Source organism: Lissotriton vulgaris, chromosome 5 (assembly GCF_964263255.1).
Source record: "Lissotriton vulgaris chromosome 5, aLisVul1.2, whole genome shotgun sequence".
NCBI lineage: Eukaryota > Metazoa > Chordata > Amphibia > Caudata > Salamandridae > Lissotriton > Lissotriton vulgaris.
The window spans coordinates 442,190,766-442,334,944 of NC_141693.1; positions in this window are offsets into that span (position 1 = coordinate 442,190,766).

A 144,179-nucleotide genomic window follows, 5' to 3' on the forward strand; every position below is an offset into this window, starting at 1 on the left:
TAACCTGCGTAAAGCCCGTGGCTCTGGTGAACGCCCATTGCAAAAAACTACTGAACTTCTCAAAATACGCACAAGAGATAGAGCAACCCATTGGCATACATTTATCCATGTAGTAGCGCCCTTGAAACACAAAACCTAACAGACGCTGATCCTGTGGGTGTACCGGGAGCAACCGGACCGCTGATTCAATATCCGATTTTGCCATCAGCGCACCGGGCCCCAGGCGATTCAACATGGCGACGGCCTCATCGAAGGATGCGTACCGCACTGCACAAACTCCCGGGTCAATCGCATCATTCACCGAAAGACCCTTAGGAGCTGACAAATTATGGATTAACCTAAACTCACCTGGGTCCTTCTTGGGGACTACTCCCAACGGTGAACAAATAAAGTTAATAACTGGCGGATTCCCATATGGTCCCGCAATCCGACCTCGGGCCACCTCCTTTGCAATCTTTGCCTGTACTACCACCGTATTTTGTTGAACCGATAGTTGGTTCTTACACTGTGCTTCCCCCCGAAAATCCCCCGCCGGGATGCGGAAACCATATGAGAAACCGTCTCGCAACACCCCGGCGGAGACATGATCAGGGTATTCGTTCAGCCAAGGGATCATAGCCATGATATCGACGGGAGTAGGTAGCGGTGCCCCTCGGCCGATATTAGACCTGTTTGGCCCCTCCTCTACCCCCTGTATCACCATTCTTGGCTCTGCACGAACTCTCGGGGTGTGAAGACTGTCCGCACCCTGCACACTCATGCCTGAACTTGCATGTCCCTTGTGGCCTAGTGCACTTCCCTCTGTTAAAGCTCCAACAGACCCCTTTCCTACCCGAGTTCCCATTACTCCTTGTGTGTTGATCACTGCTGGCGCCCGCTCGAAAGGGCGCCGCCGAATAATGGCGGGAAGGCTCCGCCCCATTCCCGCCAAACGAAGACGACTTCGTCGTGTTCGGCATGACCTGCTTCTGCCAGGAAATGGAGTCGAAACAATCCCACGTCAGAGATGAGTCGTGCTCCTTGGCCTTACGAAACTTGTTATCATAACCCATCCATTGATTGCCTTCATACGTTTCATAAAATTCCATTATACGTGTCTGGTAACAAGCCAATTCTGGCAACACTTCGGGCCTTCGTTCCCCCATGATTGCAGTGAACATCCCAAACGCCCTGGCCCAATTAGCGATCGTCTCATCCACTCTGAAACCCGCCATTTTTGCACGCCATACACTCGGATGCAACAACTCCTTCTGATTTTTAACGTGCTCTATCTCATGGTGGTCGGTCAACAACGAAAACATGTTCACATATTTATCAGCCCAGATCATTTCTTTCGTGGCCATCGGGATATGTTGGACCACCTTTTCCCTCCTTGAGGGTAACGATCCCTCCCTCGCCATTGGCAACGGCTGCTTACCCGAATCAGTAGCTGGACCTGTTGTTGCTGCTGTTCCAACGCCCGACGCCGATTGTTCCGAGGGAACCTGTGGGGAAACAAGTGGACAAGGTGCCTTCGCAGCATCTCTCGATTGCCGCAACTGCTTCATTATTAACCTGGCCTCCTCGGCCGTGTCTCCCGGTGCCACGGCACCCTCGGTGCTCTTGCCTAACCACGCCGCCAACTGGGCGGCCAACTCGGGAGGCATATCCCCCTCGCTAACGGGAGTAACTACAACAGGGATCGGCTGTCCCGCGTTCGGGATCGGAACTGGGGCCTCAACTGGACTGACCGGGCTCGCCGGAGGTGACTCGGGAACTGGGGCCTCCCCCCTTGTCACCCTATTCCTGGCCCTTTTACCTCTCCCGGCAGGGACTACTCCCGGCAATGCTGGTCCAATGACTTTCTTCGGTCTGCCCGTACCATTCATTGCCGCCATCTGCTTCTTCATGTTTGCCATGTCCTTCACCAGCATGCGAAGCATCTGTTCGGTCCCAACCTTCTTTCCGACCCTTTTGCCAGGCATCGTTCTCGGATATCCGACACTTGCTGCTCAACGAGGTCCTAGATCCAAAGGTTCGGAATCACTGAAAAATGGAAGCAAAAAATTACAACTTTTCAAAATTGGCTCCTTGTTCCGTCTAGGGCTCACGTGCAACGAGGAGGTGCAGCTTCTAAGCACAGGAACAAGAGGATGCTTCCTTGGATTGTTGCTCCTTTTATTCTTCCTCGGGAGGGCGTGTACCCTCCTCGATCCGCCTACAGGGTGTGGCCAACGGTGTAGGTGTCTAGGACAACCCCTCCTGGGCGGGAAAAGGCGCGCCCCGGCTACGCCGCTTCGGGCATACCAGCCGAGACACGCCACCCGCCCAAAATGGTTTCCCGGGGGGCAGGGCACCCTACCATACATTCGGGGGGACCGAATGGTCGCCCCTTTCCATTCTCATTTCTCTTTCAATTTCAACCCACCTGGTCACACCCGTTCTGCAGGGAGGAACATTACAGCCCAGTCATGGAACATGCAGCATGATGAGATTAAACTCTTAATTTTACCTCGACCTCGACTGTGGTGGAAAAGCGTGGTACGGTTTCTGGTTGCTTGTAATGATTGATGAAACCCGGATTGCTAACTTATTTAAAAACACCTTTTTTAATGTGAACATTTTTCATTTTTTTGTTATTCGCATCGCCAACAAGTATTTTATGCACACAGTGTGGATGGCATCCCGACTTTTTCCCATGTTCTACGACACAGTTGCAGGTAAACAGCCTATGTGGCTTACATAGTTCCAAAGACACTTTTTGCTATTTGATCACCATAGCAACTATTGATTGTTCTGTATATTGATGAAAATGAGCACGATCCAGGAAAAGCACAGCAGGATGTGCAAAGTAATACAAATGGTTGCGATTTTTTTCCACTTGTGCTAAGGTTCGTCTTGGAACACCAGATTGTTGTCAATTGTTGAAGAAAACAAGGGAAAACGTTAGCATATTTAACCGTTCATTTCATTTTAAAACGCTAAAATGTTAAAAACATTTTTTTTCATCATTGTAACACGTTTTTGAAAAGAGCTCATATTAAAAGTGCCTCTCACATGTATTCTTTTATCACACGCCAATCACGATTAATTTGCAAAGAAATATATAAGTGCAGGGACACAATGTTTTCAGAGGAGCACGTCGCCGGCGCTGCCAAACTTGGGAGTTATCTTATAACAAGGCGGCCTAGTTTTAATTCCACCTCATTCCGCTTTCTTTCACCCCACTAACCCACACCTAACCTACAACTCATGTCTCTAAATCTCACTCTTGAATGTCATTTTTAGGACTCACCTACTACATACACAGCACATTCAATGCCTGAAAAATATTGCGAGCTTCCAGAGAACATACAGGGACTTCGTGCCCACCAGTTGCTTGCGATTGGCTGACTTTCAAGTCACTCTCATTTGCCTATTTCTTATTTAATTATCAACTTGTCAATCTTGAGTTTGATACTCTGTTGTGTTCTAGTGTCTGCACGCCTGTGACGCAACAGGCGTGCAGCGCGAGGAACACGTGACCGGTTGCCTAATAAAGGGGCCCGCACGTACGTCGGCACTTGGCGGCGACGTGCAGAGCAACACAGTCATCCCAGTGTCCGGGTCTTATTTATAGTAGGGCCCACCGAAGGCCATCCCGTGCAATATAGGTGCCCCCCTGAGAGTAGGCCCCCAGATCACAGCCCCAGCTATTCCTGGCCCCAGTACACAACAACTGGCGACAAGGGTGGTTGTGCCCTCGCTGTGTACGCCACGTGTGCACCACGGTGGGAGGCGGCTGCAACCCGGCAGTGCTCGTGCCTCGCATGTCCCTCGTGTGGTGCAGGGAAAGAAGTGAAGTCTGCGGTCCCGGCTGTGCTGCAGGTGAGCTGCGACTCCTGGCACCCCGCCCCCGCGTCTGGCGCCGTCCGGCGTTGCCCGCCGGTGCTGGCCATCACCGCACTCATCGTGCACTGCACCGCTCCTGCTCCCGCCCCCAAGTCCCGTGTAGCGCCGCACCCGCTGGGATCGCGGTGCGTGAAGCGCGCTGCTCGGGTGAAGCGGCGACCCGGTGCGCTACGGTCTGGCCCCGCCCCCTCGCTGCCGCGCGGACTTGGCACGGCCCTCGTTTCCTCACGCATCCCGCGTGGGCGCCGGTGTGCTACGATTGCCCACGCCCATCTCGATATGCGCTGGCCTACGGGGAGGGCGGCTCGCGCTCCTGCAAGGAAGGAGAGGAAGATAGTGCCTACACACAGGCGCTAGTGGGTAGACAGAACCCGGCAGCACAGGACAAGGTCCACGCACATTGGACGCCCTCAGCACACATCACCCAGCCTCCTGCTCATCGTCCGAAGAGACGACCGCCATACACAGGGCCCGGCCCTCCGGCCATAGTAACTCCACACCACCATGGCCACAATACCCCCCATCGAGCATTTTGTGGTCGAGGGGTCATCATCCTCGTTGGCCCCCAAATGGAAAGACTGGGTGGATCGCCTACTCATATTCTTCGAGGCTACTAAGGTCCACAAGGAACAGAAAAGGGCCATGGTGCTCCACTTAGGAGGCAAAGATGTGCACAATATAGCTAAGACATTAGTGGAGGCCACACCAAAGACCCATAGTTCACTCATCAATGCCTTGAACGCATACTTTGAGCCGATGGCTAACCAGGACTATGAGCGGTTTATCTTCAGGCAAGCCAGACAACTGCCAGAGGAATCGTTAGACACGTATCATGCAAGGCTAAAGAGACTGGCAATGTCATGTGGGTTCTTAGATGTCACAGAAGAAATAAGGGGCCAAATAATTCAGGGCTGTGCATCGGCCAAGCTCAGGGAATGAATCTTGGAGGAGTCTGGGAAACCCTTAGCCGATATTTTGACATTGGGTCGCACAAAAGAACTGTCCAAAGCCCGAACTGCTCACATGGAGGCAGCCCTCCAAGCACCGGTAAAAGCTGAACCGGTCAACAAGATCCAAGTTAAGTCACCGGCAAAGTGGAATAAGAAACCCCCTGGAAACCCGATGGGAGCAACAGGGAAGTCGTGTGGATACTGTGGCAGACCATCCCATACTCAGGCCTCGGAATGCCCCGCTCGAGGGAAGAGGTGCTCAGGCTGCGGCCGATTCAACCATTTTGAGAAAGTGTGCCGATCCAAGAAATTTCGAAAGCCGAGATAAGTGTTGAATGCCATACCAGAGAGTAACCACAGCCAGAGTGACATGGACGATGATGAGGAAGAGGAAAGGACTGTGCACAAAATACATATGATTGGCACGGCCACTCGAAGAGCTCGGAAACTCCCTCAGTGCTGCATCAGAGTCGCAGACCAGGAGGTGATGGCAGTGGGACACTGGAGCCACCATTAATCTCATGAGTGCGGCCCTATACCGGACAATGGACCACCCACCGCCACTAAGCCCATCGCCCATTACCGTCTTCGCCTTTGGTCAAGACACTCCACTACGCATTAGAGGCAAATTCAGGACAGCAATTAATCATGGTAACAAGACTGTCACCACTAATGTGTTCGTGTCAGAGGATGGGCAAGGCATGTTACTCGGGTGCGGAGCCGCTGAGGACCTGGGAGTAGTCACATTTGCATTTGGAGTTCATCAGGAATCAATACAACAACTCATAGCTGACTTCGCAGACATCTTCAAAGGCATCGGAAAATCCAAGGGTCGTCAGATACACCTACACGTGGACCAAGCGGTCCAGCCGGTAGCCCTCAGACACCGCCGCATCGCATTCCACCTCCGCCCACAGGTAGAAGAAGAACTCAAGAAGCTGGAGGAGGCAGGCATCATAGAGAAGGTGACAGGCCCCACCCCCTGGGTATCGCCCATCGTGGTCACCCGGAAGCCGAAACAACCAGGTGCTGTCAGAATATGCGTGGACATACGTCTTCCCAATGTTGCCATTAAGAGAGAACGCCACATCACGCCCACCATCGATGACCTCATAGGGGAAATGGCAGGAGCATGCTGGTTCTCAAAACTAGACCTCCGATCAGGATGCCACTAACTGGTCCTCGACGAGGAGTCACGAAATATAACGACATTCTCGACACACGTAGGGCTCCGAAGGTACACCCGACTCAGCTTTGGCGTGTCCAGCGCAGCGGAAGTATTTCAGAACGTGATCCAAGAACTAATTGCTGACATACCAGGTGTCATCAACGTCAGTGACGACATCATGGTTCACGCCCGCACCATACCTGAACACAACCAGAGATTGGCCCAAGTATTCCGAAAGCTGAGAGACGCGGGTCTCACCCTGCACCGGGAGAAATGTGAATTCTTGAAGCAGAAAATAGGATTCTTTGGGTACACGTTCTCCGCTGATGGAGTCAATCCGGACCCCGAAAAGGTGAGAGATGTCAAAGAAGCTGCTCCCCCCACCTCAGTCACCGAAGTTCGCAGTTTCTTAGGAATGGTCAACTACTGCGGACGATTCATCAGGGATCTGGCCAACTTGACATTGCCACTGCGAGAACTCACAAAAGAGTCCACGCCCTGGTCATGGGGACCCGAGCAAGTAAAAGCCTTCAAGGACATCAAGGCGGCGCTCTCAGACAACACCACCCTGGCGTTCTTTGACCCCCGTAAACAGACCCTCGTGGCAGTGGATGCTGGGCCAGCAGGATTAGGGGCGGTCCTCATGCAGAAACAGCGAGATGAGATAGACTGGATCCCCGTTGCGTTTGCCAGCCGCTCACTCACGGACACGGAACAACGCTACTCACAAATTGAAAAAGAAGCCATCGCCATACATTAGGGGTGTAGACACTTTCATCTGTACTTGTATGGGAAACCATTTACAGTAGTCACGGATCACAAACCGCTGGTCGCCCTATTCTCAGGGACTTCAACAAAGCCCCCTCCGCGCATAGAAAAATGGATGCTCCAGCTAAAGGACTACAACTGCCAGATAGAGTATAAACCAGGATCCAGAAACCCAGCAGACTACCTTTCACGACACCCAAGAGCAGCCACCCCGGAGGAAATGGAAGAGGCTGACGACACAGAAGCCTATGTCAGGTGCGTCATCGCACGATCCTGCCCGCGGCCCATATCCATCACCCAAATTGAAGAGCCCACCCTGAAAGATGACTGTCTACAAAGAGTGAGGAGAGCCATTCAAGGCGGGAACTGGCGCAGGGCCAAGGAGGAGTGGAAACTATTGACACCACACGCACAACGCATCATGGAAAGCCTCTACCACGTAAGGGAAGAACTGAATGATGATCAATCGGGATGCTTGCTAAGGGGTCACCGGCTGGTGATACCCTCTGCCCTGACTGATCAGGTGGTGCAACTGGCCCATGTCTGTCACCAGGGAATGGTGAAAACGAAAGCAAGACTGAGAACCAAGGTATGGTTCCCACTGATGGATGACCTAGTGGAGGAGACCGTAAGATCCTGTGTGGCCTGCCAGGTCGCGGGAGACGCTCCGCGAGAAGCACCCATCGCAGTTGAGCCTCGACCTCAGAAACCATGGGAGTGTGTTAGCATGGACTTCGGAAGCCTTCCCGACGGGCGACACACCATGGTTGTGATAGACGATCACTCCAAGTATCCAGAGGTGGAACTAATAACCACCACGAGCGCCACGGAAGTCATCCCCAAACTAGAAAAGATCATAGCCGCTCACGGAGTAATGCGGGAGCTAAGAACGGGCAATGGTCCTCCCTTCCAAGGCCAAGAACTCGCCAGCTACTTACAAGCCCTAGGAACGCGACATCGCCGCATCACTCCTCGCTGGCCACAAGCAAACGGGGAAGCGGAGCGATTCATGCGAACTCTCAATAAGGTCATCCGGATCGCTCATGACAAGGGACAATCACTAGAGATGGCGATCTTCACGTTCCTGCGAAGCTATCGCCAAACACCTCACACTACCACCGGAGTGGCCCCGGCACATGTTCTTATGGGACGAGTAGTGGTGGACTCCATTCCACATCATCCCCAGTGGACGCCCGAAAGAGCCAATGAAAGCAGAATCGAAGCAAGGCGTCAAAAGCTATATGCCCAGGCCAGCCGGCGGAGGAGAGCTAGCCACGCCCAAATCCAACGGGGCGATCTGGTGCTACTGAAGAACCGAGTGACCAGTGGAAAATTCAAGTTAACCTATAAAAAGAAGCCGTGGAAGGTCACCAGTGTGAAAGGCACCCGCATCAGTGCCACCCGGGGCCGAGAAACAATCACCAGGAACACATCACACTTCAAACGATTTCACCAGGAGGTGCCAATGACCCCCAATACGGAGTGTATAGCCCCGCGAGTGGCTGCGAGCTCAGCAACTGAAAATCTCCAGGAGCTGAGCACTGACCCCGTAAGAGAGGCTCCACTCCACACGGCAAACGGGCATCCAAATGAGGATGAAACACCTGGCGAGGCCCCTGAAGTTCCAGAGGACGAGCCAGTCAGCAGCTGTCCGGTCTCCCCGACTGTAGGAGAGAGTCCCCGTACTCGTGGGACCGCCAACTACAAACTGAGAAGCAATCCAGCACCTTCCTGCCGCCTACGGGACCACGTCATGTAAGCCTGTTCCAGTATGTTATACACATGTTCCATAGTGCCTTAGTCTCTGTTGTTCGTCATGAACCTGATCAGTGCCACAAGTAACCACGAACAGTATGATACAGCCAAAGACTATCATGATATTACTGAAACTTGTTGATCTTGTTTTTCTTCATGTTTTAGGAGGAATGTTGTGTTCTAGTGTCTGCACGCCTGTGACGCAACAGGCGTGCAGCGCGAGGAACACGTGACCGGTTGCCTAATAAAGGGGCCCCGCACGTACGTTGGCACTTGGCGGCGACGTGCAGAGCAACACAGTCATCCCAGTGTCCGGGTCTTATTTATAGTAGGGCCCACCGAAGGCCATCCTGTGCAATATAGGTGCCCCCCTGAGAGTAGGCCCCCAGATCACAGCCCCAGCTATTCCTGGCCCCAGTACACAACAATACTCCTATGGAGTGCAGCCTCTTTACCATCTCTTGCGATAGGCCTCCAATGCTTGTTTTTCAAGTACTAATGCTTTCTTTTGGGTTTTGCCCTCCATTTTGTACACCACTAAACCATGGTGGGAAAAGAAATTTTGATTCAAGAATATTGTGTAAAAATATTGTCAACTCAAATATACCATGGGACAGAATATAGAAGGTAAGAATATCATTTTTTAGATATATAATATTGTTTTTGAAATATTGTAATCTCATGATTTTTAATATAGTTATCAAAAACATTTAAATACTTTAATATATGTCAGTTATTGTATTATTATAGGGTATTTGTATTATAATCACATTTGGGATTTTTTATAGTTACAGTTTTAATGGTATTGTTTTAAAAATAATTTAGATTTTTTTAAATGTAGTTGTGGGCTGTGGGGTTTATAGAGGATTGAAGTGGGAATGTATTTAAAATATAAATGATGTTTTTAGATTTTATAAATTTATTAAATTGATTCATGGTTATTTTAATCATTTGGAGTTTTTTTAATTAACTGTTAATTGGTTAATGAGTTCATTTCCTTACACACTCTTTGTAAATTAGTGTTATTATATATTACTTGTTTTAATAGTAAATATTTTGTTTAATAATTATTGGAATGTTAATGGTGTTAAATGTTTGTACATTTTTTTAAATTACTTTTATTATTTGATATTGTGTTTTAGAAGTAGGAAGGTAATTATTTGAATTTTATTTGTAATATAAAGTGTGTATTTTTTATTTAATTTATCTTTATTATTATATTTTTATTCTAAAAATATTTTTATTTTGTTTTTTAAGTAATAAAAAAAGTTTATGAGTTGAACTTATAAATCTAACCCCTCCAAGATCCCAAACTTTCCCTTCTTTTAGTTACACTGGTGTGAGAATATTAAATTTGAGACTTTCATAGTCCAAAATGTTCCCTACTGCTGCTCAGACTGAAGAGAAAATAGTTTATTTAAGCCCTCCAAAGTCCAACAATTTCCTCACTGTTGCTCGGATTGGAGTTGGAATAGTAAATTCAATCCCTCCAGACTCCAACACTTTCCCTATTGTTGCTCAGATTGGAATGTGAATAGTAAATCTCACCGCTCCGAAGTCAAACACATTCCTTACTGCTGCTCAGTTTGTAGTGGGAATAGTAAACTTGACTTCTACAAAGTCCAACACTTTTCTTGCTTTTGCTTACATTGGAGTGGAGATAGTAAATTTGATCTCTCCAAAGATAAATACTTTCCCTACCATTGCTTATATTGGAGTTTGAATAGTAAATCTGACTCCTTCAAACTCCAACACCTTTCCCTAGAATTGTTTAGTTTAGATTTTTAATACATATTTTTTATTTTTAAACTATTCATAAAAAGAAAAAATAATTGATACTTTTATATGTATATTATAATTGTGTTCGATATATGTCAGTTCATTTTTTATTACATATAGATATATATTCACTGTAAAAACAAAGGTTACGGGCTGTTATATTTAGGAAATAGAAGTAAAATACCTTACTTACTGAAAAAGGGGTCACATTTCACTCGTGCAAAACCATAGAAATTCAGCAGTTATAGTTACCTGAGCTGACTATAACTTATAGTATGCAATGCACTGCTTAAGACCTTACATATTACATTACTCATGACATGGCCAGTGACATCACTGATGACATCTCAAATGACATCACTGATGAGATCATCCACAGAATCACGCACACCCATCTGCAGTCTCTCGTACACCCACTCCTATGACCACATAAGTACTGGTGAATTTCTATGGCTTTGTACGAGTGAAATGTGATCCTAACTATAATGTCCCTGTAACCTTTGTTTTTTTCAGTGAATTTCTACGTTTAAAAAAAAACCTACTTCCTAAATATAACGTCCCTGTAACCTTTGTAATTTTCAGTGAAGTTCTAAGGTTTTTGAAATACTTTGCCCTAAGTAAAACATCCCTGTAACCTTTGGTTTTCAGTGAATTATGAAGGTTTTTTCATTTTGTTTTTTAACGGTAGCTGTAACTTTTCAGAGTGGTTGTTTAACACCTTGGCTGCTAGGCGTTTTCCCCCCCCTGTGCTGACTTTTCATTTACTCCATGCTTCATGACGAGCTCAGCTCGTCATCAGCACAGCTCAACTGTGCATCATGACGAGCTGAGCTCGTCATGAGCATCGAAAGGGTTAAGTGGCTGTATAGGTTGGTGAGTGGGTGTGTGAGTGACTGTATGGATCTGTGACTTTGTGTATGAGTGGGTTTGTGGGAGTGTGGGGATGACAGCCTAAGCTTGTGGGGTTAATTTTTTTGTTCTCTCTGATTTTGTTCACTAAACGGTGGTGAGGTGTCAGCGGGGTGGCTGAGTTTCTCCTGTCAGCTGTCTGTGTTCTTTACACTCTACAAGCATTTTCCTTCTCTTTCTTGCATAATGGTCTGTCTCTGGGATGGTCTTTACTGGCTAAGTTCACTGTTATTAGGGGAGGGGGAAATGTCTTTTGACGGTTGAGTATTTCTCATATAGGGGTTGGGGAAGGGCTAAAGGGTTAAGAAAACTGTCTCTTCCCCTTCTTTATTTTTGTTTCTTCATCTTTACTTTCTCACTCATTCTCTTTTTTCTCAAGGGGGTTTTTTCACTCATTTTTGTTGATTTTGTTGGCTGCTGCAAATAAATGAGGAGTTTGTGCTCAATCTTATGAGCAATTTTCTTCTTTGCCAAATCTAGACAGAAGGGAGTCAATGGGGTACTTGCTAGGAGGTTAAGTAATGATCTCAAGAATGTATGCTCCACTACAGACAAGCTATGGGTTTTTATACTACCCCATAGCTCCACACCATAAAAGACTAACCCTAGAGCCTTAACACTGTAAATCTCTAGTGCAGGGGCCACCCTTCTAGATATATTTTTTATGTGAATATTTGCTATGTTTGCAGTGTGTTGTACCAGGGACAACTGTGCCCTTTCTGCTTGCGGAGACCAACATACATTTCTTGTGAGTTTTAAACCTACATAGTCAAATTCCACCACCGCTTCTAGAGGGTGTCACCCACCAGCACCCATCTCTTGTAGTGGGTCGCCTTCTGTGAGGAAAAAAATCATACATTTGGTCTTGGAGCTATTGAGCTACAAACCCTGCTAAAGGCAGAACAACTGGAAATCATTCAAAAGCTCCTGGAGTCGCTGTAGCAATTTAGAGATTAGCAGAGAATCATCTGCAAAAAGGAGTGCTGGGGCCCTCCGCACTCTTATTGTGGGTGCATAGCATCCATCCTAACTCAGAAATTCAATTACACCATTAATATATAGAGTAAATATCATTGGTGACAAAAGGCACACCCATTTCTTCGAGTACTCTCCATAGCTCATCTCAGGAGACCATATCAAAGGCTGATCGGAGATTGACAAAGGCACATATAGTTTACCTTTGTCGATGATCACCTCCTTCCAATAGATAAAAACAAACAAAAAGATCTGTTCTACAGTACTCACATTAGATCTAAAACCTGCCTGCCAATCTGATAAAAACACTCTCTTCACTAATCCAATCTTGGAGATGCTCCAAAACCTGCTTACGAATCATTTTTGAGTGAGAATCAGTCAGGCTGATGGGCCTATAGCTGGCTGGTTTTGCCTGATCACCTTTCTTGAATATAGTAACAATTTCAGCTAGTTTTCAAGAATAGGGAATGTTCATAGCAGCTAAACTAATATTAGAGAGCAGGTTTATATATACCCCCCAAATTTCTGGATTTTCTTTATGTAGATCATTTAGCAATCTATCAGGGTCCAGGGCATGATTTTGAATACAAGACTTGATTGCGTTAATTGTTTCTTTTAGTGCGAATTTCAGAATTCTGGCAATGGGTAGGGCTCCACTACCTAGTGGCACACCGTTATCCTCCTTCCTAATGGAATAAAGCTGACTTAAATGCACTACCTACTCATTAGGTTGGATACAAAAGTCCAGAGCTGGTTTGCGACCATTTGTGCAGATCAAGCTGTTCTCCAAAATACCTTGGTGTTCTTGTTGAACAAAGCTTCATGCAGATTCATTCATAATGAACTCCCCCCCTCCCTTTTTGCATTTGTTAATACTTTCCAATAGTGAAACCTGGATTTAACTATCTCTATTTGAGATCTAGATTTGGTAGCCACAAGGAGCTCAATTTTGGCCCTTCTACAATCGCCATTATACCAGGTGTCAGGCTTTGGGAGGGCTTCCCTTTCCTTCTGTCTTTGCCCAACACTTCTCTTATCTTATTAAATAGCTTGTCACGTCCACATGCAAGCTCCTAATTTCTAGACTCAAGAGGTAGTTTGAACAGATACTCATAGTCCCCGTTGACACTTCCCTTTACAAAATCCAGAGCTGCAGGGTTTCTTTCCACCCAGTTCCACCTAATAGATCTTAAGGTGGTATTAGACGAAATATCTCCTATAGCTCTATTTCCCTTGCTTGCATAAGCTAGAACTAATTTGACACATATTGTCAAGCTAAGGGCGTTATGATCACTGTCTACCAGGTCTATCACTTACATGTCCAAGATGGCAGGCCAAAGCTTAACATCAGCCAAAATATAGGTGGTTCTACTACTGTGGCCTAGCCTATTGAATGCCGATTTGCCCTGTCGGTCCGACAGACATCTACTATTAGTGGCTCTAAGATCTTAACCCCTTCGGTGCTCATGACGAGCTCAGCTCGTCATGAGGCACGGTGCTCGTGTGCTCATGACGAGCTGAGCTCGTCATGACAACACTCATTTCTATTAGGGCCCAGCACAGGAGAGGAATATCTCAAGCAGCCAAGGTGTTAATTTAGTGTTAGTACCGTCAACTGACCAGCTTTAGGTGTTCATTTCACTGTTGAGGGGTTGATCTGCGGTATACCCCACTGGTTATCCAGTTAACAGGTTAGATCGAGGAGTGCTGCATCCATTAGTTCAAAGGAAGAATTAAGATCTCCTGCCACCAGAATTAGATCCTTCCCCACATTTTTCAAAAGCACTTGCTCTAATTAGTTATTATATTTGTCTACTCGTTATGGGACACAACTCTGTTGTAAACGTTATGTATTTTTAATGATAAGCCAGAGGGAAACATCAACCTAAGTGCTAAGATGTCTGGGGAGTCACTGGGCACTATGTTAGTTCTACATTGGAGTGCTGCTTTATACAAGATGCCCAGCCCTCCTGAAGGTCTACCCTATGCAGACTTGGCCACATTCACACAAAAGGTTGTGTGCCCACTCCAATGAAAAGGTGATAAAACTATGATTCCGGAAATAGACATATCTCGAACATATCAATAAATTGATCCCACTCAACCTCAGACACTAGTTTAGATATTCCTGCTGCATTCCATGAAGTAATGTTTATCAATGCTTCTGGTAATAAACTATCTTCATCAGGGACTTAGGGGGTAAGATAAATATTGGTATTCCTCTCATTACTGACATCAGGGGATTGTCCACCTGTAATGGTACCTGCCCTATGGGGTAGTTGCTATAGACCCCTGAATGGTTCCCCCTATCCCGGGGAGGGGGCTACCCACAGTTCATATTGGGAGCGGGTATGCCAGCATGCCCTTCTCGCAAGTAATGCTACGAGGGGCCTTGATCTCCAGTCAGGGAGAAGTCCTATTGAGTCCACTGTTCCCTTCTCCAAACCCTCTGTCAAATCCAACACACTGTGAACCCAAGAGCTCAGCCGGAGCTCGAAATTTAAGCTGTATATCAGTGCTTGCATTGGAGATTGTTCAGGCATCAACAGCCATAAGACCCTCAACTGAATCTCTGCTTATTTACAAAAAAGACCCTAACCTTATCTTGAAAACCATCAGGAGTTGCAATCATCTCAGCTTTAATGGCGTCACTTCTGTTAATTGAATAGCAGTGTCTAATCTCACAAAAACCAGTAGGTAAGTTGTTTACTAGGGAATCATTAGCTTCTCTACAACCAGAAGACAACTACGTTACATGGACAAGGTATACCACTGCCGAATATTACCCTATATTCCTGGAAGTGTAAATACCATTTTGGGTTGTCCCACCAGGGCGGGAACACCAAGGTCTATGAGGGGGGCTTACACGTGGCCCCTGTGCCCCCAACCCTGCCCTGAGTTTACAAACACTTCCTTCTCATATCGTCTCCCACTGAGTGAAGAATATTGTGAATACACCCTTTCCACATTTGGGCCTAAGCAATGATAAAACCACAGGTGAAGCAGAGGGGGACTGGGCAAGAGCGTTCACTAATGGATAGCGTGGAACAGCTGAAGTAAATAAATTACTGGTATCCCAATGCCTGGAAGAGATCCCCACCTTTTCCTCACCCTCCCCACTGGGATGGCAACAAACCTGTCCTTTGCTGTTGCCCTTTCCAAGATTCTCCACTGCACTGAAGATTATCTTAACCTGATCTCCCAGCTCTTCACTAACTCCATCAAGCTCTGCAGCAAAAAAAGAATCCCAGAGTTCGTAGAATTTAGCCTCTTGTCTTGGTGCCTTTCAATTTCAGCATCTTCTATAGATAAGATTGAATATCGATTACTTCACTGGACTTCAGGAATACCCAATGCCCCTGGTGGTTTTTCAGGGCTATCAACCAGGGAAAATCACTGGGTTTCCCTGAACAGTGGCAAATGTGGGTTTGTGTGGGATTATCCAAACGTTTTGTGGACCCACTTTGCAGGCTCACTCGTAGGGGCTGTTGGGCTGGACTTGGTCAGCATAGGGTTAGAGTTAATAATATAAGCACATTCTAGTAATATTGTTTCTGTCCTATGTATGACACCATTTTCCCCTGCAGAGATTTGGAATTTCTTCCCTCTCGGGCCTTGGATGCACCATCTAAAGCCTTGCATTCACTCATCTCACCAATAGGCTTTTGACACTAGCAAGCTGCTCCTGCCATCAAGCTAAAACAATTAACTTTTGTACAAAACCCAAGCAAATGCCATCTCGGCCTTTAATTAAATAAAGACCTAGATAAGCTGAGCTAATGAGCAAAAGTCCACTGAAAGTCAAAGTCAAAGGGAGGGCCTCTTCCTGGTGATGATGGGCGCAGGACGGACCCGCCTTTGGTGCGGAACAAATATATGACCAGAGGGTATTATAGTGCTTTTACATGAGCACCAGAATATGTTACACATTTTGTTACACCTGGAAATATTAAGTGCTTCACCAAGGATGACAGGATGGTGGAACATGTCAGGATTAAAAACTTAGTTCCCCAGTTGTAAAGTCAACAGCTCTAGCCACATGGCCACATCTCCTCCCACACAGCGATGGAAGGAAACTTTTTTGATTGCTGGAAGTAAAGTCTTAAGAACAGGCAACAAGATAAGTGCTCCCGGCTTCTGAATTCTACCCCTTGTTCCAATTCAAGACACAGCTTTAATCATTTCCATTTCTGGAAAACATAATGTAAAAACGAACTACTTTGTGCTGTCTAGTCATATTGCAGTAGAATATTGCTATCCTTCTCCCCTCCTCATATTCTGGTTTATAATGTGATTTCATCCAGTTGCCACACACGCAATGCTGTTCTATGTCCCACACTTTCACTGGAACACTGGCCTGCAGGTTATGCATAGAACACTGTTATTATGAGTTTTCTCATTGGGATTTGAGTCAGTAGCCTTCAGGTGACAGTATTAATTACAGATCCAGGCCATCGTGCCAGCTCTCCTTGCGACAGTTCTCCTGTCCAGATTGCCAGCAGTCCACTATCCTCTGCTGTCTGTTAACCTGCTGCCCTCTGCTTGTATTTACAACAAGGGGTGGTGAGGGACAGAGTCTCTGAATTAAACAGAATACTCTCACCCAGTCAAGAGATCAGGGCTAGATCCAACACCGTTTTTTAGCTCACTGCACCATCCCAGTTTCAGAACCTGGCTGTATGCAAATTAGTCTGTTCCTGTCCCAGTGCATGATGGGAACAGGGCAAACGAAACTACAAAAGCCAATTCTTACACTGGGAAGGAAACAAGCTACCGGGGACCGGTTTCTGGCATTTCAGCCGTCTTCGGCCCGGCTTGCTTGAATCCTGATGCTGCTTGTGGCTCTTCTGTTTGTTTCTTGCTCTATTTTGCCTTTTCTGCTAATTTTTCTGCCCTCTATTTTTCCCTTTTCTGCTTGTTTTTCAGCCCTCCATTTTGCCTTTCCTGCTCTGTTATGCCTTTTTCTGCTCTGTTTTACCCTTTCTGCTTGTTTTTCTACCCTCTGGTGTGTCTTTTCTGCTTATTTTCTGCTCTTTGTTTTGCCTTTTTCTACGAATTTCTTCCCTCTTCCCACCGTTTCTCTACTCTTGCCACCCAGAGCCCATCTGTCCCCCCAGGACTTACTTAATGGAGGACACAGTGTGACCCCATTGAGCATGTCCTTATGCCAGCTCCCCCTGCAACAGTCCTCCTGTCCAGCTTGCCCACAGTTGACTACTGTTTGCTGCCTGTCTACCTGCTGTCCTTTGTTTTTGCCTTCTCTGCTGGTTTCTTGCTCTGTTTTGCCTTTTTGCTTATTTTTTTCCTCTGTTTTGCCTTTTTCTGCTCCTTTCTCTGCCCTCTGTTTTGCCTTTTCTGCCCTCTATTTTGCCTTCACTGCTTGTTTTTCTGCACTCTGTTTTGCCCTTTCTGCTTTTTTCTGCGCTCTGTTTTGCCTTTTCAGCTCATTTGTTTGCCCTCTTCTGCTCTGCCTTTTCTGCACTTTTTTCTGTCCTTTGTTTTGCCTGTGTGCTTGTTTTTCTGTCCTCTATTTTGTCTTTTTCTGCTTGTTTCTTCTCCTTTCCCAAATTTCCCTCCTTCCGCCACCCTGCGCCTTGCCCTCCCTTAGGACCTACTTAATGCAGGCCGCAGCACAACCCCAATGAGCAGGTCCTTGTGCCGGCTCCCCCTGTGACAGTTCTCCTGTCCAGCCTGCCTTCCTGTTGCCCTCTGTTTGCGCCTCCTTTGCTCGTTTCTTGCTCTGTTTTGCTCCTTCCGTTCTCCACAGTGATGAAGTGAGTAGTGCCATGGGCTGAACCATTGTCCGCGGCGCAACATTTTCTGTTTGTTTTGTTTTTTCCATTTTGCCCTCTTCTACTCTGCTACTCCTCTTCTGCTCGTTTTTTTGCTTTTGACTTTTCTGCTTAATTTTCTGCACTCTGATTTGCCATATTCTGCTCTGTTTTACATTTTCAGTTTGTTTTTCTGCCATGTTTTGTTTTTCTGTTCATTTCTTCCCTCTTCCTACCGTTTCCCTCCTCCCGCCACCCAGGGCCCCACCCTCCTCTACGACCTACTTACTGGAGGCTATAGGACAACCCCATTGAGCAGGTCCTTGTGCCAGCTCCTCCTGTGACAGTTCTCCTGTCCAGCCTGCCCACAGTCCCCTATCCTCTACTGTCTGGTTACCTGCTACTCTCGGTTTGTGACTCCACCGCTCGTTTCTTGCTCTGCTGTGCTTTTTTCTGATCATATTTCTGCTCTCTGATTTGCCTATGCTTCTCGGTTTTCTGCCCTCTCTTTTGCCTTTTCTGCTCAATTCTACCCTTGGTTTTGCTTTCGTCTGCTGTTTTTTGTCTTTTCTGCTTGTTCTTCTGCCCTGTGTTTTACCTTTTCTGCTTGCACGTTTTTCTGCCCTCTGTTTTGCCTTTTTCTACTAGTTTCTTCCCTTTTCCCACCAGTTCCTCAAGACCTGACTTTTCGACTGAGAACTCACACTCCAGATATCCCCAGGGGTGCAAGTGCCACATTCTACAAATGTTGATTGAGTGATTGATTGAGAGGCCCTTCTAATTCACCTTCCCTCAGCTTTTCGCAGTCTCTCTTTATACAACAAACAGAGACAGCACTGGTAACATGGCTTAGAAGGACTTTCAAGAATCGTATCTAATTTTCAGAATATTGTCAACCCATCCACTGGCTACCATAAGGTACCAACACTCTCTAATACCCTCTCCCTCACATGACCTACCAATTCCCGATCGTTGCAGCTTCTTTTCTAGTTGGGTACACCACAAGAATGTACTGGGAAATCTCAGAGTCAATCCTATGAATCTCACTAAAGATAAGTAAGCAAACCAGAAACACAATGGGTGTGATTCGTAAACTTCATTTTGTAGTACGTGAAACAGTACTACAGTAGCACTGTTTACTGATGTATGGGTGGAATCTCTGCATAGGTCACTCTTAGATTTTCTATGACAGGTCCTCCACCATGTATGTTGAGCTCTTTACAAAAACAGGTAATCATTTTACTAGTCAGTATAGGAGGTCGAGGGAGTGGCCGGAAAATGGGAAATACTTAAACCTAAGTCCGAGGAATATTTTGCTATACACAGCAGTGAAAATGTCCTCTGCAGCGTGCAGCTCCTTTTTTAGGTCTCACCTACGCAGTGAACATGCGCTGCTTAGGAGGAGACCACTTGGAATCGATTCGCTTTTTCACCCAAAAACGTGCACGCTTTGCATTGCTTTAAATGGCAACGCGTGCACGTTTGGTGATTCCCTTGCAGGAGCGGGCTTTGGCAACATCTGTTTGTAATTAACTTGCAAACAGATGGTGCCCCTGCAAGGGAAACGCTGTGTGTTTCTGTTTTTCTCTGCTTTCGCTTTCTCTGCATCCCTTAGCGTGATCGGTTTCACTTTCACGGCCGCAAAACAAATAAGAAGTGCTCCCCGAATTATCGTGTCTTTGATGGACATCCCGGCCAGGCCGGCGGAGGAGAGAGGGCTTCGGGGTCAATGACCCTAAAGAACAGACTCCTTCTTTTCATACTTACTTCGGGTGTGGGTGTACATTTTTAAAAACACATTTATCTTAATGATGCAAACACCATTCCCACCTGACGGGCTTGCAGTTTCAGAGGATATGATTTTTCTCTGCGCAGATGCCCCAAATTAAGAACAAGACACCCAGCAGGCAAAGTGAGGAGAATTCTTATTTCGCTGTGAAATAGCAGCAATGTATCAGTCATGCGGCTTGTCTGCTCTTTTGACTGACTGCGGCCAGCGAGTGAGATGCCACGTCAGTGTGGGTCTATGGTTCTGTATTCCATAGAGAACGATCATTGTGAAGCTGCAACAACCCAGGATACTCTCTGCTCTGCCAAAACATTATTCTGTTCCCCAAACTCCTAGAATATTTCAGGTGATCCATTACAAGCCTTTTGCAGAGACTCTGCACCCTCACTGGGTGGCGTCCTGTGGCTGCAGCATTGCCTTACCCTATGAAGCACTGACCCTGCAGGGGAAGCTTGGGATGAGGGCTGCAGCTAGAAAATATACTCCAAGAACTCGGCATTATTAGAGGCACGTGGCTGTGGCACGTGGCTGGGACAGGATGGGGGGGCAGGAGTAGGGTAGAGGGTTAGTTTATGACGACAGACTCTGAGGCATGTAATTGCATGCCCGGAAAAAAATGTAATTCCGAAATCTATCAAGTCACCACTACAAGAGCAGCTTTCCATAGAAGTCTGTCAGGCTCTTAACAGGGTTAGCCATTTATAGTAGTGTTTGTAGCACCCTGAGTGACAATACCACCATGTCACAGCAGTGTTTGTAAACAATTACAAGCAATATCAGCATTTCTGCTACACCCTTAAATGAAAGAACCAGCACTTCTTATCTAGACTGTACTGCTTTTACTGGGGCAAAATAAGGTCTTCTCAACTGAGAGGCAGGGCCTCTGGAAGCCAGTACCAGTCCAGTACCATCACCGGTCAGCAGGGCCCTGCACCTTTCATGGGACAGTACCTCCCTTCTGAGCAGGCCTTCTGTGTTTCACACGAGGCACAGCAGCCCTTCTCAGCAGGGCTGTCCACCACCTCACATGTCAAGGTATGACTGCATAAGCCCACTACTGTAAACATCCACAAAAGCTCATTTGTATAGTGCCATTGGTCCATACTTGACATTTCTTCCATTACAACGAAAGCCCCTCCCTGACATCCCTTCTTCAAAGCCCTCATTTCAAACACACTCCAGCACATCGCCAGCACTTGATTTTCAAATAGAAATAAATAAAAAGTAAATAAGTGTCAAGGGTCCCAGGTGTTACCAAAGCAGTCACAGCCGGGCCAAACACATAACTGTTGAGTAAAGATGAGGTAAGTTGAATAAAGTAAAAGAAGATTTATTCTCAATAATAGAAGCATCACAGGTTACAGGTCTGAACGCAGAGGGAAGCTCCAAGCAACTGTCCCTTCTCGACTGCTTCTCCTCAACAGCCCGATCCGTTTTGTAGTGTAGAACACACGGATCGTGCCCTAAAGGAGAGCCTTCAAAAGACAACATGTATACCTAGTAAATGCAGTGGACTGACACGTGCATGCAAACACGCGAGATACATATTGAATACAACACGTGCAAACAGGCAAGCAATAGATATAACACACCTCCCCCATAAAACAAATCAATAAATACATTTTTTTTAAATAAAAACTATTTAACAATTCTGTCCTTTACAACTGAGATAAAAGCAGACATCCACTTAGGTTTCCTTATCAATCTTCTACCTAAAACATTAGCATTAGTCACATTTGTATCTGTTCTTTGATAAATATCCACCGGAGTAATGTAAAAATGTATATATATGTTTTTTATACAGCCACGAGCATAGACTACCCGGCTGCGCCAAAAGAATCATTATATAAAGAATTTCGCTCTAAAATAGGTAAGCCCCCTTGGGAATGCATAAACTCATTTTGGTCATTGGGAAATAGGACGAATTATTAAAAGAAATGTATCCCTTACAGAACCAAAGACAGAACGGACACCCGTCTGGATTGGGACATTAACACATGTATGCACTGTGAGAAACCTGTGAGGTAAACACTCGTTTTTTTACCCCAGTAGTTTGATTTCTGCACACAATGCAAGAAACTAATTAGGATGTTGCGTGCTTATCTAGGATCCTGATCGATACTGTGACCTTATGCCCATATTCGGCAATAAATCCATTTATTCCCTATATTGGCATAACCGTTCAAGTGCGATATTCAGAAACTCATCTCTGGCCTCACACGAACAGAGCCACATTCCAGAATAGCTTTCTCTGCCACTTCCTTTGCAACCAATTAGTGCAATGACAGAGCAGAAGTCACTATCTGAGATTCCTAGATTAACACTCTGAGTTCTTCAACAAGATAAAAACTCAGCAAACCTGGAAATCCCCGCTTGCTGTGTTTTGATTAGTAATAGAACTCTAATGAGCACTGATAGACGATCACTTCCTAGTGACATCTATATTGACGTCTTATGTCCAGCAAACTTACGTCAAACAAGGCACCTTTCAGGTATAAATATGACCAACGTTGCCTTAAGGAAACGCTGCTGTCTCGTTGCTGTTGGTGAAGCTGATGCTGCTAGCTATCTCGCTGCTGCTGAAGAAGCTGTCATGCTGATGACACCATAGCTGCTATCGCTACTGCTATCGCTGCCAACTAGCGAACGATGGTGTGGTGAACTTAGGAGCTGAACAGCCGTCCCTCTGCAAGAGCCCAGCAGATGCAAGCTGCCCGCGGACGCTGTCCCCCCTCCTTCTCCTCCTCGACGAGCTGAAGAAGAGACGCTGCCTTTCTCCTGCCGAGAAATCCAGCTCCAGCGTTTCTGGTCTACCCTTGCGGGTGACTGGGATATCGAGCCCTGAGGGAGATACCAGACCTCCATCATTCTATTCCAGAGGTATGGTGTTGACTAAACCCTTGGGAGAGAATTCTTGAAGCAAACCTTGGCAAAACCAACTTAACTTAAAGCTACTTACTTACTCCCCTCCCAAGTATTAGGCTTAGGTCAGGTACACTGGGGTAGGCGTAGTTAGAAGCACCAGTTGAGTATTTTAGCCTAATATATATATGAATGTATATATGTTTTATTACTTTTAAACCATTGTATGGCTAAGAAACCATATCAATGCTTTTACAGTATTATTTCGCAATACTTATCTTACTGTACGTACTTTTTATAATAACAAGTCTTGCAATTGTGGCAATACATTTCTCTTGTACGAGAAGAAAGACTGTTCAATAAATGTTAACCCTTTATTGACAAACGCCCGTCTCTCTATTCTCTACATATTGTGAAAGTAAACTGCACCAACCTGACTGAGTAAAATAACTGTCTATTGTTTCACACGACCCTAGAGATTGACTCTTGATCTGAGGAGCAAAGTTGTCATGTTGCACGGTTGTTGGAAAACTGAATCCCTTCTTGTCTGTGCCAGGGAAGCTGATCACTTCCTATTTCAGTCAAGAAAGTTTCCAGTGACCTCTGAGCTAGTTGGTAACAAACCCAATTAAGTTTAGCATAGTCAGTAGAGGCCTGGAAGATCTGCACTTCTACGTCGATACTACTGTTTATGTTATTCAAATGCGCAGGGCCTATTGGGAAAATAGGAACTACGCTACATGGCGCCCAACGTTTGGTAAGGCGATAAACTAACGCAAGACATTAGAGTAACTCAGTCGTGCATATTTCACACAGACCCCTTTCTCCCGTAAATACTCCAATAGACGTCTGGAGTGGGTGAAAGGTTAAAATCCGCCCGAACTCAGTAGGAAGAGATTCCTATGTAAAGCTCTGGTTTATTCAACGTTGAAGGATACAGTGTTCCAAAATATTGTGCACCTAATCTTTGTCTCCTTGGAGACCTACTCTGCAAACCTTGCATTTATACAATGCCAGGAGAAAACGGAACCACTGGGGGCGCAGTAGATGCGACTCAGCAGGGTCCCGACGATACGGTACCGGGTGCAATAATCATCCCGGCACATTTAAGAAAATCTATAACTTTAAAACTTATAGAAAACGGACTGACACCACAAGGTGGTACAGTAATTTTCGTGATAGAGGCTCACGAATATCGGCAGACAGAGGTATTCTATTCCTGGATAAACTTTCCAGCGGCAAACGCTAGAACAAAAGAGTTTCACTATTACAAAATAGAGAAACCTCCGGAAGAGTACGCTCCTTTCGAGGAGACTGAAATCCCACTAAAATTCCAAGAGCACCTGCTCTGGTTTAATGGCGCCCTAAAACATAATGATCATATTACCAGGCTCGGTCCACTAGGTAGACCAGGAGCAACGTGGCCGGTTCTAGCCAGCTACACACCACATCCGGACATTGCAAAAATGTCAAAGGAAGAGCTGTTAGTACAGCTAAAAACACTTATAAAAATATATAGGCAATTAGTGCAAAATGTAATGCGGACTGCAACAGTCCAGCCAGCTGTTAATGTACCACAGCTCACCCCTCATCAGGGGAACACTAATAAAATCACACCACAGAACATACAGTCATGTCTTGGTAAAACACCCATAAAACGGGAACAAATCCCTTTCTGGTTAGCACAGAAAATCACTCAAATAGAGGCAGTATTTCCTGATACTACCCCTATTGAGAAACACAGAATCTTGACCATCTGCCTTCCTATGGGAATCGCACCACACGTGGAGGACTGTGACACTTGGGGTACAGTCTTTGCTTCCATTTACACAAAAACACACGGTGTTCCGTCTATGGCGGTAATACCAGAAGTGCTAAAACAGATTCAAAATGAATACGGTCCAGAGCCCGCTTTAAATCTTGGTATGAAATTACTGAAAGACTTCAAGCAGGTCTCGGCTATATTATTAGCCAACATAAAAGGAGAAGCAGCATCTGTGGCGATCCGCCAGAAGTTGAAGGAAACAGATATAACAGATCAGCCAGTCGAGCTTGCCAGAATCATAGAAAAATGCTATGAAGAATTAGGTAGAGACAGCTTGGGTGGAAAACCAGTAAAGCCCCAACTGCTCGAAAATCCTGAAAAATTGTTTATTAAAAATAATTTAAATACTCCTAAAAAGAGCTGGGATGGAAATAAACAATCCACTCCCAAGGAAAAAGTTTTCCAGTCCAGAGGAAGGTCTCCTCGACGGAGGGAAAGAACTCCGACTCGAGAACACCAGTCTCCCCAGAGGGAGCCCTCTGAAAAAAAGATATAACCTTAGAAATAGGGATAATCTGAAAAAACCTGATAGATATCAAAGTATTGATACACGTACCTCTCGATCTTTTTCGCAGAAATCGGAAAGAAGAGGACGGTCAGACCCAGGACAGCACACCAAGTCCAAAGACAAGGAACCTGCTCAGAGTAAAAAATCTCAATTTCCAAAAAAGAAGGTAGCCAGTATTAGAGTAATCAACCATGCCGAGAATACTGAGGACACAGTTGAAAAACGGGGAGTGGGCATTGACAATGTTGGACAGTGCAGCAGAAATCAGTATAGCCCGCAAGATCCTGATGAGTCATCTGGAGACAGTGGACACGAATGAATACATTCAGGTTGAAACTGCCGACACCAGACTTAGCGAGCCCCATAAAATATACGAAATAACATTGCGTATAGAGGGTGATAAGACTAGGAAAATAAGAGGTCTATTTTGGGATAAGCTCTCAAAAGGCTATGATATTCTGTTAGCTGAAAAAGATTGGCCCCCAGAGTTTGTCAGGGAGTGCCCTCGTGACGAAGAAGTGATTATGCCTGCCTTCTCGAATCACATTCCGATTCACAAAAAATATACTTATGCAAGGAAATGGGCAGTAGCCCAGGCACCGGCATTAAATAAAAATCATGTAGGATGGGATGAGGACTCTCCTCCCCACAAAATCCAGTTAAAAAGTGAACCAACTGCCCAACGGCAGTATCCCATTAAGCAAGAAGCTAAAAAACAAGTCAGGGAGATCTTAGATCAACTTGAATACCAGGGGGTGATTGAAACATGCACCTCTCAAATGAACAATCCTTTGTTTCCTGTCTCCAAGCCAGACAATTCATATCGTCTAGTTTTGGACTACAGACACCTTAATGCATGTTGTAAAACATTTGCAGTACAAAACTTGCATAGTGCAGCCCTAATGAATAACATAATTAGGAAAAAATATAAAACGACATTAGACATATCTAATGGTTTCTTTTGTCAAAACATTGCACCAGAAAGCAGATATTTGACCGCTTTCTCAGCATTTGGGTCGCAGAAAAATTCTGTCGACTCCCACAGGGGTTCAAGAACAGCCCAGGACTATTCTCAGCTAGAGTAACAGAGTTACTACAAATATATGATGATGAGGCATTATCTTACGTAGATGATATTTATCTCACAGACGACGACTTGGATACTCACTTGAAAAGAGTGAACACCATTATACTTGGGTTCGCAGCAGAGGGTTACAAATTCAACTTTAAAAAGTCTCGAATTGCCCATCTGACAGTACTATTCTTAGGGTACGAATTATCAAGTGAAGGAAAAAGCCTAGCGGACAACTTCTTAGAGAAGTGCGCTGTACTCCAAGCTCCAAAAACGCTGAAGAATTTACAATCCATACTATGTTTTCTGAATTTCGGAAGAACTTACATTCTAAATTACGCAGAGAGGGTTAAACCTCTCTACGAACTAATTAAACCTGATTTTAAACAAATCAATTGGACTCAAAAACACACAGAAATTTTGAGATCACTGCAAACAGACATGTTAGCTAAAACAAAATTAGATACACGTGACAACACACGCGATCTTGTAATCCGAGTCATCCCAGGAAGATGCGGATTCACATACCTGACCTCTACTGAGGGAGAAAAGGTACCAATTTCAATTAAATCTCACTTATACACACAAGTAGAAAAAACATTCAGTCACACAGAAAGAACTGTGAAAGCAGTGCAAATTACATTAGCAAATGAACGAGAACTAGCACACGGCAAAAGGATTAATATCCTCACAGCGGAATCCGCCTTCGAGGCGCTATTCAGCCCAGTAAACCTGCCTACAGTGTCACTGGATCCGAAATGGATACAGTGTGTAGATTCTCTAGGAGTGGAAGATGTGAGATACTATTTCGCTCCGCAATTTGAAGAACTGAATAATTTAGAATATGAAGAAGAATATCCTCTGCCAATCGAACTTCTGCCTCTCCCACAATACGCCTGTATAATCTATACAGATAGATTTGTACAGCATTTCAACGTAGAGAGCAAATCCTACGATGCAGCCTGTGCGATTGTTAAAGGTCGTTGGCTGTGCGGTAAATTCAGACTTTAAGTAACAAAAACTGAATCATTGAGAAACTGTTCGGCTCCGAGAGCTGAAATCAGATGTTTAAAGATGGCGCTCGAAAATGCAGAACGTGAATTCCCGACACTAATCGGGTGCGATTCTCATTTATGCGTCAACTCTTACAATAATAAACTGCAGAGTTGGATTGAAAACGATTACAAAGATGACACAGGTGCCACAATAAAGCATAAATTGCTCTGGAAACAGGTAGCTCTTTTACAGAAAGAACTACAAAAGACTCACGTGATACACGCACAGAGTCTTCAGCGTGCTGGCGTTCACGTTGCAGGGAATTCATTGGCTAATACAGCCACAGCGGAAGCAACTAAACCGGCTTCCGTAGCCACAAAAAAGCGTACAGAAAAATACATAGACGGGGAAACCATGCTGGCAGTAAAAACGACCGTAAAAGGCGACTGTGCAGCACTGCCCGTGAACTATCCACTCAATTATGCATACGTAATCGATGCAAACTCCGTTCCTTTTGCTCGAATCCCTGGAGTGGGGGATAGGGTAATTCCAAACATGAACAGGAGAATATGATTAATAGCAGACGCACACATGGGTGAAGGTCCAAGGCACATTCAGATGAGGGAATCTCTGACTGAATTGCAATCAGTATACTGGTGGCCGGGGATGAGCGTGCAACATCAGATATATGTAAAGAACTGTCCGGACTGTGATAGGGATCGCAGTAATGAACCGGTCCTGCCTGTTGCACAGTTACCATTTATAGAAAGGGTAATGATGTCCGCAAGGCATTCAGCGTCCTATTAATCAGTTAAGGCTAAACACACTTAAAAAATGAGGCCTCCAGCGCTCGGCTGACGCTAGAACTGTTATAAGAGAGATCTGCGAGTCTATATCGGCACATACGCAATTACCACGTTCCATTCTGACCAGGGTCCTGCTTTCAGCTCTCGAGCTTATAGGGAGGCCATGGCCGGCATGGGAATTGGGTTGCGGTATTCTTGTCCGTCGCACCCCGAAGGGGATAGTGTGGTTGAAAGAAAAAACCGGGACATAAAGCGATCTATAACAGCGAAGGTATTAGGTTCAGGCGCTGGGTGGGTCAAACATTTAATAAGTGTCCAGTCCAGTCTTAACAATTTGCCAAGAAAATCTCTAAAAGGTTTCAGCCCATACGAGCTATTGTTCGGAATTAGAATGAGAATTCAGGACTTAGATAGTCAGGTGTCAGTGGTACAAGAAAAAACAACAGACTTTGACATCAAAGATCGTTTGGCTGTTTTACAGGAACTGAATGAAACAAGAAAATCCTTAAGCAACGTAAAGTTAAAACAACAGCCAGATACCACTGACGAGACACTACAAGCAACAGCCCCAGCAAGGCCTGTCTGGATTCCAAAGATTGGGGATCTAGTCAGAGAAAAAATCGCGGTGAAGAAGGAATTTGGGCCTTCTTACAGAAAAGCAATACCTGTCTTGGCAGTCACCGGAACAAGATCAGTTGTACTACCGCCCCTTCCTGGTAAAAAGGAGAACAGGGTCGTGTCTATCGACCTGGTAAAACCACAACCATGTGGCCTATAATCAACAGTAGGCCCAGTGGACTCCCAAGAAACAACAGAATACCCAAACTTGCAACAATCCAAGAGGTTCAAACTGAAAGACTAATCACATTTGATCAGCCTGCAGTGCACAGAGAAGGACTATGCAATAATGCCATGGAACTCGTGCCTCTTGAGACACAGATTGAAACAGTTCGTCAAAAAACACCAGTCTACAATAATGTGGCATCAGAAAATGCTACCGAGAGACAGATTGAAAGAACAATCCCAACAATTGACAGAACTGCCTCTGGTTATTTCATCGACTTCGACAACTTCTCTGAAGATCAAAACGACCCCGAAGTGATGCCAGAAACAAAAAAGACTTTTAAAGAAAAAGCAACGGAACTCTTTCATCAACTGAAGGAAATCTACCTGATTTCCCCTTGGTTAGAGTTCTGGTTCGGTCTAGGAGTATTTTTCCTCCTGCTTTGGCTCATCATGGTACTTTGTTTGGGAAAATTCATTGAGGGAAAATATAGTACAATGGACACAGCAAGTCAGAACATCAACCTAGTCCTGAAACCACACAGATCATCCCACGTGAAGAAAAGAGAACTGTCAACAGTAAATGTCACAGCAATTCCAATACCTGGTGGGGTAGTATGGGAGAAAACTGACTATGAGATCTATGGTCCGGTCGAGATCCTGAAGTATCCTCATCAACTGAAGGTTTCCTTAAGTGACTTTGTAAAACCTAGTACATTCTCTGATGATTGGGACTTTAACAGTATTAATGACATGATGTCTGATTTAGTAATGTCAGCTAGATTCACAGAACATGATTATTTACAAGGTTCATCTAGTTATGAGCAATTATTCTGTTTCACACATTATGGCAATCATTATTTGCATAAATCTGCACAGCCTAGAAATGTTTTTAAGTATAATCAATGGGAACATTGTTCTACACCACCTAAAAGCAGTTCTAAAGCATTTTTTGAGAAATTCAAATACTTCTCAGGGTTTAACACCAGTGATGCAGAAACGTTTTATTACAAACTGTTAGATAAAACAGGAATGAAAACAATGCTGACAAACACTAAATTAATATATTCAGAAGCATTTTATGAAACCATTTGGGGTACAAAAGATTGGCAGGTACAAGGCCTTGAAGCACTATTCAGAACCTGCATGATACCTGAACAAATGATGTTTTTAAATGACACTATTCACCAAACATCCTGTCTTGGCCTAGCTAAGATCAAAGACCTAAACAAACCGTCTATTCCAAAGCCAATACCTGAGAATAATACAACAGAAATGGAAATAGACGTAACTAAAATTTTACATTTTAACAGAACACATCCTGATTGGAAATAGTGGTTAATCTGGCCTACTGACACAAACAGCTGTCAAGATAGATTCCTGAACAAAACACAGGGGTTAAAAATGACCAGACAAGACCCTAGATACTCCCAGAGACAACATCCAGGGATAGAGACAACATCCAGGGATAGTAACAACATACAGTGTAGGGAAACTCTGCCTTGAATGGCTAGGAACATCCACACTGGCTGAAATTAAGCAACACTTGTCTTTACTAAAAGATGGTGCTGATTTGCGCGATTTCATTCTTGGACCACGCAAACAGCGTCAAAAGCGTTTCATAGCGGCCAGCATCTATGCTGCGTACAACGAGGCTTGGAAAGTCACACAAATTGAAACAGCAGAAAAAATACGAGAAATTGATCGTATTAATTTGGAAAAATCACTTTCTGTAGTGGGCAATGGGTTAATGACTCTGTCTTCCAGAATATATTCGTTGGACAATATTGTATCTTCTGCCTTTGACATAATAGACAGAGACTTGCTAATGTTACAGCATGGCCAATCTCAATTACGTTCTATTGTACAATTGGGCTGGATGCTGCAAAATCTTCGTTCAGGCTATGTTCCTTGGCGTTTAATCAACACAACGTCATTATTTTCCATTTTTTAACCTTACTGATAAACAAATCAGTTTGGCACAGAAAGGAGCAGACTATACAATCCTGAGCATCGAAAAACTCGAGAGATTACCATTGACAATGTCAGAGAGTCCTGTCATTGAATGGATAATACACGGAATTATCACTATTCCGATAACAACTTTCTGATTTAAAAAGTGCCTTGAATACATACCTACTGGCCAGTATGAACGATTGGGTAAAGGATATGTAAAATCAGAATGGAAATTACCATACACACATTCTTGCTATAGTGACAGTGACAAAAATGTATTTCTTAGTGGTGAAAATTGTAAACATTCACTAAGCGGTATACTTTTGTGCCAGGGTATTAATTTACATGGAGCCTGTGAAGGTAATTCTAACAACCTTTCATGCCACCAGCTTGTCACACCTGCAACTCAGATAGGGCCCTTCTTTATGCAACTTGCTAACGGGAGTTACATTCTTAGAACGGATCACAGATGTTGTGGCCTTGTGCCAGGGAAAAGTTATCTAGTAAGTGTAACATCCATGGTCAAATGCTGTATGCAAGCATTGTTTCCGAGCGGGCTTGCAGACACAGAGACTCCCATCTGGCCTCGTCTGAATCTCTATTCTATACGAATTGATACTTTAAGCAAAATGAAGTCTGTGCTTTTACAGACAACAGTGCCCATAACGTCATCAAAAGAGACGTATGATCTTCTAGTTGCAAGGACAGCTACGGAGGTTCATGACCTTTTATCAACAAATTGCCCCGTGCATTTCGTAGAAATGCTTAGCCAACTCCTTAACATGTCTAGTGCCACAGGCATCCCAGGCATATTTAAGTCGATTTTTACGGGACTGCTAACACCGTTTCAAGCAATTTTGGGAATCGTTCCTAATTTTGTCCACTCTGTTTTTGGCGGCATACCCCTATTTTTGGGACTTGTTGCAGGGATTTTATTTTTGACCCTCCTGCTTCGTTATGGCAAGCCAAAGCTCAGACATAGCTCCTACGGGAATGGAAGAGACAATCCTAGCAATGCGCTACCGGGACAGAATAACTAGAGTCCTTGGATTGGCCAGGCTGAGAGATCTAAACATGACCTGGTTCCTTTCATTCAGACCTATATGGCAGAACTGTATCTTACCGGTACTTCGATGTATGCTATGCGGAGATGAGTGCGTGTTGGACATCTGTCTTTCACTTCCATCAGCAGTACCAATGGACGTCGATACTTTGCTCAGTCCGATAACGGCTCACGCATTGTGTTGTCCCCAGCGGCTACCAATCCTGATGACGGCATTCATTGAGACTCCTGTGCTACGACTAGGTAACAGTGGAGCGAGTGACAAAAGCAACATCACCCAGGTACGACCTTCTGTGAGCATTGCTGATCCCGACTATGATGACAGCAATCATTCTCACACCTGCCAAGTTACAGCACTATTGAATTTGGTTGAACTGTCACCTGATTTTGTAGACCAATTCTTTGAGAGCCTGTCTGATATGATGTTCTCACCCGAACAGAAATAATAACTTTGGAGAAGCTTTCCGACACACAGCGTTCCCATGAACTCTGAATTCGGCCTTCAGTTTTGAACAACAAAAACTGCTAAAAGCGTTGGAACTCTATTTTCCCCGTTCAAGCAATAATTCTTTTGAATTGAACACTTTTTAATATTCACCCTTTTTTGGCACGAAAAATTCTTTGCTTAAAGTAAAAACTATTCTTAGAGAACAGAAGCTTCAAACTTCTATTTCTACATACATCTAGAGACATAATAACTTTACACCAGCCTCTAGCACATTTATTGCAATGCATTTATATGTGATGATTTATCTCGCCCTTCTTCTGTTTCAGAGATATTTCATGTGTAATTCTTTTTGCATAATCGTTCATTGATTTCATATGCTATAATTTTTGAATGATTTCTATGCTTCAGAAACGTACAGTACCTAAAATTTTCACGTATTACAATATACGCCTATTTCAAATGCATTTATGTATTTTGGGGTGGGCAATGTTACACATGCATCTTATTGCTCTAGTTTAGTAATTTGATGGACATGAATTCGTGGAGTGGGTGTTGCATGCTTATCTAGGATCCTGATCGATACTGTGACCTTATGCCCCTATTCGGCTATAAATCCATTTATTCCCTATATTGGCATAACCGTTCAAGTGCGATATTCAGAAACTCATCTCTGGCCTCACACGAACAGAGCCACATTCCAGAATAGCTTTCTCTGCCACTTCCTTTGCAACCAATTAGTGCAATGACAGAGCAGAAGTCACTATCTGAGATTCCTAGATTAACACTCTGAGTTCTTCAACAAGATAAAAACTCAGCAAATCTGGAAATCCCTGCTTGCTGTGTTTTGATTAGTAATAGAACTCTAATGAGCACTGATAGACGATCACTTCCTAGTGACATCTATATTGACGTCTTATGTCCAGCAAACTTACGTCAAACAAGGCACCTTTCAGGTATAAATATGACCAATGTTGCCTTAAGCCAACGCTGCTGTCTCGTTGCTGTTGGTGAAGCTGATGCTGCCAGCTATCTCGCTGCTGCTGAAGAAGCTGTCATGCTGATGACACCATAGCTGCTATCGCTACTGCTATCGCTGCCAACTAGCAAACGATGGTGTGGTGAACTTAGGAGCTGAACAGCCGTCCCTCTGCAAGAGCCCAGCAGATGCAAGCTGCACGCGGACGCTGTCCCCCCTCCTTCTCCTCCTCGACGCGCTGAAGAAGAGACGCTGCCTTTCTCCTGCCGAGAAATCCAGCTCCAGCGTTTCTGGTCTACCCTTGCGGGTGACTGGGATATCGAGCCCTGAGGGAGATACCAGACCTCCATCATTCTATTCCAGAGGTATGGTGTTGACTAAACCCTTGAGAGAGAATTCTTGAAGCAAACCTTGGCAAAACCAACTTAACTTAAACCTACTTACTTACTCCCCTCCCAAGTATTAGGCTTAGGTCAGGTACACTGGGGTAGGCGTAGTTAGAAGCACCAGTTGAGTATTTTAGCCTAATATATATATGAATGTATATATGTTTTATTACTTTTAAACCATTGTATGGCTAAGAAACCATATCAATGCTTTTACAGTATTATTTCGCAATACTTATCTTACTGTACGTACTTTTTATAATAACAAGTCTTGCAATTGTGGCAATACATTTCTCTTGTACGAGAAGAAAGACTGTTCAATAAATGTTAACCCTTTATTGACAAACGCCCGTCTCTCTATTCTCTACATATTGTGAAAGTAAACTGCACCAACCTGACTGAGTAAAATAACTGTCTATTGTTTCACACGACCCTAGAGATTGACTCTTGATCTGAGGAGCAAAGTTGTCATGTTGCACGGTTGTTGGAAAACTGAATCCCTTCTTGTCTGTGCCAGGGAAGCTGATCACTTCCTATTTCAGTCAAGAAAGTTTCCAGTGACCTCTGAGCTAGTTGGTAACAAACCCAATTAAGTTTAGCATAGTCAGTAGAGGCCTGGAAGATCCGCACTTCTACGTCGATACTACTGTTTATGTTATTCCAATGCGCAGGGCCTATTGGGAAAATAGGAACTACGCTACAAGGATTCTTTATTCCAAATAGGATCTCGAAGATACAATTGAAAATGAAATAAAAATCTAGAACGAAATTGAAATTCTTAATCGTTTTTTAATCTGAGGTAATAGTTAAATGTCTTTACATTAATTATACCCCAACACGATATAACCGAATACAACTAAATGCAGTGTTCTCCTTTACAATATATAGGAGTGTGGGATATCGTGAATATCTGAAAGTGACCCCAAACATAAATATAATAAACAACGTATACTACTCGCCGAGATGCAACTGCATCGGTGAGTAACAATTATATGTGAATACATGTTGTGTGAATGGCAAGAAAGGCTGTCAGAATGGCGGGGTCAACACTAACCAGACGTTTTATGAATTTAGTAATAGGCATGTAGAAAATAAGGGGACGAATAAAAACATTTATTGTATAAAGTATAAACTACAGGCGTTATTGATGTGATACTATGCTTACTTTATGAATTCTATTGTAGAAAATGAGTATGAACCACAGCTTTGTTTTATATGGACGGTTATTAATAATGCCCTCGCCTTTTATGGTGATGAAAAACGATGTATAGAATGTCACAAACTGGGTGAACTAGACGGTGTAATACTGTTTTATGGAAAAGAAGGGTTCAACTGACCCCAGGGGCGATTAAGCTGGGATAATCTATCTGCCATTTGAGGGAAATGAAAGGCACAGGGGTGAATACAAATGTACTGATCTTGTGCATAGGCCCCAAGACAGAAATTGAACTTTTTTACTGCAAAGACATTACACTATTAAGTTTAGATATGCAGAGTTGTAATTTTGTCATAATGTCATTATAATATCTAGCCATTACATGCAAAGTTAGTACTTGAAAACTAGGAGTTAAAAACCATGTTTTATTTGTGCATTAGATTAGATACAGTTTTTGGAGAAACATATAGAGACTGTCCTGAAGAAGGAGGCCATAATCAACTAAGGTTTCCGAAACGCGTCGATGCATTTACAACGAGTCATATTCGGAGTTGTCAACAAATGATTTGGTTATAAGGAAAGATTATTCCTCCCATTGTTGTCAAACGGGGGCCCGAAGTGACATGATTAAGACAGATACTAGTGTCTTTCCCCATTCTTTCTCCATTTCCACACTAGGTGGTTTTAATTGTGTAATTATATGTTTTTAATTAGTAATGCATAAGTATTCATATGTTTTTTATTTGAAATAAATTGTATATTTTTACATATAGATTGTTTTTTCCTTCTGGTGAGTGTTTCCCTAGCCAACAGATTGTGAGTTGAGTGACTGTTGTAGATTGAGTATGATATATTTCTGAATTCCGTTGAGGATCAGAAAAACGAATCTCCCATAGGGAAAATACCTTGTTTTACTTGACATTTGTATCAATTGCATCCTCTTGAGGACTATTATCATATGCATTAGGCACACAAAAGTTTTCAACAACTTTATCATCTAGCTCAACTAAATAATTAAAATCAGTATTGTTCAAATTCCTGTTTCCATTGTCCTCAGAACAAACATTAACATCTTTGTCAGCTTTGAGAATAGCAATTCTGCTTAAATTCCATACTTTGTTGTCAGATAATCTCACAGAATATTTTAATACCTCAATAACTTCAAAAGGACCCATATATTGGCTTTTACCTTTTTTGACTTTCCATGTTTTTTTTACTTTAACAAGCATACCAATTTTAACACATGGATCTAGTTTAGAACCTTTTTTCTTATCAAAACTCTCGTTATTAATTGCATGTGTTTCTGCTAATTTCTCCTTCAAATCTAAAGTAGAAGAAGTAGACAGAACTAACCATGAAGGATTGGATTTTGTCCTGGGAAGTCCCCCTCTCATGATTTCAAAAGGAGAATAGCCTGTCATTGAATTCATGGTAGTTCTGTACATCCATATAGTTTTATGAACCTGCAACTCCCATTTGTCATTCTCTATTCCTACAGTTTGTATGGCATTTTTAAGAACCCTATTAAATCTCTCAATGACACCATTGCCACTCGGATTATACAAAGAAGTGGTGGCATGAGTTAGACCAACTCTTTTAAAATAAGCTTTAGCTTTGTTAGAAAGGAATTGAACACCATTATCGGTGATAAGTCTGACTGGTAAACCTTCTTCAGTAAAAATTTCATCTAAAAACGTCAAAACAGAATCAGTATCAATTTTCTCTACAATTTTGATAATAGGCCACTTTGCAAACATATCTATAGCTGCTAGAATGTATTTGGAATTGAGACCAATAGGTCCCATAATGTATATAGCGATGGTGTCCCACGGATTTTTAGGAATTATACGAGTACCCAATATAGGTTTGAGTGTAACAAGTGATTTATAAGAATTAGCACAAATAGTACAGTTTCTTACAATGCGTTCAATGAACATATCCATCACGGGCCACCAATAAAAACTCTTCACAGTTTGTTTAGTTCTTACAATTCCACTGTGTCCTTCATGGCCATGTAAAACTATAGAACGTCTTAACTTGGTGGGAGGGATAAGTTGATCACCCCTTTTTACTATATTGTTGTCACAGGATATCTCACTCCTAATTTCCCAGAAACCTCTTAGTTCTGGACTAATGTTTTTTTTACTGGGCCAATCATTTGAAATGTGAAAAGCAACTTGTTTTAAAATGTTGTCATTGTTATATTCCTGGCACCACAAACTCTGATCAATTGACATAGGTCCCTCATCATGTACCATTGCAATGTGTAAATCATCCCATTCATTATAAAGATATTCTTTGATGGGTAAAGGCATCCTGGATAAAAAATCAGCTGTCACATTCTCCTTACCTGGAACATACATGATCGTGTAAATAAAGTCTTGTAAACACATTGATAAACGTGCAATGCGTGCAGAAGCCTTCAACATTCCCTCTGTGGTAAGTAAGCGCACTAAAGGTTTATGATCGCTCCTAAAGATACACTCTTTGCCCCATACGAACACCCTAAAATGTTCTAGAGCCCATACGCAGGGTAAGGTTTCTCTCTCCATCGTTGAATATTTTTCTTCTGCTGGGGTAAGAGCTCTAGAAGCATGTGCAATGATACATTCTTTCCCAGATTCACATTTCTGAGCAAGAACAGCATGTAAACCTTTTGAGCTGGCATCAGTAGTGATTATACACATGAGAAAAGGATCAAAAGAAAGAAAGAGCAGTGGCTGTACAAATAGCTTTTTTGACATCCCTGAATTCTTGTTCACAATCATTTGACCATGCACATTTATTTATGTTTTTAACCAATTGTCTAATGTTGTAAGTACGACAAGAAAAAGTAGGTATGTTTTTAGGGTAAAATTCAGTCAACTCCAAAAAGGACCTAACATCATCCTTAGACAAAGGATGTGGAGCTGCTTTAATAGCCTCAACTAAATCAAGAAGTTTTAAAAAAAAAGGGTTATAGTTCTTTCTCGGTGTCATCATTTTAGAACTGATGCATTTTCAATATTACATTCAAGGAAGTCATGGTTGCAGCTTTTCTATTTTATGCAACTAACAACCATTGACAAAACCTATAGTTCTGGCTTGTTGTAGGTGTAACATTACTTGCTGTATTATATATCTGAACGCAATGACAGAAGCAGCAAAATACCAGTCGGGCGGCACACTATGCTAAGCGCAGATGTGTAGCTTCGGTGTTTTAAGCTACGCCCATAATTACATTGAACACCCCCTTTGGAGAGACCCCTCAGTTTTGTCATCCCACTTAAAGCCCTGGAAACAACACCATGTCACAGACACCTCAGGGCCTGGCACTGTGCATCATGCATGACTCATGACTTCCAAGGTTTCAGATTGACTATGTGCAGGGGCACCTTGAACCCCTCCCTTTGCTTTAGGAACTACAGCGAGGGGTGAGTTCCTGATGAGTCTCTTCTGTCTGCAACTCTGCGTACAAAGGCTCAGCTCACAATTATTGTGAAAAGGTGGGTGAGAGAGTAAGTGAAGGGATGGCTGGATGGATCAGTGAAAGGGTGAATGGATGAATGAAAGGGTGAATGGATGGATGATGAGAGAGAATGATTGGATGGATGAGTGAAATGATGGATGGATTGATTAATTGATAAGTGAAAGTGTGAATGGATGAACAGATGTGTGAAAGGGTGGCCGTAAGGATGGATGAGTGAGTGAAAGGGAGGGTACATGGGCAAAAGATTGGATAGATGAGTGAAGGAGTGAAAGGATGGATGAGAGAAAAGATGGATGGATGATTGAAAGGATGGATGAGTGATAGGGTCAATGGATGGATGCATGAGTGGATGAGTAGATGGATAGTTGGGTGGATGGAAGGAAGGATGGATTGCTAAGTGAAAGGGTCGATGGAGAGAGAAAGGGAGAATGGATGGCTGAAAGGGTGAATAGGTGGAAGGATGAGTGACTGGGTGGATGGATAAGAAAGGGAAAGGATGGTTGGATGGGTGAGAGGGCAAATGGCTAGATGGATGAGTGAAGAGATGGATTGGGTGAAAGGGTGGATGGAGAGAAAAAGTGAGGATGGATGTGTGGATGACTGAAAGGGTGAATGTGTCTAAGGGTGAGTGACTGGGTGGATGGATGAGTAAGTGAAAGGGTGGCTGGATGGGTGAAAGGGTAAATGGATGGATGAGTGAATGGATGGATGGGTGGAAGAGTGGATGAATGGGTGGATAATGGGTGGATGAGTAAAAGGGTGGATGGAGGGATGATGAGTGAAATGATGGATGGAAGAATACATGATGGATAGGTTTGCAAATGGTTGAATATGTTTGGATCTGGATTAGCGGCATCTTATGTTTGCCACTTTACATCTCACAATGACTATCCAAGCAGATCTTCCCGACCATTTCTCTCACCAAACATGCCTGCTCAGAACCATGAATTGTAAACAAAATATCAGACTGGTCAACCCAGTGCTGTAACCATATATATAGATTATTATCAGATGAAATATCACAAAAAGACCTGCACAGTTGATCAAAGCTGCGTGCATACTGAAAAACCGTGAAGTACACGATTGGTTCAACCTGATATAAACTTATTTTGACTAGTGCTTAAATGGTTGTCTATTTACTTACTTACATATTAATGCGCAACCTCCTCTGATGGGTCTGTAAAACGTACCTTTTGTCCAGAAGGTTTGTTCTGAATTTTAACCCTTTGTCCTGAATTTTTACACTCCCCATCCTGAATTTGCACCCATGCCAGTTGGTCACCCTAGTCCTGACACTCCCATACAGAACTACAGAGTTTTCACCCTGCCTTTTCTATTTGGTTACTCTTGTTACCAGATGCACCACACTGCCAAGCTTTAACTCAAGAGGGGCCATCTAATCCCCTTGGCATCCCACTCTCCACAGGGCTGACCAAAGTAGGCTGAGTAAAGCAGTACTCAAAGCTACATCGAGTGTGCCTCAATTGTCATCCCACCGAATCCAGAAAATACTGCACTAAACTCAGTGCAGTAGGTCTTCCTCATCGGTTTACTTGACTTGCCACATCCAGCACCCAGAAATGCAATGTGTTGCTAGCCGATCCCTTCCTCTGAAGCAAGAAGGAACCGGTAGTACCCATTTTGTTTACCATTTGTTTGCACATTTTACTGGTTCATTTGTGTGCCAGTTAATAATGTAACTTTATTTTAAAGGCCTCATTCAAAATGCAGACAAGGGGCATATTTCTCTATATGCCAAAAATATTAATTAGTACGTTTTGGTTACTTTTTGTTTGTAGTGTGTAGGTCTGACTGCACTCTATTTTAGATCCTAGGCCAGAATGTGGCAACATGTTTGTGTGTTGATTTCAGGACATGTCTAAGACTTTGTGTAATGTGATTTCTCAAAAGAGAGCTGTTTAGCCTCATTCCATGCTAGGCCTTGTTCGAGGCCTAAGCAAAATTTGCAAACTTGGCACTTCTTTCTCTGTGCAGAAGAATTAACTTTTCTAGCATGTTCAGGTTAGAATTCCTTTTTGCAGATTTTATATCATTTTCATGGTTAATTGAGTAATCCTCAGTCTCCTCATGGCCCAGACTTGAAGGCAGCAACAGATGTGAATAAAACTGTGTTTTTTGTATATAGACATCACTTGCTGGCTGTGAAATAAATTTATGACTACATTGTACAGATACATTTTTTCAGCATTCTTTACACCCCAGACTGCCTTGTCCTCATTTGTGAATTCTTACTTTTGTTATTACATGTTCTGTTCCCAGAGATTCCAGTCTTACCCTTTCTCCTTGACTTTGTACTAGATTTCTGATTTATGTGATGATTAGCTGGTTGGGAAAGAGTATCTAACGACCTTGTGCAGGGTGTTAAGACTGCATGTAAGTATTCAGTTATCAGACCTGCAGTGCTCCTAGTTATTACCAATGTTACTTGCTCTGTAAGCTTTAAAAGGCTTCATTTACTAAATATTTCTCTACGAATTAGACCTCAAAGAGTAACCAAATAGTGTTTCATGAAAGGGCACGCCCCTTGAATGTGGACCACGCCCATTAACTGTAGGCCACGCCCCTTAAATGTATGCCACGCCCCTTGAATGTGGGCCACTTTTTTCGTCAGTGCCCGGGCCAAATTGTGATCCCAATCCGACCCTGACAATAACCTCTGCCCTCAAGTGTCAGAGGTCAGCGTGGTGGTACACCCAACCCCACAAACACTAGTCCCGGCGCCCTCTGTCGATCCACGTGCCACTCAACAAAATAGTGTATTTTGGGTATAACAGTACCCATACCAAGCATCAACGCCACGCTAAAGTTTGCAGGCGCTTGCATTCTGGGCTTGCTCTCTTGATCATCCGTTATAACCGGCAGGACTACAAACCCCAGAATTCAACGGCTAGTGAAATCTTGTCAGTAGTTTTAAGCTGTGGGCCATATAAACTGTATTGTGCTTTAAAAATGGTTTGAAAATTGTTACCAGTTTCGGATTGGGTAGAAAGACTAGCAGTATTACACTCGCTTAATCTGATTTTGGCCTAGGACGTCGCAGTTTTCAGTAGGCCCACATTAATTCTTCTCTCATTGGCTGAGCCTCGGGATGGCTGCAACTTTGAGTCACTCTGTGATTGGCTGAAACTGTGACAGCTGTAAATCGCTAACTCGGTGCACGAACTAGACTAGCCCCGGGGCACAGTCAGACTGGCGCTGCACAGATGAAGGAACAAAGACCATCCAGGACACTCCGGAAGGTAGTTGATAATTATCAGACCATTTTCATATAATTATTTTGGTTTTTGTGACACACTGGCTACTCTGATAATGTGTTTCAAGGCTAAACACGTGTAAGGTCCCAACTGCGATACCTTTTGGCTATGCCAATGCTTGTTCCAAATGTTTTGAACTTTACAAGCTATGCACATTGCTCACCTAACACAACTTTTTGCAAATCAAATATGAGGTGTTGCGATCACAAAACTTTACAAACTCTCTGAGCTTTCCAAATTGAAATGTCAATTTAGTCTAATGCACTCTGGGAATTTGCATGCACAAAGCTGCCGCTCTAGGCAGCATAAGCTTTACAAACGTCAAATCCGAGCCTAGCCTAGTGTGGCACCTCCTTTCAACTCACTGAAGTGCCTCCAGTGCACGAGGACTGCGCAGCTGCTGCGCGTGTAGGTATCTGCTAATGTTTCGAACGCTGCCCTTCGATGACGTTTGATTCTTTCTCACTGAGAGCAGAATTTGCTGCTTGTGTCGCGATGATGAAGCACATTGTAGGCGAGGCCCACTCCCACTGTAGGAGAGGCTAACAACTGGGCGCTCAAACGAATGCTCTTGCACGTTGAATTTGCTACGAATCTCCCAATGATGCATTTTCTATGCTCTTTAGAAATGTCTCTTTCTATCATGTCACTTTGTTTCCAAATTAAATGAATTTTTCATGTTTGTGACTGGAAGAAAACCAGACAAAACAGCGTGCAGAAGGAAGGCCCTTGAAAATATTGATGGAGCAGCGTAAAGCATCAATTCCAGAGCATGAGTCACTTGAGATAAGCTCCGGTGCTATATTAGAAAGCAGCTAAGATCAAAATTAAATAGTGATTGATCCTGGCATGGCTGCTGGCCATCCGCGGTGGCAGGAAAGTGCTGTAGTTCACTGTAGGCGAGCGCGTCCTTATCAAACTGAATAGAGAGGGATGTGGTCCCCAGACCTCATTCCTATTAGTACATGTTAAATGGGACTCATATATGAGGTTTTGGCGCAGGACAGGCCACAAAGTCTTGCTGCGCCTTTTTCCCTTGCGCTGGCGCACAATGGGCTGCCATGCATCAACGGTGCCTGCGATGCGGGGCTGATTGATTTTGTGTAGGAAGTTACACCTTCCTGCACAAAATCAATCAATTCCGGCTCTTTCCATGTGGAGAAATGAAAACATTTCTCCTCTTTGCACCTCCATAGCGCCACCCCTGATGTGGTGTTAGATTCTGACGCAGCCGCTGGTTTATAAATTCTTGTAAATCTGGGAATGCTTCAGAATCCCTGGCTGCTGCGTGGGAACACCCACAGCAACACCCAGGGTTCTGCGTGAAAGGGGCACATATTTACAAGTCCATGAAAAGCCACATGAAGTGGCTTTATGTGGCTGTTAGACCTGGCATCATTGGCGTGAGTCTCCCTTCCATGTTTGACGGATTGCCTCCTCTGTTTTGATATGTTTTTGCTGGTTATATGCTTTGGGCACTCTGCCACTGCTAATCAGTGCCACAGTGCAAGTGCTCCCTATTTTAAATTGATATACTAATTGGATTCCAAGATTGGGTTATTTGATTTACCTGTCAGCCCCTAGTGCAGTGCACCATGTGTGCCCAGGGCTTGCAGCACTGGTTGTCCCACCCACAGAAGCAGCTTGTAAAGTGTGTCTCAGGCCTGCCATTGCAAGGCCTATGTGCAGTCTAGCACTGCCATGTCGATTTGGCTAAGTGCACCCACTTGCCAGTCCCTAAACCTTCCCTTTGCTTCATATTAGACACCCCTATGGTAGACCCAAGGGTAGGGTGCATTGTAAGTATAAGGTAGGACATGCTCTGATGTGTGTAGCATGTTCTAATAGTGAATTACAGCCATTTTCATTTTTTACTATTGAAGGCTACCTGTTCTCCATAGGCCAGAATGAGCAGTTAGATTATTACATTCTTATAATCCTAACTGACTCAGGGAACATGGTAGAAATTCGTATTTAGTATGCCTGAACTCAGAATAATAAAATACATCTTTTAGTAAAGTTGGTTTTAATATTCTGTGTTTGAGAATACCACTTTTAGAAAGTAGGTGTTTTCTTGCATAACTATCCAGGCCTGCCTCTGCTGGGTTGTGTATTCCTTGTCTGGGTTTGTGAGTGACAGGGCTGGGGGATTCCAGGAGAGAGGCTGGGACAGCCCAGTGGTGAATAGAGAGATCTGCATCTAGATGGGAGGGAGGAGTTGCACCTGGGACCTGAATAGGGCTGGGCCTTCCCTCTACAATGCTGGCTCCACCCCGGTGGCTTGTCTGATGTCTCTGCCCTGCACTGTGAAAGGAGAGGAGGAATCATGTCAACAGAGTGCTCCAGAGCTGTATCTTCCCTCCCCTGTGCTTGTTCCACCTCCTGTGGGGTGGCTGATGTCTCTGCCCTGCGTAGTGAAAGGAAGAAGAGAGTCATGTAAACAAAGTGCTCAGGAACTGGTTTGGACTAGGCAGAGGATTCTGCCTTCAGGGAACAAAGGATTAGGGGGTATAAATATTTGGACCCTGATCCCAAGAAATTAGATCACTTCAGGAATAAGAAACCTTTCTGCCAAGGAGAAGAACCAAGGAAGCTGCAGGAGTTTTGACTGCCCCTCTGCCAGTGTGCTGTTTGCTGGGTTGGCCTGCAGTGGTTCTTCATTGCCAAGGGAAAGGAGAAGGAACTTTGTAAGGACTTTCATCTACAGAATATTCTCAAAAAGGGCTTAAACTGTGCTTGCCTACTGCTGAAGTCTCAGGGACAAAAGACTTCACCTCCAGCTCCCTCCTGAATTTCCTTGCTGGTAATTCTGAATCCAGACACTTGCGTGCCGCTGGAAGCTGAAAGCAGAAGCATGCCGCTGAGGCAGCTGAAATTATCGCATCGTCAGAGAAGTGAGCCTTCCTTGCGAGATTCCTTCCTGGAAGCGTGTGTTCATCGAAGCTGTCTGCTGTCGCATCACCGGAGAAGCGTGACACCATTGTGAGAGTCGCCATCGCATCACCGGAGAAGCAGGTCGCAGGGCCTGTCGCGGCTCCAAAATACAGAGTCGTCGTAAGGCTGCCAGGGCATCATCGCATCGTCATCGCATCGCCGCATCAAGGGCGCCATCTTCTCGCATCGCAACTGGATCGTCGCATCGCATCAAGGGGCCATCTTGCGCACCGCAAGGGGCCCGCAGGCCGAGAATCTACACATCACCTCCGCATTAGTAAGGCTCACGACGAGTCCCCTACTCAAGCATTGAGGCAGGACGCAACTGTTCCCCCGGGTCACGGAACAGATGCATCTCCCCTTTTGCGAGCCTTTATTTCACTTTGCGTTATGCATCCAGGTACTTTGTTGATAACTTTGTCGCATTTAACAACAAACTTGAACTAAGAGACTTTAATCATCTTTTAAGTTATCTTTAGTGTAGTATTGTGGATTTTTGACGTTTGTGGTCTTGTGTTAAGTCTATATAAAGAATACTTATTTTTATAAAACCTGTGTTGTGTCCATCTGTAGTGTTTTCACTGTATTACTGTGTATATTCACAAATGCTTAACACACTGCCTCTGAGATAAGCCTGTCTGCTCGTGCCAAGCTACCAAGGGGGTGAGCTGGGGTTATTAAAGAGTGTAATCCCCTTATCCTGACTTAGAAGTAAGGGTCCCTATTTGGACAAAGGTGAATACCATTACTAACTAGAGACCCCCAGATCTAACAGTGGCCTTGTAAATATGTGGCATTCCAGCAGCGCAAAAAATCCTCACGAATATCAATGAGAAATGTAACTGTATCTGCCAAATCTTTAACACAACTGTGAATTAGAATGAATCACTACAATTATATATTTATTATTATTATTATTATTATTATTATTATTATTATTATTATTATTATTATTATTATTATTATTATTATTATTATCTGCTTCCAACTTTTAGACAGATCCACTCTTTAGTTTTCAACACAATTTTCTATGTAGGTGGTACACAAATGAGTATCATTATGAACGACAAGACTCGTTTTCTACAAGCTATTTCTAATTTTCTGAACTGTATGGAAAAGGTTGCTACATGGATGCACACCATCTGCCTTCAGTTCAATTCGTACACAACAGAAGTACTCTTTTTAGGGCAGCAGGTGGATTGCTGGACCGATGATTGATGGCTGTCGGAATGTGGCTCTGCTCCCTCTTTCGCACCTGCAATGAGGACCTTGGGAGTCATATTGGATCAGAAACTCGTCCTACCCCAACATGTTGGAAAGGTTTCAGCAAACTGTTTTGGTTTGATAAAGATGCTGAAGAAGATCTTTAAAGACCTCCTGCGAGATGTATGCTAAACTGTTATTCATGCTCACATAAGGCCTGATTCATAAAGGTAAACTTACACTTTTGTGTAAGTTTATAATTTGTGTGGTATCACAAACTGATCTTATGAGTAACATCTTTATGACAGTGGAGTCTCCGCACTCATGGCAGAGGCTACGTAAATAAAAAGAAAGAACAGGAAAGTTAGGACAGGACCCTAAAAAGATAGGACAGGCAACAAGTCTGGAGACTCCACAGTAGTAAAGATACTACTCAAGAAAAGTGTTTGTGAATAGCAAAAAAATCCTAAACTTACACTTAAATTTGATTTGATTTGATTTGATTGGGAATTTGTATAGCGCTCTTTCACTCCGAGGAGCATCTTGGCGCTTATTTGTGGCCTGTGTATTACAAAAGATGGGAGATGTAATGACCCATAAAGGCGTTTCAGTTTTAAACCAGGGTTTTACAGGTAGTGTCTGTTTGGATGTAGATCCAGGTTTTGATGGCTTTCCTGAATTTGCTCTCGCAGGAGATTTCTCGAATTTGAGGTGGGAGTTTGTTCCATGCTTTAGAGCCTTTGACCGCTAGAGACTTTCCTCCTCTAGTGGCCAGTCGGAACTTTGGGATAGTCATTAGGTTGGCCGTAGCAGATCTCAGATGACGTACAGGGTAATAGCGATTGAAATTGTTGAGCAGGTATGTTGGGCCTCTTTTATGAAATGCCCTAAAGGTGATTATCAGTAGTTTGAACAGAATTCTCTTTTGTATGGGGAGCCAGTGGAGAGTGTCAAGTGCTGCAGATGCCGAGGACTTTCTTGGCATTTTTAGCACCAATCTTGCTGCGGCGTGTTGTACCATTTGCAGCTTATGTAGGGCGGCTTTGTTGACCCCTACATACAGACTGTTGCAATAGTCCAGCCTGGATGTGATTAATGCCACCGCTACCGTTTTCCTGGCTGATAGGGGGAGGAAATCAAAGAATTTTCGAAGACTCTTAATGACATTGAAACAAGAGCCAGCCACTTCACTTGTCTGTTGCTTAAAGGACAATGCTTCATCGAATTTGATTCCTAAGTTTCGGGCACTTTTTATAGTGCTGGGTGGGGCTTCTACGTTGGATGGCCAGCAGGTCTTGGGTGAGAACAGATTGTTTTTCCCGAAGGGTAAGATTTCGGTCTTTGCGGTGTTGCATCTCAAATGGTTTGTGTTCATCCACTCAAAAGTGGCTTTCAGACAATCTCTAAGGGAGCGTTCGGCAATTGCCGTGTCCTCATCTAGAATTAGGACTAGTTGAGTGTCATCGGCGTAGGCTATTGAGCTGATAGCAAAGGAGAGATGAGTTTCATTAATGTGACCATGTATAGATTAAATAGTATGGGGCTTAAGCTGGAGCCCTGAGGTACCCCAGACTGGACTTCCCTTGCCTCAGAGTGGTATGGCCCTAGGATGATGGTCTGTTTTCTTTGTCTTAGGAAGTTGGTAAACCATTTCAACACGGTGCCCCCTATGCCTGCACTACTCAGGCGATGAAGTAGAATATCATGGGACACCGGGTCGAATGCTGCGGATAAATCCAGTAGGATCAGGACTGCTCTTTTGCCCTGATCCAAGGCGGCTCTGATTGTTTCCGTCGAAAAGATGAGGGCAGATTCAGTGGAGTGGTGAGAGCGGAAGCCCGCTTGGTTTGGATGGAGAAGGTTATTGTCCTCTAAATATGCGGTGAGCTGTTTGTTTACGCATGTCTCTGTAAGTTTGCATAGTGCTGGGAGAAGTGATATGGGTCGAAGATTTGACAATGTCGTAGGATCCTGAAATGTACGTTTACCTTTGATAATCAGGCCCATTATGTCTGGAATATGGGAACACACTGTATTTGGGCATTTCTGAGGCCTTGTTGGCTCGACATCAAATCGTCCAAAACTCTGTGGCAAGATTAGCACTTAGCTTACCTCTGAAGGCCCATATGCCTCAAGATCTGAATGACCGTGAGAGAATTCTCTTCAAGATGCTTTCTCTCTCCCAAAAGGCCTTCATTGTGTCTGGCCCAAAGCATCTTCAGAGCAAGATCCTTCCTTATCATGCTCTGCAGGTTTTTTGGAAGCACTCAAACCACAAAATTGATGTCTCAGAACACTAGGTGTAAGGGAAAGGGGCTTTGGGATAATACAACAGCAGGGTAATATGCATGTGAGGCAGAAAAAACATAGGCCAATATTAAGTTCCGCAATGGAAGAAGAAGAATTTCATGGATAATGGAAAAACCATGAAGTTCGAGTATAAGCGAGCATAGGCATCTGTCTAACTGAAGATGTGTAAGTTCTGTGGTGTATGGAGCAGGAAGATTATCAGCATCACTAGATGCAAAATTATTAGAAGAGTAGAACATAACAGGCTTTAGGCCTTTTCTAAACACTGCAGTAATCTCTCTGTGGAATTACCGTGAGATGTTAAGCATTGCCTTGATAAATTTGGGTTATTAGTATTAGCATTCATGTAGTGTTTTCTTACCTTTTACTAGGACCAACGTACTCTCCAGGTGGAGAAGCAAGTATCTACTTTTTCTATGCATTGTTGCAAGGATGTGACTTGTGGTATTGCTTATTGACAACACTTCTTGGTATGATACATGAGGGCATGAGGTTTGCTCCATTTCAGTGTCGCTAACCATTTCTGTAGTAAGAGCTTCTCATGTTCAATGTTAGCATCCTGAGCGACTAATGTTATTGGTGTTCTAATAGTAACCACATCAGACAAGATTACATATAAACGGCATAACATTATTGCCGCCTTAGCGGCAGGAAACTGCAGCTAAAGCGGCGATAACTGGCTTGATAATATGCCCTTGTGAATTCCCATAGAGGCCCATGTTCTGGTGTAAACATGGGTTTCTATTGGAATTCTCTACGGCATATTAGCAAGCCCATTATTGCCGCTTTAGCTGTAGTTTCCTGTCGCTAAAGCGGGAATAATTTTAATGTCCCTCTTGATAATATGCCCCGTGGTCACTTAATGGAGAATTACCAGCAGCTATCACCTCAGTGAATCAAGCAGGGGTGCCAGAAGTATTGTTAAAAGTCTTATTTATTGATACCACATGACAACCATAGCTGAGATGTCCCAGGCACCAAGGTTGCATCCTTTTTATGCTCACCACACACCCCCAGTTTGGACCCAGCCATATGCAAATCAGTCTTGATCCTGCTTCTCATGGTAACAGTTCCGCCCGACCTGCCACTGCACGTCCTTCTGCGCCGCAGAAGGACGAATAGGTCCAAGGAAGAACCAGACCGAAATACTTGGTCTCTTTCTCTGTCAGGCGACCCTTGAAGCTTTTTACAAGATAAAACAGATCAAGCTTGAGGGAATCCCCCTCTAACAGTTACAGCGCCTTAGTGTGCGCTACACATAGCCAAAATACCACACAATCACTTATATGTAAGTTTATTATTATTATTTAACTTGCACCTTTTCACATATCCAAATGGTCCTGAGGAAAGCCAGCTTAAAATCTACAAGGCACTGGCTGAAACATGTAGACCACACTAGACGTTGGAGGTCATAAATAGTACTCCAATCTACGTCTTCTTGCCTTTTTATCCGCTAACAGAGGCCCAGTTCATTAAAGATAAGTAACCCTCGGGTGCTGGGACCTACTGTATAGCTTTTAAACTTCACCTTTCTCACCCCTTTCACTGCACACTCAGCAACATACCAGCTCCGCAGTCACCTGGCGTTGAAGCACACCCGGGGCACATTCGGTGCCACTGTGGTGGGCCCGATGATGAAGCATGCCCCCGACTAGGTCGGTGGGTGAGGGCTTCATAAGGAAAACAGTGCTTTTCCTTATTTATTGACGAACCTACCTGAGTCTCCTTATCTTCTTTAACTAGCTAGTCCTTATTGATATATATACATAATCCAGGGGATACGGTCTAGCCTATCTAGTCCTCTCTCTCTCATTGATTTAAGCATGTATAAGTGAGTGAGCAGATGTAGGAGTGCTTGTATGGATATGTTAATGGGTAGGGAAGTGGTTGTGTGTGTGGGTGATTAGCTGTTTTGAGAAGCTGTATAGGTGAGTGAATGGGTGTATAAATGGCTACATAGGTGAATATGTGGGTGTGTAGGTATTTCTATTGGTGAGTATGTGGCTGTGTGAGTGGCTGTATAGGTGAGTGACTGGTTGTATGAGTAGGTGGTTGGAGTGTTGCCAGCCAATCAAATTTCAGTAGTATCCGCGAATCCAACGCAAACACTTGTGTCCCCAGATATCAATATTTTTTAAACTTAAATATCTAAAAAATGACTGCATAGATTTACACCAAACCACAAAAAGCACACTTTGCGGACCAACATCCAGCTTTGTGCCAATTTGGTGTAAATATGTTCAGTGGTTCAGGCTGTAGTCGTGTTAAAAAAATGAAAAATCCCCATTGACATAACATAGGGAAAATGTGTTTTGGGACTCCCCTTTTTTCTTGTCCCCTACTTCATGGATCACCCCAAAATATTTAACACAGCAGCAGAACTAAAAAGGGAATGTTTGGTCATAACTATATTAACCACCTACTGGAGATATACATTTATCTTCTGCAATCTTCCAAAACTCCAACAAGATCAAGGCACACACAATGCAGTTTCGTTTTTTATTTTCCTCCAACCGCCATATACACACACACATATATTACCTACTGTCGGTCGGCAGGTAGTTATAATTAGGACCTAGTTTACATAGGAATAATGTTCATTCATTTGCCAATAACATTCCCATTATTTGACGAATCCTTGCAAAATTCTCAAAACTAGTATGATGCTTACTCCAGCTGCTGTCTTGAAAGTTTCATGGTGATCTGCCAAGTGGGGTTTGAGGAAAGGGGGGGCCCCAAAATACGTTTTCACCATGTTAATTCCCATTGAGATTTTAGACACAACTACAGTCCGAACTGCTGAACGGAATTACACCAAATGTGGCATAAAGGTTCCTGTTAGTCCCGAAAGCAACGTTTTTGTGAATTGCCATAAATCCGCTCAGCACTTTTTGAGATATTAAGAGAAAAACCTAATTGTATATATGTATAGACGTGAATCCTCCGATGATCCTCGTTCTCAAATTTGATTTGCTGCCAACACTTTAAACCAGTAAGTGTTCGCATTCATCTTGGGACTAGGCTTGAGCCAAGTCCCACAAAAAATTAAAAGAAATGATAAAAGGGCAGGTTGGAAATTCCATGACCCCCTAGGCCTCTTGGGGGGTCCCAGAGAGAACCTGCCAGGGCAAAAAAATGTTTTTTTTTAATAAATAGCAGATAATTAAAAAAAAGAGGTGCAGGTTCCATCGCTTTATTTCTAATAGCCCCTTGGGTGGGCCAGGCCATGGGGAAATTAAAGAAAGGGGGTGCATGGCCCCCCTCCTGTGCTTATATGAAATAAAAGGGGGGTGCTTGGCTGCCCCTTCAGCCCCGGGGACCACCACCTCCCTGGGGCTAAATTATATGTGAAGGGGGGGCCAAATGGACCCCCCAGCCCCAGGGATCACCACCTCCCTGGAGCTAAATTAAATTAAATGGGGGCTGAGGGCAGCGGGGACCCTCCCTGGGCCCCAGGGACAACCACATCCCAGGCACCCCACCTCACTGGGACAGGCCCTACAAAATAAAAGGGGGCAGCTGCTTGGCCCACTTTCTAGAGCCATAGATGACTCTGGGGCCCACCATCCCTAGGGCCAGCTCTTGCTATGTCCCGGAGTGCCCACCCCTGGGGACATAGATGTTTGATGTGTCTTCATAGGTGTTTTAACTGCTCCCTCCAAGCTACAGTAAATGCTCCACTTTCTGTAAGTGAGAGCATTGAAATGCTTTGGCTTGCTGGAAGTGGCATACTCATCTGCTTCCCTGTCCACTATCAAGCATGCAGGGAAACAGACAAATTGCTTTCAGATACAGGGAGCAGCATGTTTAGCAGCTCCCCCTGTCTGAAAGCAATGGCAGCTCCCACAGGAGGGGAGAGCTGGCAGGGAATGTAGGGCACTTCAGGCTCCCCTTGGGGTCCCAATACAGACTGGGTGTACTGGGGCACCCAGACAAATGGCCAGGCCCCCAGGGGATGGGGGCCTTTGACAGCTCCCTCCAACGATAAGCAAACACTGCAGTTCCAGTGGGTGGGAGCATTGAAAGTGATCCCGCCCGCTGGAAGCGGAGGTTTCATCTCTTTCCCTGCCCATAGACATGCAGGCAGGAAAAGAAATGAAGCAGGTTGCTCGTGCACAGAGGGAGCTGCCTTTCCTGCAGCTCACTCCGTGGAGCAGCTATGCTGGCTCCCACATGAGGTGAGGAGAAGTCTGGGACTGCGGGGGCCTTGAGGCTCCACCTCAGTCCTGGTGGAAGAGCAGAAAGAGGCAAAATACTTGTCAGAAACAAGCAGAAAGAGACACAATAAAGGTCAGAAAGAGGCAAGACAAAGATGAGAAATTAGCAGAAAGAGGCAGAATAAAAGTCAGAAAGAGGCAAGACAAAGGTGAGAAATTAGCAGAAAGAGGCAGAATAAAGGCCAGAAATGAGCAGCAAGAAGCACAATAAAGGTGAGAAATGAGCAAAAAGAGGCAGAATAAGGGTCAGAAACGAGCAGAAAGAGGCAAAATAAAGGTGAGAAACGAGCAGCAAAAGGCAGACTAAAGGTCAGAAACGAGCAGAAAGAGGCAAAATAGAGGTAAAAAACCAGCAGCAAGAGGCAAAATAAAGGTGAGAAAAAACAGAAAGAAACAAAATACAGATCAGAAACGAGATCAAAAAGGCAAAATAAAGGGCAGAAACAAGCATCAAAAGGCAGACTAAAGGTTAGAAATGAGCAGAAAGAGGCAAAATAAAGGTGAGAAACAAGCAGAAAGAGGCAATAAACAGATCAGAAACGAGCACAAAGAGGGAAAATAAAGGTCAGAAACGAGTAGCAAAAGGCAGACTAAAGATCAGAAACTAGCAGAAAGAGGCAGAATAAAGGTCAGCAATGAGCCAAAATGAAGGTGAGAAATGAGCAGAAAGAGGCAGAATAGAGGTCAGAAACAAGCAGAAGGAGGGATGATACAGGAGAGAAATGGGGACAGCAATGATCAGAAAAAGCAAAAAAAAAAAGGTGAGAAACTTGCAGAAAGAGGGTGAATAAAGGTCTGAAACGAGCAGAAAGGGGCAAAATAAAGGTGGGAAATGAGAAGGAAGAGACTGAATAAAGGTCAGAACTAGCAGGAAGAGGAAGAATAAAGGTGCAGAAACAAGCAGAATAAAGGTCAGAAACTAGCAGAAAGAGGAAAAATTAAAGTCAGAAACAAGCAGAAAGAGGCAAAATCGAGGTCAGAAACAAGCAGAAAGAGGGATGATAAAGGTGAGAAATGAGCAGAAAGATACACAATAAAGGTCTGCAATGAGCAGAAAGAGGCAGAAAATGGTGAGAAACCAGCAGAAAGAGGGTGACGAAAGGTCAGGAACGAGCAGAAAGAGCAAAATAAAGGTGGGGAAAGGAGCAGAAGGAGGCAATATAAAAGACTGAAACCAGCAGGAGGCAAAATAAAGGTCAGAAACCAGCAGAGAGTGGCAGGATAAACTTCATTAACTAGCAGAAAGAGGCAAAATAAAGGTCGGAAATGAACTTCCTGAGAATTCCTGAGACCTCGTTGGTGGCCCTGCCCTTTTTCAAACACTCAGCTTAGGGGTGTCCTGGCGCACTACCAGTTGGGGGAGGAAGTCCCCTTGGCTGCTGAGGGTCATTGGGGGCCAAGAACCCCTGTTGTCGCAACAAGTAATTCTCCCACAGTGGGATTGCTGAGACCTCATTGGAGGCTGTGCCCCCTCTCTCAACCACTCTGCAAAGGGGCCTCCTGGCACATTACTCGTCGAAGGATGATGTTTTCTGAGAGTAGTTGGGGGTTAAGAACTTCCATTTTTGCTATCAGGAAGTTTCCCACAGCGGGATTGATGAGACCACGTCAGAGGCCATGCCCCCTTTCTCAACTACTCTGCAAAGGGGCCTCCTGGCCCACTACTGGTTAGGGGATACAGTTCCCTTGGTTGCTAAGTGTCGTTGGGGGCCAAGATCCCCTATTGTTGCTACAAGTAAATCCCCACAGTGGGATTGCTGAGACCTTGTCAGAGGTCCTGCCCCCTTTCTCAACCACTCTGCAGATGGGCCTCCTAGCACACTTCTGGTTGTGGGATGAAGTCCCCTTGGCTGCTGAGAGAGTAGTTGGGGCCAAGAACCCCTATTGTTGCCACAAGTAGGTCCCTCTAGTGTGGGATTGCTGAGAGTAGGGGTGAGCACACCAGTAAACTCCACTCCACAGTTCGCACAGTTTTTGCCACACTCCGCATTCAAACTAGGGTGCAGAGTGGCAAAACTCTGCAAACTCCACTGGTGGAGCATCATTTTCTGATCATCACTAGTTACCATTCACAGACCCACCCAGAGACTCTTACTCCCACTCACAGATCCGCTCAGAGGCTCACGCACCTATTCCCAAATCCACTCACAGACCCATTCTGAAACTCATACAACCACTCACGACCCACTCAGACATTCACGCACCCACTCACTCCCCCACTCCAAGACTAACACACCCACTAACCTATCTATAAAGGCCACTCACACAATACTCTCAATGGTTACAGGTTACAATTAGGAACTACAATTTTTTTTAAAGTACAGAAAAACAAAGGTTACAGGGACAGGAATGTTATAGTTAGGAAATAGAATTTAAAAAAAACTTTAGAAATTCACTGAAAAAAAACAAAGATTACAAGGACAGTATACTTAGGTTCACATTTCTCTCATACAAAACCAGAGAATTTGAGCAGTTATAGTTAACTGAGTTAACTAGAACGTATGCCCCTGCAATGCATTGCCTATAACCTGACATATAACATCACTCATGACATGGTCAGGGAGATCACTCATAACATCACTGATGACATCTCAAATGACATCACTGATGTCATCACTAATTACATCTTCAAGTGAGTGTAAGTGTTTTTAAGAGTTTATAGGTGCTAAACATGTATACTAACCTTCTACAAAAGTTACATTTGTGTATTAGTTATGAGTGATACTATCTCTAACTTGTGTAATCTGAGTGGGTGTGTGACTGTATCAGTGTGTGAGTGGCTGTATGGGTGTGTATGCACGAGTGACTATATGGGTGAGCGAGTGTATTTCTGACTAGGTCTGTAGGTGCATGAGAGGATGTGGCAGTGCTTGTATTGCTGTGTGAGTGGGTATCTGAGTTGTATGGGTGTGTGAGTGATGATACCATCCACACAACCACTCATATACCTATTCACTCCCCTATACAACCTCTCATACACCAACTCACACACCCACACAGCCACTCACACACCCATACAAATATTCAAACAACCACTCACTCACTCAACCATAGAGCCACTCATATACCCACTCATTCGCCTATACAGGCACTCATACACCCCTCACTCAAATTGCCACTCACACAACCACTCACTCACCCATACAGCTACTCATACAGCCACACACTTACCCAGCCACACACTCACCCATACACCTACTCACACACCCACGTATTCAACTATACAGCCACTTACACACCCACTCACTCACCCATACAGCTTCTCAACACAGCCACTCAAACACCCACACAACCACTAACATACCCATTCACATATCCATACTAGCACTCCCACATCTACTCACTCACCCATACATCCATTCACACAAAGAAACACTCTACAATATAGCAACTCCCACACCATCTCACTTAATCAAACATCCACTCAAACAGCTTTTCACTCACTTAAACAGCCACTTACACACCCATGCACTCACTCATACAGCCTTTCAGACACCCACCTACTCACCTATATAGTCACTGACATACCCACTCACCTACCCATACAGTCACTCACACAGTCACTCACTTACACACCCATTTATGCACACATACAATACTCACACACCCTTACAACCAATCAGACACTCACTCACACAAAGATATACACAGTCACACAGCCACTCACATAATATATGTTAGAAATAGTATCACTCATTAGTTGTGCACCTAGAAAACTAATTTAACTTTTGTAGTAGCTTATTAAATATGTTTATCAAACATAAACCCTTAGAAAAACGTAGACTCACTGGAAGATGCCATCAGTTATGTCATTTGATATGTCATCAGTGATGTCACTGACCACGTCATGAGTAATGTAAAATGTTAGGTCATAAGCAGTGCATCGCAGGACGTAGGCTATAGTTATCTCGGGTAACTATAACTGCTGAATTTCTCTGGTTTTGTATGAGTGAATTGTAAGCCTAAGTTTAACGTCCCTGTAACCTTTGATTTTTTTCAGTGCATATATATGTGTGTGTGATCAGGGTACGTATATGTGGAATTATGGTATAGAAAATCTTTACATATTTACCTATCTCCATTTAATGTGCTCAAAATTTTGCCTATGCTATTAAGATATACCGACATTCCCTACTTGATATTCAGGATACACTACTAAAGCACCCCTTGTGCAAACGCGTGCACAGTTAGACTGGAGGTACTGATGAGGCGAAAGAGTGAGTTGAGCATGTTCCTTCAAATAAAGCTCTGTCTGCATGTCTGACTTTTTTCTGCTTAGATGCACTGATGTGGACTACCTACTCCCAGGAATACTTTTTCATTGGTAACACCATAGGTACGAGGGCTGGGGTGTAGGTTGCTATGGGAATGATGGTATCAGACATGCAGCAGTGCTGGACAGAAAAATGTCTATTTGGACGCACTTATTTTGTTGCCCTGTCTCACAGAATGGTGCATGGTAAAGTGTTTGTATCAATGAACCTATACGTTTCAAATGAATTAATAGGCAAACAAATCAAAGCAGGTGAATCGAACAATTGGGTTAACACTTCCTATGCAACAGACACAGAAATGAAACTAAAGACCAGACGATGACGGGAATGGCCACAAAGGAATCCTTGAAAGCTAGAGTAGGCACAGTTCAATATGACTCCTCATGTGTGAGATGAGCCAAAAAAGGTTTCTGCCATGCCTAAATCCCCAATCTGAAACACACACACAGCGTAGGAAGTTCCTTCAATGTGCTCTGTGCACCGGATTATTTCCAGCCTCAGCTGAAAATGAAAAAAACACAAACTGAAAATTGGTTACTTTGAAATATAAATATATATAAATATAAAAAATAGAAACAGAAAAGTATTATTGGGTGTAATTATATTGTGGTGCACAGTCACTGATTAATTTGTAAAACCTTAAGTGCCAGTGCCCAAAGCCAGCACTATTGAAAATCTGGGTGTACAATGCTGAGGCTGCATAGTCATGATTCTACCTCCTGCCTCTTTAATCCGCCACCAGACACTGCCTGCCTTTTATCTCACTCTCTTGCACGTTCCTTTTCACCTCTGTTTTCTCCCATTGTCACTGTTTTTCTGTATTTCTGTCCCTATTTCTTCTCCTTTTGTGTTTTCCTCTCTCTCTTGCTGTAGATCAAAGGCTGTTGATGGAAACACACATTGGTGAGCCACACCTGCAACTCTAATTAAGCACTGGCGGGGCTACTAGATTTTGCCTGTTTTATTCTGATTGCAGTTTTTGGTTTTGTACTACTTTTTTGCCACCATGGTACTTTATGAGCCTGACATTTTTACATGTGTTTTCTCTTTCACTGGGTCCAATCAACCAACAATGACTTTTCTTCTCAGACAACTATCAACTCTCATTGAAGAAAACAATCTTCTCTCTGACTTCCAAACAATATTCCACCCTACTAGGAGCATGGAATCTGCACTGATTGTCAAATGTTGGCATCAATACTATTCTTGAATCAAACAGAAAAGCTGTACTTATATTAGACCTTTATGTTGTCTTTAACCTAGTCCATCATCCTTTGTTGCTACAGAGGGTTCAAGCTGTAATAATGCAAGACATTGATCTTCACTGGATACCTTCTTCTTCTTTAACAGATCTCTCATGTTACAACACCCTTTGTTGCTCTTCTCTGTTTCCCTCTCTGGATGTAGCTCCTCCACCATCCACTATCCTCCTTCTTCTTGTTGACATCGATCTCACCCCACTGCCAGAGCTCAACTCCTCCTCTAAAGTCACCTACTAGTCTTGCTATAGTGAGATGCAAGTTGTACTAAAACTTGAGAATTAATCTGAACCCTTGACAATCAGCGACTGGCCACCAGATCTGAGCTGTTGCCCCTTGGATAATATGCTTCACCTAAGCAATTAAAAAATAAGATATTAGCCTTTGGTCCATGGAATATTTTCCTGATTGATTGCTACACGAGCGCAGGTCGCGCTGACACCTAGCTCGGACAACTGGTGATTTTAAAACTCCCTTTGCCTATCTTTGTTTACCTAGGTTCCTTTAACCCCTGATTTTATTGCCGCTCCACTGGGCTTCTGTCCCCTTACCTGCACTTAATTTTTGGAAAATACACCGCCATTTGACGGGTCCGGGTTCCGGGGCTGATTTCATTTGTGGGCGCCATCTTTGGTTGGGCTGAGTGTGTGTGTGCGCGGGCGCCATCTTGGAGTGTCTCGACGCTCGAGGGGATGTGGGAGACGCCTATTTAAGGCGGACTCGACTTTCAGGCATTCTGATTGATTGCTACACGAGCGCAGGTCGCGCTGACACCTAGCTCGGACAACTGGTGATTTTAAAACTCCCTTTGCCTATCTTTGTTTACCTAGGTTCCTTTAACCCCTGATTTTATTGCCGCTCCACTGGGCTTCTGTCCCCTTACCTGCACTTAATTTTTGGAAAATACACCGCCATTTGGCGGGTCCGGGTTCCAGGGCTGATTTCATTTGTGGGCGCCATCTTTGGTTGGGCTGAGTGTGTGTGTGCGCGGGTGCCATCTTGGAGTGTCTCGACGCTCGAGGGGATGTGGGAGACGCCTATTTAAGGCGGACTCGACTTTCAGGCATTCTGATTGATTGCTACACGAGCGCAGGTCGCGCTGACACCTAGCTCGGACAACTGGTGATTTTAAAACTCCCTTTGCCTATCTTTGTTTACCTAGGTTCCTTTAACCCCTGATTTTATTGCCGCTCCACTGGGCTTCTGTCCCCTTACCTGCACTTAATTTTTGGAAAATACACCGCCATTTGGCGGGTCCGGGTTCCGGGGCTGATTTCATTTGTGGGCGCCATCTTTGGTTGGGCTGAGTGTGTGTGTGCGCGGGCGCCATCTTGGAGTGTCTCGACGCTCGAGGGGATGTGGGAGACGCCTATTTAAGGCGGACTCGACTTTCAGGCATTCTGATTGATTGCTACACGAGCGCAGGTCGCGCTGACACCTAGCTCGGACAACTGGTGATTTTAAAACTCCCTTTGCCTATCTTTGTTTACCTAGGTTCCTTTAACCCCTGATTTTATTGCCGCTCCACTGGGCTTCTGTCCCCTTACCTGCACTTAATTTTTGGAAAATACACCGCCATTTGGCGGGTCCGGGTTCCGGGGCTGATTTCATTTGTGGGCGCCATCTTTGGTTGGGCTGAGTGTGTGTGTGCGCGGGCGCCATCTTAGAGTGTCTCGACGCTCGAGGGGATGTGGGAGACGCCTATTTAAAGTCGTCCTCTCCCGCGCAGCGGGATCGCGCAGTGGGACGCCGTCTCTTAGCCGGAGTCGTGCCACAGTCCTGCCCGTCTGCGCCCGTCAGCGTCCCGGAGGCGTACGAGGCGACGGGCAGTCCTGGGCAACTGTATTTCATATGTAGCTTGTGCATGTGAGCATTATGCTTCACTACTCGGGTTCGGAACTTCGTTCCTTGCAACACACTAATGGCTCCTGCCGTACGGTGTTTCCTGCGCGCCACAAGGGCAAGTATTGTTGCCCTGAGTGTGGCTGGCGCCCGCAGAAACATCTTGGCAGGGCGCCGCAGAAGGTGGCGGTTAGCGCTAAACATCTGGGCTTACTGCTCAATACTAGATCTCTGGGCCGGCATGCTCTGGACATATTTGATCTGCTGGACTCAGAAAAACCCTTGTTTCTGATGCTCACCGAGACGTGGCTCAGTGAGGCGTCCAACCCAGATATTGCTACTGCTCTCCCGCCCGAGTATAACATCTTCAGGCAGGACAGGCCGAAGGGGCGTGGAGGGGGGGTTGCACTAATAGTAAATAAAATAGCCACCTGTACCATCATCCCCTCGGACGCGATCAAGGATTGCGAATCCCTTGCCTTTGCCATTGTTCTTTCACCGCACCAATCGATGAAGGGTCTCCTAGTCTATCGGCCGCCAGGGCCCATGGGCTCTTTTTTTGAAGAGTTCCAGTCGGTGACTTCTTCTTTATTACTCACGTCAGAGCATTGTATTGTTGCCGGGGACTTTAACGTCCACATGGACGTGGAAACGGATGCTGATGCGATAAAAATGTTGGAGGTCACAGCCCCTCTGGGCCTGGTTCCATATTATATCGGACCGACCCATGAGAAGGGACATACTTTAGATTTGACCTTCTCTACGACCCCTATAGAGATGCTGGCTCCTAGCCAGGTTCTTTGGTCCGACCATAGGTTGGTGAAATTTTACTTCTCGGAAGTTAGGAAGCCTTCCGGCGCCCCCCGGCAGTCTTCCGTCGGATTCAGGGCACTTCACCGGATTACTCCGGAATTGCTGGCACAGGCTTGTGCGGACCACCCCTTCGTGTTAGCAGGGAACTTAGAGGAGGATGTGGAGCGACTGCAGGCCTGGTTCTCAGAGAGACTTAATGATCTGGCTCCTCTGAGACCCCTCCGCAAACCTGAAAAAGGTGCATCTGCCCCTTGGTTTACGGAAGCATTAGCGGCCTCTCGGCGCCAATGCAAGGTAGCGGAAAGAGCATGGCGCGCAAATTACGACGCAACGGCGAAACTCGCCTACAGGTCTGTGGCGAAAGCTTACCATCGGAACATCCTCGCGGAGAAGAAGGCTTATTTCGCGAGAAAAATTGAAGCTGCCTCCAATTCCTGTAAGGAGCTTTTCGCCGTTGTGCGGGAGTTTACAACGTCTCGCGCAGTACCAACCCAGACTCCCCCTCCTGCGCCTTGGGTCAGGGCGATTGCGGACTTTTTCACCTCTAAGATCCAGCGGATCCAGGACTCCTTCCATGTGCTGGAGCCTGAGATACCGGGTCGGGTGGAGAATACCGCTGCTACCCGACTTAACGCAGGTGTGGCCTTGGCAGCTTTCTCTCCTCTCTCGCTGACCGCCTCATTTGACCTGATGGCTGGGCTTAAATCAGGTTCTCCTCGGGATGCCTGTCCGGCAAAATTTTTGGCTAAAATGGCAGCTGTCATTAATCCCCTCGTGAACCCCCTGTTGAATTGTTCTCTTGCACAGGGTGTGGTTCCCCAGGCCTGGAAGCAGGCCATGATTATTCCCCTGCTTAAAAAGCCTGGCCTGGATGTGGAGGTGTTGGCGAATTATAGACCTATTTCGCTCCTGCCGGCTTTTGCGAAGGTCATTGAAAAGCATGTCCATAAGGTGCTTGCCGATTACCTGGAGTCCCACGACCTACTGCACCCTACCCAGTCGGGTTTCCGCGCCAATCTTAGCACCGAAACAGCCCTCCTTGAAGTCTCGGAGGCGATTAAGGAGGTGATGGATTCGGGCGGGAGAGCGATGCTGGTGATGCTAGATCTGTCGGCGGCCTTCGACACCGTCCCTCATGAGGGTCTTCTTGCAAGACTCTCAGAGGCTGGTCTCCGAGGGACGGTGCTCCAGTGGTTTCGATCTTTCCTGGCAGGCCGTCGACAAACGGTCTGGGCTTCTGCTTGCTCCGCCGAGATGTCGCCATTGGGTGTCGGAGTTCCTCAGGGCTCTGTCCTGAGTCCAACTCTATTTAACATCTTCATGACCCCTCTGGCGGCATTGGCGGAGTCTTTCGGGGCCCAGATCGTTTCTTATGCCGATGACACCCAGCTCCTCTTCACCTGTGAGAGGGGTGCAGACTTCGATGGAGGTAGGATCCAGGGTTGCCTTGAGGCTGTGTTTCAATGGTTCCATCACAACAGCCTCAAGTGCAACTCGGATAAATCCGAGGTCCTCTTTTTTGGGTGCAGTTCGGATCCGGACTGGAAAGTGTGGTGGCCTGAGAACATGTTTCCACCAGCAAGTTCGTCCCAGGTGGCTAAAAACCTTGGGATTAAGATCGATAATGGCCTCACACTACGTTCACAGGTAATCGGTCTCACTGGTACCTGCTTTGGCCTACTCCGGATGCTACGTAAGTTCCTTCCCCTGTTATTGGAGGAACATAGGAAGATCACGGTGCAGGCGATTATAGGCTCGAGAATTGACTATTCCAACGTCCTTTATCTCGGCTTGCCAGAATATCTGCTCCAACGGTTACAGGTTGTCCAGAATTCGGCAGCACGGGCCATCTTTGGACTATCTCGCCGTGCCAGAGCCTCGGGTCTTCTGGAGGCTCTGCACTGGCTCCCTGTCCGGAAGCGGATAATTTTTAAAACTCTTACTCTGGCACAAAAAGCCTTGCACGCCTCCGGAGCAAAATACCTGCAGAAGAGGCTGGCCTTTTATTTGCCTGCCAGGTCGCTCAGGTCTGAAGCCCTGTTTCTTGCGGCGGTTCCTCATGTGAAGAGAGCCCGCATCGGAGGCCGCTCTTTTAAACTACTAGCGCCTCAGTTATGGAATAAACTGCCTGTGTCCCTGCGCAGCATTCCTAATTTGTTGGCCTTTCGGAAAGGGCTTAAAACTTGGCTCTTTTCCTCTTAGTTTCGGTCCCTATTAGGTTTCTTTTATCTCTGTTTCTTATTTTATTTTCCCTGTTGTGTTATGAGATTAGTGTGCAATCCAAAGCGTCGGGACACTCTTCCGAGTAGCCGCACGCTATACAAAACCCCTGCATAACATAACATAACATAACATAACATCTAACCTCCATATGGTCTAAAGAGCTATAGATTCATATTACCCCCGATTTCTTTGATGAATCAAATTACAAGTTGATTGATTTACATGATGAGATGAGATGTCTAGGGTAAGTTTCCCCCAATGTAGCTTTCCCTCAAGTAGTACAAGCCAGTATTAGCCTAGTTCTTTCCTGTCTGGACTTTTGTATATACCTGAGAGCATTCCTCCATTTGATTCAAACGTTAGAGAGAATCCAGAAGACTGAGGACAGACAACATAATAATTGTACTTGCTTCTCAACTGCCTTGCAGTTTAACACGACTCACCTGTGGCTAGACTTTGAAAACAATGTGCATAGCTCTGGACCTCTCTTCCTTCAGCACGGAATCCATATGTAGCGCCAAACTATGTATGTATCTATGTACTTACGAAGAACTGGACAGAGTCAAAGATGAGCATAAAGCCAATAAGAGAGATAGAGAGATAGCTGTTTTGTGGGCTGTTAATGCATTGTGATCAAGTGTTCTTTAAAGAGGTTAGTCGTCAAATCTTTCTTACATTAGGGCAGCATTGGGATTGTCCTGAGGGATATGATGGTGTTCCAGATCCTGGGTGCACAGCCTGAAAAGGCCTGCTGACTAGTTTTGTCTTTTCTACACTTCTCAGTCTCCTGTCTGATGGTGTCCTGGCTGTGAGCATGCAGAGAAACACCAGAGATGGGGAACTTATCCACAAGATATACAGGGTGCTGATTGTGATGGCTCTGCAAATGATGCAGTTAATTTTGAAGATGGTGCGGAACGCCAAGAAAGCCAACGGAGGTCCATCAGGATAAGGGTGATGTGATAATTTTCTCTAGGCCCTCGATAGTTATGTGAGATAAAAATGGCTTGTACAGAAGAATCTGTTTCACTTTCTTTGAAATGGAAAGCTGGTACCTGGCCATGTTTGTTTATTTCCAATGTGTTGACTCTGAAGTATATTGGGCCCTGCTGGGCAGGTCCTGGTGCAAGTGCACTGGCTCTTAAAATATATGTGCAATTCACTAATACCTGATTGGCATATTTAACTTACTTATAAGTCCCTAGTATATGGTACACAGTGTACCCATGCCTTTAAGTTAAATATCACTAATGAACTGCACCACTTATTGTAACACCACTGCAATGACAAGGAGAAAACATGGCTCTAGGTTTGCCACTGCAGCCTAGTAGGGCTGATGTTAAACAGCCAACTCCACTTGCCAAATTAACTTGTTTCCTCAAGCCCAAACCTTTCTTTTTTAATATGTATAAACACCCCTAAGGTAGACTTCAAAAGCCCATAAGGCAGGGTGCAGAATATTAAAAATAGGGGCATGTGTCTATCATATTTTACATGTTCTGAGAGAGGAAACAAGCCGTTGTACTGTTCGCTCCAGCAAGACTTGTATTTCCTTTGACTAAAATAGCATTACACTGGCGTAACTGCTAACTCCTAACCTCCATTTGGCACCACCAAAAACAGTACTTTAAGATATAAAAATAATTGTTACATGAAATACAAAATATTGCTAAAGTTGGATTAGGATAACTTTTAATATAAAGGTGACTTTTGATAGACACCACGTTCTTGCCCAAAGTTTCTAGAACCTGTTGTCACCTGAGATTGCCTGCTGCTTTCCTGCTAGGAGATGTAGATTGCTCCCAGGAAAGGAGAAGAAAAGGTCTGTTAATGGGAAGAGGTGTAACCTCTTCCTGACAGAATGGCTAGAGGGCTGTGTCCGGCGACAGCCAAGTGATAGCCAAGCTTTAACCTGCGTGTCATAGATAAATGCAAGTCACATTTTACCCTGCCCTCTACTTTGTCTAGGTAGATCGACTGGTATCTTTACCTCCTCCTGGAAACCCAGGGGCATATTACCAAGCAATAGCGATAATTATCGCTATTGCTTGGTTAGAGATAAAAAATTATCGCAGAGCTGCGGCGATTTTTATCGCAGATAAACCTTGGTATTACCAAGGTTTATCGCAAATGCGATAAAAATCGGCAATAATGCATGAATATCGCTGAAAAGTCAGTGATATTCATGCATTACCGGGCTAATGCTCTTAGCCATGTTATCCACCTACCATGGATAACATGGCTAAGAACTGCTCAGGGGCAGGTGTTAGCTTTTGGAGATATTCGCGCTTAGCGCAAATAACTCCAAAAGTTGGTAATAGGAGATAGCGAAGTTAGCGACTGTTTCCTGTCGCTAACATCTTGGCGCGCCCACTTTGCATGTCATTAGTGATAAATATCACTGACATGCAAAGCGGAGCCCAAGATGGTCGCTATCTCCTACTAGCTGTCGCTAACTGGTGTTAGCGACAGCTAGGTAATAGGGAGATAATTTTATCTCCGCTTTCTTGGCTTTTAAAGCCAAAAAAGCGGAGATAAACCCCCTTGATAATATGCCGCCCAGTTCTGCTACAGGCTTTCGAGAACTGGTTTTCCCAGAGTAGTTGCTCATTATACTGGACACACCTCAGGGGTGTTCCCATAGCGCTGACCAAGGGAAAAAAGATTCTGAAATCTTGGGTTTAGGAAGACAGATGCACTGTTGGATTGTTTAATGCTAATCCCCCAGGAAGTGATATAAGAGTGGGTAGGTTTAACCATGGGAATTTTACCCTCTGTGGTTAGGGTATCCTTCCCACCCAAAATCTTGAAACCGGTATTAGAAGTGGCACCCGTGGATACCAGCTACAGAACACTACTGGACTCAGACAGAAGAGAATGACTGCTCCTGCTGAACCAGTGGACCTCGAAAGGAAAGGCTGCAGGAAGTAGGACTGCACCTCCTGAACCAAAGACAGGGCTTCAGAAAGAGACAGCTGCTCCAGCTGTTAGTCGTGCACACCTGCAAGGCTGGACTTGCTCCCAGTTGTGCCAATGACCAATGACTGGACTCCAAAGGCTAGTTGGCCAGCGTACTGCTAAGCATCAGGAAAAAAAGCTAAAGAAACCCTGCATCTGCCGAGCTGGCCATTTAAACTGAATTTGCCCTGGTGCATCCAGAGAAATAATGTCCTAGCCCCCAAGAGGTACCCCCCAGATCCTGGAGCCTTGGCTAGTGCTTGAGTGGACTCTATCTCCTGAAAATAACTGCAACTTGTGAGCCTAAGCTCCAAGGATAATGATTTTTGAAAAAGAGCTAGAGGCTACCATACTACCGCTATTTAGCTCCCAGTCTTCGTTGAAGCCTTCCTGGGCAGCCAACTTCAAGTTGAACCCACTGAAAAGTTTTTTCCGGTTTATGGGTAACCTTGAACTCCCTTCCCTCATGACGGATCATTGGACTTTGCCTGGCCATTGGCGAAAGCCCAATGGGGGGTCCAAGCTGCAGAGCACCCCCAACCCACCCCATCTACAAAGAAAAGAACCAGAAGAGTTTCTAAGTGTGAAGGTAAAAGCTTGACTGGGGCCAACACTTCCCCTGCATACAAACAGTGCTCCATCGTGGTTGGCCTAAAACTGTGATTTTGGACCAGATCCTGTGTTTGAGGCTCACTGACTACCCCTAAAAGTGAAAAGCAGTGATTTATTAAACATTTTGAGTGAATTGCAGCAATTTATGAAAAAGCATAACTGTGGTTCCCTTCAACAGAGTTTAGTCATGTTGGTGCCTGTTTACAGATAATAATGTATACCAATATCATGTTTCTTACTTATTAACTGTTTTGGTACTGATAAATTCCTTGGGCCTCATTTATGAGGCTGTGCGTCACTTTCATGCCGCCGGTGCGTCACTTTTTGTGATGCACCAGTGGCGTAAAAAATGCGCCTTGTTGCGCCATATTTACAAAGTGACACATCTAGGTAGATGCGTCACTTTGTAAACCCCTGCGCCACATTATACCTGCGGCAGGTATAATGTATGCAAGGGGGGCGTATTGACGCAAGGAAGGGTCGTAGAAGTGACGCAGTGAAATCTATGAGATTTCACTGCGTCACTTTTAGGACGCCATTGCGTCAAAATCTTGTGCCTGCCTCACAGCAGGTGTAAGACTGACGCAGACCCTTTCACATGGGGCTTGCACCATGTGAAAGGACGCATTGCTGGATTTGCGTCACTTTTGTGACACACTCCAGCAATGCATCACTTTTGCGCATACAGATACGTCAGTATTTCTGACGTATCTGTAACTCCTTGCGACATGATGCGTCATACATTAAATATGACGCATCAGGAATGCCGCAAGGAGTGCGCACTGAGAAGTGACGCATCGCTGCTTTCACGCAGCGATGCGTCATTTCTCATAAATGAGGCCCCTTATATTTGTTTTCTTTGCATTATGCCTGACTGCACTGTGCCATTGAAAGGAAGGAGTGGGCCCTTAGGGGACGGAGGGTAGGTAGGGCCACAATAATAATATAAAACAAGGGGATTGTACCTATGCCTCCGGGATGTATTACTAAATCACTCAGTAAGACAATAGATAAAGCTAAATGAATTAGTTTTACCAAGACAATTTATTTTGTCAGTATCTTTAGAATCAGTTTTTTAGATGATTATTTTTTAGGCAAGAGATTCAACATTATCAACTCAACCTCTAGCGACTGAATTTTCACAAAAGACTAATGTACAAATAACATACAAAAAACATTGAATTAATCATCAATAGACCTTAACAAAAAAGGACTAATGTACATGTGACATACAAAGAACATTAAATCAACATATATCATTTCATTCCAATTATCAAAAAACAGTTAATCATGGACAGAAAGAATTTGCCAATATTAAATATGCATTCAGTTTCCACAATGTGGTGCACTATTTCTTTTTAGAACCACATGAGTCAAAGTTTAAACATTCCTTTTAAACTTAAACATTCATATTAAATGTATTAACAAGAATTTTATGCGAACTAGTGCCGTAGCCGACGCTTTTCGAGTCCTGTTAAGAAAGTCACAGGGCTCTCATCAGGGCAGCATTAAATGGATTCCACAGGGAACTGTTATCAATGAAAAAAATGAAGGATCCATGTTTAGTAAGGGTTCCTCCAAATCCATTAAAAACCAACAACACTAAGCTAAAAAAGCATCCACTGGATGCGTCGTACCTGATTGAGGGCTTGAGTGCGACCTTTTATTAATAGTAGTGTGGCCGCCACTGTGTGTCTCACACTGCAACAGAGAAGGAATATATTCAAATGATTGTTCCAAGGTGACCTAAAGTGTGGATAAACGCTTTTATCAGTGTCCGCCTACATGTATTTATGCAATACCTTTGCATTACTTATGAGAAAAACATGGGGGTAGAGTCTTCTCTATTCAGAAGCCAAACAGTCCACCGCAACCTTGCATGAGGTACTGTGTTTAAAGTTGGTTCTGCAATGTAAAGTTTGCAAAATGAACCCGGGTCACAAACGTGCTGCCTGAATCAAAAGTTGCATTACATTTGGTTTTTTTTTTTTTTTTTTTTTTTTTTTTTTTTTTTTTAAATTTTTATTAGCATCATGAGTAACATCAAATACATATATATACAGTGTCAGACAACTCATATAAGATAAGGCATCAAAATAACAATACTGAAAATCAATGTTTCTGTTATATCATTAAGACATAATTACTCCCCAAATTTCTTGTATCTTCCGTTTTTGCCTCAATCCCTTAGTCATCGCTAAAGAATTTTCCATATTATAAATGTCTTTGACCAAAAGCCACCATTCCGTGACCGTAGGGGGATGACTTTGTATCCAGGCCCTGGCAATAGTTAATCTTGCACATGTAAAAAGTATATTCATCAGATCCCGAGATCTATTGTCTACCCCAACGACTCCAATCAAAATATCCAATTGCGTGAGTATAATTGGCCTAGCCAATTTAGTCGAGATAACACCAGCTATATCTTTCCAGAAAATAGATAGCTCGGGGCATGAAAAAAACATATGAACAATGTTTGCCCCCTTGTGTGCACATTTAGGACATTTTGTACGAGCATTACATTCGTTCGATTCATTATTAGAAGCCCATTTTAGAATCCTATCAGGTGAATAATACAGTTGAAACAGAGTCCTAAACAGCTGTAATTTCAGACTAGCCGATTGAACTGCATTATTTAGGCTATTTAGTGAGGAGGTTATCATAGTTGGTGTTACATTCACACCCAACTTTGTACTCCATTTTTCTGCCACCTTACTAATGTCATCCTTGTGTAAGATAGAAAAAGTCTTATAGCCGCAGCTGATCAGTGCCTTGTCAGATTCCCTGTACATACAGTTCCAGATTTCGGATTCAGATATGCTATCAAGGCCTGTTCTACGGATAATGTAATCCTTGATCTGATTGTATTTAAACCAAGCCCTTTCTGGTAATTTATACATCATCTTTAGATTTAAAAAAGTAGAAAATCCAGTATGGTCATACAAGTCTCCCAAATTATTTATGCCATTATCCGAGAACATAGAAGTAGCTGAATCATGAAAAACACCTGATAACCCTGGATTATACCAAAGTGGTGTTTTGGCATGAAATAAGGAGATGTTATTCTTGACAAGGATAGATCGCCAGATATTAGCTGTGTCTCGAATCGTCTTGAACCGTACTCGTTTAAAGTAGTTGGGGTCGTTGAGTCTGTAAAAGAACATAGCAGCTTCATCCCCTAATATAAGTTTATGAAAGTAAAGACATTTATCAGGAATGAGTAGGCTGCGAAAACGAGTTAAAAAAGCAGCCCAATAATATAATTTAAAGTCTGGTAACCCAAGTCCACCTTGGTCATAGGGGAGTTTAAGCAGAGATATCGCACGTCGTGCTTTCTTATACCCCCAAATGAAACTGCTAATAATACCCTCCAGTCTGCTAAAGTAAGTATTACACACTCTTAAAGGTATAGACCGGAAAAGATATAGAAATCTAGGTAAGATCTTCATTTTGATTAAGTTGATTCTTCCCAAGATCCCCATTGGAAGTTTGTGCCATTTTTTGAGAAGAAGAGAAGTTTCTTTTAATAACGATTCATAGTTAAGTGAAATTATTGAATCTAAATTAGAAGAGATTTTAACCCCAAGGTATGTTGCAACATTACATATTCCATCTATTGGTGTTAGTGAAGTAAAATTTGTGATTATTTGCGTTTTGCTGACATTTAACCTATACCCTGATGCCCTACCATATTTATCTGCTTCGATACCTATACCTGATATCGCTTCAGGGACATTCGTAGAGAAAACCGCTACATCATCTGCGTAGGCAGTTATTTTTAGTGCATTAAGACCATTTTTAAACGGTACAATCATCTCTTGCTTGTGTAATGCAATCAAGAAAGGTTCTATTGCTAGAGCAAATAACAGAGGAGACATAGGGCACCCTTGTCGAGTGCCACGTTCTATTGGAAAAATAGGTGAGCATTGTCCTGAATAACATACTTTACCCCTTGGTTGGTCATATAAGGATTTAACCCACTTCAGGTACTGACCTTTTATGCCGAATGCAACCAAAGCTGCCCAGAGGAAGTCCCACCCCACTCGATCAAATGCCTTTTCCGCATCTAAAAGAATCATTCCGAGTGGGGTGGGACACGTCCTAGCAACATCAAATGCCGATATAGCAGTATTAATGTGAACGGTAGTATCACGTTTGGGGATAAACCCGTGTTGAAATGGTGAAACCATCTGTGGCATTAGTAACGCAAGCCTTGTTGCTAGTATTTTTGCAAATATTTTTGCATCAGCATTAATTAATGATATAGGTCTATAAGATCCTCTCTCTTGTGGGGGTTTCCCCTTTTTAAGAAAGAATATAATTTGAGTGCGGTTCCAGGATTTTGGGGCTTGATCCCCTTTGCCAATAGCTTTAATGACCATCATCAGGAGAGGAATCAATTCCTCCATGCACCTTTTATAAAGTTCTAGGGGGATTGAGTCCTCACCTGTGGCTTTTCCCAGTGCTAGGGAGTTAATAGCTGCCTGTATTTCTCCTACTGTTATATCTGCTTCTAAATGTTCTGCTTGTTCATCCTCTATATCCTGTACACCATTTTCTGTCAAATAGGCTTTTATAATATCTCCTGTTGGGATTGTTTCAGGCGTATACAACTTTTGGTAGTATATAGCAAACTGATGTAAAATTGATTTAGCATCTTGATGTAATTGTCCATCGTCGCCTTTTATTTCCTTGATCAGCGTTTGGGCTCGGTCTTCTGCCACTTTGTATGCCAAAATTGTTCCTATCCTCTCCCCACTTTCATATTGATTCAGCCTATATTTAGCTAATTTAGATATACTTTTCTCTCTAAAAATAGTTTTCAAGGCTAATCTTGATTCCATCAGTTTTAAATTTAAATCTTCTATTTCTTTTGCCCTTGTAGTGGTGGAAGTAGCTAGCATCTTATATAGCCTCTCTTCGATATTAGATATATCATCTAATAACTTTGTATTTCGAACCCTATTGATTTTATTTTGCTGCCAAACAAACTGTTGTGTAAACCCACGGATGCTAGCCTTACATGCATCCCACACCATCAAAGGAGATGTAGAAGACCCATTGATATCAATGAAATCTTGTATATGTCCTTTCAGCAAGCTCACAAAATTGTTATCAGAGAAAAGATATCTGGGAAAGGAGAAGGGCCTAGGTGGTTGCCTATCTGTTTCTATTTCTATTATAAATAAGAGCGGGTTATGGTCCGAAGTCACCCTGGGGCATATAAACATTTTACTAGTTGACAGTATAGAGTTAGAAGCAAAGACCATATCAATGCGTGAGCAGAGTTTATGGGCGGATGAGTAATAAGTATACCCTGGTAGGTGTGGGTAAAGATATCTCCAAGCATCTTTGATTGCATGTATGTTAGCCAAATCTATGATAGCAGCCCTCGTCTTACGCATCCTTTGCAACGCACCCTTTCTGGTTGTGTCCATATTATAATCCATAACACAGTTAAAATCACCCACCACTATGCGTTCCCCTTCCCATGTAAGTAACTCCATATTGACCTGATCAATTATTCTTGGCTCGTCCTGATTTGAGGCATAAACCCCACAAATTATAAATTGGAGACCTTCCAGAGTCACTTGTAGCATGGCCCATCTGCCCGCCTTATCCGTCATTTTTTTGTTGACTTCTATTTTAAGCTGCTTATGTTTCAGTATAGCTACTCCTCGAATTGAGGCATTGAAGTCTGTGCAGACCAGAAGATCATAGCCTAACTGATTCAATAAACTTCTATCCTTATATGCAATGTGAGTCTCAGTTATGACTACTAACTGTGGGTTATGCAACCTAAGTTCTTCATATACTAGTCTCCTCTTATTCCGACTATTTAGGCCTGCCACATTCCAAACTAAAAGTTTTAATTGATACATTTAATTGGCGTAGTAAAAAACTCTGACATGGTGTTTACCCAAAAAGAAACATAACATTTTTGCAAACCATATAAGCTTATCTTAGCCAAGAAAACACAAATATATTTATACTCATGATGCATTTTTTTTGTTTTTCCCCCCCCCCCATTTCCCACCCAGTGGCTATTTCCCACCCAGTGGCTGCCTTCTGGTCCCCCCGTTCGGTGGACTGCCGTTCCCTTGGCAGTCGGAGAGCGGAAAGAACACTGATAGGATCCAGGCATTCAACACTAATCGTAGCAACACAAAAGAAAAAAAGAAGAAACCCGTGCTGACCAATGCAAACATTTAGTTGCCACAGAAACTTTTATAGCTAACTAAATTATACCAAAAGAATCAGCTAAACCCTATGCGCTAAGCATTAGACGCTAGCTTAATTATTATTTTAGTCATTTCCCCTGTCGCCAGGTAGCAATAGCACTTTCAACTTCATTTACTTCCAAAAAGAAATAAGATCGGCCATTTTTAATCACTTTCAGCTTTGCAGGTTCCTGCAGATAGGCTTGATAACCAAGTTCCTTAATTGGATCAATGAATTGTTTCAGTTTCCATCGTCTTTCTAGCGAGAGTTTACTTAGGTCAGATCTCACAAAAAAAATAATAGAATCAATGGTGACTGGGGTATTAGGCCGTGCTTTTAAAGAAATAGCTTGTCGGAGCAAGTAATTACCTATATAAATCAAAATCGGTCGTGGGAATTTGCCACTCTTATCTTTCTGAAATAGTGGTAAGCGATGAGCCCGCTGGATCTGAGAGTCCCAATCCCAGTCTGAAAGGTCGGGAAATGCCTTTTGGAACAGTTGGGTAATATATGCTCTCGGGTCTGCCCCCTCTGCTCCTTCAGCAATACCAAAAACACGGAGATTCTGTCTCCTCTGTCTATTTTCTAAGTCTTCCAGCTTGTTTTGCATCTGGAGTAATTGAGAGGCATGTTTATTCACCGCTATTTCCGACCGCTGTGATTTCTCCTCTGTCACCACCACTCTTTGTTGCAGTTCCTCTATATCTTGAGACACTGCCCCCAGTTTGCCCGCCATCTCTTGCAGAGAGGTTTGAGTTCTGCTATTGTCCTCCCTCATTTGCTGATAGTGATTTTTAGCTTCTTCCTTCTGTTCGTGTAGAAGTTGTAAGATTGTCTGAAAAGAAGCAGACACCTCCCCTTGTAGAACCCATTCTGTTGGCCCGCTAGCTAGAAAAGAATCGATATTTTCCGTATGTGTTTCTTGTGTAACCTCTTCTGTCGGAGTAATTACTGCCTCACTTGCCTCACTTGTAGACCCAATTGGAATATCAGGCAAGTCTTGGGTTGTACTGCCACTACTGTTGTTGCTGCTTTTGCTATTACTGCGACTAATTGACAAAGAAGCGGAGTTGTCTTCCATGAATGTCGTGTTAGATACTAAAGGGTGTGGCTGATCCACCAGATTCTCCCCTAAGGACTCTGCTGATTCCTTATTCAAGCCAGATTTATCAGATTTGTCAAAACTGTCGGTCTTTGCTTTTGTCACATTTGTCGGATTGGAAATAATAGTCCGGGTAGGGCTAAGTGGTATAGCAATCTGTTTTGAGTCTTTAGAAGTAATATTTTGATCATCGGGACTGTTACCAGACAATCTCATTGCCATAGATTTTACACCACCCTTGGCCTGTACCCATTGTCTAATTGGGCTGTTCTCAGCAATTAATTTCATAACATTTGTTTTGGATTTGCCTGTAATTTTAATAGCTTTATTCTTATTTTTGCCTTTTGATTTCTTGGTGATAAGTATTTTATTCTTGTCTTTGGCTGTTTTTGACATCGTATTATTTCCTATATCATTAAGATCCACATACTCTTCATCTGTCTCAGCGATATCTGTATTGTCATTGTTCTCAGCTCCCTCACTTTCTTCCACGCCCTCAGCACGCATGCTAATCGTCTTAGTTATTTCATTGTGGGGGGTGCTCTCAATAGTGTCAGTATCAGTATCAATATCCATGTCAGAGTTAATCACTTTGTTCAAAAGTTCTGAGGGTTCGGGATCGCCTTTAGCTGGAATAATAGAAAGATCAATTACCTCTTCCTCTGTACCAACCAGGTCCGTAATGCCTGATGTAGGTAACACAGGTAACACAGTTAACATAGTCACATTATCATACTGTGCTGCAGCACTGCTGTTTTGTAAAGATTTCTCAAACTCCTCTGTTCTCATTTGAGCGCTTTCAAATGGACTCTTTGCTGTGTTATCAGCGGTGCTATCTACTACATTTCCTTTCATCTGAGTCGGGTTTCTCTCCCCGAGCCTACCTGAGCACAGTTGTTCCGCATCTGAGGCAGCATCCGTCGCGTTGCTAATAACTGATGACTTCTTGTTTGTTGTAGGCTCTTTTGTGGCCGCAATTGAAACTAGCGGAGGGGCTGTCACTCTCCCACTAGCCGCTGCTGTGCGGGTTGTCCGCGTAGGAGGTTTCGGCGCCATCCCGCTGTTGTTCCCGCTGCCGCGGCTGATCCTTCTGCCGCTCGTCTCCTCTGACTGTGCTGTTGCCGGTGCTGCGGGGGAACGCAGGCCAAACCAGTTGATTACCGCCGATCTCGTCCACCTCGTCAGTTTCAGCCAGCTCGGCCAGCCACTCAAGGATTCCTGGCGTGCCGAAGCTGCAGATTTCTTTGCGCTAGCAGCCTGTAGCCGACTCCGGATGCGGCTGCCGATCAGTCGTAGCTGCAACATTCAAAATGTACTCCTCTGACCTTACAGTGCAAGTAAGTCCTCTCATATGGCATATGATTCCGAGAGCAGTGTAGGCTTATAGCTTCGCCGTTCGAACGCTATATTGCTGCTTTTCATGTCATTATTTCAGTATCTGCCTGGACCCGTCTCAGTGCTCTCCACTCCGGCGGTGTCAATCCGCCATCTTGGCCACTCCAGTGGACTCTATCTCCTGAAAATAACTGCAACTTGTGAGCCTAAGCTCCAAGGATAATGATTTTTGAAAAAGAGCTAGAGGCTACCATACTACCGCTATTTAGCTCCCAGTCTTCGTTGAAGCCTTCCTGGGCAGCCAACTTCAAGTTGAACCCACTGAAAAGTTTTTTCCGGTTTATGGGTAACCTTGAACTCCCTTCCCTCATGACGGATCATTGGACTTTGCCTGGCCATTGGCGAAAGCCCAATGGGGGGTCCAAGCTGCAGAGCACCCCCAACCCACCCCATCTACAAAGAAAAGAACCAGAAGAGTTTCTAAGTGTGAAGGTAAAAGCTTGACTGGGGCCAACACTTCCCCTGCATACAAACAGTGCTCCATCGTGGTTGGCCTAAAACTGTGATTTTGGACCAGATCCTGTGTTTGAGGCTCACTGACTACCCCTAAAAGTGAAAAGCAGTGATTTATTAAACATTTTGAGTGAATTGCAGCAATTTATGAAAAAGCATAACTGTGGTTCCCTTCAACAGAGTTTAGTCATGTTGGTGCCTGTTTACAGATAATAATGTATACCAATATCATGTTTCTTACTTATTAACTGTTTTGGTACTGATAAATTCCTTGGGCCTCATTTATGAGGCTGTGCGTCACTTTCATGCCGCCGGTGCGTCACTTTTTGTGATGCACCAGTGGCGTAAAAAATGCGCCTTGTTGCGCCATATTTACAAAGTGACACATCTAGGTAGATGCGTCACTTTGTAAACCCCTGCGCCACATTATACCTGCGGCAGGTATAATGTATGCAAGGGGGGCGTATTGACGCAAGGAAGGGTCGTAGAAGTGACGCAGTGAAATCTATGAGATTTCACTGCGTCACTTTTAGGACGCCATTGCGTCAAAATCTTGTGCCTGCCTCACAGCAGGTGTAAGACTGACGCAGACCCTTTCACATGGGGCTTGCACCATGTGAAAGGACGCATTGCTGGATTTGCGTCACTTTTGTGACACACTCCAGCAATGCATCACTTTTGCGCATACAGATACGTCAGTATTTCTGACGTATCTGTAACTCCTTGCGACATGATGCGTCATACATTAAATATGACGCATCAGGAATGCCGCAAGGAGTGCGCACTGAGAAGTGACGCATCGCTGCTTTCACGCAGCGATGCGTCATTTCTCATAAATGAGGCCCCTTATATTTGTTTTCTTTGCATTATGCCTGACTGCACTGTGCCATTGAAAGGAAGGAGTGGGCCCTTAGGGGACGGAGGGTAGGTAGGGCCACAATAATAATATAAAACAAGGGGATTGTACCTATGCCTCCGGGATGTATTACTAAATCACTCAGTAAGACAATAGATAAAGCTAAATGAATTAGTTTTACCAAGACAATTTATTTTGTCAGTATCTTTAGAATCAGTTTTTTAGATGATTATTTTTTAGGCAAGAGATTCAACATTATCAACTCAACCTCTAGCGACTGAATTTTCACAAAAGACTAATGTACAAATAACATACAAAAAACATTGAATTAATCATCAATAGACCTTAACAAAAAAGGACTAATGTACATGTGACATACAAAGAACATTAAATCAACATATATCATTTCATTCCAATTATCAAAAAACAGTTAATCATGGACAGAAAGAATTTGCCAATATTAAATATGCATTCAGTTTCCACAATGTGGTGCACTATTTCTTTTTAGAACCACATGAGTCAAAGTTTAAACATTCCTTTTAAACTTAAACATTCATATTAAATGTATTAACAAGAATTTTATGCGAACTAGTGCCGTAGCCGACGCTTTTCGAGTCCTGTTAAGAAAGTCACAGGGCTCTCATCAGGGCAGCATTAATTGGATTCCACAGGGAACTGTTATCAATGAAAAAAATGAAGGATCCATGTTTAGTAAGGGTTCCTCCAAATCCATTAAAAACCAACAACACTAAGCTAAAAAAGCATCCACTGGATGCGTCGTACCTGATTGAGGGCTTGAGTGCGACCTTTTATTAATAGTAGTGTGGCCGCCACTGTGTGTCTCACACTGCAACAGAGAAGGAATATATTCAAATGATTGTTCCAAGGTGACCTAAAGTGTGGATAAACGCTTTTATCAGTGTCCGCCTACATGTATTTATGCAATACCTTTGCATTACTTATGAGAAAAACATGGGGGTAGAGTCTTCTCTATTCAGAAGCCAAACAGTCCACCGCAACCTTGCATGAGGTACTGTGTTTAAAGTTGGTTCTGCAATGTAAAGTTTGCAAAATGAACCCGGGTCACAAACGTGCTGCCTGAATCAAAAGTTGCATTACATTTGAAACCTTTTTTAACGCGGCGCCTGCCGCTTTTGATATATCAAGTTTGTCATACTCACATTTTGTAATAACTCTGAAGGCTGAACAGCCCACCGCAATCGAGCGTGTGGCGCTGTGAGTAGGAATTATGTCTGTAAAGGTAAACGAACACAGAATCAGTGTTCATGCTAAATGTGGCGAAATTTAACCAAGCGCCCAAAGCAGGGCAGCGCGCTGTTCGCGGTCTTACCTTCTTTGGTTCAAAAAGAATCTTTCTGTTTTCTCTCATTGAATGAGCATGAAGCAAAGTGTAGACAAACACCAAAGGTTTAAAAAAACTGAGGTTTTGGTCACATGGTAGTGATCATCCAATCAGGTCTATTCAGGGCCCGGTGAGTGCAACACAGGCCTTCTGTGGCATGTAGTCCCAAAATGTATTATGGAAAAAAATATATAAAGAAGAACTTTAAATGCGCTGATTCAGGCAGCACATTTGTGACCCGGGTTCATTTCGCAAACTTTACATTGCAGAACCAACTTTAAGCACAGTACCTCACGCAAGGTTGCGGTGGACTGTTTGGCTTCTGAATAGAGAAGACTTGTGAGTACCCCCATGTTTTTCTCATAAGTAATGCAAAGGTATTGCATAAATACATGTAGGCGGACACTGATAAAAGCGTTTATCCACACTTTAGGTCACCTTGGAACAATGAACAATGCCTTGACAAGAGACCACCCTTGAGGCTTTAACTTAAGGTAATTTCACTCCCTATTTTGTAGCACGGCGTGCGTGCGGGCACCTTCTTTTTAAAGGACAATCATTTGAATATATTCCTTCTCTGTTGCAGTGTGAGACACACAGTGGCGGCCACACTACTATTAATAAAAGGTCGCACTCAAGCCCTCAATCAGGTACGACGCATCCAGTGGATGCTTTTTTAGCTTAGTGTTGTTGGTTTTTAATGGATTTGGAGGAACCCTTACTAAACATGGATCCTTCATTTTTTTCATTGATAACAGTTCCCCGTGGAATCCATTTAATGCTGCCCTGATGAGAGCCCTGTGACTTTCTTAACAGGACTCGAAACACGTCGGCTACGGCACTAGTTCGCATAAAATTCTTGTTAATACATTTAATATGAATGTTCAAGTTTAAAAGGAATGTTTAAACTTTGACTCATGTGGTTCTAAAAAGAAATAGTGCACCACATTGTGGAAACTGAATGCATATTTAATATTGGCAAATTCTTTATGTCCATGATTAACTGTTTTTTGATAATTGGAATGAAATGATATATGTTGATTTAATGTTCTTTGTATGTCACATGTACATTAGTCCTTTTTTGTTAAGGTCTATTGATGATTAATTCAATGTTTTTTGTATGTTATTTGTACATTGGTCTTTTGTGAAAATTCAGTCGCTAGAGGTTGAGTTGATAATGTTGATTCTCTTGCCTAAAAAATAATCATCTAAAAAACTGATTCTAAAGATACTGACAAAATAAATTGTCTTGGTAAAACTAATTCATTTAGCTTTATCTATTGGCTTACTGAGTGATTTAGTAATACATCCCGGAGGCATAGGTACAATCCCCTTGTTTTATATTATGACTGCACTGTGCCAGCCCCACCCAGAACTGGGCTAATGAATAAATCAAATATTACAGAACAGTGACGTTACTTAGTGAAGTCTCCCATTCATACCTGCAAATAATCCACTTTCTCACAGTGAGGTAAAGGCTGAGGGTACTGGGCAAAACACACGTTAAGCAATGATAACTACAATAAATATTAACCATCATCTATAAACAGGTACAATGGCTGCAATCTATTTAAAGCAGTCTGAAGTTGTCAAAACTACCAGGATCATGCCATGGCTTAGATGTCTGAAACTCACTAATATATAAAAGACATTCACAAAAAAAACTCACTTGTTTAATTATCTTACCTCCGAGATGAATTTCGCTGTGTTGGTCCTGCATGATAACAGCACCAAAAAGGGCAAGCAAAGCAGGGAGCGCAGTGCCATCTGCATTTTGTAACATCTTTAACCCTTCTAGCAGGACCTTTGGGCACGTTTCCCTGGCGGGAAGGGAGAGGGCAAACAATGAAGGGGGAGGGAGAAGGAAGTGGAGGCGGTAGGGCCGGCCATCACGGGGGAGGGGCAGGTCAAACAATCAACAACAGAGGAAACAGGTGACAGGCAGGAAAAGCAACAATGCAGGAGGGTGGCGGGAGTGCAGATGAAAGGAAAGAAAAGTACCTCTGAAAGTGGCGAGCATTGTAAGGGCATTGTGCAAGGTAAGTAGTACTAGGGCCATGCTCCAGTGTAGGGATAAGCACACAAAGCGAAGAGGAAGTGAAGCCAGAACTCACTGCCTAAAGAGAAGCTAGGAAATGAGAGTGAGGATGAAGCCAACAATTAGTAAGCCATGGGCAGGCTCTAAGCCCCCTACAAGTAAACAAAATGTCTGCCAAATGACAGTGAAAGCACTACTTTAGGCGAGACCTAAAGTGTAGCTCATGAGGGGGAGAGAGGGAGCAAAGTGTCAAAGAGGTAAACGTGCCACTAAACATAACCAAGGCCATACGACAACATACCGTGCCCCGAAAACATTAAGAGGTGCTATGGTGAAGGGAGGAGAATTCTTCAGGAGGGGCAGGCATGTGTCCTACCTGAGGCGAAACAGCCTTTACCACGCAGGTGAGTAGCTGTACCTTTACCATGCAGTACTCTACCACAGAGGTAAGTATTTTTTTTAACTAACACATTTTATGCTATTTTAAAAAGTGATTTTTGGTTTGAGGAATAAATTGAGGTAAAGGGAGGTAAGGGCGATTTTAGTTATTCATGGTGGATAGAGGTAAAGGGAGGTAAGGGTGATTTTAGGGTTCAGGGATGGGTAGAGCTAAAGGGAGAAAAGGGTCAATTTAGGGTTTGGTATTGGCTAGCAGTAAATGGTAAGGGTGATTATAGAAGTTGGTAGTGGGGGTAAAGGGAGGTAAGGGTGCATTTATGGTTGGAGTGCTTAATTTGTGCCGGTGCTTAGCACCACAACCAAAAACAATTGCCAATACTGCTACTAATTCCTATACTATGTCCTCTCTGGTATACAAATTAACCATCACTATACCATAAAGCTCATGAATTGCTTTTTATTTTGAAAAATTATTTCATTTTTTAGAAAAGAACATTTATCAGTTTTTTACATATGTACAAAACATATCACAACAAGCCAACAATTAACTGTACGAAATACTAAACAATACGACACAATCACATCAAATATTCTTGATCAAACATACTACATTCATACACATACCTCTATAATACAACATATACAATAAACCAAACAAACAATTTATCAATGGGGAGAACTTTTTCCTACAAGAATGCGAATATGTACATTTTTATACATTTTATGGCATTCTGATAAACGTTATCAACTTGCATAAATCATAAATCATGAACAAATATCATTTCGTGCAAGAAAAAATGCAAATGATAGTTTGGTTTGACCTTCAGATAAACCAAACTATCATTTATATAGGCCACCAACACAGTCACACCCCATTTCCATTTTGCAGTCATTCAATGGTAGCGCGCTTGCGTATTGCACTATCAATAAACAATTGCAAAATATATAATCCTGGCCCCGTCCCTCTTTGGCGAATCACGAAGTTTGTGCCCCGAATCGGACCAATGAGTAGTGTTTTTACCTGCAATTAAAACTAAAAAGGCTCTGCCACAGTGCCGGTAACTAATGCCTTTCACGAGAGTTATATTTGTCTACAATGTTAACATAAAAATGTCTGATTGTGCTAAAAGTTTTATAGTGTTGGGCACATGGCTGCAGCCCTTCCTCCACTGCTGCTGGCTTTTAACTTTTGGAGCGAAATCTTTCTTCTAAAGTTAAAAGCCAGCAGCAGTGGCGGAAGAACTGCAGCCATGGGCCCCACACGATAAAACTTTATTTAGCATAATAATCAATATGGGTTGTAGACAAATTTAACATTGAGCACTAGTGCACAGCTGATGGCCGAAAAACACGACTATTTGAACGTCCACTCGACGAAAAATTGCCTCGAGTGGCAAGTTCCCGTAATCTTGTTTTTCTGTAATCATCTGTGCGCCAGTGTTATATTTGTCTATAAAGCATTCAAATGGCTGATTGTGGTAAATAACATTTTATACTGTGTGGGGGTCACGGCTGCATCTCTTCAACCACTGCTGCTGACTTAACTTTGCAGCCAAATAACAAGACGGGGTGTAACACTCTGTTCTGGGGTTGAATTAGTACTGGTGGAGTGCATCATTTATTCCCCTCCATATCTCAAGCAATGGTATTTCCCTGTCCTTCCATCTTACCATCCTAGATGTAATTATCTTTTATCAGACATGTATAGAGCAGCCTTTTTGGCGCTTGATGGTAGGTGGACTATTGATTGATTTATTTGCAGTTCTATATGGAGGGTACCAGACCCGGGTGTTGAAGTGCTTCACAGGAGGAAACAAGGGGAAAGTTGTATTTCAACAGATATAAAACCCGGAAGCATTAAACCTATACAGACAAAGTTCAATAGGAATTAACATCATCAAGGCATTATTTTTAGATTTTGGAGATATTATTTGATTAGGAGGCAGTGGTGAAAATGGAATAAAATATACACTGTGATCAGATAAATTGGGGGTAAAGGCTTACTTTACCCCCAATCTTAGACAGGTTGCCTTTTAAAACGTGGAGTTAAGGCACCAGCTGCAGAGCACTTTGTGAACCCATCTTCCATACTGCTTGTATAATAGTAGTAAGATATCTCTGGTGGTTAAAGTGCTTACTGTAGACATTGTTTGCAGACTATGGTGGTTGGCTCATCATAAAATACCATAGAAGATTCATCTGTTTGAAACACAAACCTGTGACCTGCATGCTAGAGGTTGTGCTTTGCAACAACCTATAGCATGCAGGTCACAGGTTTGTGTTTCATGCAGACAGCTTAGGAGGTTACTGCTATTGCTGCAGAGTTCCTTCTGTTGCCTGCTTGTCACCAGTTACAAAACCTCTAATGTAGTTAAAGTTGAAGTTGAAAGGGTTTTATATAGCGCTCTACTACCAGGCGGTTTCTTGGCGCTGTAGACAGAAACTAAAGCTGAGGGGAAAAGGGAGTGAGAATTAAGAGGTGTAGCCAGAAGAAAAAAGATAGGTTTTCAGAGCAGCCCGATCTAATTGTCAGAGGAAGGGAGTTCCAGAAAAGGGGGGCAAGAGTCGAAAATCTGGAGCCACCCGATTTCTTCTTACGAAATGTAGCTCAGCGAGTTATGAACCAACATCAAGGAGCTGCAAGCTAACTGCACGGCGTTAAGAGTTGAGCCTTGCTCTTTTCCCCAGTCTTGCTAATTGATTATAGAATACAAAGCCAGATTAAAGCGGCTGGAGGTAAAGGGAGGGTTCAGTTGTGGGTAGATGTAAAGGGAGCTATGGGTGAGTTTTGGTTTAGGTTTGGTAAAGGTATAGGGAGAAAGGGTTATTTTAGGGCACAGGTGGGTAGAATTTAAGCTAGATAAGTTTGATCGTAGAGTTCAGGGGTGGGTAGAGGTAAAGGGAAGTAAGGGTGATTTTAGAGTTGAGGGGTGGCTAGAGGTAAAGAGCTCATGAATGGGTGGAGATAAAGGAAAGTAACAGTGATTTTAGGGTACTATTGTGGGCTGAGGTAAAGGGAGGCAAGGGTGATATTACGGTTCTGAGTGGGTAGAAGTAGAGCAAGATAAAGATAATTTTAGAGTTTGGGTGGTAAAGGGAGGTAAGGGTAATTTTAGGGTTCATGATGCAAAGAGGTTTAAGGAGTAAAAGGTGATTTAAGGGTTCAGGGGTGAGTAGACGTTGAGGAAGATAAGGGTAATTTAGGGTTCAGGGATGGGCAAAGGTAAAGAATGATTAGGTTGATTTTAGGGGTTGAGATGTGTAGAGGTAAAGTGAGGTAAGGGTGATTTTAGGGCTTGAGGGCGGGTAGAGGTAGAGGGAGGTAAGCATGATCATAGGGCTCTGGGATAGGTACAGGAAAAGGGAGGTAAGGGTAATTTATGGATTGGGTTGTGTGGAGGTAAAGGGAGTTAAGGGTAATTTTTCACTAGGAGTGCTTCGAGGTAAAGGGAGGTACAGGTGATTTTAGCGTTCAAGGATAGGTAGGGGTAAAGAAGGTACAGGTGATGTTAGGGGCCGAGCATATATATTGCCAAAAGCAAGGTAAGGGTGATTTCAGGGTTTTGACATGGGGAGTGGTTAAGGGAGGTACTGGTGAATTTCGGGATCGAGGATGTATATTGGTAAAGTGAGTTAAGGCTGAATTTAGAGTTTGGGGAGGGTAGAGCTAACAGTGGTAAGAGTGATTCTAGGGTTCGAGGATGGGCAGTGGTAACTGACGGTAAGTTAAATCTAGGGTTAGGGGTTGGGTAGAGGTAAAAGGAGGTAAGAGTGATTTTAGGGTTTGGGGTGAGTAGAGGTAAAGTGAGGTAAGAGTGATTTTAGGGTTCAAGGATGGTAGTGGTAAAGGAAGATAAGGGTGATATTAGGGCTTGAGGGCAGGTAGAGGTAAAGGGAGGTAAGTATGATGATCATAGGGCTTGGGGATAGGTACAGGAAAAGGGAGGTAAGGGTAATTTACAGAATGGGGTGTGTGGAGGTAGAGGCAGGTGAGGGTACATTTACACTAGGGGTGGGTGGAGGTATAGGGAGGGAAGGGTGATTTTAGAGTTCAAGGATGGGTAAAGGTAAAGGGAGGTACAGGTGATTTTAGGGATCGAGGATGTATATTGGTAAAGTGAGGTAAGGCTGAATTTAGAGTTTGGGGTGGATACAGGTAACAGGCATACAGGTGATTTTGGGGTTTGAGGATGGGCAGTGGTAAAGGAAGGTAAGGTTGAATTTAGGGTTAGCGGTTGGGTAGAGATAAAAGGAGATAAGGGTTAAGCATGGGCGAAGACCGCCGCTCCACTGGCGGAGTGTGCAGACATGTCCCTACTCCGCTCTTCGCTGAGAACAGGGAGTAGGGAAAAAATCTCTGACTCCGCAGCAGAGTGGAGTTAGCCAGCCCCCGCCACTAAATTGGCCCCCGCCTCCAACGCCCTAATAAAATAATAGTAACAACTTAATTTGAAGAAAATAAAGTCACTTACCTTTATTGCGGTGTCCCCAGGATGCCCTCATCCTTCTCGTCGTGCATCTTGTACGAACTGCGCATGCGCGCACGTGCATTTCTTTGTGAGAAATGCGCACACGCAGTTCATGCAAGATGTCCTGGCAGGAGGAGGTGGGCAACCCAGGGGCACCGCAATACAGGTAAGTGGCTTTCTTTAAAAAAAATTAAGTTATCACTATTATTTTATTATAGGGGTGGGAGGGGGTGGCTGAGCGGAGTTGCACTGAGTTTTCCCCCAACTCCGTGTACCTCCCCGTAGTTGCACTCCACCGGCTCGGCCCAGGATGATTTTTAAGGCTAATGTGTGATTAGCGGTAAAGGGAGGTAAGGGTGATTTTAGGGTTCAAATTTGGGTAGAGGTGAAGAAGGGTAAGGGTGATTCTAGGGTGTATGGAGTTGGTAGATGTAGGGGGAGGTGAGGGTGGTTTTAGGATTTGGGGTCGGTGAAGATAAAGGTAAAGGGAGATAAGGTTGATTTTAGGGCTCAGGAATTGGTAAAGGTAAAGGGAGGTAAGGGTGATATTATGGTTCATGGGCGGGTATAGGTAATGGGAGGTACATTTTATCTTAGAGTTTAGGGGTGGGTAGAGGCAAAAGGAGGTAAGGGTGATTTTCAGGTTCTGCGGTGGGTAGAGTTAAAGGGAGGTAAGGGTGATCTTAAGGTTCAAGGATAGTTAGTGGAAAAGGAAGGTAAAGGTGATTTTAGGGTTCGGGATAGGAAGAACAAAAGGGAGGTAAGGGTGATTTTAGGGTTTGTGGTGGGTAGGAGTAAAGAAAAGTAAGGGTGATGATATTAGGGGTGGGAATGGGTATAGGTTTAGTAAGGTAAAATAGATTTTAGGGCTTGGTATAGGTAAAAGTAAAGGAAAGTATGGATGATTTTAGGGCATGTGGTGTTTACAGGTAAAGAGAGGTATGCGGAATTTAGAATTCACTGTAGGTAGCGGTAAGTCGAGGTAAGGGTGATTTTAGTGTTCGCGGTGGTGAGAGGTAAAGTGAGGTAAGGGTGATTTTAGGGTTCAAGGATGGGTAGTAAAGAAAGATAAGGATGATATTAGGACAGGTAGGTAACTGGGTAAGTATGATCACAGGGCTCGTAGATAGGTACAGGAAAAGGAAGGTAAGGGTAATTTACGGAATGGAGTGTGTGGAGGTAAACGGAGGTAAGGGGAATTTACACTAGGGGTGGGTAGAGGTAAAGGGAGGTAAGGGTGATCGCAGCATTCAAGGATGGGTAGTGGTTAAGGGAGGTAGGGGGATTTTAGTGACCCTGGGCAAAGCACTAAGCAACGCTCGTGTAGTTTGCGAAGTTTACGCTACTTCGCACTACGCGAACTGCACGTAGCACAGCGCAAACACGCGTAGCAGTCATTTTTTGCTTGCTCGCGGTCCTCAACGTCAATTTGGCGATCGCGAGCAAGCAAAATGACATCCTGGCAAGACTTTTTCCTTGTTTGAGATCGGCAAGATCAAGTTGCCGATCGCGAGCGTGGATAATAAACCTCCCGGCGTGAATCTCAACGCGGGGAGGTCAGGTTTCTCATGGCGAGTGGTTGCGTATGCTCGCGACCGCTCGTGATGAGAAACTACCAGTCCACGTTGAGAGAGCTGCCCCTCTAGTAAATATCTACTCGAGCTGCAGTAAAAATCTACTCGAGCTGCAGTAAAAGACAGCTCGCACTGTGCAAGATGCTGCATTCAATGATTGCACAGTGCGGACAAGCATCCGGCACTGTGCATTCAACACGAACAGGGTACTACGCAGTTCGCGTAGCTCGCGTAGCTCGCGTAGTGCGAAGTGCACTGGATGGGTAGATGCAAAGGGAGATAAGGCTGAATTTAGGGTTTGAGGTGAACAGAGCTAAAGGGAGGTAAGGTTATTTTGGGGTTGGGGTGGGTAGAGGCATAGGGAAGTAAGGTTGATTTTATTTCTAATGGATGTGTAGAGGTAAAGGGGGGTAACAGTGATTTTAGGATTCAGTGTTGGTAAGGGGAGGTAATAGTGATTGTGGAGTTTTGGGTGGGTAGAGGTAACGTTGTTAAGGGTGAAAATATGGTAAGGGGTTTGTAGAGGTAAAGGGAGGGAAGGTTAAATTTAGGGTTCAGGGATAGGTAGGTAGTGGTAAAGGTGAAACATAAGCCTTTTGACATCAATATTTGATGATGAATAAAACAACCTCTAAAATATGGACGCAGTGGTAAATGTTATTTCGTAAATACAAATACTGTATTACAACAGTCTTAAAGCAAGAGACTATATCTACAGCTTCATCAAAAGAAGCGCCAGATGACGGAAATGTATGTTTTAGAAATTGGTCACATGTCACAAAGTTTTGTAAATCTAGTTGTTTGTATTCAGCTCTTGGAAATACAGGAAACCACAAGCTTCAACTCTGAGGGTCCCAGAATCTGAGCACAAGTAGTATGAAATAACACAAATCAAGAAATCCATCAGTACTTGGTCCATGCTTCAGGGAAGAATACAGTGACAAAGTGAAGCCGACAGGTGCTGCCATTCACTCACCAATGAAAGGGAACAAAGTAAGATTGACAATGAAATGGGTGGGCTAAAATTCCCTTTTTAAAGGCTTTTTTTTAAAGAAACAATGGATTGTCATAGCACATGCTCTGTCTCAAGCGGTACCTCAACAGGAGAGGTACCTCCAGTGGCACTGTGGGGAAATAGAAAGCACTGTAAATACAGCTATCAAATACTGCTAACCAAGGGTTGTGACATCATAATCCTAGGACTATCAAGGAGCATGTTGTGTCCTTCAATAATTTAGGATTACACACCATACCTCTTACATTAACATTAGGGACATTACTTGATATCCTTATTCCACAGTTTCCTTAGCTTCCCAGAAAAGTAAGGGTATAGAAAGAGAATACAATCTTACCAGATAAAAGTTGGCTGAATAGGTGGCAGCCAAATCTAAACAGTCAGAATAGGTGAACCACACAATACGGAAATCATTTTATATTACTGCGTTATCCCCCATTTAGAAATACAGAAATTGCAGTTATGCAGTAATATTACAACCCGTGAATACCGCACACTTCCCAATCAGTATTTATTGTCACTTATTTCCTCCTCCCATGGAATCCCGGGTGGTAATTGCTCTTCTCTTAAATTCTAATCTTGTTCTGTTCATTACCTAATGACAGCACACCTACCCCACCATTCTGCCTTTGGGACCTCGAACTGGGACCAGAATCTCAGTGTATGTTTCATATATCTTCCTAGGTGTGGCAACTCAGAATGTGTGCAGTTTGTCCACAAAAATTGTGCCATGTTTTAAGTGATGAAAATCATGTGATGAATCACCAGAAGGGTGTCCTACAACAGGCTCAATTATAGTAAGGGCCACTGGAATAATGTGGCAGTGAAAGGCCAACGTATGTGGCAGGCTTGACAAACTTATGTAGCAAGGATAGGCAAATTATGCGGAATAAAGCTGCACATTTTGTGATGATATTACTTCCTAATGTTGTCATTTATACACAGGTTAACACTAGGCAAGGATTTCACCTTATTAGTACTAGCTTAACACCAAAATACATAATAAGCAACAGAAGGGGGCCAGACACCTTTTGCAAACGACTTTCCACTGCGCTGCAACACGTGTCGCTGTGTTTTTTTTGTAACTTTTGACCCATTTGAGATAGAAGAAATAAAAAAAATTGCTAACATTTGCAGATTATGCAGCAGATGATGGATTATGTGGCAAATGGGGCATATGAATAAGTATGCTAGAAATGTAGCAGCCGCAAAATCACATAATTCCAGTGGTCCTGATTATAATCCTGATTCCAGTGCAAACAGTAATTGGTATTAGAAAAAGGATTTACATGGAAACGGGAGGAACGAGGCACCTTGTGTCAATACGTTTCCCCATAGTCACGTCACAGAATAGGTAAAACTCTTTGATAAATATGGCCCGAAGACTCTTAGGGCCATATGTATCAAGATACCAATTTGCGATTTTCAAATAGCGATTTTTAAGAAATCGCTATTTGAGAATCGCAAATGGGTATGTATGTACAAAATCGCATTTTTTTGCGATTCCTTAGAATTCCTTAATTGCTATTAGCAAATTGCGAATCGCAATTAAGGAATACTTTTCTATTCATTTCTATGAGCCAGGAGGCCCATAGGAATGAATGGGAAGTTATTCTCAATTTGCGATTCGCAATTTGCTATTTGCAAATTGAGAATAATTTGAAGGGTGCAGGGGTGTCCAAAGGACACCCTGTTGCACCCCTGAAATATGCATGGGTGCACATACATGCCCTAAGGGCATGTATGTGCGTAACATGGCACTTTGAAAAATGCAAAAATTTGCATTTTCAAGGAATTCGCAACTTACCACCAACTTAAAGTTGGTGGAAATTTGCGATTCCTTAAGGGCATTTTGCTAAATGTTTTTACTACATACATTGCATTTAAGGAATCGCAAAATTTGCGGTTCCTTAAATGCAATTGCAAAATAAGGAATCGCAAATTTTGCGATTCCTTATTTTGCACCAGTTTTGCTTCATACATTCCATTTAGCAAATTCGCATTCGCAAAGGCCGAAATTCTGCGAATTTCGGCCTTTGCAATTGCGAATTTGCATGATACATATGGCCCTTGGTGCCATATTGCAAACACCGCACAAATTGCACAAACTTTAGTTTGCTCAGTCTGGCACCCTGTCTATATGTGGCAATAAGGAAAATAAGTAAATACTATCTTGCATTTCACCCGGTGGCATGTTATTGCCTGCTCAACTGCTAGCTTTAGATACTTGTATATATTTATCAAACAAAATAATGCTGGCTTGTGTGCCTGCTGTCCTCATCCTAGGTTTGTACATTTAGTTTTAATCCTACTGTGTTCATGATGCCAAGTCAAAAGAGAAAAAGTTCTGCTTGAATGGATACAAATGCTGTTCTCAACGCAGTCTGTATGAAAACGTTCAAAGTGTTTAGGAGTCTGAGATTGTAGGCACTGCTACAGAGAACAAATTCATACTGTGTTGCCATAACAACAAACTCACAGATTTGAAATGCAAATTCTTTATTCATCTGTTTACTCTAACCACATGATTAAAAGCAGCGGAAAATGTGGAATTCAGTCCTTTGAAACTGTGCATATTTAAACATAAAGGTTGGTAAGAGGCCAGGGTTTAGAGATAGTCGTTTAAAACTTTCTGTTTAAAAGAAGACATTTGGATTTGCGTCATTGCCAGAAAAATCCTACAGAACAGTTACAATTATGGTATGTATGACAGGTGCAATAATATTAACCCTGGTTAACTTTTTATTCTGGCTGTGCAAAAAGTACTAGCAGGCTAAAAAGTATTATGAAGCTTGAGTGTGGTATTCTAGACACCCCAGGGTATTAGTCGCGCTTTATAAATCCCTCATCATCATTATTCATAGTCATGCTGTCAGCAAAGTCAGTATGTCCACTGGTTCATATCCCCACCCACCCCACGCCTAAGTACAGGGAAAACCGTTTAAAAAGTTTTAACCCAGATCGAATTACCCACGAATCATGTATGTTAGGTTATGTTGTTTCTTTCATGCTGATCTGTACATCGCAGTGATCACCGAGAGGTTATCCAGGTGCTTGGGCAGGTGTGCAGGTGTATGGTCCTCAAGGTGCTTATAGAAAGAGCCAGGTCTTCTTAATCTTCTTGCGAAACACAAGATGTGAGGAGCAAACTCTGATTGTGGTCGGAGGTCGTTCCTTGTCATGGGTGCGATGTAGGAGGATGAGCGACCTCCTGTGCTTTTGCGAATCAGGGGAGTGCGTACGATTAAGAGTGAGGCAGAATTTAAGTGTCTGGTGGGTTGGTGAAAGTGTATGCTGCTGTTCAGGTATTCAGGTCCTGTGTTGCGTTGGGCTTTGTAAGTGTGTGGGGAAAGATTTAATTGGCTATGCTTGTGACTGGGGAGCCTGTGTAGGAGTTGTTTGGAGACTCTGGTATAGAGAGTGCTGCCTTAGTCCAGCCTGAAGGTAATGAGTGCTTGTGTGAGGGTCCGTCTGGTGTTCTGAATGATGATTGACAGATTGACAGATGCCAACTCCAGTAGCTCCCATTTACTTTACATACATTATGACCTACTTAGATACTGAATTGTGTAATACGTTTAATAGTATTACAATACTACAACTTATCCAACTCCAGTACGTCCCATTTACTTTACCTACATTATGACCTACTTACAAACTGCATTAAGAAATATGTTTAATATTATTACAATACTACAACTAATGTACTACAAAATGCTATTCTTTGTCCTAGGCAATGAGGCCTCCACTTCTCCTATCTTTCCTGTGTGGAAATCTTCGCCTCCAACTCCTCCAATCAATCAATCAATCATGACACTTGTATAGCGCGCTACTCACCCGGAAGGGTCTCAAGGCGCTTGGGGAGGGGGTCCGCTACTGCTCGAACAGCCAGGTTTTGAGTAGTCTCCTGAAGGCGAGGTGTAGAAAGCAATGCTCTCGCAACCACATAACAATGTAATTTAAAGAAAAATGTATCACTAGAAGTAATAACAAGCAGGTAGTGAACAAAAGCAAACCTTTGCTTTTGTTCACTACCTGCTTGTTATTACTTCTAGTGATACATTTTTCTTTAAATTACATTGTTATGTGGTTGCGAGAGCATTGCTTTCTATAAGTTGTGAAAGTCTTGTTGATTTTCTGTTGACCGGTTAAGGGCTTCCCCGTTCGCTCTTCACGCACCACACCCAGACACTTTTCCCAACGGAACGGAACGTTGACTGCAGGCAGAGCGCCCCAGATTTCTGAATTTCTAAAAAAACCCTTCATAGTTTTTTCCTGAAGGCGAGGTGGTCCTGGGTCAGTCGGAGGTGGATGGGGAGGGAGTTCCATGTCTTGGTCGCCAGGTAGGAGAAGGATCTGATTCCTGCGGTGGCTCTTCGGATGCGTGGTACGGCGGCGAGGGCGAGGCTGGCAGACCGTAGCTGGCGGGTGGGCGTGTGGAAGGTCAGGCGGTCATTGAGGTACTTGGGGTCCAGGTCGTGGAGAGGTTTGTGTGCTCCACAGGTTCAGCACCATGCACTACCAACCAATGGTACTGTAATACTTTCCCATCAAAAGTAAAGGAGGTAGGGACGTAAAATAGAACTTCATAGGAGCTAAGGTTTAAATTAATTCAACTATTTAATATACATATGTATGTATATAGATGTATGTATGTACGTATATATATGTATATATATATATATATATATATATATATATATATATATATATATATATTCACTGAAAAAAGCATAGGTTTCAGGCACGTTATAGTTAGAAATTATCATTTAAAAAACCTTAGAAATTCACTGAAAAAAGCATAGGTATCAGGGGCGTTATAGAAATTCCCTCCGTTATAGTTAGTTCAGCTAAGTATAACTCGCGCGCCCGCAATGCACTGCTGATGACGTCACATATTACATCACTCATGACATGGTCAGTGACATCACTCATGACATCACTGATGACATCATCCAGCGAATGTGTGTTTTTCTGAAAATTAAATATGTTTTATATATGTATATCTCGAGGTCGATGGAAGAATAAATAGGTATATAAGTGTCTAATTGGATGATTTTTTTTGTAAAATTGATTGTATAACTGACTGATTAAGTGTATCTTAGTGAATACATGGGTTAGTGAATAATGTTTAAATATGTAAATATCTGTATCAGTATCTCACTTTGTGTATAAGTGGCTGCATGGGTTGGTGAGTAGCTACATGAGTGTCTATATAGGTTATTAGTTGGATTTTTGAGTATAAGTGTGAGTATCTGAGTGTCTGTATGGTTCGGTGGGGGGGATTACGTAGTGCATGGATGCATGAATGAGTGCCTCACTGTTTTTATGTATTGCAGACAGCATGTGTGGAGGACTGTATGGGTGGATCAGTGTGTGTATGGGTGTGTCAGTGAGTGAATGACTGTCTTAATAGTGTCTTTATGAGTAACTACATATGTTTTAAACTAGTATATGTAAGTATTGGTGTATAAACGTGAGCATATGTGAGAGTGAGAGACTGGAAGAGTTCCTGTATAAATGAGTATGTGTTTCTATAAGTGATTGCTTAAGAGAGTAAGTATGTGTAAGTTTCTGTAAAAGTAAGTGTGGTGGTGTGTGTATAACTGTATATGCTAGTAAATGGATGTTTGATACTTTGCATGCGTGACTATGTGTGTGAGTAACTATGGATGAGTGTTGGTGTGTAACAGGATGTATAGGTGTATGAGTACATATGATGAGTGAGTACATGTATGAGCGACTGTATAGGACTGTTGGTGAATGAGTGGTTGTGTGTGTAGATCTTGGAATTACTGAATAGGTGGGTTGTAAGTGGTATTGGTATGTCCATTGTTTTGAAAATGTTAGTTTCTATTTTTGAGTTTGTGTATCAAAGGTTATATTAGGGTGAGAGGAGGTCTGCCACTCTATCACAAGGATGATGTCATCAGTGATGTCATTTGAGATGCCATCAGTGATGTCATGAGTGATGTCACCGACCATGTCATGAGTGATGTAATATGTGACATCATCAGCAGTGAATTTGTTCGAGTGAAATGTCCAACTAACTATAACGCCCCTGAAACCTATGGGTTTTTTTCAGTGAATTTCGAAGGTTTTTTAAATGCTAATTTCTAACTATAAAGTGCCTGAAACCTAGGGTTGTTTCAGTGAATTTCAAAGGTTTTTTTAAATGCTAATTTCTAACTTTAACATGCCTGAAACCTATGGTTTTTAAGTAAACGTCTAAGGTTTTTTGAATGCTGGTTTCTAACTATGCCTACAGAGGTAGGACATGTGAAGAAAGAAGAAAAAATGCACAGAAAGAAGAAAACGAAATGCAGAAAGAAGCAACAAAAGTCCTCAAAGACGAAGAAAGGTGCAGGAAGAAGGAAGACGTGCAGAAAGAACAAATAGAGGAGCAGAAAGAGGCCTTGTTGCAAAATCATAAGGAACTGACTCTGACTAACCAGTCCTAGAGCCAGTGCTATGCTAAAAGACACCTAGAATACAGTGAAAACACCTACATACACTAGGGAACACTATGCGTTGGGGTACCCCTGTGATTACCATTGCCTCCTCTGTAAGACCCTAGTACATAATAGAGCAGGGAGATTAAAACTACCTCTTAAAATGCGCTACAGGGCGCATTTGCACACTGGTGAAGGGGGGCTTGAGGTGACGTGTTCAAACACACCCTGTGGCTGTTTTAATTTGGGGGATAAAGTCCCCTTGAATCCTGAGTGTCCCTTGGGTCCAACTAGCCCACCAGGTATCTCCAGTTAGCGCCACAGAGCTGCGTTGCAGAGAGGTGTAAAAAGGGGCACTGCCTGGACCACCTCTCTGAAACACAGCACAGTGGTGCTTACTGGAAGCACCTGGTAAGCTAGTTGGCCCCCTTGGGCCCCCAGGATTGAAGGGGAATTATTTCCCCAACTTTAAACGTGCCACAGGGCGTGTTTGCACACGTCACCTCAGGCCCCATCCCCTCCCTTCACCACTGTGTAAATGCGCCCTGTGGCCGTTTTTTTTGGGGCCGATTATGATTGCGGTTTTTCCGCATCCTCGGGGCCGGCGGAAGCCACCGCTGGCCCAGAGGATGCGGAAAAACCTCAGCGGACTGACCAAGGACCCACCGCCACATTAGGATGGCTGGTGGGTCCTGGTTTCCGTCCGCAGCTTTTCCGCCGCGGTCGGCTTACAACCACGGCGGAAAAGCTCTGATATGGTGACGGTGTCTCTCAGACACAGTCCGCCATATCAGGATGGGCTTTAAAAAGTGCTTTTCCGCGGCGGGTTTTCCGCCGTGGAAAAGCATACGGATCTTCACTGCGGGGGCCCGTTGCGGGCCCCCTAGGTGAAGGGGGGGGGTGGGGGGTGCACATGGGGGGTACCTATGGTACCCCCCTGCATTTGCATGCAGAAAGCGGCAGGCACCGCGTGGTGCCTGCCTCTTTCTGCATGCAAATGCAATGCGTGCATTTTTAACATTGCTGCGGGTGCAGCTTGAAGCTGCACCCGCTGCAGTATTAAAAATAGAGGATGTGACCGCCAGGGTGGCGGTCACATCCTAATTGCACAGGAGGGAACTCCGCATGCCATGCGGAGCTTCCCTCCTGCTCTGGGGTCGCGGACGGACGCAAGTCCGTCCGCGATCCTAATCGACCCCTAAGTTGGGAGATTAAGTCCCCTCGAATCCTGAGGGTCCCTGGGGTCCAACTAGTCCACTAGGTACCTCCAGTAAGCGCCACAGAGCTACGTTGCAGAGAGGTGTAAAAAGGGGCACGACCTGGACCACCTCTCTGAAACAAAGCACAGTGGCGCTTACTTGAAGCACCTGGTGGGCTAGTTGGCCCCCTGGGGCTCACAGGATTGATGGGGAATTATTTCCCCAACTGAAAACACGCCATAGGGTGATTTGCGCACGTCACCTCAGGCCCCGTCCCCTCCCTTCCCCACTGTGTAAACACACCCTATGGCCATTTTAAATTGGGAGATTAAGTCCCCTTGAATCCTGAGGGTCCCTAGGGTCAAACTAGCCCACTAGGTACCTCCAGTAAGCACCGTTGCGGAGAGGTGTAAAAAGGGGCACGGCCTGGACCACCTCTCTGCAACGCAGCACAGTGTCGCTTACTGGAAGCACCTGGTGGGCTGGTTGGCCCCCAGGGGCCCTCAGGATTGAAGGGGAATTAATTCCCCCACTTAAAACACGCCACAGGGCGTGTTTGCACACGTCACCTCAGGCCCCGTCCCCTCCCTTCACCACTGTGTAAACACGCCCTGTGGACATTTTAAGTTGGGAGATTAAGGCCCCTTGAATCCTAAGAGCCCTAGGGTCAAACTAGCCCACTAGGTACCTCCAGTAGGCACCATAAAGCTGCGTTGCAGAGAGGTGTAAAAAGGGGCATGGCCTCTGAACACCTGTCTACAACGCAGCTCCCTGGCGCATACTGGAGATACCTGGTGGGCTAGTTGGCCCTCAGGGACCCTCAGTATTGAAGGAGAATTAATTCCCCAATTTACAATTCGCCATGGGGTGCATTTGCACAATAGTGAAGGAAGGGGGCGGAGCCTGAGGTGTCATGTCTGCAAACACGCCCTGTGGCACTTTTTCATTTGGGGAATTAATTCCTCTTCCATCCTGAGGGTCCCTGGGGGCCAACTAGCCCACCAGGTACATCCAGTATTGTATTGTCTTGTATTGTAATTGCATTTATATATCGCTTACTACCCCTAACGAGGCGTCAAAGCGCTTTTTCGGCGAGTAGCACGCTACTCCGAGACCCATAGAGGATTAGTGTTGAATTAGTATAGTGAAACATGCAAGTACATTTTAAGTGGTGGATAGGTTAGTCAGTTATTTGGATTTCGAATGATAGCAGAAGGATAGAGTAGGACAAAGGTTTGTATTTAAATAGCGCTTGTTGACGCACGCTATTCAGGAAGCCTACAAAGGATTAGTGGTGAATTAATATGGTGAAATATGAAGCCATTTCAGTGGTGGATAATAGTCAGTTACTTGGAGTGAGAAGGATAGCGGAGGGATAAAAGGGGAAGAAAGATTTGCATTCATATAGCACTTGTTACCCCTGATGGGTGTTGAATCGCTTTTCTGGCGAGTAGCACGCCACTCCGGAACCCATAAAGGATTACTGTTGAAAATTAGTATAGTAAAAAAATATGAAGTTATTTAAGTAGTGGATATGTTATTCAGTTATTTGGGTAGTATATTAGTATAGTTTAATATGGAATTTGAGAAGTGAACGTGTTAGTCTGTTAATTTCGATTGAAAAGGATAGTGGAGGAATAAAAGAGTGAAAGATTTTTTGATTTTTTTTTAGGTCTTAGCAATAGGAGGAGGCTTTTGAATGAGTAAAAAGGAGTTTTGGAGGGGAGGACTCAGAGGAAAGAGTTTAGAAAGGTTTGTTTTAGGGGATCGCTATAGTAAAAGAGGTGTCAGATGATGCAAGGAGGCGTAGAGTAGGAGATAAAAGGTGGTCTGTTAGATGTAATAACAGCAGGGAGAGTGTGTCTGTATGGGATGTAGTTATGTATGGTGTTGATTGGCGTTGTGTTAGTGATGAGTGTATTGGTTAGTGGTATAGGATAGAGTTGTGTACTGTTTGCAGATGATGGTGGATATGTGTGGTAGTTGGGATAGTAGGGTGTGTAGATGAGGTTTGGTTGGGTTTGTAGTGCAGGCTGGTACATTAATTTGTGCATAGTGTTGTGCATGGTGTACATTTGGTGTTAGTGTGCTGCTCTGTTTGTGGATATGGATGGTGTGGGCTGGGTATTGCTAAATGAGAAAAAGGGCAGCATTTCTGGCCCTAGTCCGACCAGTCTCGAACAGGCTCAAACAGGAAACTGCCCTTGTCCTCTCTGCCATTAGACTTGACGCCCGGGCTGAGACACCCTAAGCATGGCCTTTTTTATAGCCCTAGTAATCAGGTGACCCCTTCAGCCAATGGGAACCCTAGCCCTAACACTATCCAATCACAACACTAGCCCTAAAATCTAGAGCCAATAGGAGACCAGGACTTAACAGCCAATCTTAGCCCTAGTCCAAGCACCCAATCAGTTCAAAAACCCTGATCTCTACGTCCGATAAAGGCCCTAGCCCTACCAGTAGTCCCAAAACAAGTCCATGCAACCAATGGCACAGGTAGCCCTAGTCCCTACTTCCAATAGAAAGCCTAACCCTGCTCTAAGTCCCACACCTAATCCAGCAACCAATCACACCAGAAGCCCTAATCGTTACTTCCAATTAAAGGTCTAACCCTAGCCCTAGTCCCACCCTACTCCCAACAACCAATAACATAGGAAGCCCTAGTTTCACAACCAACAGACGCCTTTCGGTATGCGTCTGTTGGTTGTGCAAGTTTTTCTGTGAAAATAAACTACAGAAACGACCCTCAAGGAGTGCTTTCTTCTTTGCACGAGACAGTCGTATGAGGAGGCAAACTTGGAGCATTTGACATGACGCAGCAGCCCCGTATTTAAAAGCACCAGTCTGCGAGTGCACCGCGCTGGTGTTACAGGCACCTTGCAATGCAAAATAGGTAGCGCACACAGAAGTTACATTTCCAAATTAATTTATTCGATCAATGTTGAGAACAGCGTTTCGGCCAGAACAGCCTTTCTCAATGTCAACGTACCTGACTGCGTCGATTTTTTTTTTAAAGTGCCAGTGCTTAACAAAGAATAAAAAATAAAAACGGACTCTCAAACATCTCCTCATTCCATCACAGATGGCTACCCCATCTTGGTGGAGTTCCGTTTTGCCCATGTGGCAGACATAATTACACAACAAAAGGTTTGAACAAGTTGGAATACTGCATCATATTAGACATCTGATAAACATAACAGATAAAAATACCATATAAATCCTTTCATCTTGACTCATCATGCTATTTTTCACCAATATAAAAAATAACCCCACTTCTGCATCGTGATTTGTTCTACGCAGAATAGAGATTTCCTCTCAATTTCGTCAGTGACAGACCAATATATTATTTCAAACAGAATTTCTTTCTAATGCTGTAAAATATTAGTAAAAAAGAGTTTTGAAAAGATGTTTTTAAAATACTGTTAAATATTGAGTAATAATATATAGTTGACTCGGTCTCCCACTAACTCATACATTCACCTGTTAGCTATGAACACTGCCAATAGAGACCTGAATGGGCATATTCTGACAAATGTATTTACATTCCTGAGGAGTGATGCTCCCCTATGAGCCACAGCCACCAGATATGAAGCCCTGAATGGACATGCTCAATAATTAATACACTCTTCTGACCTCTATCTAGACAACATATTCTGGGGTTTCCCACTGCAGTATTTATCTCTTATGTGCAGTACAGAATAAAAATAAATGCTCATAGTCAGCTACTCATTACTACCCTAGTTGTGTAGCACCACACTGTACTTATAACACCCAACTATTGTGATTAGTGTTTACCAACCATTAAAAATATAAATCGTCATTTCACTACAGAAATTGCTATACGACAGATTTACACAGAGAGAACGGCCTACCAGAATAAAGGGAGGAAGGGAAAAAGATAGGGAGGGAAAGAGGGAGGGGAGGAGGTAAAAGGGAGGGACAAGGAGAAGGGAGGGATGAAACAAAGAGGGGGAAAGGGCAGGGGATACTGGCAAGAAACTCGTAAACGCATATATAGATATATATGTATATATCGCGAGAGGGGTAGCAAACCGCCATTGTATAAAATATAAAACAAACTAACTGCTAACTATAACTGGTGAATTATTTAGTTCAAAACATTAATTTTGTCACTGACACATTCACTTTACACAACATCACTTTAACCTTTGTTTTTTTCAGTGAATTTCTAAGTTTAAAAAAAAAAAAGATTTTTTATCACACCTAACTATAATGTTACTTTAACTTTGATTCTTTCATTGAATGTCTAGGGCCTTTTTTAACGTGAAGTAATATTTTATTTTATTACCATATGTAAAGCCAACCCACTGCTGGTGAGGGGTTCGCCCAGGGCCAGGCCTCATTAGGCCCGGGGGAACCCATCTCCCAAGGCCTTACGTACTTTAAAGGGCAGGGAGGCCACATGGCCCCTCTCCATTAGCCTCAGTAGTCCCTGGAGGCAACATTCCCCAGGGCCTTAAGTATTTTAAAGGGGAGGGGGACCACGTGGTCTTCCTTTCTGAATCTCATTAGGCTCTAGGCACCCCATCCATCAGGGCTGTTTAATTTCATTATAAGGGAGAGGGGTACCTGGCTTCCTTCCAAGTGCCTTCCTAGGCCCTGTGGGATCCCCATCCCCAGGGCCATTTTTAATTATAGGTAAGGAAAGGCTCTGTGACACCCCTCCCCCACACTTATAAGGCCCTGGGGAACCCATCCACCGGAGCCATTCTTTTTTAGTAAAGGGGAGGGGGCAGCATAGCCCCTATCAATGAGTTTTATGAGGCCCTGGGGACACTATTCCCCAGGGCTATTTTTTTATAGGGGAGGAGGAACTTCTGTAAGTTCTGCTGGCGCCGCTGCTGGATATTTTAAAAACTTGCTTTTAACTTATGTGTGTTTTAATGTCCCCCGCATTCCTGTGTCATATAGTGGCAGTGTCAACTGGGCATTAGGCATTTTCTGCTAGTGCTTGTGTGGAACGACCACGGTCCACCGCAGCTGTTGCTGTTTGAGTGGAGTGCGGACCCGCACGGCATACCCTCTAGCACGTCGGACGCTAGGCAGCAGGCGGAAGACAGAGACCATTTAAACGCTGATGCGACAGATGCGCAGCGGACTTCTGTAAGTTCTGCTGGCGCCGCTACTGGATATTTTAAAAACGTGCTTTTAAAGTATGTGTGTTTTAATTTCCCCCGCATTCCTGTGTCATATGGTGGCAGTGTCAACTGGACATTAGGCATTTTCTGCTCGCGCTCATATGCTCCAACCCCGGTCCACCGCAGCTGTTGCTGTTTGAGTGGAGGGCGGACCCACACATCACAGCACACCCCCTAGCATGTCAGACGATAGGCGGCAGGCAGAAGACAGAGACCATTTAAACGCCGATGCCACGGACGTGCAACGGACGCACGCAGCGGACACGCCACTGGCACAACGAGGCAAGCCTGTCCGCGCCTGTCCGTGCTTGGACTGGGCTCAGCGCAAGTCCCCCTGGCTCTTTTACGCCAGGATTACTGTCCTATTCCAGAGATACACTTATGAAACTTGGCCCTGACAGGGAGAAGACGAGCGGACCTAGGTTTTCGCCCAGTATATATCCTGATGATCAAGCAGCCGTATGCACAAAGTGCCATTCGCCTCTTCCCTAGATCATGTCTCTTCCTATTAACCATGTGCCTAATTGGACAAGAAGTAACCCCAGGCAAAACGGCTCGCCTCTTATTAAATGTCTCTTTCTTCACGCTAGGTCTCTGATCAAACATAGTATGGAATGCGATCTCTTCATTGATGAACACAACATCAGGATGGCATTTATAACTGAGTCTTGGACTGATGATTCCTCAGGCCCTGATATTGTGAAAGCATTGCCCTCTGATTTTCTATGCCACACACTTAATAGACCCCTAAAGAGGGGTGGAGGACTTGCAGTCATTTATCACAATAGCTTAGAGCCCTCGTTTACTACAGCCTCTAACTTAGCCTGTGAAGCACTATCAATTAGTGTAAGGATCTCCCCCCATGACACTTTTAAAACCATTCTCGTTTACGCCCCCCCCGGTCACAGGGGTGTGTTTCTTAATTCCATCGACACTCTCCTGGAGGAAGGCTGTGTGCCTCCTCTTTTACTATGATGGGGGACTTCATTTTTCATTTGGAGGATCCTTTGGACCCAGATAATATGAGGTTGAAGGAGATTATGAACGGAGGGGGCCTTGAGCAGTGGGTAGCCAGCCCCACGCATGTAGCCGGACAAACCTTTGATGGAATCTTTTCCAATCATTCCAGCCCTTCCATCACTGAGGTGCTATCACTCCCATGGACAGATCATGCCGCTATCATTTTTACTTTATCAAAGACTCCTCATTCCCAACACAAACTAAAACCTAAAGACAAGATAGCTATACGGGCTTGGAAAATTGGAGATAACTTTGAATTAGGACCGATTTTAGTAGCAACAGCCCCGACTCTCCCAGTTAAAGTGGAGTAGGATACGGCCGCATTTTCGGGTCGGATTGAGGCCGCATGTAACAATTTAGCACTGGTTAAATTGCATACCCCTAAGCGAGACCCGTTCCTCTGCTCCCTGGTTCTCGGATAACCTACAAAAACATAAAATGGACTGTAAAAGGCTTGAACGGTTATGGAGAAAGGGGTATAACATTAGCAACAAGGAGGCCTACAGAGCAAGTGTTGCAAATATTACTCATGGAAACAAAAAAAATTATACTTTGTGGAGCAGATTAATGAGGCCAAATCCTCCTCAAAGGAATTGTTCAAAACGATCACGAAGCTGACAAATCCGGGTAGACCTCAAACACCTAGCAGTCCTGGTCTATGTGAATCACTGGCTGCCATTTTTAGAAACGAGGTGGAAACCATATTCTCCTCCTTTCAACAGCAAAGAGAGGTGGTGGATGTCTCAGTCAGGCTACTATCAAGGATCTTAAAATGTGTACCTCTATTAGAGGATTTTACACCATTCGAGATGCAAGATTCAGTCAATCTCTTAGAAAGCATCTCGATCTGGATCTCCCATGGACCCTTGTCCAGTGTCTGTGATTAAAAGTGTCCCTGAGGCCATTGCCCTTGTTCTTACTCCTTTGTTCAATATCATCCTTAATTCTGGCCAGTTTCCCAAGTCTATGAAATCAGCCTCAATACTTCCACTTATAAAAAAAAAACAAATTGGACCCCCTGGATCGGACAGCTATAGACCTATCTCTCGCCTTCCATTACCGGCTAAAATGATCGAGAGGGCTATGAACGTACAACTTAGCACATTTAGTCAGATCAATAATGCGCTGGATCCTACTCAAGTCGGCTTTCGTGCTGAACACAGCACAGAGCTTGCCTTGATCAAAGCTACGGAGGAGGTTCGAGAGGCGATAGATCAAGGTGGCGCAGCAATTCTGATTATGCTAGATTGGTCTGCAGCCTTTGAGACAGTCCATCACGAAATTATGATGGACCGGTTATCGACTGCAGGGGTTCATGGTAAAGCCTGGAACCTTTTGAAATCTTTACCGGCTGACAGAATTCAGACGGTGGACTTGGGTAGACATAGGTCAAAGCTGTTCTCCTTTCCTTGCGGGGTCTCGCAGGGCTCCTCCCTTAGTCCCACACTTTTAAATATCTATGTGGGCCCGCTGGCAGCACTGATAAGATCGCATGGGCTCCAGTTTACTTCTTATGTGGAAGACACACAAATTGTGTTGTCCCTACAGCGAGGCAAGGAACTGGAAACTGGGCTAAATGCTGTCAATGCATGAAAGCTATTGCGGACTGGATGTCCTCAAACTGCCTGAAACTAAACGCAGGCAAGACGGAGGTCATCATTTTTGGCAATAACCCTAACATATGGACCCCTGACTGGTGGCCTGAAGAAATGGAAATGCCCCCGCCCCCTACTAGGAAGGCCAAGAACTTAGGGGTGATCATGGACAATAAACTTACTTTTGGGTAACAGGTTAGTGGAGTTATTTCAATAAGCTTTTATCTTCTCAGAGTCTTGAGGAAAATAAAAAAAATTCTACCTGAGGATAGTTTTAGGACGGCAGTCACAGCGCTCATTTTGTCTTGGCTGGACTATTGTAATAGAATGTATCTGAATATTCATAAGAAACATCTAAACAGACTCCAGCTGGTGCAAAATGCGGCAGCCAGGTTGTTAACCGGCACACCTCGGTTTATCTCTGTTAGGAAGGAACTTAGACAATTCCACTGGCACCGAGTGAAACAGCATGCACAATTTAAAGAACTTTGCACGGTTTGTAAGTCTCTGACAGGCAGGGGCCCTGAGTATCTGAGGAAAAACCTTCAATGGTATGTCCCCGGGAGAACACTGCGATCCGTGGAAGAAAAGCAAGTGGCCGTCCCCCAAATTAAAAAAGCCAATTGGGGTGGCAGAGGTTTCAGTACTTGTGCTGCTAAAGCCTGGAACAACCTACAACTACATCTCAGGAATGATACTGAGCTTCTCTCCTTTAGGAGGGGGCTAAAAACTTGGCTATTTTCCGAATAGCTATTTTATTTCTGGGTAACCAGTTAGGTACGGCTCAGCGCCAGGACACCTCGGGGTAGAAGTGCATTTTAAAAGCTTATTAACATAACATAACATAACAAAACCCCATCCCGAGCCTGTAAAAGGCCCTGAGTATCCCATTCCCCACTACTTAACTTTAAAGGAAGGTGGAACTGCATGGCCCCCTTCTCCAAGATGTTTTTGGCCCCATGGACTCCATCCCCTGGGGTTCAAATTAATTAAAGGTGGGTTCCCTGGTGCCCACCTAGGGCACCCACCAGACACTCGTTGAAGGACGTGGGGGGAGCCCCAGGGTGCCTGCGGCCAAAGCCAGCTCACCGCATGCTGGGAGAGCCAGCATTGCTCCTGCCAGAGGAAGCAACTATATATGCTGCTCCCACCGGGCAGGATCTGTTTACCTGCCTGCATCAGTGCAGGGAAACAGATCAAAAGTCTACTCCCAGCTGCCAGGAGCATTTTTAAAGCTCCCACCCAGGGAAACTACTGTGTCTCTGGGATTGGCTTCCCGGTACGCAGAATGCGAGCTGGCCCCAGATGATGGGGTCCCCAGGACCATTAATGGCTCATGGAGGGGGAGCCGTGCAGCTCGCCCTCCCTTTTTGTAAAAGATGTGGCCCTGGGGGTCCTCAGAACCTTTTAAAGGCTTGGGGAGGGGGGTGTGTAGCCTCCTTCTCTTTTATGTAGCTTACGGTCTTGAATGGGCTCCTTGGGGCCTATAATGAGTCAGTCTGGGTTTAGATCCAACCATAGTACTTAGTCTGCCCAATTAGAGGTCTCCGAACACTTTAAGAGAGCCTGGATGGGGGAGGGAAAGCCATTTTGATCCTGTTAGACCTATCAGCGGCCTTCGATACCGTGCCTCATGATAAGCTCTTGGACAGGATCCAGGCACTCGGTATCGGAGGCTCAGTTTCAAAATGGCTCACCTCCAATTTGGAAGACAGGGATCCGGAGGTTTGGATACCTCCTTTTACAGCTAGAATCCTGAGAATGGAAGTGGGAGTCCCACATTATTCAATCTTTATATGTCCTCTTTAGCTGTCCTGGCGGAGACATACAGAGCTAAAATTATTTAATACGCTGATGATACTTTTTCACCTGTGACAAAGGGAGGGGTTTTGAGGGAACTAAGATAAAAATCTGTCTCTCAAAAGAGCTTTTAGGGCTAAGATCGAACCAGCTTCAATGCAATCCGGAAAAGTCAGAAATCATCTTTTTCGGCACTCAACCGCCAGACGATTTTAAGACTCTGGTGGTCAGAAAATATGTCGCCATCTCTCGCTGCACAACAAAAGGAAAATAATCTGGGCGTCTTGATAGATGATCACTTATCTATGAAGGCCCAGGTACAATCTGTGGTGGGAACGTGCTTTGGTCTCCTCAGGATGCTGAGGAAGTTCCTTCCACTCTTGACTTTAGACTGCAGGAGATCTGTGGTCCAGGCACTGATTACTTCAAGATTGGACTATGTGAATATACTCTAACTTGGCCTCCCAAAATATCTTCTCAAGGGTCTGCAGGTGGCACAAAATGCCACCACCAGAGCCATTCTCAGGCTTAAAGCTAGGACTCATATGTCCCCCCACCTCAGAGCACTCCATTGGCTCCCAGTAAAGAATAGAATCAGATTTAAGGCCAATGTGCTTTCCTTTAAAGCCTTTCAAGGAAAGGGGGCCAGGTACCTTTGCAGAAGGATTGCCCACTGTGTTCCTTCCAGAACTCTGTGATCCTCCTCTATGAATCTGGCTATGGGCCCTAGAATTTCTCGTTTCCGGGCTGGAGGATACTCGTTTGGATTCCTCAGTGCTGAGGCCTGGAATGCGCTTCCTGCTTCATTGCGAGCGGTGACAGATTTAGCAACTTTTGGGAAGCTTCTCAAAACTCTGCTTTTTAATCAATAAAGTGAGTTGCTCTTAGCTCTCTGTTTTCCCCTCTTCCTATTTTCTTTCCTGCAATTGTAGTTGGTGTGGGGGTCTATTCCAGGATCCTTTGATGCGCCTGAATCCTCTATTGATTAGCTGTGCGCTATATAAATGCCTTTATTCATTCATTTAATGGATTGGAGACGGAAGAACATATTTATTTATAGAGAGTGGTTCCAGGGATACGGTTTCTGGAGCCTTAGAAGGCTAAGGGAAAGGGGGCCATGTGCCCCATTCCCCTCATAAAATGCGGCCCCAGTGGCACAATTGAAGAATTGGCCCCCGGCCACCATCTTGCTTTTTATATCTTTTTGCAAACCCATGGGACTCCCCCATGATCGTGCCAACAATTGCTTTTTTTATTGCCCCAGGGGCAGCTCCCCCTGGGTCCTGCCTGGAGCCTCACGGGGCAGGGTATCTCTGGCCTGTCTCCTTTCTGAAGTTTCTGGCAGCCAATCAGAGTGCTCACTCCAGCGGGGCAAATTAGCACAAGGGAATTAAAGCTTCTGAGCCAATCAGAATGCTCTATTTTGGAAGGGGTGCTCGCTCGAAAATCTCTAAAGCTGTCATAAGTCACCTACCTGATCCCAGATGATTACAATGGGGCAGTGGCACTAGTTCCCAATCCTCCTGAGACTTGCTCTTGGTTTACAGGAGGAGAACCTGCTCAGGTGGCAAATACAAGGGGTAGGGGGTTGGGATGGAGGTCACATGTAGAGTCAAAGATGCTGTGGCTCATCTACTCAACAGCAACACTGCAGCAGGCATTCACACCAGTCTGATTAAGGGTACCGGCATATATGGAATCTATAAATAAATACATAATAAGGCTTTAATATAGTATTAACTCTATCTCCAAGGTATCACTTCACAAAAGCTTTTCAAATATCAACCAACCTTTAGTTTTGTTGATATTTTGCTTTCATTTAGATTGTTTGTAGAGGCTCCTTTATCAAAATTTTCGAAACTGTAGTGAATATGATTTCAGTATCAAACCCACAAGCAAATTTGGATGGGGTTAGCTTCACCCAAGTCCTCTCTGGCAGAGCTCTGGCAACCATATGTACAAATTGAACAAAAACACGTGCAGAAGGATTGCCCACTATGTTCCTTCCAGAACTCTGAGATCCTCCTCGATGAATCTGGCTATGGTCCCTAGAATTTCTCGTGTCCGGGCTGGAGGATCCTCATTTGGATTCCTCAGTGCTGAGGCTTGGAATGCGCTTCCTGCTTCATTGCGAGCGGTGACAGATTTAGCAACTTTTAGGAAGCTTCTCAAAACTCTGCTTTTTAATCAATAATGTGAATTGCTCTTAGCTCTCTGTTTTCCCCTCTCCCCTTTTCTTTTCTGCAATTGTAGTTGGTGTGGGGGTCCATTCCAGGATCCTTTGATGCACTGGGACACTCTTCTGAGTAGCTGTGCGCTATATACATGCCTTTATTCATTCATTTAATGGTTTGGAGAGGGAAGAATATACAGCCCCCTCCCCTTTATTTATAGTAAGTGGTTCCGGGGATGGGGTTTCTGGAGCCATAAAAGGCTAAGGGAAAGGGGGCCATGTGCCCCATTCCCCTTATAAAATGTGGCCCCAGGGGAACAATTGAAGAATTGGTCCCCGGCTACCATCTTGTTTTCTAATTTTTTTGCGACCCTATGGGAGTCCCCCATGATCGTGCCAAAAATTGCTTTTTATTTGTTGCCCCACGGGGAGCTCCCCCTGGGTCCTGCCTGGAGCCTCACGGGGCAAAGTATCTCTAGCCTGTCCCCTTATTTAATGTTTTTTTTACTCCAGGACAGGGGGCTAAGTCACCAATGCTGAAAAGACTGCCACAAAAATGTTTCTGATGTTTCTGGCAGCCAATCAGAGTGCTCACTCCAGTGGGGGCAAATTAGCACAAGGGAATTAATACTCCCTGGGCCAATCAGAATGCTCTATTTTGGTAGTGGTGCTCGCCCGAAAATCTCTCCAGAAGTCATAAGTCACCTACTTGATCTCATATGATTCCAATGGGGCGGTTGCACTAGTTCCCAATCCTCCTGAGACTTGCAATTGGTTTACAGGAGGAGAACATGCTCAGGTGGCAAATCCCAGGGGTAAGGGTGTTGGGATGGAGGGCACGTGCAGAGTCAAAGATGCTGTGGCTCATCTACTCAACAGTAACACTGCAGCAGGCATTCACACCAGTTTGATTAATGGTACCGGCAGATATGGAATCTATTAATAGATAAATAATAAAGCTTTAATATAGTATTAACTCTATCTCCAAGGTATCACTTTAAAAAGCTTTTCAAATCTCAACCAACCTATAGTTTTGTTGATATTTTGCTTTCATTTAGATTGTTTGTAGAGGCTCCTTTATCAAAATTCTCAAAACTGTAGTGAATTTGATTTCAGCATCAAACCCACAAGCAAAATTGGATGGGGTTAGCTTCACCCAAGTCCTCTCTGGCAGAGCTCTGGCAACCGTATGTACAAGTTGAACAAAAACACTTGTTACCTTCGTTTGTAGCACAATGTTGCGACTGTAGCAAAGAACAGGTGTAGGAGATTAATTTGATGAGGCTGTCTTTCGGAAGGTTCACGTTGAGGTCATCTATGCCATCTGCTTGATGCTTATTCTGGTGGATTTTCTGAATGTTTCTGTGGCGCCTGATTCCTGACCTTGCATATGCTGGTATATTGTGACAGTCAAGAGAGGAGAGCTCTGACAGGATTCTGACACTAGCATCTCATGGACCCAACCATCCAGATACACAAATATTTTTTACCCTTAATTAAAAAAACTAGGGAACCGATTTACACCAAATCACAAAAAGCATAATCTGCTGAGCAAGATGTTTTCGTGGCGCCTGAAACTTGACCTTGCATATGCATGGGAAAACGTTTGAAAAGCTATTAAGCTTTTTCAAACAAATAGGGGAACACCAGCTGCAGCCAGCTATTACCAACAGCATGTAATATGGTCATAAGTCAGGGTATAAAATGTTTGTTCATTCATAAGTGTGGGAGGAATGATACAAGTCATGCCGGTATATTGTGATAATCAAGATAGGTGTGGCAGGATTCCTAACAGTCACCCCTCCTAAAGGCAGTCTTACAGGTTATGGCTTGGTGGGAAGGAGGGCATGAAATCGTCTCACCAGATGGGAGGCATAAACCAAGGAGGGTGGTTCCCAGAAACTCTTTGAAGGTCCATAACCCTCCCAATCAATAGGGAAATATAGTTTTCTGTAGGATTGTGTAGAGTCCAGGATATGGTGAACTTCGTACTCTTGTTGACCATTAATCTGAACAGGTGGGTGCGGGGTATCTTTTTGTGTAGCGGGGTGTTATGGCTCGATCAGGGAAATGTGAAACACTGAGAGGGTAGTGTATTCAGGGGGAAGCTGTGGTTTGATGGAGACTGGATTAATTATAATGATAATGTCATAAGGACCTGTAAACTGTGGTCATAGTTTTCTTGGGCCTTCTAGTTATATGTTTCGTGATAATAACCGTACCCTGTCTCCTTCCTTGTATATAGGTGCTGGGGTTCTATGCTTGTCAGCTTGTGCCTTTATGACCAATTTGGTTTTTGCTAAACTTATCCTAGAGTGTTATTGAATCTCATGCAGTTGTTCTAATCTTTCTGTGTCTGAAGGTAGAAAAGTAGAAACTCTTGATATATCAATGGGAAGGGCCCAACCATATTGTCCTGACATGAATAAGAATGGTGTGTAGTTTGTGGCTAAGTGGGTGCTCTTAATATAAGTGAATTCAGCTAGGAGTAAGGCATGATCCCATTGTCCTATGTATCTGTGTAGTAAGCATCTTAGTGTAGTTTCTAAGGTTTGGTTGACCCATTCAGCTTGCCCGTCAATGTGTAGGTGGAAGGCAGATGACAAGGCTACCTCCATTCCTAACTTATCACAGGGTGCTCTCCCAAATTTAGATGTGAACTTAAACCCATGATCTGTGTTGGTTTAAGTCAGTAGACCATTTAGTCTTACAATACGATCAATGACTATTTGACTAAATGCTGCAGTGGGTATCTATTTGAGGGGGGTGAGATGTGCCGTTTTTGAGAACATGACACTAACTACTAAAATGGTACTGAAGGTATTGGTTGCTGAAAGGTTAGCAATAAAATCCAGACTAATGGTGTGCCAAGGAATTGGCGGTATAGGCTGAGGCTGTAATACCTCTGCAGGTGTGAGTGTTCTTGTTTTGTGCACAAGTTGGGTACCCAGATATGTATTGAATGAATGAATGAATGATTACACATTTCTATAGTGCATGGTTACCCTGAGGCATCCCAGCGCTTACGTGGTCCAGTCATCTCCATTAACTTTAGCAGAATAAGAAGGTTTTCAGCATTTTTCTAAACCTGAGATAGTTCTCCTCCAAGCGAATAGCGTCTGGAAGATTGTTCCAAAGCTTTGCAGCCTGTAAAGAAAAGCGCCTGCCCCCGGTACGCGATCTCCTGATCCTGGGGATTACCAGTAGATTCTTATTACTGGATCTCAGGGTTCTGCATGTTTGATAAGGCCTGAACAAAGGTGCAAGAATGTCTGGTCCGGAATTATGCAGGGCTTTGTGAGCAATAGTCATTGCTTTGAATTCGATTTGTTGTTGTACAGGCAACCAGTGTAGTTGCTTCAATGCTGGTTTGGCAGAAATTCTGCGTGGGATGTTTAGTAGCATTCGGGCAGCACAATTTTGGATGGTCTGTAGGATCTTGATTGTCCCTTTAGGAGCCCCTAGATAGACTGCGTTGGAATAGTCTAATCGTGATAGGATAAGAGATTGTACTAGGATCCTTCTGGCCTCAAAGGGAAGTAGTCCTAAAATCTTTCTGAGTGCTCTCATGAGGGCATAACCAGTCCCTGCTACCTTCCGGGCTTGGACCTGAAAGTTAAGGGCTGGGTCCAGCCACACTCCTAGGCTTTTGATTTGATCTTTAGGGGTCGGAGGCTGCCCCAAGGAGTACGGCCACCACATATCCACAGAGGTAGGTGGTTTATGTCCTAGCATCATGACCTCTGTTTTAGCTCCATTTAGCTTCAAAAAAGAGTCATTCATCCAATCCTGGACTTTGCTAAGACAGGAGGATAGGTTGTTATAAGTCGCCTCCTGCCCGGACAGGGAGATGATAAGCTGAGTATCATCAGCATATGTTACCAATTGTACTCCCCAAGGTTGCACCACCTCAGCCAAAGGTCTCATGTAAATATTAACCACATCGCTGCTGCACATTTTCCCCTCCGGTGCTGAAGACTTCAGATTTATATTGTTTCATGACGAGCTCAGCTCGTCATCAGCACAGCTCCACTGTGCCTCATGACGAGCTGAGCTCGTCATGAGCATGGAAAGGGTTAAATAGAGTAGGGCTGAGGGATGACCCCTGGGGAACACCACATTGAAGCTGTACTGGAGCTGAAACTATATCATCCTCAAACACTGAAAAGGTCCGATTGGACAGGAAGGAGCTAAGCCAGTTCAGTGCGGTCCCAGTGATACCTACATTACTCAATCTCTGAATGAGAATCGTGTGATTGACGGTATCAAAGGCCGCACTGAGGTCTAATAATAGTATGGCCGCACATTTCCCTTCGTCCAGAATCTTCCTAGTTTCCTCAACTACTGCCACAAGGGACGTTTCAGTGCCCTGTTTGCATCTAAACCCAGTCTGGGTGTAATGTAGCAGATTATTAGCTTCAATGAAGGTAGATAGAAGAGAGTTGACATGTTTTTCAGCGATCTTGCTAACAGTTGGCAACAAGGAGATAGGACGAAAGTTGGAGCAATCATCAGGGTTGAGGTTGGGCTTTTTTAATAACGCTCTTACTCCTGCTTGTTTCCACATAGGTGGGACTACCCCAGTGGCCAAGGATGTATTAATCACATCCTGTATCACAGGGGCCACTGTATCTGAGACAAGATTGAGGATGGTTGGTGGAGCTACACCACTAGGTGATCCAGATTTCAAATTCCCCAGAAGCATTTGGGCCTTGTCGCCATCTAGGGGAGAGAATTCATTAAGTACATCCTTTCGCATGTTGTTCTACCAGAAGGTTTTTTGACAATTCCTTAGGGTTTTCATTATACCTGGGTACCCTGCTAATGCTGTGTCATGACTGTATTGAATTACCTGGCATCTTAATTCTATACCAGGGATGTACAGTTTCTGAGCGTGAAGGAATAGCTTGAGTGTGCTAGTATGGTTAGGTGCTTTGATCCATTCTTCGGCCTTTACTTTTTTATATTCTTCATGTAAGGCCACCCTAAAGGTGTCACTCTCTCTGACTGCAACTATCTTTTTCATTGGAATGATAGTTGGGGAGTCTGATGTAGAATCGTAAGAGTGAGCATACCCTAGTCTAAAAAGAACACCACACTGTAACTGCTTGGTACCTCGGTGATGGCTGAAGATGAAGTCAAACCCACTAAAGAAATACAGCCATCGCATTTGATGGCAGTGAGAGCCCTAACAGAGCTAAAGAATTGTACATTTTTATGATCTCAGAATATTGTAACTGTATGTTTAGTTTCTTGTAGGTAATGCAGTGAATACCAGTTTGATTGCCAGAAGTTTTCTTTCAGCCACCGTATAGTTTTGCTCCACTGGTAGACGTTTTGGGGAATAAAAGACTATGGGATACATGTGGCCAGTTCTTGGGTTCTTTTTAGATAAAATTGCTCTTACAGTTTCCTGCGAAGCATCGGCTTCTACTTAATTGGGTTGGTCTAGATTGGGATGCTGAAGAATGGGTGCTTTGGTGAAGTTAGGTTTCAACAGTTGCAGCACCTGATTGGCTTCTAGAGACCACGCAAATGATTGCCCCTTTTTTAGCAACTGTGTTATGAATGCCACTATCTCTGAAAAGTGTGGGATGAAACAATGCTAACATTTTGCAAAGCCAACTATCTGTTGAATCTCCTTGACATTTGTTGCAGTTGGCTAATTGGTAATGGCTTCTACCTTTTTGGGGTCCTGTCAGAGATGAGTGTTACCTCAGAAATTCTACTTACTGTACATGGACAGAACACTTGTCTAATTTAGCAAAGAGAGCATTTTCCCTAAGGTGCTGCAAGATGGCGCGTACATGCTGTACATGTTCTTGTTCAGAGTTCGAGTATATCAGAATGTCATCTATGTAGACAATTGCATAAACATTTAAAAACTCCCTCAAGTCTTCGTTAATGAAATCGTGAAATGCTGCTGGAGCATTACATAGCCCGAAGGGCATAAACATATACTCAAACAGTTTGAACTTAGTCCTACAAGGTAGTTTTCTTTTTATCACCTTCTCGTACAGGGATTAAGTGGTGAGCTCCACGTAAATGTGGTTTTGTGGAAATGGTGGAATTTCTTACCTGATCAAGTAATACTGGAATTAACGGGAGAGGATAGCAGTTTTTAATAGTCCCCTTATTGACCGTCCCATAATTCGCAAAAGGCTTCAACTCCCCATTATTCTTGGGTACAAAGAAGAGTGAGGAAGACTCAGGCAATGTGGAGTGGTGTATGAAACTTATCTCTAGTAGTTCATCCATATATTTCCTTAGATAGTGAGCTTCAGGTTCTGCCAACACGTAAACTGTACTGCAGGACAGTGTTTTTCCCAGGAGAAGATCTATGCGACAATCAAAGGCTCTGGGTGTGGGCAGTTGGGTGGCTTCCAAGGGATCAAAAACATCTTGAAAGTCTTGGTATTCTTTGGGTAGATTAATATTTTCTGTTCCTTGTACCAAGGCGCAACCCAGAAATATTCCCATCCCTGGAGCCTCTTGGTAGCAGGTAGTAGCACAGAACGGTGAGCACAAGGTTACGGTGGGGTGTAACCAAACGATTTTTGAGAATATGGTGTTCTAGCCAATGTACCCCCAAAACCCCAAAGGTGGAATGCCTATTAGATCAAAGATAAGTCATTCAGTATTCTTATTATCACACACTAAGGTTGGAGCCTCTATCTGAAAACAAATTAGTTCAGAAGACAACTCTGAACCATCTCTTGCTCACACAGGCTCAGGTTTTTCATTGGGAACTTTTGTGAGCCCAAGTTTGGTAGCTAGGATAAGTCAAAGAAATTGCCTGTGGTGCCTGAGTCAATAAGCATGGATATTATGTGCCTCTGCTGTAGGGATAGGATTTTTGTGACTCAGATATTCAGATGCAGCGGAATTTGTGTTCCTACATTAGTCAGATATTGTGAGATCTGCACAACTTCTCTCAATGAGCCGATCTCCTTTCTGATCGAGAGCCTTAGTTTTCCCTGTTCTTGATCAACCTCTACACTAACCACAGCCTTAGTCTATTTTGGTTTTGCAGAACGTTCCCTAGAGAAATGACCAGTTTTGCTGCAATAAAGACATAGGCTCAATTTGCAGCGACGTTCCTTTTCCACATTAGTTAGTGGACCCCTTATACCGCCTATCTGATAGGTTCAGCATCAAGCATCTTACTTTCTGACTCCTTCTTCTTGGTTTTGAAAACAATTATTCTGGTGTCACTGCGAGATCGGTCACCCTTTCGCTTGCCCAATCCATGATCTAGTTTAACCACAAGATCAATACATTCTGCACAATCATCGGGCAGATCAAGTATATGAGAGAGGGAATCTTTAAGGTCATCTCTTAATCCTCAATGGAAAAAGGATGTTCCTTTATCAGAGTGTTTCACCCACCAGTCGATTCAAAATAGTGATAGAAGTCAGCAAGTCCTTAGAACCTTGTCATAGGTTTTCTAACTCATTGTCACTTGCTTGAATGAAAACATATTTTGCAAATATCTTAGTCATGGCAGCCTTAAAAGCAGAATAGTTGTACAAAAGGAGATTGTATGTTTCTATTAAAGTAATTGCCCAATTAGCGGATAAACATTCCAAATAAGAAATTACAAACTCTACTTTTGCTGCGCCATTAGGCAGCACCTAAGGTTGTCATAGGAAAGGTAATTGTCATTGACTCATAAAGGCTGCAAATTTAGTACTGTTGCCATGAAAGCATTCTAGAGCTGCTAAGGGCACAGGGCTGGGTGTAGATACAGATACAAGCAGTAGTTGTAAACGCCACTCTCTGCAATGGTTCTCCAACACATGCTGGGTCAGAAATGGGCAACTATCTTTGTGTTTAGAGTCCCTCCATTGTGTAAAAAGTGTTGTCTCTCATTGCAACTCTTCCTTAAGTGTTGCATTTTTTGCTTTTACCCTATTCCGATCTATTTGCAACTGCTCCATTAACTCAGACAGATTGTTAGCGTCATTGAGGTCCCCGATAAGACATGACCTTGATCGTCCGTGAATATTTGACCTTGATTGGTCATGGCGCCACCTGAAAGAAATGTTAGGTGTGTGGCTTAGCCTTCTGTCATAAGCCACCTACCTGGATCCCAGATGATTCCAATGGGGCAGTGATGCTAGTTCCCAAATCCTCCCCAGATTTGTCCTCGGTTTACAGTAGGAGACACTGCTCTGGTGGCAAATCCCAGGGTCAAGGGGGTTGGGATGGAGATAGAGTGTAGAGTCAAAGATGTTGCGGCTCGTCTGCTCAACAGCAACACTGCCACAGGGATTCACACCAGGCTGATGAATGGTACCAGCAGATATGGTACCTATTAACAAACAAATAATAAGGCTTTAGTCAAGTGTTAACTCTATCTCTTAAGGTATTGCCTCACCAAAGCTTTTCAAATCTCAACCAACCTTTAGTTTAGTTGTTTTCATTTATATTGTCTTAGAGGCTCCTTTATCAAAAGGTTCTAAACTGTATAGAGTATGATTTCAGCATCAAATCCACAAGCAAATTTGGGGGGGTTAGCTTCACCCAAGTTCTCTCTGGCAGCACCTTGCCAACAGTTGAATAAAAACTCTGGTTACCTTTGTTTGCAGCACGATGTTGCTATTGAGCTCAGCGCGTAGGAAAATCAAGTTATTAATGCATCTCTCCTCTTCTTCTTGTTCTTGTTTCCATCCAGTTGCAAGACTAATGGAGAACGTTCTTTGTGGTGAGGATGAAGTTGGGTGTCTAAGAGAGCTGGCAAGACAGAGCCCTAGAGGCCAGCTCTGGCTCAGCCCTGCCAACAGTATGTACAAGTTGAACAAAAACTCTGGTCACCTTTGTTTGCAGCACATGTTGCTAGAGCTCAGCGCGTAGGAAAATCAAGTTCTTAATGCATCTCTGCGTTTCGTCTTTTTCTTTTTTCCACCCAGGTGCGAGACTAATGCAGGACATTCTTTGGGGTGAGGTTAAAGTTGGAGGACTAAGGGAGCTGGCAAGACAGAGTCCTGGAAGCCGGGAAACAGGTAAGTGGCAGGCAAAAAGGCTAAGTGATGGGGAAGAGTATGAACGGTCTTTAAATAAGAGTGCTTTAGAACGTTCATGAAGGTCACAAAGGAACAGGTGCAGATAATTAACTTGATGAGGCTGCGTTCTACAAGGTGCATTAGAATGAGCACAAAGGTCACGTTCTAAATGTTTACTGCAAGGATCAGGTGTAGATGGTTCATTTGATGAGGCTGTCTTCTTGAAGGTGCTTTAGGATGTTCATAAAGGTTGCATTCTAATTGCTTATAGCAAGGAACAGGTGCAGGGGATTAATTTGATGAGGCTGTCTTCGGCAAGGTTCACATTGAGGTCATATGCTGGTTGCTTGATGCTTATTCGGGTGGATTTTCTGGACGTTTATATGGTGCCTAAAACTTAACCTTGCATATGCATGGTAAAATATTTATAAAAGGTATTAAGCCTTTCATACAAACTGGGGGACACCAGCTGCAGCTATATTACCAACAGCATGTAATATGGTCAAAAGTCAAGGTATAAAATGTTTGTTCATTCATGAGTGTTGAGAGGAATGATATGAGTTAGGCTGGCATATTGTGATAAGTGTTAGGAGGAATGATATGAGTTAAGCTGGCATAATCTGATAGTCATGAGAGGTGAGCTGTGGTAGAATTCCGACACTAGCCTCTCATGGAATCAACCATCCAGATGCACAAATATTTCTTTACTATTAAATCAATTTTATTGCAAGAGCACAGAGCAAGGCAAACAGAACACTGGCTCCTACAACCTCACGGGCCGGCTAGCATCCAATCAAGACGAGATGACAAGACAGTGAAGGAAAGCATATCAACCATCAGTTAACACAGCATGTCGCCTACGACCCAAAGAGGGCCGGCCGCGTTGATAAAATGGGGGTGAGAGGGAGGCGGTAACCGCCACCTCTAAGCATATATAACCAAGTGTCTAGTATGCCGCCAGCCATACAAGCTGCGGAGACCCACAGCCCGAGTCCGAGCCTAACGTCATAGCTGTTTTGATTTTAATATTTTAATATTTTTTACCCTTAATCTTTAATCTTTACAAAAACTACTGAACAGATTTGCACCAAATCACAAAAAAGTACAATCTGCTGGTCAAGATCTAGCTGCCTCCCAAATCTGGTGTCATTACGTTTGGCAGTTTTTGCAGTAGCCCTTCTTAAAGAAGGCTATAAAAAATGCATGAGGACTTTGTGTTTTGAGAGTCCCCCTTTTATTCTTGTCACTCACTTCCCAGATCACCCTGAAACATTCCATGCACCAACTGAGCTAATACAAACACTTTCTTGTAAGGTTTTCTGGAGATTCGTCAAATGGTGCCAAAGTTATTAGCAGCACAAAAAATGTATTTCCCATGGAACACCTGACCTAACTATACCTACCCTAGGTGACTGCCACTAGCATATATATATATATATATATATATATATATATATATATATATATATATATATATATATATATATATATATATATATATATATATACATACATACATACATACATACATACATACATACATATATATATATATATATATATATATATATATATATATATATATATATGATATATATATATATATATGCATATATATATATATATATTCCTTAAACCAAGAACGGACTAGCCAGGCTTTTCCAGTTTGTACAGCCTGGCGGTCCCGATACACCACAGCACGAACAGGAACCAAAGAACACCTTTAAGTTTAAGAATTATTTATTTTCAACACCATCTGTGCAAACAAGAGGACGGTCGACGCGTTTCGGCGGTTGCCTTCGACTGGACCATAGAGTCCCGCAGTCCAAACAGTCCATTTAAAGTGGTAAGTGCATTAGTCCATTCTTCATTTCTTTTTTTGTAAAATAGACTAGACTGTAAACCCTACTGATAAGTACAGATACATAGGCCATTTATGACATACATTTTTATGTTCAAGTATTTACATTTTTGTTTCTGTTTTGGTTTTTTGTTGTTTTTGTCTGCGCAGAGAAACATAGTGGTAAAGTACCTTATATCTAGAGAGGCAAAAATACAATTTACTTTCAAACATTTCTCACAATCAATGTAAATGGTATATACGGAAATTCATTCTAGAAATTATATTATCTGGCATTTCATAAAATTTCGTCTCTTAAAATTCAAGATGTTGATGAAATGGGAGGAGAGGGCAAAGATAAGGGGAGAGGGAAGGGGAAGCATATGCATAGGAAAGATGGAAAAGGAAATTACGATATCCTATATCTTGTCTATTGTTATCAAAATATAAAAATATAAAACTTGGCATCTAAGGAATAATTTCTAAAGAAAGGAGAGGTTTAGAATGAACTAGAAAAGAGGCCAAAGGAATTCGTTTTGATCTATCAAGTGATTCCTAAATGGCATAATTGCAATAATAAAGTGCCTTGTGCATTGTGCAAATTGTCTTATGTAAACATTTTTATGCAATAGCATTTGTGTGCAAAGACGCAAATAAATACTTTTGTTTGTGCAAAAAACGCAAGAATGATTTTTTTGTCTATTCTGCAATTTCTTTTCTTGGAATAACATATCCTTCCTATATTTATATGAAAGCATGCATTTTCACTGTTTATCAATAATACTGAAGTAGTTTTTCAAAGAGTGAACTCAGTGAGTGACAAACTTGATAACACTAAGACAAGAACTCAAGTAATGCACTTCCTTCATCCAACGCATTTTTTTTACTTGAATTTCCCTTATTTTTTCCTTTTGTCCTTAAAATAGATAAATCCGTCATAAGAGTATTAACAGATTATCTATCATTATTTTCTCTTCCGCTGTACGCTGTAAAGTTCTGTAAAGTTCTGCCAAGAGACCTCAGGACCCGTAAAAGTGAGAGCCTACCTCGATTCCCGCGGAACCTTGTGCCTGCCAGTCTCTGTCCCCCTCCCGCCGCCGCAACCAACAACTAACAGCGGCCGCCGAGTGGAGGGAGGCACATGACTACGTTTCCCGCCCTGCACAGCGGCGGGAGACGCAACCAGCAGCGCGCCAGGCGGCGCATAAAGATCGCGTCACCCCGGTGGAGCGGGTGACGCTGTAAAGTACTGCCAAGAGACCTCAGGACCCGTAAAAGTGAGAGCCTACCTCGATTCTCGTGGACCCTTGTGCCTGCCTGTCTCTGTCCCCCTCCCGCCGCCGCAACCAACAACTAACAGCGGCCGCCGAGTGGAGGGAAGCACAGGACTACGTTTCCCGCCCTGCACAGTGGCGGGAGACGCAACCAGCAGCGCGCCAGGCGGCGCATAAAGATCGCGTCACCCTGGTGGAGCGGGTGACGCTGTAAAGTACTGCCAAGAGACCTCAGGACCCGTAAAAGTGAAAGCCTACCTCGATTCCCGCGGACCCTTGTGCCTGCCTGTCTCTGTCTCCCTCCCGCCGCCGCAACCAACAACTAACAGCGGCCGCCGAGTGGAGGGAGGCACAGGACTACGTTTCCCGCCCTGCACAGTGGCGGGAGACGCAACCAGCAGCGCGCCAGGCGGCGCATAAATATCGCGTCACCCCCCGTGTCGCGGGAGCGCCCGGGGCTAAGCCCGGGCAAAGGGCGGGCCCTCTGTGGCCCTCGGAGGCCCAAGGACGATGGGACGGGCCACCCCCCTTTGATTTTTGCCCACAAATCTCTGCACAAGGTGAGAGACATCATCACATTTCCTGCTTGTTTGTACAGTGATTGATATCCACGATTTGAAGCAAAGGCATTTGTACTGCAAAGCTGTAGATACACTGACTGTTTAAGGATAATCTAATACAGCATGATGAAAGTTAAAAAAACACCCATTGCCACTAGATCTTCCACCAGGAACAAAGTGGTCCCTACTACACCTCTGCCTACCCTCACTGCAATTGATATAATGTTGCAGAAAACTATAAACGTCGTCGCTGACGCCATTCAAAATACAGAGAGACGTCTATCTCTAACCCCTAATCTATGTTTCCCCAACTTATCATTACACAACACCCCGCTATTAACACTCTGGATCTTACTACAAATTCGCAGGAATCACTCTTAATGCAATCCTTTACAGGACTGCCTAACACCCAAGTAAGAGAAACCTCTATTCCAGATACAAGTACACCAATAATCTGTAACAGTGCGGAAAGCAGCTCACCACTAATTTGCAGCCCACAGATACATCAAGGTACCTCTTCCTCACTGATGGATATGCCCTTAACCTTATCGTGTGAAGTAAACTCAGGGGGATTGCTACCTTTAAATACCTCTGTGAATGAAAAGGACAGCCCGATAATTAAATCTAGAAGACGGTATAGGAAAAAGTTAAAAATAAACAGGAGATTAACTTCACGACCTATTTGCAAACATAACTCCTCAGTAAAAGACGTTTGGTCTACTTTTAGATTGACCAAACAGACAAATAAGATAACTACTCACCAGACTTTATTACCAACTAGTATAACGGTAATTCAACGGCCAGACAATATATCAGGTAGCGTTGATCGGTCATGTCAAACTGACTCATCGGCCTTAGGCGACACTATACTTTTGGACCACATAGAACATCTAATAAGGTCCCTTTTGTTGCCACTACGAGAAAGAATTATCAAGCTGGAAGAAATGACTGAGAAGTCCGACTTCATACAAAACAAAAACACAGCATTAGTGCTGGAAACACTTAAATCTATATCAGTGAAAGAGGCGCCAGTCAAATGTCCACCTAAATCGACTAACAAAAAGGCTGTACGACCAAAAAATCCACCTGCCACCGGTAATATTAAACAGCCACTACCTCTTCTGCTGACAGGTTCTGCTTCAGATGTTTCCAATAAAAACTCTATTGCCTACAATAATAATAGTGTCCCTGTAGCAATCCCAGACACTAATGCAACTCCTGAGTGCCCTCTAGTTGAAAACGATGAGAGTGAATGGGCAGCTGAGGGTTTATGCTTGGACAAACAAACTGACCAGCACGGATCTTCAAGGTCCTTAGTGGCACAAAAGGTACCAACAAATGACCCCACTGTAAATTCAACTCGAAAACCTCCTAAAAAAAACAATTCATACTAACCTTTCCCCAGAGTCTCGCCCATACACAATGGTGATGATAGGTGTCCCTAAACTGGGCGAGGGAAAGACAGAAACATACGGGGAGTTAAAAAACAAGGTGTCTCATTGGCTAACCACTCATAGGCCACTCCACCCACATCTTGACGGTCGTATAGCCCATGTTAGGAGGGTAGATTCGGTGGGACACAGATTTAAGTCTACAGAAGGAGAATGCATTATTGTAACTTTCAATGACAACAGAGTGGCAAGGTACATCACTAGATGGAGGGACAGCTCTACAAATAGCCTGATCCGTACAAAGGATCTTAGTTATTTTTATCCCTCAAATGGTCCTGGGCCAAATATCAGGTATCCTCACCCTCCAGGGGAACAGAGAGGGTCTTATACTCACACTAACCAATATCAAAACTGGCAAAATGTAGGCAATAACAGCCACCATAATATGGGTGACCAATTATATCCAGGTCAGGCTATACCTTGGAATTATAGAACAACAGATTATTCTGCAATGTACCCAGAGAGTAGGGAAGGTTCATATCAGGCACCTCAACAGGAATACCCCAACTTCTCTAATGTGAACTACCAGTTCAACGTTCCTATTTTAAGCAGATTTCATGCCTTCTATGACCAGTGTGACTTGGAGGGGGTTGATTGACTACCTGAGCCACAAATTTCCTGTGCATATAAAGACATTGTAAATTGCGAGTTGATACTCGACAAAAGTAACGGTACAAAGGGTCTAAACGATTTTGATATTACAAATAGTTTTCCAACAACTGAGCAAATGGGTTTAGATATAAGAACCCCAGTTGAGAGCCCACCTCTACAAAATAGATCAGAGCTGCTCACAGACTATGAAGAAGCTCCCAGTTGCGAACCATCCAATGCAGAACAACACCACAATGCATTTAAAGAACAGGCAGTCACTAGAATAGAGCCTATTCTTCCAAAAGCTGCTAAACCCGTAATTGCAAACTTAGGGCCCCATTACAATATCGGGCGGATTGCCTCCGCCAGGGTGGCGGTGGCCACCGCCACCCAGGCGGAGGCAATCCGCCCGACAACCACTCTCGTGTTCCCCTCCGCCTGATTAGGATGGCGGAGGGGACAGCGGCGGACGGAAAGACCGCGGCGGTAATAGGTTAATATGGTGGCGGTGTCCAATGGACACCGCCAGCCATATTACAATTGCAAAAAGCAGAGGCCTTTCCTTGGCACGGAAAGGCATGCGGTGATTGCTGCGGGGGCCCCCTGCAGGGCCCCCAGGTTGGCGCCACTGTCTGGTGCCTGCCGCTTTGCATATGCAAATGCAAAAGAGCATTTTTTACATTGTGGCGGGCGGTGCAGAGTGCACCGCCCGCCACAATGCAAACACTACAGGATGTGCCTGCTACTGTGGTGGGCACATCCTAATTCCCCCCGCGGGACCCCCGCCCTTATGGCGGGCGGTCCCGTTCTACGATAGGGTGGTGGGCGGACAATGTCCGCCCGTCATCCTAATGGGGCCCATAGACTTAAATGCTACAAGTCTGGTTTCCTGGAATACGGCAGGTCTGGCCGATAAAATCTGTCTTTTGTTAAACAACATGCAGTGATATGCCAGCAAGAGACCTGGCTGGTAGATACCAAAGTTTCTTCAATCCAGCAGAACCCTCAAGTAGCGGGAGAGCAAAGGGGGGTTTGGCAATCTATATAAGTTTGGCTCTTACACATCATAAAACCACCCGTCAGGCAGGCAATAGGAACTTTTAAGTGCTTGAGTTAAAAAGGGGTAAATCTACCCTGACCTAGATCAACATTTATAATGCATCAAATCAGTCTGGAGAATGCAACCTATCACATTTGAGTGACTTTTTGAGTGACAATGAGGGGAATTTGTCAAGTAAATTGCTGATTGCCGGAGACTTTAATACACATCCCTGTGGGAATCCTGGAGAGACGCCCATGGGACATTTAGGGTGCAACAGCATAAAAGGATTTCACTTTGACCACTCGCGGCGTGGAACACAGCTTAACAACATGATGGATAAATATAATTTAGTTGCTGCTATGTCTGAGACAGCGGAGCATACACTCTTCCAAGTCCCTACGTATAAAGGCAACTTAAATGGTTCATATATAGACCACATTCTATTATCCACGGACCTTGCGAATTTTGTTTCGGATTTCCGCATTCAATGGAATGCCCACAGCGATCATAACCTGATTTCCATTAATGTTGGTGGGGGCATTCTTGAATTGCGAAAGTACAGTGAAAGCCGTGGAACCATAAAGTCTATAAATGGAAAGCGTCGCCTAAAATGGACTATGGTGGACTGTGATAACTTGTATACATCGATAAATAACCTTTGTAGCTCTGATCTCTCAATCTGTGTGTCACCTGCATCATCTCCTGGTCAAACTTTGTCTGCCTTTGAGGGGGTCGTTGCAACAGTAGGGTCTTTGTTAACGGTGCCAACAAGAGGGCGTATTGGAAACAACCCAAAATGGTTTGATCACTTTTGCTCTAAGGCCAACAGAGACCTTAAGACAGCCCTAAAAGCTAGACCTAGAGACCCGGCCTGTATCAAAGCCACGCGTATACAATATAAAAAATTCCTCGCAACACGGAAAAAAGAGGTTAAGGCAAGTACTTGGGAGTCTCTCTTAGACCTGAAAATTCTGGGTAATAGTGCCAGGTTTTGGGAAATTATCAACAAACCCTTGTTTGATGACCCAAGTAATATGGCCCTTGGCACAAATATTCCTGAGGAAGACTGGGTTACTCACTTCAGCGCCATTTTTAAAAGTAATAAGCCTCAGGCAGAATATTCTTCTATTACTCCTATGGAGAACTTCTTGCACTTTACAGTCAATGAGATTGAAATAGGTATTCAAGGCCTAACCTGTAACAAGGCCCCTGGGCCTGACGGCCTCCCCCCGGATCTCTTTAAATCCCTGCCATCACTTTGGGTCCCAGTCCTTACTGCTGTAATTAATGCGGCGGCGTCGTCTGGCTGCCCAACGACATGGGGGATTTCTACCATAGTACCTGTATTTAAAAAAGGTGATTGCAGTAGTCCACTTTGCTACAGACCAATATCTTTAATCAATTCCGTAGCAAAAGTGGTAGGGGGTGTAATTTTAAACAGATTAACAACCTGGGCAGATGAAAATAATATAATTTCCCCAATTCAATATGGCTTCAGGCCTCGTCATTCAACGATTACCCAGTGCCTGAACCTGTATATGATTATAGGGAAATATACTATAGCCAGAGAAGGTACAATCCACATGGCATTCATGGATCTATCGTTGGCTTTCAACTGTGTAGATCAAGGTAGATTATGGGATGTCATGGCAAAAATAGGCATAGAGCAGAATCTGATTAATTTACTAGCCGACATGCATTCTGACACACGAGCAAACGTCAGATATACACAAGATTTAAAAGTAACAAGGGAATTTGGAATACATCGGGGCGTTCGCCAAGGGTGTATTCTAGCCCCATTACTCTTCAACCTGTACATTAATGATTTAGAACAGTATCTCTTAGACACGGGAGTCGATTACCCCTATGTAGGCCGGAAAGGACTGCCGGTACTGCTTTATGCGGACAACGCAGTCCTGATTTCCAGGACTGCAGCAGGCCTACAAACCCTGTTAAAAGCATTTCGTGACTTCATGTATTCACAGGATTTGAGTATTAACAACTCAAAATCCTATGTCATGAAGGTAGGCTTGGGGTATAAAAAATCAAACATCTTTAATGTCAATGGGGAAAAAATTCACGTGACTGAGACATTTTCCTATTTGGGTGTCCTCTTGGACCATCAGTTAAATTGGGGACCCGCTGTACAGAGGAAAATAGGAGAGGTAACAAGGGCTAATGCAGCCATACTTGATTTTGCAAGAAAAATGGGAAATACACCAGTGGCTGCATTGCTCCAACTTTACAAAGCAAAAAGTGTATCTATTGCGTGTTATGGCAGTGAGCTATGGGGGTTTACTTCTTCCAAAGGTCTGGAAGTTGCAGAAAATAACTTCCTAAAGCGTGTTCTGAGGGTACCAAGGGGCACTGGTAACTTCTCCGTTCATGAAGAACTGGGTGTGCCATACTTATGCGACAGTTTAGCCGTAAATCCTATACTTTGTTGGCTAAACTGCTGGATAAATACTGAAATACCCCTTACCCAACAAATTCTAAAAGAAGCAATAACTTGGGAAAATGGATCTAAAGTCCCCTGGCTCAAATATATTAGAAAATGTTTAATTGAACTAGGGCGCCCTGACCTTTTTGCAACCCCAGAACTTACTAGAAAATCTGATGTTACCTCTGTGAAGAAGTCATTTCACTCTTTTAGGTACTTAGCCCGGGAGGAGGCCGAATTAAAGAAAGACAGTGTACGGAAACATGTACTTGTAAAAACCTCTGTACATATGGAACCGTACCTGTCATGGCCCCTGTCAGGCTATGACCGTTTTTTACTCTCGAGGTTCCGCCTAGACTTATTTCATCTTCTACTGGCAGTTCCGAGGGGGGCCCATCGAGGCCGAGTGTTACCATCTTGCGGCTGCGACGATAAGTCTCCGCAAGATTTGGCACACTTTTTATTTGGTACCACGGAAATTATACCTAAAACCAATACTCAAACAGCTGAACTTTGCACAAATTCGACCAGTACTTTATTATCTCCAACTACTGAGTAGTGATTGCACATTGTTTGTATGTAGTTTTTTAAAACTTGCGATCAAATTCAGGAAAAGTATGGAGGGATAATTGTGTTTCTGTTGAGAGTTTTTCTTTTAATCAGTTTAATTATTTATATTTAAAAGCTTTTTTAACTGTGTATTCTGCCTGTAAACTTTTACTTTATGTGTTTTCTAGCAATATATGAATTATATGTATTAATTGTAATTTTATTGAAATGTGCTTTTATGGATGTTACTATGAACATCCGAATAAAGTTCTTTTGACTTGACTTGACTCTTCCCAGAGAAATATGTATGATGGTAAGACATTTTCTTCACATGATATCCAAATAAGTTCATATTCTATAAATGTACATGTAACTCAGCATCCAAGTTATGTCCAAAGGGACTCTCAGTACTCAACGCCATAATGAACCTCGATTCAGCTCTTCTCAAATCCAAGGTTCGGTCACCACCCCTCTCGTTTGGTTTTATCAATTTTGCTCCAAAGAATTTAAGTTCATTGTTGTTGCTTGAATGTTTTTCCAAGAAGTGTTTGGCCATTGGATAAGATAGATCCTGGTTTTTAATTGCCCTTAAATGTTGTAGTATACGCAATTTTTGTTTGTTTATTGTACTGCCAACATATAGTTTTTGACAGGGGCATTGCAGAACATATATCACAAATTTGGATTCACATGTTATATGATCAGAGATGTTTTCCTTTTTTCCATTTTGTAATTGATATGAAAGAGTGTTGTGGCCATGTTCGCAGGCTTTGCATTTAGAGCATTTCAAAAAGCCAGGTGTTGTTAGCCATGGTTTATTGCCTTTCTTACTGTTAGGATTATGGGTGGTTAAATGACTTGGCATGAGGATATCTCCCAATGAGGCTGTTTTTCTGTATGTTATTTGGGGAGTTAGGTGGTAGTGTTTTTTTCAATGAATCATCCAACATTAAGATCTTCCAGTTTTTCTTTATGATCTTCTTCAGACTTCGGTTTTCTGAATTGAAGTCCATGATCATACGAGTTGTTTCCTCATTGTCCACCCTCTCTGTTGTTTCCAGTAGGATAGATTGTGGTTTTTCTCTAATTTTCATTTTTGCCTCTTCAACAACCTCCATGGGATAACCCCTAGCCAAGAATCTTAAACCAGTGTCCTCAATGATCTGTTCAATTTCACTTTATTCTGAGCAGTTTCTTTTTACGCAGGGCATCTCTCCATAGGAGATACTCCACTTTAGATGTTCCGGATGTCCACTGCTGGCGTGAAGGACACTGTTGGTGGCGGTAGGTTTCCGATGTATTTTTGTACACAGTTGTTGAGTAGAAAAGAATTACAAAAACCTCTACATCCAAGTAGATCACTCTGGTTTTGCTGCTCGACGATGTAAATGTTACATTCTGATCATTATGATTGAGGTCCTTTAGGAAGTCTTCCAAATGAGTTGGATCTCCTTCCCACAGGACAAATAGATCGTCTATATACCTTATCCAGGTTTTTATGTTGGATTTATGGCTACTCTGTAGTATGGTTTCCTCCCATGCTGCCATAAAAAGATTTGCGCACGTGGGAGCCACAGATGTACCCATTGCGGTACCCTGTTTTTGAAGATAGATTTCCCCATTGAAGAGAAAAACATTGTGGGTAAGGCAATAGTTCAACATGTCCATTAGCATTTCCGAGTGTTCAAGGAAACTCAATGATCGCATATCCAATTTTTTTTACAGCTGACAGTCCATTGTGATGTAAAATCGACGTATACAATGCATTCATGTCTATTGTTACCATGATTAGATTGTCATTCCAGATCATGTTTTTCACTTTATTGAGAAAAGCGGTTGTGTCCTTGAGATAAGATGGAAGGAGTTTCACGTATTCCATCAGGAACACATCTATGTAATGCGAGGTTTTCTCCAATAGTGAGCCCATAGAACTAACTATGGGTCTCCCTGGTGGATTGATGAGGGATTTATGCACTTTCGGTAGAAATTAAATTGTTGCTGTTATCGGGTTTTCCACCTTCAGATACATATATTCCTCAAAGTTCATGAGACCTCTGTCTTTCCATTTTAGAAGTAGTGAATGATACTCTTTAGTCCAATGTTCTGTGGGTTAACCTCTAACTTGGCATAGTGTTCTTGGTTATTGAGTTGACGATAGGCCTCTGAAATATATAGCTCTCGATCTTGAATGACTATATTCCTGCCTTTGTCGGCGGCCTTTATAATGATAGTTTGATTATCTCTTAGTTCTTTCATGGTCTTGTGTTCTTCTATGGTGAGGTTCCCTGAAGTTTTGTCAAATCTCTTTTTCTTCTTTGTTAACAACTTCATTTCTTCTACAACAATATCATGGAATATGTCTATTTTGTTACCGGGTGGCAGTTGTGGGCAAAATTTTGATTGTGATTTGAGACCACTATCCCCACCCTTATTGGTCTTTATTCCTTCCATCTGGCAAAAGTCGATATCTGTTTGATTTTCAATAAACTCAAAAGCGTTGTTTCCTGTGGCCTCAGTCTGTAGCTCTGACATTGCCCTCAGGGCTAGTAATTCTTTTCTACTCAGCAAAGACGTTTCAATTGGAATTGTGCGTGTGTTAGATTTATTTGGGGGTTTCTCCTCTAAGTTTTTCTTTAATTTGGCCTTACGACAGAATTTATACAGGTCAATGCGGAAGGTGGGGATATCCATTTTAGTATTAGGACAGAAAGATAGTCCTTTATTCAGGAGGCTAATGTGATCCTTATTTAGGTTCATACTGGAAAGATTTATCACCTAATTCTTATCAAGGACCATTTTTTTCATTTTAGTTTTTTCTTTTCTTCTCCTCTTTTGGGCTTTGTTTCGACTCTTGCTACGTCTGGTTGCTGGGGGTTTGATCCCCTCCCTCTTCCCCAAGATGTTCCTCGGGCTCTTCCTCGTTGTCGCGTCTCCATTTGGGCTAGCCGCATTTCCCCCAAAAAATCCAACTTAGTCACATCTGAGTCTACATCTGTTGAGCTTGGGTCAGAACTATCCTCAACTCCATGACTGTCATGACTGATACAACTATCCATAGCTGCTCTGTTTCGTAATGAGTTATATTTCCTAGCAAAGGTATATATATTACCATTTGCATAATCTATGTGATCTCGATTGAACTTGCTCGCTTTCCTCTTTTCCACATCAGTTTCGTGTTTGACAATCTTTTTTTCCATGGCTTCCAACAATTCTTTTTTCTCCTCATTGTTAGGATGTTTGTCTAACACTTTTTCAAGTTCTTGAATTTTCTCCAATACTCCCTCTAGCTTACGTTCAGCATGTATGATCAATGTTTTCATGAGTTTAAGAGAGCAGTCATTAGTGTCCATTTGCCATTGTTTAATTAAATCCATGTCTAGGTCATTGAGTGTGGGCATAATTAAAATTCTTAAGCCTCTGGGGACTCTTTTAAATTCAATGTATTTTTCCAATGTTGTTTTTTCTCACCACTTATTAACCTCCACGATTTTGTCCTGTTGTAACTCTTTGATGATGCTCTGCATTGATTTCTTTTTTGGATCAGAGTTGGTAGATGTGCTTGTCGAGCTTTGGGGAGTTTGGGCCACCATATTGTCATTCAACAGTTCATTTGCTCTCTGCGTACGATTAGTCATCCTTCCGGCCATTTTTTTGTTCTATTTTGGGGTTTAGAAAATATTCCTTAATTGTTTGCAATGCGTGTTGTTATTTTCCGTTTTTTCAAGTTTCGTTTCTTTTCTTTCTTTTGGTGAAGGTTCTGTTCCCTTGGCTTGTACGTTTTAGTGTGTACGTGCAAGCCGGTTAATGGGTTCAGCTCGGGCAACCCACCGACCTACACTGCGCGAACAGCGCGATAGGCGGTTACACCATGCCTCCCACCATTGCCCCGTACTCACCGCCCGAGTATTCGCCGCTCTCATAGTTATTAGCAGCACAAAAAATGTATTTCCCATGGAACACCTGACCTAACTATACCTACCTTAGGTGACTGCCACTAGTATATATATGACCGTGACCAAGGCAGCGGACGCTGCCGAAACGCGTCGGTTGTTTTCTGTTTGACCCCCCATGGATTTGTAAAGCCAAATAAACATCACTACAAAGCAAAGCGATTGATAGTCCTTCTTGTCTGCGACTCCAACCATCCCCGGAATCGGGGAAAACCCTGTTTGAAATATATATATATATATATATATATATATATATATATATATATATATATATATATATATATATATATATATATATATATATATATATATATATGATATATATATATATATATGCATATATATATGTATGTATATATATATTCACTGAAAAAACCATAGGTTATAGACCATATATAGTTAGGAATTCGCATTTACAAAACCTTATTTTACTCACACAAAACCATTGAAATTCCATATATAGTTAGTTGCACTAACTATATATCGCGCACCCGCAATCCACTGCTGATGATGTCACATATTACATCATTCATGACATGGTCAGTGACATCACTGATGACATCACTGATGACATCTCAAATGACATCACTGATGACATCTCAAATGACATCACTGATGACATCACTGATGACATCTCATTTGACATTACTGATCACATCACTGATGATATCATTCATGTGATAATACGATGAACCTCTTCAGACTCTAATATAACCTTAGATACAATCAGTGTAAACAGACACTCACAGACTGTCACTCATCCATGGAGTTACTCACACACCTAGTCAGTCATGCAAAGAATCAATCACACCTCCATTTCCTCAACTATACAGTTATACAAACTTTACTTATTCAAACATATACTAACACATATTTACTCTCTTATACAATCCCTGATACAAGTTCACAATGATCCATACAGCCACTCACACATTCACTGGCTCTTATGCACAGTTATTTATATATGTCAACTCTCACATGTACTGTGTTTTACATATGTACTTACTTTGACATGTAGCACTGAGATATCCATTCACTCACCAATACACTCATGCACACAGTCAACCGCCCATACAGCTGTTTCCACATGCACTTTTGAAACCATACATCTAGTGAATCAACTGCTCACACATCTATGCACAGAGTCATACACCTCCCAGCCACCCACACACACACTCAGTCTCCCATACAAATACTTGGGCAACCAATCAATAACCCATATAGTTACTCATATAGCTACTTATCAACACATGCAACAGTTTACAGAACAACAGACATAATGATGCACAAATTAAGACAGTTTCGTCACTAACCCATGCACTCAGTGAGACACATTTAATCACTCACTCATACAGTCAGTCATGCACCTACTAAATCCTTCATCCAGACACTTATACATCCACTCATTCTTCAATATGTAAGACATATTTTAACTTTACAGAACCATACAGTCACTGGATGTTGTCATCAGTGATGTCATCAGTGATGTCATTTGAGATGTCATCAGTGATGTCATCAGTGATGTCACTGACCATGTCATGAATGATGTAATATGTGACATCATCAGCAGTGGATTGCGGGTGCGCGATATATAGTTAGTGCAACTAACTATATATGGAATTTCAATGGTTTTGTGTGAGTAAAATAAGGTTTTGTAAATGCGAATTCCTAACTATATATGGTCTATAACCTATGGTTTTTTCAGTGAATTTTCAAGGTTTTGTAAATGCTAATTCCTAACTATATATGGTCTATAACCTATGGTTTTTTCAGTGAATTTTCAAGGTTTTGTAAATGCTAATTCCTAACTATATATGGTCTATAACCTATGGTTTTTTCAGTGAATATATATATATATATACATATATAAACATATATCATCTGTATATCTATATAAATACAAACATAAATGCATGCATACATATACTTATATGCATACAGATGCATGTTATTTACATGAAAGTTGAAAAAACACTAATAAAAGCAAAGCTAAAAAGCCACCTCATTACAAACAGAATGGCTTTAACTTAAACGAGGGCGAGATCTATTGCATTTTCAATGCTTGTTTACTTTGGTTCCATCAAGAAGGCATTCAGATGTGTCACACATTTGCCATAAATTCTGAATGTTAGCACTCTAGTTGCACATTAGATCACTGTAGTAAAGCTACTGCTCACCAGGGACGTCACTGCTGGTATTCAAAGTGCATGTTTCAGTCTGCATGTCAGAATTTTTTTAATGAAATAGAAGAGGATTTGAGAAGTCACTCAAAATGATCCCTAATTTTTCTTTCTGAAGCACTAATCATACTTTCTATGGCAAAATTAACCCCCTCATGTTGTTCCTTTTTAAATTGAGTGTTTTCAGACTTACCACTTCATTCCAATCAAGATGGCTTCTGGTGTGCCATACTTTTGTCATAAGTAAGACTGTTAGCGCTCTAGTTGTTCTTTAGAACACTCTGGGACATTCTGTCATTGGGCTATACTTGGGGTACATCTGGGTGATATTTGGGCTACATTTAGGCTCTTTTGTCTCTGGTGGCCATCTTGGGAGACTGTATGTCAGAATTTTTTAATGAAATTGAAGAGGGTTTGAGAAGTCACTCAAAATGTGCCCTAATTTTTCTTTCTGCAGCACTAATCATAATTCATATGGCAAAATATACCCCCTCATTTTGTTCCTTTTTAAATTAAATGTTTTAAGAGTTACCACTTTATTCCAATCAAGATGGCTTCAGGTGTGCCATACCTTTGTAATAAGTAGGACTGTTAGCGCTCTAGTTTTTCTTTAGAACACTCTGGGACATTCTGTCATTGGGCTATATTTGGGCTACATCTGGGTGATATTTGGGCTACATTTGGGCTCTTTTGTCTCTGGTGGCCATTTTGGGAGACTGCATGTCAGAATTTTTTAATGAAATAGAAGAGGATTTGAAAAGTCACTCAAAATGTGCCCTAATTTTTCTTTATGCAGCACTAATAATACCTTCTATTGCATAATATACCCCCTCATTTTGTTCCTTTTTAAATTAAATGTTTTAAGAGTTACCACTTTATTCCCATCACGATGGCTCCAGGTGTGCTATACCTTTGTAATAAGTAGGACTGTTAGCGCTCTAGTTGTTCTTTAGAACACTCTGGGACATTCTGCCATTGGGCTATACTTGGGCTACATCTGGGTGATGTTTGGGCTACATTTGGGCTCTTTTGTCTCTGGTGGCCATTTTGGGAGACTGCATGTCAGAATGTTTTAATGAAATAGAAAAGGATTTGAGAAGTCACTCAAAATGTGCCCTAATTTTTCATTCTGCAGCACTAATAATACCTTCTATTGCATAATATACCCCCTCATTTTGTTCCTTTTTAAATTAAATGTTTTAAGAGTTCCCACTTTATTCCCATCACGATGGCTCCAGGTGTGCTATACCTTTGTAATAAGTAGGACTGTTAGCGCTCTAGTTGTTCTTTAGAACACTCTGGGACATTCTGTCATTGGGCTATACTTGGGCTACATCTGGGTGATGTTTGGGCTACATTTGGGCTCTTTTGTCTCTGGTGGCCATTTTGGGAGACTGCATGTCAGAATGTTTTAATGAAATAGAAAAGGATTTGAGAAGTCACTCAAAATGTGCCCTAATTTTTCATTCTGCAGCACTAATCATACTTTCTATGGCAAAATATACCCCCTCATGTTGTTTCTTTTTAAATTAAATGTTTTAAGAGTTACCACTTTATTCCAATCAAGATGGCTTCAGGTGTGCCATACCTTTGTAATAAGTAGGACTGTTAGCGCTCTAGTTGTTCTTTAGAACACTCTGGGACATTCTGTCATTGGGCTGTACTTGGGCTACATCTGGGTGATATTTGGGCTACATTTGGGCTCTTTTGTCTCTGGTGGCCATTTTGGGAGACTGCATGTCAGAATGTTTTAATGAAATAGAAAAGGATTTGAGAAGTCACTCAAAATGTGCCCTAATTTTTCATTCTGCAGCACTAATCATACTTTCTATGGCAAAATATACCCCCTCATGTTGTTTCTTTTTAAATTAAATGTTTTAAGAGTTACCACTTTATTCCAATCAAGATGGCTTCAGGTGTGCCATACCTTTGTAATAAGTAGGACTGTTAGCGCTCTAGTTGTTCTTTAGAACACTCTAGGAGGCTGCAGTAGAACACAAAGGAATCAACTGACAGTCTCTGTCCTTGTTGGATGTACATGTTTTACTGAGAATGTCAGACTTCATTTTCACATGACTGAGAAAGATAATGTGAATTTACAGAAAATATGCTTTCAGTTTAGCTTATAGATCCCCTTCCAAACCACTGTGGGAAAATCATGAGATATTAGTTTTCTTTCAAACAATATTCATGATATCACAGCAGAAGGTTTTTTCACATGGTAAAATCACCTTAGAACCCACCACAATTCCTAAAACGAGTATGGTACCATCAACAAATGATTTATAATGTAACTAAAGTCCTAAAACCCTCTATTAACTACAATGCTTTTTAATGAGGTGCTATCATGTATATTGGTCCCTAGATGGCTGCCAACACTTCTTGGATGAAGTGCTGATAGCCAATCAGATCAGATGTGTGGTTAGGCTCCGCCCAGATATATATCTTTTTTTGAACCTAAATTACTCAAAATCCACTGGAGCACATATATTGAGACCTAGCAAAGGCACATCGGGCTAACAGTCCCTACAATTTTGCCAAGTTTCGTGCAAATCCATTCAGCCGTTCGAGCTAAAAGTGAGGCCAACCGCCCTATGGAAATTAACATGGGAAAAACGTGTTTTGGGACCCCCCTTTTTTCTCGGCCCCCCCTTGATGAAACCCCCCCAAATTGTCAGGGGCTGCTCAGAAACAAAATGTTCCATTTTCCTGAAAATTTCAGCCAATTCCGTCCACAAACGCCAAAGTTATTAGACATAGAATTTTCAAAAATCCCATAGAGAAAAAATCCTAACTATATATACCTACTGGCGACTGCAGTTATTAGCAGCACAAAAAATGTATTTCCCATGGAACACCTGACCTAACTATACCTACCCTAGGTGACTGCCACTAGCACATATATATATATATATATATATATATATATATATATATATATATATAAATATATATATATATATATATATATATATATATATATATATATATATATATATATATATATATATATATATATATATATATATATATATATATATATGAGGTTACCAAGGGGCCTGCAAATGTTACTTGCCCCCAGCTTTGTGGACCCCAACCCCGCCATTCTTAGAGAGCCGGGTGAGAGTAACCTCACTGCATCCATGAATTTAATTAAAATCCTGATCAGGTATGCGATACTCGACAGAGGAACCCTGCTTGAAGAAATAAAAAAAATCAACAAAGAATTGGATAAGTATGAGGATGCTGACACTAAAGCACTCATTGATAAAAGTCGCAAAGAAATCGGAGACAGATTGAAAAAACACGAGGAAACAATAAAGTTGCGCAAAATAAATAAATTTGCACAGGATCTCAACGATTATGAGACAGGCCGTATTTATACTTTCTCGCGGAAATTCGATCAAGCGAGAAAACAACGACAGGTAAACAACAAAGCAAAAGGAGTGCAACATTCAATTTTAAGCAATGAACCAGGGCCTTCAGTCCTTTCTCATCCGGACTCTATTTCTTTATCAAGCACAGGCAGCTCATTGGTGTCAGTTGGAAGTTTAGTCCAAGACAATGAAACACATGCGGTCCTGGACTTAGGCGAGGAAATCGATTTTTTAGTCAAGGAGCGCCTCAAAACTCTCCGACCCAGAATGCGCAACAATGGTGCCGGAAGCGGCGTAACGCAAGGTGCAAAGCAAGGAGGAAACGCGCCAAATCCACCGCAAAACAGAAAAAAGCTGTGGTACAACAAGAAACACAACAAGCATTTGCAATGCAATGGTCTCGGCATCATTAAAGGTAGAGCTATTGGCATTGCTCATGACATTTTTTTTTCTTTAAATCAAAAATAAATGGCATTGTCATTAACATTGCCAATACACAGCACTCTGCACTCAACAGCACACAATGCTCTGCACACTCACTCTGCACTCACTGCTCTGCACACTCACTCTGCACTCACTGCTCTGCACACTCACTCTGCACTCACTGCTCTGCACACTCACTCTGCACTCACTGCTCTGCACACTCACTCTGCACTCACTACTCTGCACACTCACTCTGCACTCACTACTCTGCACACTCACTACTCACTACTCTGCACTCACTACTCACTAGTCTGCACTCACTACTCACTACTCTGCACTCACTACTCACTACTCTGCACTCACTACTCACTACTCACTACTCTGCACTCACTACTCTGCACACTCTCTCTGCACTCACTACTCTGCACACTCACTACTCACTACTCTGCACACTCACTCTGCACACTCTCTTTGTACTCACTACTCTGCACACTCACTACTCACTACTCTGCACTCACTACTCACTACTCTGCATTACCACTCTGCACTCACTACTCTGTATTACCACTCTGCACTCACTATGCAATTCCAATTCCAATTCCAAAAATTCTTTATTTCGGCCACATGGGCCATAAAAGATGCGGTAAAAATACATACAGATAAGACACAATATATACAATAAAAACCAACTGGACCTGCAATGTTAAAAGATACAAGGTAATATGAATTAACCAGACATTTTCTTCCTTATTACCCATGCTGCCATTAAGAATTTAGACACCGCAAAGACGATGTGGCCCAGGGTGCTGGTTTTCATAATCCTGTAGGCCTGTAAATAGTTTCTGAAGCCCAGGTTCCGACACAGAGGAGCTAACCAGCGCCTCCTCGGGCTCCGATAGGCATGGCAACAGAACATTATGTGCAAGTCGTCTTCATCCTTGGCTTTACAGCATGAGCAAAGCTTGTCACCCCCTAGCGACCATTTATAAGTAAAGACTTTAGTAGGGAGCGTGCCAAACCTCCATTGCAGGAACAGTTTCCTCGCCAGAAGAGGATAGATAAAATCCATAAAAGGTTCAAAAACATAAGAATTTTTGGATACTAAGAAACGTCCCGTCAAGGTGCCACTATTGTAAGCATTGTCCATATCAGCAAGGCTTTTGTTCTTGTAGAGCTGTGCGAGGGTTTTGCGCGAAATCCTTCTACAGCCCAGAGCTGGATCATCCCATAGATCTGGCAATTTCAGGCTAGACAGTTCCGACTTGATGAATGCCAGCCAAGGGATCTTACCATTTACATCCAGCTTCATGACGTTTATAAGGTCCTGCCTGTAGTGATACAATTCCTCTGTGGACCATAACCGGTGCCAGAACTTCACAGGTTTTGACCGTAGGTCCTCAGCAATTGATGGAAGGCCCAGGTCGAGTCTTAGGGGGAGGAGTGGAGTGCCTTGCGGGAGAGCAAGTAAGCGTCTGAGGAAACAATTTTCCACCCCTGCCATGACCTTCCCAGCTTTGTGTCCCCACAGCTCACTGCCGTAAGAGGCAGCTGCCTTCACCTGGGTCCTGTACGTTTCCAGGGCCGGACTAACAGGCTTGAAGGTGGACTTGTTGGACACCCTCAAGAGTGCGCCCGATAGCTGGGAAAGTTTCAACCTGGATTTTGCTACCTGGGAGTCCCATGTCAGATTTTCTTGAAGTGATACCCCCAGATATATAAAGGTCGAGACCCTTTCAAGGCTAGTTTCCCCCAGTTTTGGATTGGGTCTGGTTTTGGTGGGAGGGTTGAAGATCATGAACTTGGTTTTTTGCGTGTTCACCTCCAACCCATGTTGTCGACAGAAGTGGCCAAAACCATCCACAATCCTCTGGATCCCCATAGGGGATTTGGAAAGAAGGAGGGTATCATCGGCAAACATTATTGCCGGAACCCTCCTTCCTGCCAGAACCGGGGCGTCATTGTCCCCAACAGCGTCGAGATGTTGGATGACGCTGTTAATGTACAGACAGAACAGTGTCGGAGCCAACACACAGCCCTGTCTGACACCTCGGGAGACCGGGAATTTACCCGAGGGCTTGCCATCCCTCCCACACCTCACTTGCGCAAAGTTGTTCTCATGCAGCCTAATGATGATTCTAAGGAGGTGGGGGGGAACTCCTAGCTTCTGCAGAACCTCCCATAACTTCCCCCTCGGGACTAGGTCGAAGGCTGACCTCAGGTCCACGAAGACCATGTACAATCGACCTCCCTCTAGCGTGACCGTCTTCCAATACAGGAGAAGGAGGCGAAAAATTTGGTCCATGGTCGACGTGTTCTTCCTGAAGCCAGCCTGGAGGGGGCTCATGATGTCATTATCCTCGACCCAGTCTAGGAGATGGTCCAAGATGAGGCGCGCAAAGAGCTTTTGGGGCACATCTATAAGGCTTATAGGCCTGTAATTGGAAGGGAGCAAAGTAGAACCCTTCTTATGGATGGGTACAATCTCTGCCCCCAACCACGACCCAGGGATCGCCATACCTCCAAGAATGGCATTGAAAAGGATAAGAAGGTATGGACCCCAGATGTCCGGGTGGTGCCTAAATAGATCCCCGGGTAACCTATCCAGGCCTGGTGCCTTCCCCACTGCTAAGCGTTCTAGGGCATGCTCCACTTCCCCCAGGGATAATTCTATTCCAAACTCCTGAGTACCCAAGGGCAGTTGCAGCTCTGCGGCCGGGCAGGAACTAGTATCTTGGTAAAGAGCCCCAAAGTGGGCCTCCCAGACCGCAGGGGCTATATTGGGCTCAATCGCTTTACTGAGTTCCCCTGTCCCATTGTTTACTAGGGCCCAGAATTTCCGGGAGTCCCTGGCTTTTAGGGCATCAAGAAGATCCTGCCAGTGATTCCAGTCCCACTCGGTCCTTGCAGTCACCAGCACTGATTTATAGTGCTTCCTAAGGCCACGTACATTGGCCTTGTCTGACCCCTCTTTTATTGCTGCAATGAGCTCAGATTTTGCTGCCCTGCAATCTGAGGTGTACCAGGAGGGAACAAGGGTCCTTTTCTTTCGGATTGGGACCTCCGGATGGAATAGCTCGGCCAAATCCCTCACTAAATCCTGGTGAATGTTACCCAGTTTCTCATAGTAATCTGGGGTTCTTGGTTCATTCAGGAGAGCATCCACCTCCATGAAGCTTGGCAATGCCAGCTCATATAATTTCTTGATGGACTCTTCCGAGCTCACCAACTTTCCCTACTTGACCCGGCGCCTGTTTGTGGTGAGGAACAAATCCCCCAGATCATCCCCTTGGCCAACTGAGGATGGGTCCGTCATGGGCAGGGGGCACAGGATATTTAGGCAGAGGGCATTGTGATCGCTGTCTGACCTCTTAATTACCCTGAAGTCAAGCACTTTAGGCCAGAGTGTAATGTCCACCATAATGTAATCTAGCCTCGACTCATGGGCCCTCCTATTGAAAGTACACACTGAGGGGGTATCGGAAGGGGTACGACCATTACACGCCCTCAGTGCGCAATTCAGGGTAAGGGACATGAGTTGTAAAGCTAGAGGGGACCAGGCTTTAGGGTGAGGAGAAGATGACGGTGGAACCCCCCAATGGTCATCCTCGGCCGTAAGGACACCATCCAGTAAACCTTCCAGGGGTTCAAAGTGGCAGTTGAAGTCTCCTCCAAGCACCACCTTGAGGTCACCCGGTAGTTGGCCCAAGAAGGTAGCCAGATCATTTAGGGTTGGTGATTCGTTTGGTGAGGCAACTGGACGCGAGTAGACGTTGACAATGGCCCACGGAGTTTTACCAGGCCATGTGAGCCGCACACACTGGATGTCCTGCGAGCACGTGTGAACCTGCTCCGCCTGGCACCCAGTGTGACTCGCAATCCAGATTGCCAGGCCACCTGATGGCCTCCCCCTCCCAGCCCATTTGGCAGGGATTTCGAACACTTCAAACCCTTTCCTGGGCTGAGTGGCCCTCGCCCAAGTCTCCTGAAAGAGGAGTATATCACAACCACCTACCAGGCAATCCCATTCAGGAGAGCCTTCCTTGTTCGCGATTCCTGCCACATTCCAGGAGAGAATTCTCAGACCTGGGTCGAGTGGCATGGTGCCCTGGGCTCCAGCCAGAGGTTGCGGAGAGACCATGGGTGGAACAGCGTCTAAGGAACCATTTCCGCTGACCGCAATAGTGGCAGGCCCGGCCCGCTCCACTGCCCCTGTTTGCAAAATATGGGCAGACCCGATGTTAGGTGAAGGACCCAGTTGGCACAGGTTGTCGTCTGTGGCAGCCCCTCGCTCGCTAGCGGTGTGCAGCCGGGTTAGTTCCAACATGGGGACTATGCCCGATCCCACACATCTTTGCACGTCCTCCACCATCTTCCCAGGACCAGACAAGATTGCCCTGGTTCGTGGTCAATCGACCTGGTCCAAACAGGAAAACCTGTTGTGATGTATGAAGTTTGCCTGGGCAGTTGGTAGGGAGTGCCTTGGTCTATAGCGGGAGCCATCTACAGCAGAGCCCACCCTAGTCCACCCCTTCTCACTCCCTCCCACCGTGTTGCTACCACTGGGATAGAAATATGAGAGGGGTACAAGTTCAATTTTGGACTTGTCAGGCCTTACAAGCCAGTTGCAGATATAGTTTGCAACATGTGGGCTCTTGAAACTTAGGATGATACAATCCCCTGGCCTGTTCTTTATAGTAGAGCCTATCCAAGGAATCCTCCTTACCATCAGAACCTCACCCTTCAAATTTGGAGGCAGCGGTCTATTAATGCTGAGCCAGCTTATAACCTTATTGCGTAGGGAGTCTTGAGACTCCCTGACACCACCAGTTAGCTCAGGAACTCCCACCATAATTGCCGTATATGGAACAGCTTCTGGGGGCAGGTTGACCACCCTGCGCCTATCAGAGGGGGGGACAAGACCATCGCTCGGGGCATTAGTAGGACCCACTGTCGCCCTAGACTGCGGCGCGGATTGTGGCGCAGGGGGTAACTTGGATCTCCTGGGGGCCGGAACAGGGGGCCTAGGTGCTGGGGGTAACAAGGTGCGCGTCTGGGAAGTAGACGCACCGTTTGCACTCGGCAATACCCTACTGGAGACCTGGGGCAATGTGGAAGGAAGTGAACTATTCCCAGGTAGTTCCCCGGTAGCTACAGGAGCATTTGTGGCTATAACAGGGCTTTTCCTAGTTTGAGTATTTTCCCGGGCCTGGAGTAGATTTTCTATAACATCTAGTCTAGCTAAGATGGGGGTTAACAGATTCTTAATAATAGCTGTAAGTGAATTAATTACTAGGTCTGTGCTGTTGGAGGATACCCCACCGAAGATAAATGGACCCGCCGCCACTGGTGATAACACAGGAGCTGGCGTGGCCACAAGATCCAACCCAGACCCAGATATAATAAGCTCTGGGGAGACCGAAATGTCTGTACTTTCTTCGAGAGATGGATCAGTAACATCAATTTTTGCCCTTTTTACCCTCTTTAATTCACTAGGCCTTTTCCTTTTTAGAGGCTGTACCACCCCACTATCTACAGGGTCTGTTAACAGGACCGCTTGGCCCGCTTCCAGCGTGTTTGGACCCATATTGTCCAGAATAGCAGAATGGTCAGAAGTCCCCAATGGCCGTGGGGAATCTTGAACCCTCTGCGTTACAGGAGATCTTAGCTGCCGAAGGACCGACTCAATAGTCTGGTCAATGCTGTCCAGTAATGACATATGGGTAGCGTCCATAGTGAAGGGTGTGCTAGCATCATTTGAAGCAGATTCCCCAAGGTCCAAAAACACACTTTCAGGACCCAACTCAGGGTGAGAGTCCATGGATGAATGACACTTACTGATTTGGGAGCTTGCCTTGGGGAAAATTTTTTCCAAGGTACTTGCGCCATGTTGGACAGACTTGCTCCTTAAGGCTCTGGACGTCATACTGGGGTGAATAATGGGGCAGTTTGGCGGGGGCGTTAGAGAGGGGGCCCGGTCCGGTCTCTCCCGGCCTCTAACGGCCTAGAACGGCCCGCTCTTTGCCCGGTCTTCGCCCCGGTGACCGCCCCGCGCGCGTCCCGCTACGCGCGTGAGGAGGTTCTCCTAAGTATGATAATGGGGCGTGGCACTGGGAGGGGGCGCGAGGCGCGGCGGGAAGAGGAACCAGCTGGCGCTGCCAGATGGACTGCTGGTCCTCGCAGTCCCGCTCGCCTCCGCCTCTCACCTCCGCTGCGGCCGGTCCTCGAATCAGCAATCCCCCAGCTGTATGTAAGCACCCAACCACTCCTGTGGCAAGGAAAGCAGGCAACAGTCCGAACTCCTCACACGAGCGGCTCCCGCGGAGCGGGGGCCGCGAGGAGTAAAAAGCACTACCAGGCAGGGGGGCGTGGCACTGGGAGGGGGCGCGAGGCGCGGCGGGAAGAGGAACCAGCTGGCGCTGCCAGATGGACTGCTGGTCCTCGCAGTCCCGCTCGCCTCCGCCTCTCACCTCCGCTGCGGCCGGTCCTGGAATCAGCAATCCCCCAGCTGTATGTAAGCACCCAACCACTCCTGTGGCAAGGAAAGCAGGCAACAGTCCGAACTCCTCACACGAGCGGGACCCACGGAGCGGGGGCCGCGAGGAGTAAAAAGCACTACCAGGCAGGGGGGCGTGGCACTGGGAGGGGGCGCGAGGCGCGGCGGGAAGAGGAACCAGCTGGCGCTGCCAGATGGACTGCTGGTCCTCGCAGTCCCGCTCGCCTCCGCCTCTCACCTCCGCTGCGGCCGGTCCTGGAATCAGCAATCCCCCAGCTGTATGTAAGCACCCAACCACTCCTGTGGCAAGGAAAGCAGGCAACAGTCCGAACTCCTCACACGTGCGGCCCCCGCGGAGCGGGGGCCGCGAGGAGTAAAAAGCACTACCAGGCAGGGGGGCGTGGCACTGGGAGGGGGCGCGAGGCGCGGCGGGAAGAGGAACCAGCTGGCGCTGCCAGATGGACTGCTGGTCCTCGCAGTCCCGCTCGCCTCCGCCTCTCACCTCCGCTGCGGCCGGTCCTGGAATCAGCAATCCCCCAGCTGTATGTAAGCACCCAACCACTCCTGTGGCAAGGAAAGCAGGCAACAGTCCGAACTCCTCACACGAGTGGCACCCGCGGAGCGGGGGCCGCGAGGAGTAAAAAGCACTACCAGGCAGGGGGGCGTGGCACTGGGAGGGGGCGCGAGGCGCGGCGGGAAGAGGAACCAGCTGGCGCTGCCAGATGGACTGCTGGTCCTCGCAGTCCCGCTCGCCTCCGCCTCTCACCTCCGCTACGGCCAGTCCTGGAATCAGCAATCCCCCAGCTGTATGTAAGCACCCAACCACTCCTGTGGCAAGGAAAGCAGGCAACAGTCCGAACTCCTCACACGAGCGGCCCCCGCGGAGCGGGGGCCGCGAGGAGTAAAAAGCACTACCAGGCAGGGGGGCGTGGCACTGGGAGGGGGCGCGAGGCGCGGCGGGAAGAGGAACCAGCTGGCGCTGCCAGATGGACTGCTGGTCCTCGCAGTCCCGCTCGCCTCCGCCTCTCACCTCCGCTGCGGCCGGTCCTGGAATCAGCAATCCCCCAGCTGTATGTAAGCACCCAACCACTCCTGTGGCAAGGAAAGCAGGCAACAGTCCGAACTCCTCACACGAGCGGCACCCGCGGAGCGGGGGCCGCGAGGAGTAAAAAGCACTACCAGGCAGGGGGGCGTGGCACTGGGAGGGGGCGCGAGGCGCGGCGGGAAGAGGAACCAGCTGGCGCTGCCAGATGGACTGCTGGTCCTCGCAGTCCCGCTCGCCTCCGCCTCTCACCTCCGCTGCGGCCGGTCCTGGAATCAGCAATCCCCCAGCTGTATGTAAGCACCCAACCACTCCTGTGGCAAGGAAAGCAGGCAACAGTCCGAACTCCTCACACGAGCGGCTCCCGCGGAGCGGGGGCCGCGAGGAGTAAAAAGCACTACCAGGCAGGGGGGCGTGGCACTGGGAGGGGGCGCGAGGCGCGGCGGGAAGAGGAACCAGCTGGCGCTGCCAGATGGACTGCTGGTCCTCGCAGTCCCGCTCGCCTCCGCCTCTCACCTCCGCTACGGCCGGTCCTGGAATCAGCAATCCCCCAGCTGTATGTAAGCACCCAACCACTCCTGTGGCAAGGAAAGCAGGCAACAGTCCGAACTCCTCACACGAGCGGCACCCGCGGAGCGGGGGCCGCGAGGAGTAAAAAGCACTACCAGGCAGGGGGGCGTGGCACTGGGAGGGGGCGCGAGGCGCGGCGGGAAGAGGAACCAGCTGGCGCTGCCAGATGGACTGCTGGTCCTCGCAGTCCCGCTCGCCTCCGCCTCTCACCTCCGCTGCGGCCGGTCCTGGAATCAGCAATCCCCCAGCTGTATGTAAGCACCCAACCACTCCTGTGGCAAGGAAAGCAGGCAACAGTCCGAACTCCTCACACGAGCGGCCTCCGCGGAGCGGGGGCCGCGAGGAGTAAAAAGCACTACCAGGCAGGGGGGCGTGGCACTGGGAGGGGGCGCGAGGCGCGGCGGGAAGAGGAACCAGCTGGTGCTGCCAGATGGACTGCTGGTCCTCGCAGTCCCGCTCGCCTCCGCCTCTCGCCTCCGCTGCGGCCGGTCCTGGAATCAGCAATCCCCCAGCTGTATGTAAGCACCCAACCACTCCTGTGGCAAGGAAAGCAGGCAACAGTCCGAACTCCTCACACGAGCGGCACTCACTATGCACTCACTACTCTGCACTCACTACTCTGCACACTCTCTGCACTCACTACTCTGCACACTCACTACTCACCACTCTGCACTCACTACTCTGCACTCACTACTCACTACTCTGCACTCACTACTCACTACTCTGCACTCACTACTCACTACTCTGCACTCACTACTCACTACTCACTACTCTGCACTCACTACTCTGCACACTCTCTCTGCACTCACTACTCTGCACACTCACTACTCACTACTCACTACTCTGCACTCACTACTCACTACTCTGCACTCACTACTCTGCACTCACTACTCACTACTCACTACTCTGCACTCACTACTCTGCACTCACTACTCTGCACACTCTCTCTGCACTCACTACTCTGCACACTCACTACTCTGCACTCACTACTCTGCACTCACTACTCTGCACTCACTACTCTGCACTCCCTACTCTGCACTCAGCACTCTGCACTCTGCACTCACTACTCTGCACTCACTACTCTGCACTCACTACTCTGCACTCACTACTCTGCACTCACTACTCTGCACTCAGCACTCTGCACTCAC